Below are 138,457 nucleotides of genomic sequence, written 5' to 3'. Positions count from 1 at the left end.
AGTGGGTATCTTTGGGCATAGTGTGCATATTTTGTGTAAAGTGTCGTAATGTATGTGTTGTATATTATGTACGTGTAAATGTGTGTTTATATTTTGTATTATGTACAATATTTGAAGTGTGTATGTTTTGTGTTGTGTGTATATTCGTGCATGTAGTGCTCATATTGTGTATTTTGTGTGTATTTTGGTCTATGCTTAATGTATTTTAAATTTAGTATATTTTGATTTACAATGTGTGTATAAGGTGCGTATTTTGTGTATAGTGTGTGTAGAGTGGTATTTGTAGGGTGTGTATACGCGGATGCAATGCTTGTATTTTGTGCATAATGTGTTTATGGTGTGGCCTATGTGTGTATTTTTTGTATGTGTACATTATTTTTATACGGTGTGCCATGTGTTTATTTTGTGTATAGGTATTTAGTCGTTTGCTTTTGATGTGTATTTTGTGTTGTTTGTATGTGTGGGGTAATGCTTGTATTTTTTGTATGAGGGTTGAGTAGGTGTTGTGTATAATGTGTTTATGGTGTGAGTCAGATGTATGTTTTTTACATTTGTATTTTTGTGTATAGTGGGGTGTAAAGTAGTACGTGCAATGTGTGTTTTCGCTATGTGTGTAATGCGTAAGTGGCATATTGTGTATATTTCATGTATATATTTTTTATAGTGAATGTGTTTAGTTTGTTTCTTTTGTGTATGTTGTATATAGTGCTTTGCTTTGTGATAAAGATGTGCATGGTGTTTATATTTTGTGTATGTATTATGTAATGTGAGTGTATGTGCAGTGCTTGTGTTTTGTGCATAATGTGTTTATAGTGTGTGCTATTTGCGTTTTTTTCGTAAGTGTATATTTTGTTTATAATGATTGTAGGGTAGTATGTAAAATGTGTGTATTCCGTGAGTATAGTGGCAAACTGAGGGGTACCATATGTTCATTCAGGTAATACAAATTCTTTGTGATTCTGAAATTGTTAGTGTCATTGAATCGGCTGCTCAAATTTCTTTACCAATCATTGTATAAATCATTTCGTACCCTTTGTTGTAATAGTGTGCGTATTTTGAGTATATAGTTCGTAATGAATGTGTTGTATATGATGTGGCGTATGTGTGTATGTTTTGCATGTGTACATTGTGTTTGCCACGGTCTGCTTCATATATATCAGTGGGTGAAAAGTGTATTTAGCCCTTTGGTTTTGATATGCGTGTATTTTGTGTTGTTTGTATTTGTGGGTTCATATGCTTGTATTTAGCCTATAGAGAGCCGGGAACGAAAAGTAGCTGCACAGTGATGTAAACTGTGTTGACGTATACTATATAAATCCTGTGAGTTGTCTAGTTTTTGTACAAGAAAATTTTGTGTATAGTGGGGTGTATAGTAGTATTTGCAATGTGTGTTTTGTGCATAGTGTGTGTAATGCGTAATTTGTGCATATTGTGTATATTGCGTGTATACTTTTTGTAGAGTAAATGTGTTTTGTTTGTTTGTTTCGTGGATAGTGTATATAGTTCGTTTGTTTTGTGATTAGTATGTGCACTGTGTGTTTATATTTTGTGTATGTATTATGTGATGTGAGTGTATGTGTACGGCTTGTATTTTGTGCATAATGTGTGCTATATGTATTTTCCGTACGTGTATATTTTGTTTTTAGTGAGTGTAGAGTAGTATGTGAAATGTGTGTATTTCGTGAGTATAGTGGGTAAATTTTGTATACTTTTTGTATTTTGGGCTTAGTGTCGGTATTTTGTGTAAAGTGTGCGTAGTGTATATATTTCCTAATGTATCTGTTGTATATAATGTGCAATATTGTGGGTGTATCGTGTGTATACTATGTGTAAAGTGTGTGTTTATATTGTGTACTATGTACCATTTGAAGTGTGTTTGTTTTGTGTTGTGTGTAAATGTGGGTGTAATGCTTGTATTTGGGCATAATGTGCATATTTTGTGTAAAGTGTGCGGAATATATGTGTTGTATATTATGTACGTGTAAAGTGTGTGTTTATATTTTGTATTATGTACAATATTTGAAGTGTGTATGTTTTGTGTTGTTGTATATTCGTGCATGTAGTGCTCATATTGTATATTTTGTGTGTATTTTGGGTATAATGTGTTTGAAGTACTATCTATATTTAGGTTATGTTCTGTATAAAGTGTGTATTTTGGGTTGTACTGAATGTATTTTAAATTTAGTGTATTTTGATTTACAATGTTGTGTATAAAGTGTGTATTTTGGGTTGTACTGTGTGTAGTGACTGTATTTTGATTTACAATGTGTGCATAGTGTGCGTATTTTGTGTATAGTGTATTTAGCCCGTTTGTTTTGATATGTGTATTCGTGTGTGCCCTCTTCGTGGCAACCGCCGTGAGACGTGGTGTTGGCCGCCACACACTAAGCGAAAAACGACGTCTTCTGGCAGTCCGCTGCGGCCCGCCCTTGGCCCTGTTTTTTGGCGCCACTCGTTAATTTTTTTTTAAAGAACTGAAAAATAAAACCGAAGGAAATTAAAGAAAAGTACACAATTGGGTTGCCTCCTAACAAGCGCCTTTGTTTATAGTTGTAGGTTGAACAACTATAGTTGTCACTGTCATTGATGGTGATCTCGCCCCGACCTACGTCATTCAAAGTTTTGGAAGTGGCTAGAACTGCCTGAGATTAGAGGGACATTATTATATACCTTTATATCAAGAACAATAAAGTCGGCAGTAAAAACGAAATCATCTACCTTCACCAAGAAATCGTCAATCATGCCCACTGTTTTGATGGTCCTTAAACTTACATCAGTGTTTTGAGAGGCCTAATGTTGAGTTTCTTGTAGTATTTCAGCAGCATGAGATTAATGTTATCCCCTAGATCACAAAGGGCTTTGTCAACCTTCCCTTCTCCAATCCTACACCCAATGATGAACTACCTCGGGTCTCCTTGCTTCACTGCCCTCTCTCTTTGGATGATCTCGCTGCAATGAAGTGGTAACTTAAGGTCGGCCTATGTTGGTTTCTTCTTGTTCATCACTGCCTCCCTAAGTAACTTCGCATGCTTGGGTATTTCTTGCAACGATTCAACAAGAGGGATGTTAGTATGGATCTTACAAAACATGTTAAGGAAATGCTTGAATTGTTCTTCAAGCTTGAATTTTTTCTTCGGCTGTAAGGGAGTACAATCCCGTTGTGCCGCACAAGCTCTTGTTACGTGGATGATTCTGCCTGGTCAGTAGCGGCCCGCCGCGGAGTCTGCGGCGGTCCGTCGGCAGTCGGGCAGACTGCATTATGTGGCCCAGTGGCGGTCCGCTGCGGATAGAGATAACCAAGGTTTTCGGTTTAGGTTCAGGTTCCAAAATTCTGAAATTGTGTCGGAACCGTCTGTTCTGGGCAGGCGGTTCCACACGACGAAAAACTGCCGGAAAACCGTGAAATCGAGCCAAAATCGCTGGAAACCGGCGGTTCAAAACCGTGAAACACCGTTTGAAAATCAGCAGTTCGAAAATGGAATCGGAACCGCCTGTTTCCGATCCGAAATCGAAACCAAAATAGTGAAATAGGCTCATGGTTCAATTCCGGTTCCACATTTTCTAAAATCGGAACCGGCAGTTCTGAAATGGAGCGTACGGCAGTTCGCTAGGTGTTGGGCAGACTCCAAATTTTTGTTTTGCCCCCCACTTCTTTTTTATATCATCTACTTGTGCTGCTGCCTTTGCCTTTTCCTCGTCAAATTTCTTTTGGACCTGCTCCATTTGAGTATTGATATTTGTGATGGCAGTTGAAATTGTACTTATCCCTTGCTCGAGATTGTTTAATCTCGCCTTAACAACTCCAATCTTGGTGTCATTGATCTTCCTATCTTGTGCGATCATCTCCAATATTTTCATAATAACTTGGTCATACTTCTATTTGGGGGGCTCAACTACTCCTCCTTTGCTAACATTAAATTCTGCAGAGGTTGCAAGAAATTATTATTAGAATACGAAAGGTTAGGATGAAGATGGTTCCCATTATAATTATTGAAATTACTGCCTCCTGGTTAGAGCGATAATTGTTATAAGATTTGTGGGACCTCCTATTTGCATGTAGTTGACATCTTCCACTTTGGGGGTTGGAATATCGGGCTTGGCAACTACAATGATGGAGGTTGGTGGAACCGGATCCTCTTTCCTCTACGTGTCCATTTAGTTCACCCTCACCTTGAGTTCGGCCAACTCCTTTGCTAAGGAGTTCTCTTCGGCCACTTCTATAGAGTTGTGTCTTTCTTTCTACCATCCCCATTGTTGGTGGCGAACTCCTCAATCACCGCCATGGCATCCGTCCTGTCTTCCTCAAAAAGCCTTCATTCGCCCATGAATTCAACATCACCGCTAGACGTTGGTCTAGACTTTCTGACTTGTCTGTGGCGGTCGCCACACTTTCTCCGATGGTCGCCGAACGTGACTTCGTTCCATGCATAGAATTTCCGAGGCGGACCGCTGCAGAATGATGGTCGCCGAGCGCCGGCGGTCGCTGCCTGAAACTCCAGATTTTCAGATTTCGCGTTTTGACTCCCTTTTCCGACTCAAATATGCAAATTTCTCACAAAACACGTTAAAATACAAAAATAGATAAAATATGCAAATAACGGACATGTAACGTGACTTTGACATAAAAAACGATCAAATAATGACATTAAAATAGTGCAAAATCCGAGCGTATCAATGGCACTGCCAGGTGATGCCTGAAGGATGAAGATGGAGGAGCCTATCTCTAACGGTACTTTGATGTTGGATAAAGAGAGAACCCTCTCTCTATACATATGTCACAGTTAACAATATTCTATATACACTACTCTCTCTATTTTTCAATATGTGGTATTTATAGATCTTGTAATTTTTTATATTCTTTTTTGAATGCCTTATATCAATGGGATTATTTCTAAATCAATCCAACAATATATGCTAAAATTATATTTATTCTGTCGACCAATAAGTGTCCAATTTTGTCATTTTCGTCTATTCCACTAATTTTATTTCATTTACATTTTACTATAAAACTAATTGAACTCGCTTTCTCACCTTCCAACTACCTTTTCCCCTCATTTTCTACTACATTTCTTAAAATTTGTGTCACACCTCATTCGAAAATAGTTTTCAAAATTAGAAAATGTATATTTTTGTGGGATGGACTAAAAAAAAGAGTGTATATTCTTGTGGGACGAAGGGAGTAATTAATATAAATTGCAGTCAATTATTTTATGATAAGAGCAATGTGTAAAATATCACTAACTTTGATATTAAATGCATGTTTGACAATCTGCCAAACATTAGGCATGAAGTAAATTTTATAGATTGTTGGCGTTGGTTTATCGTTTGGTGTAATTGCATATCATATTATCAGTGCATATTAGAATTCATTAATTTCACAATTAAATAGTAACGTTTTGCCATTCCTCACGTGCTATACTAAGTACTATTAGCATTTTTTCGGATAATTGTAACGATCATAAGGGCATTTATCATCACATGGAACAGATCAAGCAACTCATCATACGGAGCAGATCAAGTCACACATAAGCCTCCAAACCTAACAAGAGGGGTGGCTTAGTAACACATAGCAAAGCATAACAGATTAGTACTAGCAACTCATCATAGGGAGCAAATTAAGTCACACATAAGCCTCCTAACCTAACAAGAGGGGTGGCTTACTAACACATAGCAAAGCATCACATGGAACAGATCAATAACATTTCTGAATTAGCATCAGCTCAATATCAAAAGCACAAATCAATAGCAGCAACATAAATAGCATCATCTCAATTAGCAACACATGAGCAACAACAATCATAGGGCAAATGCAAAAAGCCTCCAACCCAACAATCATCCACACCAACACCCACAGCCTCTCACCCAACCTAGAACCACAACCTCCAACTCAAGCAAAAAATCACAGCCTCCAACCCATGAAACAACCGCAGCCTCCACACCCAACAAACAAGCATAGACTCCAACCCAACAAACAAGCATAGCCTCCAACCCAGCCTTCAACCCAACAAACAAGCATAGCCTCAAACCCAATGTGGAATAGGTGGTGCCTCAGCCTTAAAAGTACATACCAAACATAAATAACTAGATATGATATAGAGCCACAATGTGGAATAGGTGGTGCCTCAGCCTTCAGTGATTCGGCTTTGTGCTAGTAACTAATACGAGCAAGCAAAATGGGTAGTAAGAAAGATACCGTAGTATCCGACTCCTTGCACCGAGTGGTGCGCACAAAAGAATCAGGAGGAGAAGCAATAGGGCAATGAAAGATGTACTCATGGCAAGCACAGTGATTTGGAGCCATCTGAGTTTGCTAAGAACTATGGTAACTCCAGCTGTGAAAGCCATAGACATCATGATCAGAGCAACACCAAGCAACGGTACCGCAATGTAGAGGGCAGAGAAAACTAAGGTAATATCACCTAACTGGGCCCATATGAGAGTTGTGACAGCAAGGATTGAAGTATACATGGCTATAGTGTCGCAGAAAACAAAAACGTGGAATACCGTGTCTTTCCACATCGCTGCCATGCCCAATTCATTGCTAGTTTCAGAGCTAATGTAGCCACCGGGCATGGTGAAACCAGCTGCAAAAGTTACTGTGGCGACCAGAGTTGCCATAACCAGGAAAGTGTTTACTCTTTCCTTAAAGACATTCAAGTTGACATTCACCTTTCTATCTGAATCTGAATTTTGAGGAACAGATGCAGCATGTAGAGCAGCCAAAGTCAAATGCTGAAACCCACACAGAGATATCAATATATTAGGATTGTATTCTTTGCAAAAAGATGGGGAAATATATGTATTCCTTTGTTTTCCATCAATGAAAACACATTGTGAGATAGTTAACTAACTGTACATACATACCTTTGCAAAAGATAGTTTATGTTTCCTTTTTTCATAAAAAACATCAAGAGCTGTCATTTCCTTGTTGTTAACCGCCTTAGTTTCGACCCTCTGGTCCCAGGTTAAGGCACTGACTATCTTAGCATGATCATTCCTGGTGGCAATATGCAGGGGCGTGTCTCCGGATTTATCCTTCATGTTTACGAGGGAGTCGAGATTTGGATTGTTGAGAACATAATGGAACACATTATATCTTCCACTCCGAGCAGCAATATGTAAAATATTACAACCAGACATGTCAAGCAGCTCCTCAGCTTGGGTGGGATACTGAAGCAAAGCGTGAATGATGTCAACATGGCCTTCAAGTGCTGCCAAATGAATAGGCAGTTCACCTCTTTTGTCTCTTCTAGTTGCATTGCTCTTACATTTTTGTAGCAGGTAATGTGTTGCTTCTAGGTTACCCAAATATGCAGCAAAATGAAGCGGTTTTCTTCCATTACTGTCGCTCATTAGGATTAATTTTGGCCCCGCCTTGATTATGGCTTCTAAAACAACTGATGCATGAAAAAAAAAACACAATGAGTGTTACCATTTTCCAGTGAATAAAGGCCAAAACTGATCTGAACATATGCCAATTATTGCATACCTATTTCCTCCCTCTCAATTGCTTCTTGAAAGGGTGATTTATTCTCGAAAAGCAGATTTAGGCGGCTCTCATCCGTGCACTAAGCAAGAATAGAAGAGACGCATTCCACAAGACCAGCTTTAGCCGCCAAATAAATGGCAGATTCTCCATGCTTGTTTAGGTGATATGATAGCTCAGGCTCTTGCTGGATCAAAAAACTAGCAATTGATTTTTGATCTTGATGCAAGGCTGTGTTTCCCATACCATCCTCTGCTATCAGTAGATTACGCTTCTCTGTGTCGTTACGAGAGACATCTCCCACAAGGGCTCTTACAATAGCTTCATCTCCACCTTTTGCTGCGAGATGCAACAGTCTCTCCGTTGAAATTCTTGGCAAAGATGAGAGATGGTTTCACATTGGCTATGAATTTCACTATATCTAGGTTTCTATGTTTGGCTGCAACATGAAGAAATGTGTTTTGAATAGGGGCTCAACCAAGATAAAATATCACATTCAGGATCTGTATTGAAAATTGTTTTGAACTGGTGGAGATCACCACTTATGGTTGCTACATATAACTCAGATTCCTTGTCCATCTTTGCAGTCATAAGCTCATCTTCTTTACAGCATCGATTAACCAAAGATTTTATCTTTCTTCGATTAAATAAGGATTTTATCTTTCTCCGGTTCTGGGTCATCATCTTCAAATCATCAGACATCACGCTTTGGGGTACATTGAGAGCCTATTCCAAGAAATGCAAAAAATCCCAAGTCAAAATTATGAAATATAGGGATGTGATAAAAAAATATCTCAACTTCTGTGTATCAAAAATATCAATATAATGGCATAAGTATATCAACACATCCTAATAACTATCTCAACTATGTGTATTAAAAATATCACAACATAATGACATGAGTATATCAACCCATGTGTAAATTATAATAAAAACTAATTTTTATATCCAAGCTAAGCCAACTAGAATTATAAATTACAGTGTTTGCTATTTTCACAATTATCACATCTATCTCTTTTCGGTGAAATACAAGAAAATGTAGCAACCAATTTTAATTAAATCATCATTCATATAATCACTCTTCTCTGCATTATTCTCTCTCTTACTTGACTATTTCTCTATTTCAACAATTTATTTGTAAAACGAATGCTCAAAAGTATCTGGGACTGCTAAAGCGGGACGGAGGGAGTATCACCCTAAGGAGAATAGAAGTTAACATTCCTAACATAGTTTAATAATTTATTTCGCCAGAATTAAGTTTTTTTAAACTGTGAAACGGACCAGAATTTGTTCTTTTTTCGTGATTTATTTGACAATTTATATTATACGGAGTATCATTTTTTTATGGTAAATGGAGTGACAAATTTTACAATTAAATTTACTAATAGTACAACATATTCAGAAAGTAATATTATCAACATTTACATAAATATACTTCATTCAATTATATATATATTTCAAAATAATCAAAGATAGCAAAGTACATTGCCTAAAAATAAATAAATATTCCAAAATAATCAAAGATAGCAAAGTAAATTACATAAAAATGAGTAATATTGGAGAAGATACAATAGAAAACTTTAGAAATGATACAATAGAAAACTTTAGAAATAAAAGGGAATAATTTGAAACAGAAATACCTGTTCAATTTTGCGATGGAGGGAGTATGAGCTTACTCCTGGTTCGTGTGAGTTCATGCTTGAATCCGACCTATGCCATTCATGTTCAACCTCTGCTTTGATTTTATCTGAAGATTCCTCCTCGTCGACCAGATTCTCGTTCTGCTTCGACAAGCTTTTCATCTTTTGCTCTTCTTTTTCGTTTCGCATGAAAGAAGAAGATGAAACTCGATCGATGAAGCAGAATATATTTAAAGTGCAAGGACTGGACTGAGAAATATAAGAGTAAACAGAATTTTAAGTAATAAAATAGGCAACCGATGAAGAGATAAGAATAGTCATGACTACGGAACTAACCATAAAAGAAAAGATGATTGAATTTCATCGTGACATAATTTTCGGGTTTATAAAGAAGCATGAGTGTATCTTTGAAAATTAATGTTTATTTGAAATAAACATTAATTTAAAGGCCATGCAGCGTATAAGAGAAAAAAGGAGTGTTGCCAAAACTGTTTATAATAATACTGAAAGTGGATGGACTGAAAAGCTTGTGCTTGCTTCAAATATATAAGAACCAAAATTTCCAAGAAACTCTCGTTAAAACTTTAGAATTGATCATGGCGTTTGATCCTTTTATTTTCCTAAATTTGCAAAGATATCATTTGAAGTCATTTTTCCCTTTTTTTTTACCCCTCAGTCTTAAAAGGGCATAAATATTTTTCTTTTCCTTCTTTTTATTGTCGTCACTTTTTGTATTTAGAAAATCTCTTATGTTGTCATTGTAGAACGTTCATGAAAAATAGTGATGCAGAAACGTACGAGAATGACAGATAAAGAACTCATTTCAAAACTCAAAAGTTTCCCTCAAATTATTACTCTTGCATTCCTAATTATTATTTTTTATTCTATCTTTTATTTTACCAATTTCTTATTATAATTGCATGTTTATATTTTTTGGTATTAAATTTATACTCCCTCCGTCCCACAAAAGATGTCACACTTTCCTTTTTAGTTTATCCCACAAAAGATGTCATATTTTCATTTTTGAAAAAAGTTCTTTCTTACATGAATATAAAATAATATTTTCTCTCTCCATTTAACACACAAAATAAAACCTCCTAAAATCTCGTGCCGTCCCACAAGTGTGACATCTTTTGTGGGACGGAGGGAGTAATAAAATATGAATTGAATGATCTGCAAAAATGTAAAAACAAGATAAAATACTACCTCCATCCCCGATTAGGAGTCACAATTTGACCGGGTACGGATTTTAAGAAATGTAAAGAAAAGTTGGTTGAAAAAATTAGTGGAATGTGAGATTCATTTTTTCATATTGGTTTTATAATAAAATGTGACTGAATTGAGTTAGTGGAATGTGAGACCTACTTACTATTTATGGTAAAAATAAAATATGACTCTTAATTGGGGACGAACCGAAATGGAAAAGTGTGACTCTTAATTGGGGACGGATGAAGTATATAATAGCGGACGTACCCAAAAAGAAGTATTTGCATGGAACATTTAACTTTGACTGGAGAAGTGTGTATGATTTGGAATGTTGAGTCACTATTATTATTATACGAGTCAAAGTGTAGCCATTGCACTGTTTTGAACACCTTTTTTTTTATTGGGAAGAATAACTCATTTTGACCCATTGTCGGATATAAAGATGAAATGAACTCACATTGTCGAATAAAAAAAAGACAAGAAAAAGAAAAGGGAAGGAGCTATTTGAACTTTTGCATTCATTTAGAATTTAGAAATTACAAATCAAATCTAGTTTCACTATTATAAGTTAGAGTGCAGGACGAATCATTTCTGAATAATTGTAATCAATTATAGGGCCCGATCGGCGGCCCATTTAAGGCCGAGCAAGGGCCAATGATCTAATTCGTTGTAAATATTTTCTAGCCCAATTAATTCTAAAAGCCCACATATACACATCCAAGTTTAGCCTATTAGTCAGTTATTTGGCCATTCAGCTTTCTTGTCTTTTAAGGTGCATATGTGTTTAATACATATTACATGAATTTTAAATAAAATTTGTAAAATATGAGAAAGAAAGACGAATAAGAGTCTCCACAATAGAAAAGACTATGACCAAGCTCAAGCCACAAAAACTTGTCCAGAGTCACCAAAATACTTGTCCACCCTAATAGTGGACAATTCCAAGCCACAAATCCAATTATTTTTTAATTCTTGGTATATTTTAATTTAATTAGAATAAAAATTATCGGACTATAATAATTAGAAAAAAACGCATAATTTAATAAAAAATTATTAAAACCAAATCTTCGTTGTATTATAGAAAGGGGAATAGAGATAATTGAAAAGAGTGGAGATTGGAATGAGGCGAAAAAATTGAGAGGAATTGGTATATTTATAGGAAATAAATAAGAAAAAATAAAAACTTGGGCAGAGTTGCGGCTCTCGGCCGCCACAATAAGACGCCGCGGCCTGCGCCCAATATCCCTATCCGCGCCGACTAGGTGGCGCGCCCACATGTCCTCTAACCCCGCCGCAGCCCAGCCAAGCCCCTAATCGGGAGCCACGGCTCCCTATTATGGACATTCTAATAATTGAAATAGTGATATTTCAAAATCTAATAGTAGAAGGTAAGGTAATGAAACTCACTTTATCAATAGTGTAACGTGCAGTGAAATAAGTTTCTAAAAATAGCAGTTTCATTAATTTTGTATTCCTCATTTTCCACCAAGCATAAAATTACCGAGGACAAAGCATGAGGTGATAAGTATTACTACCATTTAGTATATGAGTGGCAATGGAATATGATGCGATATTATTTACTCCAAAAAATGGGGAAATTCTACAGTGTTGATCATCATCACAGCTAAAAATCTCTTCGGCGCTGCTCATCTGACTCAACCAAGCAAAGTAATCGAACATAGTAATTCTGCAACCAAAAACCAAAACATTACTATTTAATTACACGTATTGTACCTGTATATTTTGGTAACCAAAATAAAAAATAAAAAATACAAGTATTTACCTAAATGCGTGACACTTTTTCCTTTCATAAGGATCCAACGAGAAGGCTAGGCCTGCCTTGAGGAATTTCTTCACAAACACAATCATTAAACGTTAGATTACGAATGCATACCACTGATGCAGATTGGAGTTTGACGATCACCTTGAATATCTCATTCGCTGCAGCAGCATTGTCTCCTCTGTCGTAAGGGACGGGGCAGTGTGGCTTGAGCCTAAAGCATTGCTGAGCATCTAACAGAGCATTAATGCTTTTATGTGTGCGTGCTTCCCACATGCTTCGCGTCGATACCCATGTGGCGTTAGATGGATCAAGATGAGAAGCCTACGCATCACATATAGTATTACCTACGAAACATGGCTGCCAACTCATGAGGTAAAAGACAGGTTTACCATTCTATAATGAAAGATTGCTCGGTAGTAATTCTTATTGCCCGCATCAAGCAACCCTCCGAAGTCTATTACACTTAAGCGCTTTGTCAATTTCTCCTGACTCTGCAAGATATGTGATGAGAGATCAAAGTGTTGTTGAGTTGTGACACAATGAAAAAGTAGTTTCAGACCATTTTTTTATATTCTTCAGAATGAGTGTACTCGATTATGCCATCAACAGTCCAATTCGGATAATGTGCAAGCTGTTCAGTCACTGGAAACAAAACCTCCACAGCTGCACGATCATGCACCAAAGCAGCTTCCTCAATCGGTCTATGTATATCCTGAAAGTCGTCATTAACTATGCAAATAAGTGTCCTGCTGATAACATCAGGATGAAGCAACAAGATCCAAAGAAGGTAGTAATAAACCAAGGGAAACATAGAAATTAACTTTGTCAGACGAATTTGGATCTCCTTTAGCTTTAATCAAATACTCAAGAAATTTTGTGTCTCCTTCTTTTGCAGCATATTGCATAGGACTTAATCCAGCGACATAAAAATTTGGGTCTGCTTTACCCTGCAAAGAGATTTCCATTTGATTAAATCCACTAAACATGATGGAATCATTTATCACAAAAAAAAAACATACTTCAATCCCTAACAGAATTAGACAAGATAGGCATTTCCATTCACCAAACATACCTCAAGCAGCAATTTCAGGCATTCAAATGAAAGAGACTTGACTGCACATACAAGAGGGGTGTCCACAACTGCACAAGAAAAATTTGGCTGCAAAATGGAAAGCAGCAAAGAGATTGATCTCACAAGATTATATATTCATAAGTTAATACAGTAGCCAAAAGATCATATCAGTGTCTTTGGCTAATAATGATTTAAGAATATTTCTCAAACCCCAAGTGAAAGTTATTACAAGAAACAAAACAAACAATGACTTAAACAAGATTATCAACCTATAATACTATTAAAAAATTAAGTTCTCATGCATGGGTCATAAGAATACGATACAATAATGAGAATGGTGGTTAAGTTATTTTCGTCTAAATAAAAGCATATTGGTCATATAAATTTGAAACAATTTCAATCTAAAAAAAACGATAATGTTAGGAAAGAGGATGTTGTCACAATTATTAATAACATTTTTAATTAACATCTAAGCATTGTACATAAATTATATATTTTGTCCTACTAAAAATTTTGATAAAAAATTGAATTATAAAATACTACTGTATATTTTTTTATTAAAAAACATTGACTTTATAGAATTTCTTAATAGTATATTATGTTACATTTATATGTAGCCGGAGAAATTAAATGAAAATTTGGAAACTCTTTTTCTCTCTTTTAAGGTGTGACTCATTCTCCATTAACAATATTTTAATTACTTTTTTCTTTACCAATTTTACATTAAAACTCATGTCAAACCCAAAGTACATATTCTTTGGGATCACTTTTCACACACCAAATCTTTCACTTTCTCTTCTCTATTCTCTCAATATTCACATTTTCAACAATGGATCCGAGTCAATTCCCAAACCCCGTAATGTCGGACGACGATATGCCCATGTTTGGCGGCGGTGGCGGCGGCGGCGCGGTGGCGGGGGACGCCCGATGGCCGTCCACGGGACTAGGGTTGAGACGCCCGGATCGAGGATCCACTTTCGTCTCGGACTCGAGTTCGATCCGTTCTTCGGCCCCGATGAGCAGGGGTCGAGGAAATGGAGCCTAGTTGTGGGCAACCTCGCCCCTCGCCGCCGCCACCAAGGAGGAGGAAGAGATGGGGGCGGAAAGAAGGGGGCCATTGGTCCCGGTCCCCCGAGCTTAACAAGAGTACGCAACGGGCGTCGACTACGAGTTGGAGGAGTATTGCGAAGGTGGCTCGGGTGGGCCGATATATCGGAGGATTCAATATCCTCCAACAAATCACGGGGATGGGTGGCATTGGTAAGACCACTCTTGCCATGAATCTATTTCGAATGCACTTGTTAGAGCGCTTTAATAAGCGGTTTTTACTACAATCTCTCAAACTTATAATATTAGTGAAACACTTAGATAAGTTCTTTTTCGAGCAAGTGGAGTTGATTCAAGTAGTGATCCCAGTGAGAATGAGTTGGGACAAAAATTATACCGGTTGTTTGGGAGGAGATATCTCGTAATAATGGATGATATGGGAGCATAAAGGCGTGGGAGAAGATAAAAAATTTCTTTCCCGATAACCAAAAAGGGAGTCGAATAATCGTAACAACTAGGGCTTCGACTTGAGTTCTCAATTGAACGAGTCTTGTATAGTTGGCATGAAATTTTTAGATGAGGCTAGTAGTTGGGAACACTTTCCCGTCCCAAGGAAGATGACCCTTCCTTGGGCGGCACGAGATTTTATGCAATTAATTTGGTGTAAGATGAGAGAGTAAAGTAAGAGAGAGAATAAAGAGAGATAAAAGGTGTTTCCATTTTAAGTAATGAGTCATCTTGGTTGGGACAAACCAAAAAGGTCGTGAGTCATCTTCAATGGGACGGAGGGTATTTTGTAAGGCGTGTTCGGGGAAAGAAAGTTGTCCAATTGAGTTGGAGAAGATTGGAAAGAATATTGTAGCAAATTATAAAGGACTTTCTTTGTCAATTGCTACAATAGGAGGTCTTTTGGCACAATCTGAATGCACAAAAGAATGTTGGGAGCGTAGAGCAAAATTTGAATTCAATTGTTATTAACACTAACGATGGATTTTGCTTGAAAATACTGAGGATGAGCTATATCTATTTGCCAAACTACTTAAAGCCATGTTTTTTGTATATGGGTGTTTTCGATGAAGATTACAGTATCCGTGTGTCAATGCTCGAGCAACTATGGATTTTTGAAGGATTTTTGAAACCAAGGAGTGGAAAATGTTTGGAAACACTTGCACGAGAGTATCTTAATGAATTGGTTGATCGAAATCTCGTTTTAGTTGATGAGTTGGGGTCTATAGGAAATGTTAAATATTGTAAAATTCATGATTTGTTGAGAGATTTGTGTATAAAAGAAGCTGAAAAGGAAAGATTTTACCATGTCGTAAGAGATGATCCTCTGCAGGTATTAGAGAACGTCGAGTCGTTCTTAAAACTGCAGGGTTGTTAAGATCTTTGTCACATACTCGTTCCATAATATGTCAGTATGCCAAAATTACAAGTGAGGATGAGAAAGTTAAAGTTATGTTGTCTCGCGATCTTAGATTGTTGAGGACATTCAGGGCATGTGATTTTGTGTGGTATTTCCTAGAAAATATGTTTGAATTGGTGAACTCACGGTACCTTGCTATCAATGTTCTTGATGAGTCCAAATTCTCTAGTTCAATTGATCTCCTTTTGGAATCTGCAGACATTGATTACATATTCATCTTCTCACATTGATTATATATTCATCTTCTCCAGTCGATCGTCAAGTACCAAATGAAATTTGGAAACTGCATCAACTTCGGCATCTTGAATTTATAGGGCGCGAATTGAATCTCCCGAATCCTCCTAGTGACGATAGTGACATTGTCATTATGGAGAATCTGTAGACACTCAAAGGACTTAGGCTTTGCTTTTGAATGAGGAGGTGGCTAAAAGAATTCCCAATATGAAGAAATTGCGTTTAACATACTGTTCGTATCAAATGGAGGGAGAAAATTTTCCTAATTTGGGGTTCAAAGCCCATATCTAGCATTCTGTCTGCCTCATCCAACACCAAATATGAAATTTGATGGAGATAAACTCCAAAAGATCATTCAATCGACCACAATATCAACACCTCTGTCGTCTAAGTCTTTAATATGAGGCCCTTTTGGTGCACCCGTCATATACACACTGTTATTAGATAAAGAAATGGCAGCTGACTCAGCATGAAGCAGATAAACTCGGGAAATGATATCAAATGTTTGGCTGAAAATTTCAAACGACCTAACGAATAAAATAAGTTAATAAAATTTTAGTAATTGAAATGTCATACATAAATGAGTACATGGTTACACTAAAGGATCCTAAATTTTATTGTGTACATGTGTGGGCATATCAATTAAATACCAGCCCACTTCATAAATTTTGGAGTCACTGTGAAGAGGCCCGACTCATCTTTTCTTTCTTGCACATGGCAGCCCAATATAATATATCCAACTCCATACGTGGATTCCTCAAATTCTTGCCAAATCACTTCACCGCCTTAAAATCTCCAACAAAATGCCATCTTTCATGCATATGTATATACTCTCGTTCCCACACACACAAAAAAAGAACAATCCAATTACTTGATTCAATTTCAAAAGACGATTTGAGAGAGTTAAGAGTTAGAAAGGTAGTTTTTCAACAACAGCAGGTAACTACAACTCTTAGCCCTTTTCTATATTTCTTTCTTGCCCAACTTTATAGAAAAACACAAACCTCACATAATTATATATTGAACCTCCAGTGGTAAAGTAACTATTGAAAGAATAGGGCCAAATAATGTTTTGAGTGAGCACTTTGGGCTGAAGGAGTAAAATATTTGGGGTGGGCTGGAACTAAATAAAGACTGATTGGATTAATTAATTACTTGCTGTAGTTATCAATTAGTTCTCGAAAGATTAAATAATTTGCTAATTGATTCTTTTTCCAAATTTAAGTATTGAAATAGATAGCGCGCTTAATTAAATTCCTAAGATGTAATTAATTGCGACTTTCCATAGAGTGTAATGGGGTCGAGGGTGTAGGATTTTGGGGACGCGCACATCATGCGATGCATAAATTGAAAGAAAAAGTAAGTACTTAGCACAGTTATAATTTAATACTCTAAAAGAATTTTATAACGTCCCTAAGAAAGAACGAAGAACAAAACGAAAACACATGTAAGGATGCATGCATTCTAAGTGGGACGTTTTCATGAGTCTCGATTAAGTATATTTATTGTTTTAAAAAGGTTATATTGAAGAGCAAGTTATAGTCATAGTATGGAAATCCGAGTTTAGGATTTTAAACGCACGGGGTGAATTTTTCTATCCTATGTACTAATGTGGATAAAATGTCAAATATTTTGAGATGATACTTAGTTATGCAAATAATGTTGTCTTGCAATAAATAATTTGTTTTATGTGTATGAAGCCTATCTATTTGGTTGGAACTAAAGAATCGAATTTGGGTCCGAGTAAGGATGGTGTTCCTACTCGGATTAGTGTATACGAATGACCGTGGAAGGTGGCCACCTTTCACGGCACAAAGATGATGTAGTGAAGGCCGTTGGGAGGTGGCCACCCCCCGGGCGGAGAAAGATGTAGGTGACTGTGGGAGAGCACCATGTCCACGGCACTTGGTGTTCGGGTATGGCAAATACGGGAAAAACTTAAAAACGATCGGTCGAACTTTAGCTCAAAGAGAATTTAGTAAGCTCAGACCTTTTAAAAGAAAACTCTTGTGTATTACTATGATGGCATGACAATATTTTAAATATATATGTGTATATTTCGGCAATTTGTTCACCGAGTATCTTTGTACTCAACCCTGCATATATTTCTAAATGTGCATGTTGAGCAGTGATGGTGGTGAATGCTGAGGTAGAGTTTATGATTTTCTTCTTATTTTAAGTAGAGGCCTCCAGAGGTGTATGTTTCCATACATGTGACCGTGTTCATTCTGCTGCATACTAAGGTTCTAGATAACATAGACTGTTCTCCTATACTATAATAATTATTTATTGAAAATCAAGATTTCCATTCAAGTTCTAGTGATTAAGAGTTAGTTTGAAATTGTTTCCCACTTCATTTCTAGAATATTCAGTCATTGGTTATCCTCTTTTCGTTCCCCTCTTCTTATTTTCCACCCCTAGTCACAGTTTCCCGGCTTTGCTATCCATGGCAAAGTATGGTCGTGACATTTAAAAAGAAAATAATTAAAGTATTGTTGGTAGTGTAATCTATGATGAAAAAGTTTTCAGAAATAGAAATTGACTAATTTTAAGAGACCTACCAAAATAACAAAAGTAGACTATTTTTTGTGACTTATGAAATATATTAGTTGTAACATCCCGGATTTTAGAACCCTAAATTTTGAGCCCTAGAATTAATTTTGATGACGGGGCATCGAGAATGCTTTTATTTCGTGAGTTGATATGGTCAATTTGAGTTAGGGTTTGTGTTGAAAGTTTGAAAAGTCAAACCTATTTGATTTAATGATGTGGCATGTGATTTATGTATTTGTGAGATTATGTGGTAAATTAATTGTTTAAGGGTGAGTAAGAATATTAGAGAAAATTTCCATAAATACTTGTCACCCCAATTCTTGTGATTTTCGAACCCTAGACCCCTTGGAGAAAGAATTTCTATTTTTCCGGAATTTATTTAATCCTTGGGATAATTATCCAAATTAAATTCCAAGAGCCAATTATTTCCTTGTTTAGAGATGGAAAAATCGAGCCTCCTTATTTTTCTAGTGATTTTCGAAAATCACTATTTTTGGGAAGGATAATGAATTGTTTTACCCCCTTATTTGATCACGCTTACTTGATTTCCTGTCCATACGCTATAGAATTTAATTATTCCTACACAAATCTTTCTGATTAGCTTCAAGAGATTTGCACTTATTTTATTTTAGTCAATTGTATTCAAAAATCCATGCCTTATTTAAAAGGCTAGAAATCGCCCCTTACCTTGCTCATGGAGAATTTTCCTTATTTTTATTTTGCTCCATAATATTTTATTCTACTTGGAAAATATACCAAAACAAAACCATGGCTAATTACCTAGCCTAATTTTCGAAAATTAGGAGATATTGCCATCTTCTATTTTTGTTAATTCTTCTTCCCTACTTCACAATATTATTTCATTTAATTATTTAATTGGGAGAATGAGATCTTACCAAATATTCTATTCTAATTACCTAAAGATCTTGTTGAGCACTATAAATAAAAGAAACATCAACCCTAGCCCCCATAATTTTCGGCCCCCACCCTCTCAAACACTCTCTCAATTTTTCTTCTACATTACTCCATTAATCCTTCATCCTTTGAGAAGAAATTGAAGTTTAATCCAAGAACTTTGAAGAATCAAGGCTAATACTTGTTTTCTACCGATTGTTTTTCGCTAAAGAGGTATTTTGTTTAAGAGTTATGTTGTTCTTCTTCTACCTCTTCTTTTTCTTCTTCCAACCGATTAATCGGTCTTCTTGAAACCTCATGCATCTTAGTTGAGTGAAAGAGGGATAAAAAGGGATGTGAGAACATGTGTATGTGTGTGTGCCGTGTGTGTGTGTGTGGCGTGTGTGTGTGTGTTGTGGTGTTGTGTAGTGTGTGTTTGATGGTTAGATAATCTTGTGTGATAAACATGATCTTGATTATTTAGTAATGCTTAGATAAATCGTTGGGAAGAGGGAAGAGTAATAAGACATGCATGAGTAAGACTAGTATTGAACCTAATTTGTGATATGTGCCTATGTGATTAAAAGGTGAAACTTTGGTTGCGAAGCCGGATAACAGAAAAGCGAAACTACTTGAAAACTAAGCAATCGAGGTGGGCTTTACTCTTAAAACTCTCTTTTATTTTGTCAAAACGATATTCGGTGTTATAAGGGTGGTTTAACTGTTATGCCATACCTATGTTTGTTTTTATGTGATATCTGATCTGCTTATACGAATTCGGGTCTGAGTATGGGCCGCAAACCCTACCAGGCTGTGTACACGATGGGATCGAGAGCCGTCCTTGCTAGTCGGCCGGTCTCGTGGGCGAAAAGTGTGGCCACACTTTCGTCGCACCATGGAATGATTGTTAATGTGATGAGAAAATGGGAGGTTATTTTGACTGGCCAGTCTATGAAAATATATTTTGTGATACTCGTGATATTCTTTTATAACTGCTTAAAAACTCGAGTTCACTTGGTAAGGGTGGCATAACTTATAAAATGTTTTGGCAATGAGCTCACTGAGTATTTCAAAATACTCAGCCCGGCATGTGTTTTCCTTATGTGCTGCGGGTTGAATGATGACGAGAGGTGGCGGGTGTGTTGAGCAAATCCACTTTAATTAATTAATGAGGATATGTTGAACTCTAAGTGAATCCCGTTGTGTCACCATACATAGCTATGCTTTTCTCTTGGTCGTTTTCCGCTGAATTTTTGATACACTTTAGAATTTCTCTTTGGAATATTTGCATCTTGCCTTCGGTTTGAAGCCTTAGTCTTTTCTTGTGATTTTGTCTTGGATACTATGTCGTACTCTTAAGGTTTTGATTCTCATTTATGATATCTATCTTCTTTTGAACTTTTAGGTTAAGTTGTTGCATTAAATACTCTGATATCTCTTTCATTTCTTTTGGTCAATACTCTTTAAATGGAACCCTAGCCTATGTTTACTTCTTTGGAGTCGATTTTGGGTAGCAGCTGCCGCATTTATTGTACCCTAGGAGGGCGGGCTGTTACATTAGTGGTGGAATTTTAAAGACTTACAAGATTCCACTTGAACTTTCGATCCATTGATTGGAGGGAAAACATCTTACGAAATAAATTGTGTTTCATCATCATCCGGTCAACCCTCACGGTCCGCGAACGGGAGTGCAAGGAGAGGATGCTTCGTTCAATATTTCTTAGCACATTCCACGCCGGGGAGCACGCCTTTAATGGATGAAGTTCAAAAAAATGTTAGGTGAATCCCAGATGATAATATTAGAATTAAATTAATATTATAAAATGTTAGGTGAAGCATTATCATTTTCTAGCATTATCATGTGCAGACATAATTAAAGTAACTTTAACCTATAAATATAATGCTAGCCACACTTTGTTCGCATATCAATAGTTGGACTAGTAATTAAAGGCACTTTAACCTATATTAGTGTGTATCCGACAAATATAGCATCTTTTTTTTTATTTTAAGAACGCTCCACACGCGTTCTTCGTCCAATACATTGGTTGTCTTTCTAAACATTAGCTTAGTTTCATTCACTTGTTAATCATGGCTGCTTATGGAGCTCTGGTTTCTCTTATGCATATCATAGATACCCTCGAGAAACATCCTTCTCCTCCCATTTCTATCAACGAAATACAAGTTCAATCCCTCACTCAAAACATTACTTTCTTGCAGGATTTTCTTGATTGCTATATTTCCCCTTTTGCTGATAGCCACGAAGCTGATCCATTGGAGCGTCGCATTGCTGATGCAGTTTACGCAGCTGAGGATGTTATCGAATCCCATATCGTGGATCAAATTCACAGTGGATCCACAATCGTTGCAGATCATAACTTCTATCACAATCTACAGAAACTGATTGAAGAAATGGATCTGATCAACAAAGAGGTGAAGTGCATTGCAGTTGAAGCTCGGACCAAGCAGAAGCCCGTTGCTGCCTTGTCGGCGTCTTCTCCCACTGAGAAAGAAAGCGTGATCGTGGGCTCTGACGAAGTGTTTCTTGAAGTTTTGGATAAGCTCACCAATGATCAACTCTACCGCCAAATCATCCCCATCCGGGGATGGGTGGCATTGGTAAGACCACTCTGGCCATGAATCTATTTGAGAATGCACTTGTTAAGGAGCGTTTTGATATTCGTGCTTGGACTACAATTTCTCAAACATATAATGTTAGAGAAACACTTAGAGAAGTTCTTTTTCGATCTAGTGGAGAATCAAGTAGTGATCTGAGTGAGAATGAGCTGGGACAAAAATTATACCAATTTTTGTTCGGTAGAAGGTATCTCATAATTATGGATGATATGTGGAGCATAGAGGCGTGGGAGAAGATAAAAAATTTCTTTCCTGATAACCAAAATGGGAGTCGAATAATCGTAACAACTAGGCTGTCAGACTTGAGTTCTCAGTTGAACGAGTCTTGTATAATTGGCATGAAATTTCTTGATGAGGCCAGTAGTTGGGATTTATTTTGTAAGATAGTGTTCAAGAAAGAAAGTTGTCCAATTGAGTTGGAGAATATTGGAAAGAATATTGTAGCAAATTGTAAAGGACTTCCTTTATCAATTACTACAATAGGAGGTCTTTTGGCAAAATCTGAGTGCACAAAAGAATGTTGGGAGCGTATAGAGCAAAATTTAAATTCAATTGTTATTAACACTAACGATGGATTTTGCTTGAAAATATTGAGGATGAGTTATATCTATCTGCCGAACTATTTAAAGCCATGCTTTTTGTATATGGGTGTTTTCAAGGAAGATTACCGTATTCGTGTGTCAATGCTTGAAAAGTTATGGATTTCTGAAGGATTTTTAAAACCAAGGAGTGGAAAATGTTTGGAAACACTTGCACAAGAGTATTTTAAGGAATTTGTTGATAGAAATCTTGTTTTAGTTGATGAATTGGGGTCTATAGGAAACATTAAGTATTGTAAAATTCATGATTTGTTGAGAGATTTGTGTTTGAAAGAAGCTGAAAAGGAAAGATTTTACCATGTCATAAGAGATGATCCTCCGGCCAGTATTAGCGTGCGTCGAGTCGTTCTTAAAACTGCAAGGTTGTTAGGATCTTTGTCACATACTCGTTCCATAATATATGATTACGACAAAGCATTACCTGAGGATGGCAAAGTTCTACCGTCTCAAGAACTTGGATTGTTGAGGACATTCAAAGCACGTCTTTCTGATAGTTATTTCCTAGAAAATGTGTTTGAATTGGTGAACTCACGGTACCTTGTTACCCATGTTCACCATGAGTCCAAATTCTCTAGTTCTATTGATCTACTTTGGAATCTACAGACATTGATTATTTATTCATATTATTGGAAAGATCGTCATGTACCAAATGAAATTTGGAAACTGCATCAACTTCGGCATCTTGAATTTGTGGTGAACGAATTGATTCTCCCGAATCCTCCTAGTGACGATAGTGACATTGTCATTATGGAGAATCTGCAAACACTCAAAGGAGTTAAGGATTTGTTATTGAATGAGGAGGTGGTTAAAAGAATTCCCAATGTGAAGAAATTGCATTTAACATACACTTGGTATCAAAAGGAGGGAGAAAACTGTCTAAGCTATCTTCAATGCTTCAGTAAATTGGAAAGCTTATGCTGCCGCACCTTTCGTCGATGTGGTGACTTTTTGCTGAGGATTAATTTCCCCAACTCTATCAGAAAGTTGGTTGTTTGTATCCTTAGCAGCACGGTGTTTGGCATGAAGTTGGAAGACATCTTCCCTAAAATCGGTTCATTACCTCTTCTTGAGAAACTTGTATTAAAATATGGTTTCTTCAAAACAGGCAAGTGGGAAACAATTGAAGGCCAGTTCAAGAAGCTCAAGTTTCTTAACTTGGTGGGTTGTAGAGGTCTAGAAAATTGGATTGTGTCAGACAGCTCCCACTTTCCACTTCTCGAGAAGCTTATTCTCTATAATTTATCCGAACTCGAGGAAATCTCATCTGAAGTTGGAGAAATAGCAACGCTGAAATCGATTTCATTGTATATATGCAGTGAAGCAGCTGTGGCATCAGCGAAAAAGATAGTAGAAGAACGTGAGGATCTATATGGAGAGAAATTAGACCTTCATGTGGAGTAGAATGCAATTTGGTAAACATTGGAGTGCAAGGCCGAGCTAGCTCAGAATGTATTAGAGTTGTAATTTTTAAGAACAAGCATTGTGTTTCTTACTTATGCTCTACTGTAAGAGCATGCATTGTGCTTCCATGTAATTTGTTTTCAATCTTTTTTCATTTGATAAATATTGGATTTGCATATGAGGTCTTATTTCTGTCAGTGTTGTTGCTTGCTCTCACTGTGGTCTTGTCTAAAAGGGGGAGGATACACAGCATCAGGCCGAAACAGAGGCACTACTCGTGCATGGTGAGCATGCTGTCTCGAGCAGGGCGTCTTCGTGAGGCGGAAGAGTTCTTAGTGAGCATGCCGTGCCAACCTGAGGCGAACGCGTGGTCTGAGAGGCTCTCAAAGGTTGCGGAGTATGTCCTGATGTCGAATAGCTATGCCTCGAGGTGGGCGATGGGTCGATGCGATGAACCGGAAAGGGATCAAGAAGAGTGGGGGTTGCAGTTGGATGGAGCTGAGAAATTGAGTGCATCTGTTTTATTCACAGGATAAATGGAAAGAAATGAAAGATGTTGAATACTGAAAGAGAAAAATATTTTTGAATATCCCTTTTGTGACTCCCTCCATCCCCATTAATTGACACCAATTTCCTTTTTCATTCGTCCCCAACTAATTGGCACCCTTACTTTTTTCCTATTTTTGGTAACGACTCCACATTCCACTCACATGTGATTATAAAATTGATATATAAAAGTAGAACTCACATTACATCAACTTTTTCCATACACTTTCCACTATATTTTTTAAAACATGTGCCAAGTCAACCGGTGCCAATTAGTGCGGGGCGGAGGGGGTACATATATTTAGAGAAGTATTGAGCTAATAATATTTGTGAATCACGAAGTTGTACACAGATATTAGTGTGAATTTCAACCTCGTTTTTTAATTAAAAAAAAAAAAAAGGATTTAGGAGCAAGGTTGGCTGCTGATAGATTTGTATCTGAAAATTCCTTATAGTTGAGACTATAATATACTGTAGTTTTAGATGTTATTCTAGAATAAGTCATACAGTGCACTTTATTGGGGCGGACCTGAGGCACGGCTGAGGGAATGGCGGTGGACCGGTGGTGAGTGAGACGGTGCACGTCGAAAGCCACGTACGGTCCACATGGTAGGCAAACTGTTGTTGATTTTGATTCTCTACTTTTTTCCCTTTGTCTATATGAATACAAGTCTGGCCTATTTGTGGTTTGATTGTTGAGAGTGTTTGTCGTGTGTAATTAAAAGCCGAGGCATCAAGTAAGAAATAGAGAGTTATACTTCAAATTCAATCCAGTTTTCTGGAGTGGGATTATGTGGCCTTAATGCCGAACCAAGTAAGCGTCGTGTTCTCGAGTCAGACCTGCAACGATTTTTGCCCAAGTAACACAGTGCATCCCGACCGGGCTTCGTACTTCTTTAAGGATAACACAATGCACTTGGATACAAAACATAATATACTTGTCCTGTCTATCAGGAGGGAGAGTCATTACGTCCACTTAATCCGACATCACGTCCTGAAGAGCCAGAGCCCCACAGGCGCCTCCCTCTTTCCATCCCACCACCACGTGATGCCATTTCAGCAGGGACATTTTGATTAGCTCCTTCCAGAATTTTGACAAGATCGGAAGCATGTCTTGCATCCTCATCACCGAAACAAGTGTAAGCCTCTCCAGTGGCACCACTTCTTCCAATTCTGTGCACATGATCCTCAACTCCATTCGGAAAGTCATAGTTTACTACCACCCTGTAACAAACATCTGTGATTGCAAATTTTAATAATGTTGTGTCCAGTAGAATCACACAATCTTATGTATTGGAGTGTAGAATTTAATAAATCGAATTTTCTTCCGGAACTAACAAAATCGAATGCAGATAAGTAAACAAAGCCCATCCCGTCTGCCTCATCCAACACCAAATATGAAATTTGATGGAGATAAACTCCAAAAGATCATTCAGTCGACCACAATATCAACACCTCTGTCGTCTAAGTCTTTAATCTGAGGCCCTTTTGGTGCACCTCCATATACACACTGTTATGAAATAAACAAATGGCAGCTGATTCAGCATGAAGCAGATAAATGAGGAAAAATCACAACATTCACATATACAATCAATGAAGAAAACCCAAAAGGAAAACAGAATCTCAGGCCAACAGAAAAGTCCTCTGTCAATGTGAAAAGGAAATGACTTCTAAAAAGATATCCAACAAGAAATGAAACAATAAAAATGGTGGAAAAGGAAGAGGATGAAGGTGTTATGATTTAGATAAATGCTTGGAACCTATGGACTTTCTATAAAACAATGAAGACAACCCAAGGCAACTTTCACCAAAGCAAAAATCTGATGGCTCCACAAAACTAACAATACAAGAACTAGAATTGCATACATTAACATTCAATCTAAGCCCGGCAATAGATTAAAATGCAACCACAAGGGATTTTGGATAAATCTTCAAAAGTTGAAGAGGAATGCTCACAATGGAGTCTTTAGTGTTTACAAAATGTTCAAAGCTGAGAATGAAGAAACCATAAAAGGAGTATTTATACTAAAACAAAGGAAAGAGAAAATAGTCTTCAAAAGCTTTTAAAAAATGACATTTTCGGACAAAATGCCCGGCCGGGAATTTTGGGCCTTGCCCGGGCGTTTCCTCTGTCGCCGGGCGTTTTTCTTGCCCGGCCGGGCAATTTTCGCCCGGCCACGGTTAGTTCCTCGGCAGCTCTGCGCGACTTTCGTCAAACGGCCATATCTCTCTCATCCGAACTCCGTTTGGGGCGTGTGAGGTACCCACGCGAAGGTATTTCGACGATGAAGACGATGGTGGTCTTGGATCAGCATTTGGACACCGTCTTAGTAGGCAGATTGGCGTTTGAACAGACCCCCAGTTCCGATTTGGTGCGGGGTCGAGCCGAATTTGGTGTATTGCTCTCGAGACACTCGGGTCTTCCTTCTGGGCCTCCTCTTTGAGTCTTAAGCTTGTTATGAACAGACCTAAGGACTCTAGCATCTTCCTACTCATCTTCCTCGTCCTCTTTTGGTGTACGTCCTTGAGCGGGCTCGATGCATGATGCGTGTTGGTTGGGTTCGCATCATCCCCATCTTCTTGGGAAGGATTTGACCTCAAATCCGGCTCATCTCTTGCAAACTCAAAAGGGCTCAAGTCGGACACATTGAATGTGGGGTGCACCTTGAATTCGCCCGGCAACTCGATGATATAGGCATTGTTGTTGATCCTCTCCTTGACTCGGAATGGGCCACCTCCGCGTGCCGCAAGCTTGGACTTCACCTTGTCCGAGAAACGGATCGCCCGAAAGTTAACCCACACCATGTCCCCCGGGTTGAAGACCACTTCTTTCCGCCCCTTGTTGGCCATCCTCGCATTGTGCTCATTCCTTTTGCTAATGTTCTCTTGGACCTTGACATGGAGGTCCTTCACAAATTGCGCCTTTTGGGCACCATCTACATCACAAACAAAAGAAGAAGGCAAAGCCGACACCGCTAGGTCCATCATGGTTAGCGGGTTAAATCCATAAACAATTTCAAATGGAGAATGACCGGTAGTAGAGTGCATGGTCCGGTTGTAAGCAAACTCGGCAATGGGTAGGCAAGGTTCCCATGTCTTCCTATTCTCACTAACCAAAGCCCTAAGTAAAGCCCCTAGGGTGCGATTCACCACCTCGGTTTTCCCATCGGTTTGAGGGTGCGCCGTGGTAGAGAATAAAAGTTTGGTTCCTAGTTTAGTCCAAAGAGTCTTCCAAAAGTAGCTTAGGAACTTGACATCCCTATCACTCACTATAGTTTGGGGAACCCCATGGATCCTCACCACCTCCCTAAAGAAGAGACCGGCTATGTGTTTAGCATCATTGTTCTTCCTACATGGAATAAAATGAGCCATCTTGAAAAACCTATCCACTACCACAAAGATACTATCATTCCGGGCTTGAGAAGGAGGTAGACCGAGCACAAAGTCCATAGAAAAATCTATCCAAGGGTGGGAAGGGGTAGGGAGTGGGGTATAGAGGCCATAATTGTTGCTCTTAGACTTAGCTTGTCTACACTCAATGCACCCTCCCACAAAACGCCGCACATCTCTCTTCATTTTTGGCCAATAAAAATGCTCAATTAAGATATCATAGGTCTTAGCTACCCCAAAATGGCCCATTAATCCCCCAAGGTGGGACTCCCTCACAAGCACTTCCCTCCAAGATCCTTTGGGAATGCACAATCTATTCCCCTTAAACAAGTAACCCTCATGCTTATAAAATTGCTCAAATGATCCCTTTTCACACACAACAAAGATAGATGCAAAATCATTATCATGCTCATAAAGCTCCTTAAGATGATCAAAAGCAAAGAATTTGGAAACACAAATAGTAAGCATGCTATTTCTCAACACAAGGGCGTCACTATCATAAATACCACTTTCAAGAAGAAGTAAGGATGGCTTACGAGATAAGGCATCGGCGACCACATTTTCCTTCCCCTTTTTGTACCGGATGACATATGGGAAAGTCTCCAAGAAGGCACTCCACTTGGCGTGTCTCTTGTCTAACTTGTGTTGACCACCCAAGAATTTGATGGACTCGTGGTCCGTGTGGATGACAAACTCCCTATGCATCAAAAAGTGTTGCCAATTTTCCAAACACCTCACAATAGCATAAAGCTCTTTATCATAAGTGGGATAGTTCAAATGAGTTTGATTGAGTTTTTCCGAAAAATATGCAATAGGTTTCCCTTCTTGCATCAACACTCCCCCAATCCCTACTCCACTAGCATCACATTCAAGCTCAAAAGTTTTATCAAAATTGGGTAATGCAAGTAAAGGTGCATGTGTGAGGTCGTGCTTTAAAGTATTAAAAGCATGCTCTTGTTCCTCTCCCCATTTAAAAACAACATTCTTTTTTTACAAGATAGTTCAAAGGGGCGGCTTTGGTTGAGAAGTCCCTCACGAACCTTCTATAGAAACTAGCAAGGCCGTGAAAAGAGCGTATCTCACTAAAATTCCTAGGTTTGGGCCACTCTTTTACGACCCTAACTTTTTCGTCATCCACCTTGACACCATCCCTCCCCATAACAAATCCAAGAAAAATAACTTCATCAACACAAAACACACACTTAGGCAATTTAGCATACAACTTGTGTTCTCTCTAAAGCAAAAGTGTTTGCCTAAGATGCCTAGCATGCTCTTCAACATTTGGGCTATATATCAAGATATCATCAAAATAAACCACAACAAATTTTCCTATCAAAGGTCTAAGCACATGGTTCATCAACCTCATAAAAGTAGAAGGAGCATTAGTTAGACCAAAGGGCATAACTAACCACTCATACAACCCAAATTTAGTTTTGAAAGCCGTTTTCCATTCATCACATTCCTTCATCCTAATTTGATGATATCCACTAGCAAGATCAATTTTTGAGAAACAAGTAGCACCACACAAATCCTCAAGCATGTCATCAAGCCTAGGTATGGGATGCCTATACTTAATGGTGATTTTATTGATGGCCCTACAATCAACACACATTCTCCAAGAGCCATCCTTTTTAGGCACAAGTATAACCGGCACGGCACATGGAGAGAGAGATTCACGGACCAAACCTTTGGCAAGGAGCTCCTCGACTTGCCTTTGCAATTCCTTGGTCTCGTTCGGATTGGCTTTGTAGGCAGCTCGATTTGGTAAAGAAGAACCCGGCAAGAAATCCATTTGATGCTCAATTCCCCGAATTGGAGGAAGCTCGTTGGGGAGCTCACTTGGAAACACATCCTCGAACTCCTGCAAAATAACTTTAACAATATCCGAGACAAGCTCAAGGTTAGTGTTAGTCAAGCAAATCCGCCTTGGAATGGCGAGTAGTAATGGAGAGTGGCTTTGAAGTGCCCACCCAAGTTCGGATTTAGTGGCTAGGAGACACTCTTTTCTCTCACGGGGTTTTTGGGTGTCACTCTTGTTGGATTTGGATTTACTCTCACCACCCCCACACTCACTTGGCTTTTTTCTTTCACTCTCATGCCTTTTTTCTTTCTCTCGCTCTCTACTCAAGTGTTTATGGGCTTCTATGATGTCAATAGGGGACAAGGGCTTTAAACGGATCCTCTTCCCATGGGACACATAAGAGTATTCATTTGTGTACCCGTCCTTTGACACCTTTTTGTCATATTCCCAAGGCCTACTAAGAAGTAAGTGGCAAGCGGACATGGGAATAACATCACAAAGTACCTTCTCCTCAAATTCCCCAATCTTCAATGGTACTTGGACTTGGGCCGATACCTTGAGATCCCCACTTTCACCCAACCATTGGAGTCGGTATGGGTTTGGGTGCCTCGTCACCGGCAATTGCAACTTTGCAACCAACCTTTCGCTCACCACGTTGGTGCAACTTCCTCCGTTAATAATCACAAGACAAGTTTTGAATTGAACTTTACACTTCATATGGAAGATATTGGAACGTTGCTCTACACTTTCATCTTGCTTTGGTTGGGCACTTAACGTGCGGAGGACCACAAGATTGGTCACCCTTTCGGTCAACTCGTCTTCACTAGAGAACCCAATATTTGTGTTTGGGCAAGACTCACCCCCTTCTTCCTCATCCGCCTCATCTTCATCCTCACTATAGATTTGGCCGTCCGCCCCAATTACCATAACTCGTTGATTGATGCATTCCCTAGCATAGTGGCCAAATCCCTTACATTTGAAGCATTGAGTTCTTCTTTCACCGGTCTGTGGGGTCCCTTTGGTCGGTGGAGGGGCCGTTAGTGCTTTCATTGGAGTTTTTGGCAAAGTGCTAGGAGTGGTGGGTGCCTCTCCCTTCCTTTGAGGTCGCCTTCCCCTTGCTCACGGATTTCTCCTTGCCTTGCCGCTCAAACGTCTCGGCGAACCCGAGAACCTCATCCATGGTCAAACCTCTCATGGCTTCAACTTGGACCTTGTGCTTCAGGTGCACATTAAGCCCGTGGATGAAGCGGTCTTGGGTAACCTCTTCGCTCTCCTCGATCCCAACTCTCCCCTTGAGTGCTATCAACTCATAATAGTACTCCATGACACTCTTACTCCCTTGCTTCAAGTCTTGTAGCTCTCCCCTCAACTTATGATAGTAGGATCGAGGCACGAATGTACTCCTCATTAGATCGTTCAACTCGACCCATGTTCTCATCTCCCCTCGTCCTGCGGCCCTTCTTTGCCTCATAAGGTCCGACAACCAAGTGTTGGCATGTCCTCGAAACGCGGTAATAGCTAACTTAACCTTATCCACCTCCGAGTAGTTGTGAAGGGAGAAAATCTTGTCTACTTGAGACTCCCATTCTAGGTAGGTATCGGGCTCAAACTTTCCATGGAACTCAGGAATAGTGTGCTTGAAGTTCTTTGAAGGGTCATCATATCTTGGCCCCTCTCCTTCGTACTCTTCACGATGGTTTCTTCTAGGCACTCCATTGAATCTATGGTTACCACGGCCTCCTCCTCTTCCATTTTGGTTCCGGAAAGGCCTCCGTCTCCAATATTCTTCGTCGGTATATTCGTGATGACTCGGATAATGAGAATACCCGGCTTCACTCTCTCCTGTAAGACTTCGGTAACTTCCATTCCCCGCCCCGGCTCGGTGTGTAAGTGGTAATGAGGTGGAGTGGTGTTCCACCCTATCCCGCAATATAGCCACATCCTCATGTAGGACGGTGAATTCCCCTTGCACGGCGTTGATGTCGCCTTGCATCTCATTCACTCTCCGATCAACTCCATCCACCTTATCCAAGAGCATTGTGAGTAGCTCCTTTATAGATCCCTCGGATGACGACGCAAGGACCGGCACATCATCTCCTATAGGCGAGTTTTGCCTAGAGGCTCCATTTCTAGTGGTCGGTGGCATGTTGAGTACCTACAAAACAAATTTTGCAAAGACTAGGGACAAGTCCCTTTTGTTAGTAACACAAAAAACGCACACACCCGAGAATGGAGGTTCTAGTGAGGAGCTCACTTCCCACAATGTAAATCCCCTTTTCCCAAAACTCACGCCCAATGTCACTCGGAAGGCTTAGAAATTTTGGGGGCTAGGATACTCTCCCTCACTTGCTCTCAAGATGTTAATCCACAAGGGTCGCACAATTTAACAAACAAGATATGCAACTAGCCAACTAATTACTAGTTCTAGAAGCCACAAGATATAGTGAAAGCAAGGTGCTAAGCCAATAAGACAATTCAACAAACACTTTGTGTGCTCGATTTCAACCCACAATAATAGACCAAGCAATTGATGTAATATTGGCCTAAGACTTTGTAACAAACAAATTGATACACCCAATGACTAAAGCCCAAAGGTAGAACTTGAGATATCTCTTCTCTTTTTTTTCTTTTTTTTTCTTTTTTTTTTCTTTTTTTTTTCTAACAATTACAAGAACAAGAACCAATGGCTCTTGATACCAAATAATGTGAATCTTAGGGATTCAAGACACGTATGTTTGCCCCGGACTTGCTCTTGTAAATATTTCAACAACCCAACAAACCCAACAAGAAATGAAACAATAAAAATGATGGAAAAGGAAGAGGATGAAGGTGTTATGATTTAGATAAATGCTTGGAACCTATGGACCTTCTACAAAACAATGAAGACAACCCAAGGCAACTTTCACCAAAGCAAAAATCTAATGGCTCCACAAAACTAGCAACACAAGAACTAGAATTGCATACCTTAACATTCAATCTAAGCCCGGCAATAGATTAAAATGCAACCACAAGGGATTTTGGATAAATCTTCAAAAGTTGAAGAGGAATGCTCACAATGGAGTCTTTAGTGTTTACAAAATGTTCAAAGCTGAGAATGAAGAAACCCTAAAAGGAGTATTTATACTAAAACAAAGGAAAGAGAAAATAGTCTTCAAAAGCTTTAAAAAATGACATTTTCGGACAAAATACCCGGCCGGGCATTTTGGGCCTTTCCCGGGCGTTTCGTCTGTCGCCGGGCGTTTTTCTTGCCCGGACGGGCGATTTTCGCCCGGTCACGGTTAGTTCCTCGGCAGCTCTGCGCGACTTTCGTCAAACGGCCATATCTCTCTCATCTGAACTCCGTTTGGGGTGTGTGAGTTACCCACGCGAAGGTATTTCGACGATGAAGACGATGGTGGTCTTGGATCAGCATTTGGACACCGTCTTAGTAGGCAGATTGGCGTTTGAACAGACCCCCAGTTCCGATTTGGTGCGGGGTCGAGCCGAATTTGGTGTATTGCTCTCGAGACACTCGGGTCTTCCTTCTGGGCCTCCTCTTTGAGTCTTAAGCTTGTTATGAACAGACCTAAGGACTCTAGCATCTTCCTACTCATCTTCCTCGTCCTCTTTTGGTGTACGTCCTTGAGCGGGCTCGATGCATGATGCGTGTCGGTTGGGTTCGCATCATACAATCAATGAAGAAAATCCAAAAGGAAAACAGAATCTCAGGCCAACAGAAAAGTCCTCTGTCAATGTGAAAAGGAAATGACTTCTATAAAGATATGCAGAAATAGAATACAAGAAATAGTGTACTACCGTGCAAGATATCCTAGATGATTTCCCAAACTTGACTGCTTCATCTTGTATCTGCGTTGCCAACTCTCTTGTTGGCGATAGCACCAAGATAGTTGGACCCATTTTAGGATTATTGCGCTTTTCTTTCAGATGAATAAATCCAGGGATTAAGTAACCCAAAGTCTTCCCAGATCCTGTCTTGGCAATGGCTACTATATCACGACCTTGACCTGGATTGGAGTTGGAGCAGAGAAACCAGCTTGCTTGTTAACTCTTTAACAGAATCCAAATTCATCTTTGAACTCGTGACTTCAAAGTCATCACAGTTTCGCACTACAACGTTAGTTAATTGAAGTTAATTTTAAATTTTGAAAATAATACTAGTATAAGAGAAAATATTGATTATGGCATCATAAAGACCGCAACAACACGCTTAAGACAAATAAATACGTAGTACACTACTGTGGATGGCCAAGGCTAACCACGCACCACCACTGGGTTCTTGCATGCATATATAGTGACAGGCGCAGAAAATTATTTTGATAGGGTAATAAAAATTCTATGCTCGTAGTTTCAAGATAATAACTTTCTTATAGTATTTCATTATGATGTAGGGGCTCTTACACTACGACACATAAAATATCAAAATAATCAACCACATTTATACTAAAAAAAGTAGTTTTGCAATTACTTAAGCCCCTCATTTGATGTGTGTGTGTGTGTTCCTGATACAGAGGGGCCTTCGGGTGGGTCTGAGCAGAGTCGCATCTGCGTGGAGGATGAAGATGAAGACGAGGTGCAGGTTCCGGAGGTGGATTGTGAAACGGTGGAGCGAGGTAGGGCCGCGTCAAGGGAGGAAGACAAGCGCCGGAGGTCAAGGAGAACGGCAGGACCGCCTATCAGATTTGGAGATTACGTCTCCAAATAAGGCGTGGAGTAGTCTAGGATCTTTTATTACTTTTCTTATTATTTTAGTTATTGTTTTTGGCATTTATTATTATTTTATTGAACAATTGAGTCGAGCAAATTATAAGCTCCGTTCCGGGTTTTCTTTGTTGGTTCTTTCCCGGGCCGTAAGTCGAATCAACCCTAGGGTCCTTAGATTATAAATAGGCGCTAAATTCAATAAAGAAGTATCAAGAATTCGCCTACTTTCTTTCTGTCATTTATCGCTTTCTGCAAACCCTAGTTGTCGACGGGATTCCGCCTCCCGGACTTCTACTATCAACTTCCGGCATCACGTTAGGAGGATTACACCTAACAATTTGGTGCTTTCACTGAACTCATAGACGTCGTTACTACTGATGTCGGACGTTCGGAGGGCTTGGTGATCAGGTCGATGATTTCGCCGAGCATGGTGGGCGCATCATCAGGATCGAACGCTCAGGGACCGAATTCGGTGTCAACGATGTTCGAACATATTTTGGCCTCTATGGCACGGTTTGAGACGAGGATGGATGATTTTGATCGCCGGCTGGTGCCACCGCGTGCGGAATCAACGCAAAGCTTAGGTTTACCGTCTCACTGGTTTACCGATTCTCTCCCCCGTTCGATGCCTGGTGCCCTCGCTACTCAGTCGGTTCTCACAAGTATTCCGACCACTAATGGATTTCGCTCGTGGGACCAGCTCGGATTGGTTCCTGATTTGAGCAGGGGGGTGACTGCAATAGGGTCTATTACGACGCCTATGCCTATATCGGGCCAATTTGGAGGGAGAGGCAGTAGTTCGCAGCCGGGTCTGGGCCCGCTTACCCCGTGGGACCCTCCGGGAGGCCACCAGGGACCGAATTCAGCGACAAATAGACAACAGACGTCTTGGGATAACCCGTTGTGGAATAATAATGGAGGACATCGGGCGTGAGAGGAACCGCGCGATGTGAAGATGAAACCACCGCGTTTCAACGGCACGGATGCAGTCAATTGGATCGCCCGTATTCAATATTATTTTGATCACCTGAGGATGCCCGAGGCGTATCGGCTGCATTATGTAGTTATGTTGTTTGAACACCAAGCAGCGGAGTGGGTGTTCAACTACCGTGCCAGTAACCCGGTGGTGCTTTGGACTGATTTTTTGGAGGACGTACGACGTCGTTTTGATCCTCAGTGCTTTGAGGATTATCTAGGATTAATCGCAAAGTTGGTACAGACAGGGACCCTGGCCGATTACAACGCTACCTTTGAGTCTATGAGGAACCGGATTCCTAATGTCCCAGAATCTACATTCCTGCCTATTTATATCGCCGGGCTTCAGCAACCAGTTCGGAAACAAGTCAAGCATCAACACCCTAGATCGGTGGCGGCAGCGATGGCCCTCGCAATCGAATTTGACAGCAGCGCGGAGTCACCCCCTGTTCAGGCAGGTTCTCAGCGGCGAAATTGGCCTCCCCGAGAGCAGCGAAACCCGACTCCGGCGTCGTCTCAGCCACAGCATCCTGCCCAACCCTCAACCAGACCAGTTTACGCACGTGGCCCGGAGTATGCAAAGTTGCCTTCAGGCTGACGGTGGCTGAACGGGCAGATCGAACGAGACGAGGTTTGTGTGTTTATTGCTAGGAGAAGTGGGTACCGAATCATGCTTGCAAACGACCTTTTTTGGCATATATGGGTGGGGATATGGAGGAGGATGTTGACGAACCTATTACTCCAGAGGAGCAGCCAGACGCGGAGGTGATCACGGCTGACCTTTCTCACATCTACGCATTGGAGGGGAGACAACGGCCAGAGGCGATGGAGTTATAGGGTACGATTGGGGCCGAGCCGGTGGTCATTCTGGTAGACACGGGGAGCTCTCATGATTTTTTGCATCCCAACGTGGCGCAGCGGCTGTCGCTTCCACTGACCGCGATTAGGCCTTTTCGGGTGTATGTTGGGAACGGTGCCTCTTTGGTGTGTTCGCACGCTAGTTTACAGACGCGGGTGGTGATCCAATCGCATGTGTTTTTGATAGATCTTCATATACTGCCGGTTCATGGACCGGAGGTGATACTCGGGTTGGCATGGCTAAGATCGATGAGACGCGTCACCAGTGACTTTGTGGAAGGGACACTGGAGTTTGTCCGTAATGGGATTCCTATTTGCTTGAAGGTTTCGTCTCCCATTGCTCAGCAAGTGACCCTCAAAACCGTCGCGGCCTTGTTATCCTTAAGAGGTGAGGTGGACATGTTCGAATTGGTGGCAATCCCCAAAGTGGCGGAGATGGGGTCAGATTCGGAGTCGCCGCAGTTTCCGCAGGACCTCGATCCCATGGTGCTGGCTGTTTTGGGATCTCATGAGGGGGTTTTTCGCACTCCAGTTGGTATGCCGCCGCCCCGCCCGTTCGATCATCGCATTCATTTGCTGCCGAATTCGAAACCGGTTAATGTGCGGCCATACCGTTACCCCTACTTTCAAAAGAATGAGATCGAGTGGCAGGTGAAGGAGATGTTGGCAGCGGGCGTTATCTGACCAAGTCAGAGCCCGTTCTCGTCGCCGGTATTACTCATTAGGAAGAAGGATGGTACGTTCAGGTTCTGCATCGACTACAGGGCCTTGAATACGGCCATGGTACCCGATCATTTCCCTATTCCCACCTCGGACGAGTTATTTGATGAACTAGGATCAGCGCGTTTTTTCACAAAGCTTGACTTGCGCTCCGGGTACCATCAGATTCGAATGCACACGGATGACGTCTTCAAGACTGCCTTTAGGACGCACGACGGGCATTTTGAGTTCATGGTGATGCCTTTTGGCCTTACAAATGCTCCCTCCACGTTCCAAGCAGCCATGAACGCGATTTTCAGACCCTTATTGCGCGTTTTTGTTATCGTCTTTTTTGACGACATCCTGATCTACAGTCCGACCCTCCAGTCCCACGTGCGACACTTGCATGAGGTCCTTACAATTTTGAAGGCTAATCAGTTCTTTGTGAAGATGTCCAAATGTGTTTTCTGCAGCACAACGGTTGAATATTTGGGGCATTTGATTTCCGAGGGCCAATTGAAGGCTGATCCAGAAAAGATCGCCGCAATGGTCAAGTGGCCTGTTCCGACGTCTGTTAAACAGTTGCGAGGTTTCTTGGGCCTCACGGGCTATTATCGGCGGTTCATTGCTAATTATGCGACTATCGCCGGCCCTTTAACTGAACTACTCAAGAAGGAGGCGTTTGCTTGGTCTCCCACGGCAGAAGATAGTTTTGGGGCGCTAAAGGCGGCAATGACTTCAGCCCCTGTGCTGTGTTTGCCCGATTTTTCCAAGGTCTTCTGCATTGAGACAGATGCGTCAGACTTTGGTGTGGGGGCAGTACTTCTTCAGGATGGCCACCCGTTAGCTTACTTCAGCAAGAAATTGGGCCCACGCCGAAAGGTGTCTTCTACATATCATAAGGAATTGTACGCGATCGTGGAAGCAGTGCAAAAGTGGCGCCAATACTTGTTGGGTCGCGAATTTGTGATCTGGAGCGATCAAAAGAGCTTGAAGGAACTTCTCCAACAGATTATTCAAACTCCGGACCAACAATTCTACGCAAGAAAATTAATGGGGTACAAGTTTCGTATCGAGTACAAAACAGGGGCGTCCAACCGCGTGGCGGATGCGTTATCGCGTCGAGATATGGAACCTGATGCAAAGGCGGCAGACGGGGAACAGGCTGACACCGACCTATTGGAGCTGGTGGCGCACCCGGTGCCTGATATCCTTGAAATCCTATTAAAGGAGGCCGATGTGTTGGACGATCTACTGGAGATTCGAACGTCGATCAAGGAGGGCAAGGCAGGGGCGCGCCTCTCGTTTGTTGGGGGTTTAATTTATCGGGGGCGCAGGATTTATGTCGGCGAGAAGTCAGCGGCAAAGTTGCCTCTGTTATATGAACACCATTCCACCCCACAGGCTGGTCACCCGGGTGTTGAGAGGACTTTCCGCTGGATTGCGGCGCAATTCTATTGGAAACACTTGCGAAGAGAGGTTCAGCGGTATGTAGAGGCGTGTGTCGATTGTCAGACGACGAAGTATTCGACCCAAAAGCCTGCGGGGTTGCTGCAGCCGCTGCCTATTCCTTCTCAAGTTTGGGAAGACGTGTCGATGGACTTTGTGATGTGCCTACCTCAATCTCGGGGTTTTACTACTATTATGGTGGTGGTTGATAGGTTGAGCAAATATGCGCATTTCGCGCCATTGCCCCCACATTTCAACGCCTTGCGGGTGGGGAATCTCTTCATTGAGACCGTGGTTAAGCATCATGGGCTTCCAAAGACTTTGGTCTCGGACAGAGACTCGGTATTTTTAAATGATGTGTGGGAGGAGATGCTTCGCTTGAGCGGCACGAAATTGCATTTCACGACAGCTTATCACCCTCAATCGGATGGACAGACGGAGGTGCGGAATCGGGGGCTGGAACAGTATTTGCGCTCGTTCGTTGCAGATAAACCAAACAAGTGGGTGAATTTCTTACCGTGGGCGGAGTTGGCCTTGAACTGTTTTTATCACGAAGGTCTGGGGACTTCGCCGTTCAAGGCTCTGTATGGTCGCGATCCCCCGCCATTGGTGGCAGCTGAGCCTTCAAGGACGACTCCTGGGGACGTCGCCGCTTTGATTCGCCAACGTGGTGAGTTAATTGTGACTTTGCGTGGGAACTTGGAGAGGGCCCAACAGCGTATGCGGGTTGCCGCTAACAAACATCGTCGCCACGTGGAGTTCATGGTGGGCGATAGAGTGCTTTTAAAGTTGCAGCAGTATCGGCAGTATTCGGTTGCAAAGCCTCTGTCGTCAAAGTTGGCGCGTAGGTTCTTTGGGCCGTATGAGGTGCTGGAGCGTATTGGGCAGGTGGCTTATCGCCTTCAGTTACCGGAGGGTAGCCGCGTTCATAATGTGTTTCACGTGAGTTTGCTACGCCCGTTCGTGCAGGGGGCTTCGCCTGAGACGTTTGCTCTGCCGCCTCTGTTTGCTCGTGGCCGCCCGGTTTCGAGACCCTTGAGGTGGGTGAGCAGCAGGACGGTATGGCGCGATGGGGAGCGGTTGGAGGAGGCCTTGCTGCAGTGGGAGGATGATGGAGGCGTGAACCCGACGTGGGAGCCGCTGCCAGTGGTTAGGCGTCGCTTTTCGGACTTAATCCTTGAGGACAAGGATGCTCTTATCCGGGGGGGAGTTGATACAGAGGGGCCTTCGGGTGGGTCTGAGCAGAGTCGCATCTGCGTGGAGGATGAAGATGAAGACGAGGTGCAGGTTCCGGAGGTGGATTGTGAAACGGTGGAGCGAGGTAGGGCCGCGTCAAGGGAGGAAGACAAGCGCCGGAGGTCAAGGAGAACGGCAGGACCGCCTATCAGATTTGGAGATTACGTCTCCAAATAAGGCGTGGAGTAGTCTAGGATCTTTTATTACTTTTCTTATTATTTTAGTTATTGTTTTTGGCATTTATTATTATTTTATTGAACAATTGAGTCGAGCAAATTATAAGCTCCGTTCCGGGTTTTCTTTGTTGGTTCTTTCCCGGGCCGTAAGTCGAATCAACCCTAGGGTCCTTAGATTATAAATAGGCGCTAAATTCAATAAAGAAGTATCAAGAATTCGCCTACTTTCTTTCTGTCATTTATCGCTTTCTGCAAACCCTAGTTGTCGACGGGATTCCGCCTCCCGGGACTTCTACTATCAACTTCCGGCATCACGTTAGGAGGATTACACCTAACAGTTCCCGCCGGAGGATAGGTGTACTACAAAATAAAGCTGAAGACAAGTAGACAACCATCACTTTAATTCTATATCTATATTTCCACAACAATAACTAAAAGAATAACAACAATAGTGACTTACTTTTTCCTCTCGTGACATAAACAGCATGTATTCCTATCTTTTTCCTTTCGTGACATACACAGCATTACAATTTACAGTGACACATCCATAATTTTGAGTTTAGAATTTGTAGTGGTAGCTAAGTTTAGTTAAACTAAACCCCCAACAAAATAAGGCTTAAAGAAGAAACAAAGGCTGAGCCTGCTGTAAGGGACACTTTATTTAAGAAATTCATAAACTTTTAATAATATATAATATGGTTTGTGATCAAGATAAAACTAATTTTAAACACAAAATGCAGAACTAAATAAAAATAGTTCATTATAAGTCACCATTAAATTCATTTTTACAAATTCTAATCTTAAATAACCTAGTACTTTTTTAGAATGTTTAGTTCATTTTAAAATTCAAATTTACTATAATAAACTAAAATAATTTTACAACGCACTATGTGTTCTTTAATAATGACCTATTTTTATTTGGTTATACGTTGTATGTTTAAAATGTGTTCTGCCTTTAATTCAAATTCTATACTCCATAATATTGCTCAAAAAAAGAGGAAGTAAAGTTGTATCCCTCGTTCTATCTTGGATATCCCATTGTTGCATTAGATTGTGCGCGCCAACCACTTATGCAATCATGCAGTTTCCGATAGATTCAACCACAACTAACTTAGCATATCTGTAACAGCCCGCCCTCCTAGGGTACAATAAATGCGGCGGCTGCTACCCAAAACCAACTCTAAAGAAGTAAACATAGGCTAGGGTTTCATTTAAAGAGTGTTGACCAAAAGAATTGAAAGAGATATCAGAGTATTAAATGCAACAACTTAACCTAGAAGATTAAAGGAAGAAAGATATCATAAGTGGCGATCAAAATCTCTTAAGAGCACGGCTCAATATCCAAGACGAAGTCACAAGAAAAGACTAAGGCCTCAAACCGAAGGCAAGATGCAATTATTCCGAAAAGAAATTTTAACGTGTATCAAAAATTCAACGGAAAACGACCAAGAGAAAGTATAGCTATGTATGAAGACACAACTACGCTTGAAGTTCAACATATCCTTTTTAATTCATTAATCTGCTCAACACCCGCCACCACTCGTCGTCATTCAACCTGCACATAAGGAAAACACATGCAGGGCTGAGTATTTTGAAATACTCAGTGAGCTCGTTGCCAAAACATTTTATAAGTTATGCCACCCTTACCAAGTGAACTCGAGTTTTAAGTAGTTACAAAAGAATATCACGAGTATCACAAAATATATTTTCATAGACTGGCCAGTCAAAATAACCTCCCATTTTCTCATCAATTAACAATCATTCCATGGTGCGACGAAAGTGTGGCCACACTTTTCGCCCACGAGACCGGCCGACTAGCAAGGACGGCTCTCGATCCCATCGTGTACACAGCCTGGTAGGGCTTGCGGCCCATACTCAGACCCGAATTCGTATAAGCATATCCAACAATCACATTAAAACAAACATAGGCATGGCATAACAGTTAAACCACCCTTATAACACCAAACAACATTTTGACAAAATAAAAGAGAGTTTTAAGAGTAAAGCCCACCTTGATTGCTTAGTTTTCAAGTAGATTTGCTTTTCCTTTATCCGGCTTCGCAACCAAAGTTTCACCTTTTAATCACATAGGCACATATCACAAATTAGGTTCAACACCACTCTTACTCATGCATGTCTCATTACTTTTTCCCTCTTCCCAACGATTTATCTTATCATTACTAATTAATCAAGATCATGTTTATCACACCATATTATTTAACTATCAAGCACACACTACACCACACAACAACACACACACACGCGGTACACACACACACACGCCATACACACACTCGGCACACACACACACACGTTCCCACATCCCCTTTTATCCCTCTTTCACTCAACCAAGATGCATGAGGGTTCAAGAAGACCGATTAATCGGTTCGAAGAAGAAAAGAAGAGGTAGAAGAAGAACAAACATAACTCTTAATCGAAAATACCTTTTTAGCGAAAAACAATCGGTAGAAAACAAGTATTAGCCTTGATTCTTCAAAGTTCTTGGATTAAACTTCAATTTCTTCTCAAAGGGTGAAGGATTAATGGAGTAATGTAGAAGAAATATTGAGAGAGTGTATGGGGGTGAGGGGGCCGAAAATATGGGGGCTAGGGTTGGGGTTTTTGGTTCTTATTTATAGAGTCCAATGAGATCTTTAGGTAATAAGAATAGAATATTTGGTGAGATCTTTTGCCTTATAAATAAATAGAATAAAATAATATGGTGAAGTAGGGAAGAAGAATTAACAAAAATAGAAGATGGCAATATCTCCTATTTTTTCGAAAATTAGGCTAGGTAATTAGCCATGGTTTTGTTTTTGGTATATTTTCCAAGTAGAATAAAATATCATGGAGTAGAATAAAAATAAAAATTCTCCCTCTTGCATTGAAAATAGGCGTGTACTATGCCTCATAAATAAGGTATGGATTTTTGACTAATAACTAAAATAAGGTATGGTAAGGTTCTCTTGAAATATGGAAAGATTTGGTAGAATAATTAAATTCTAGGTATGGAAGGAAATCAATTAAGGAACCAAATAAAATAAAACAATTCCTTCCTTCCCAAATATAGTGATTTTCGAAAATCACTAGAAGAATAAGGGGCTCGATTTTTCCAAGGATTAAATAAATTCCGGAGAAATAGAAATTCTTCCCCCAAGGGGTCTAGGGTTCGAAAATTATAAGAATTAGGGTGACAAGTATTTATGGAAATTTTCTCTAATATTCTCACTCACCCATAAACAATTAAATTGCCACATAGCCTCATATCTTAATATATCACATGCCACATCATTAAATTAAATAGTTTGACTTTTCAAACTTTCACACAAACCCTAACTCAAATCGATCATATCAACTCGCGAAATAAAAGCATTCTCGATGCCACGTCATCAAAAATAAATTCTAGGGCTCAAAATTTAGGGTTCTAAAATCTGGAATGTTACAATATCATTTTTCACTCACCGAGAATTGGTTTTGAAAACAAGTTATGATTATCTAATAACAACGTCAGAAAATCCCCAACCATTTTATTTACACAGAATTAAATATAAAGTATACAACCATCAAACTTTTTAAGAAACTAACTACGAGCTCAAAACCACCAAATTAATTATGACCCGTTAGCTTAAAACCAATTTTTCCAACATAAAATACATATTGATTGTTGTAATATCCATTCGGTCAATAAATGAAATTCTCTTGAAACATTTTTCCCTCATTTTATTCCTAGAAGAAGCCATATTTTCAAGAGAGCAAAGTAACAAATTTTTTTTATTATGAAAATAATACAGAGAAAATATATTTGCATAAGATGTCAAAACATAAAGGCCAAAGCCTTGGAACACGAGACTGTTTTAGAATTGGATATGTATGCATATAATTTTATATTTATGTACAAAAATAAATATGATAGGTGTGATTAATGTGATGGAGCATTGTAAAGGAAAATTTGTAGTACAAAATAAAGCTGAAGACAACCAGCACTCTAATTATATTCTTTTTCTTTATATCCACAACAACAATTAAAAGAAAAGAAAGGAATAATGGTGACTTTCTTGTTCCTTTCGTGATGGTGACTGTATTATTGTGGCGTATCTAGGATTTTAAGTTTAGAATTTATCGCGTCACTATACGATGAAAAGAGCTTGAAGATTGAGAGGAATCGTAATAGCCAAGTTCTTCTTCCCCTCACTGATCAATGTATCTCCTGGTGTTTATTGTGCAACTCTTTATATCAAATATAGGAGTAGGAATGTGATCAAATGAAAACTCTAAATATTGTACAAACTCAAAACTATGATCTGGACCATTGAAAAATGTCAAAAATAGATCACAAAAAAGCATCAACAGGAAAATGTCAACAGAATTTCAACAAGTAGTCAATGATTGATGTTGTGTTGATATTGTGTTGACATTAAAATCTTAAAATTTTACACTGTGTTGATATTGTATTGAAACTGTGTTGAAACTGTGTTGAGGAGTTTTGAGTTTGTATAATATATAAGTTTGCATTTTATCACCACCCTATGCTATAATATTTATTTTTTCTCTCATATTTATTCACCTTAAACTAATATTCCGTTTGTTTACGAATTCAAAACATAATTGGTAAAATAAGAGAGAAAAAAATGCAGAGAAAGTAGTATTAATGAATAATGAGTTCATACTATTAGTGCTAACATATTTTCTAAGTTATAAATTATACTCCATCCATCCATGAAAAATAGTGTTATTTGTGCATGACAAGAATTTTTATAATAAATTGATAAAGTAAGAAAGAAAAAGAAAAAATGAGTAAAGTATGAGAGACAAATAAAAAGTGAGTAAAATATGAAAGAGAAATAGATGATAGGTACAAGCTGTAAATAAGTAGAAATAAGTGTAATGGTAATGATTTAAGAGGAATTTTCTATATTTGAAATGGGACTATTTTTTAGTACATTTCAAAATGAAAAAAAATGAGACAATTTTCATATACATATAGAGACTAAAAATGAAAAAAATAGTAATATCCGGTACATATTTTCAACGAATGAAGGGAGTGCTATATATATTACAACTATTTTCCCTTTCACTATCAAAATTATTGGGTGTGGACGGAGGGAGTATATAATTATATCTAAAAAATTAGAGCATAGTACCGTCGACTACAACATCAATTTTATATTGTCCATTTTGTGTCTAGCTTGTCTGCACGGATTTATTTTTGAAACTATATACCATTTCCAACTTCTCTTTGTAATCCGATGTGGGCTAGGTTTGCACATTCTGCAGTTTCTACATGTATAATTCGCTTTGTTGTGTTATGCAGTTATGTGAGAAGCCAGCCAGCACTTTAATTATATTCTGCATCTTTATTCCAAAACAATGATAAAAAAAAAAAAAAAAAAAAAAAAAGGAATATATAACAGTGTGTCAATTCTAGTCCATAAATTAGAGATTTGTAGTAACACTGAAAAGAGCACAAGTCATTCCTCCTCTATCTCCCACTTAGCACAATGTCATCGAGAGATAGATTATACCGGGAAGTTAACAGAAACAATTGGGAGGAAGTGATCAGAGCATACAAAGAAAGCGAAGAATTGCATACCTTCAGAATGGGCAACTCCTGCGACACCGCGCTGCACATAGCCATCTCTAACGGCGAGGCGTCCATCGCGAAAGCGCTCGTCGATATCGTCTACCAAACAAAAGGAGCCCTCTGGGCGTACAACAAACGCGGCGACATGCCTCTTCACCTTGCTGCCCATCTCGGCAACGCTGACTTGTGCCATTGCATCGTCGCCGCCCTCCACGGCCGGAAGGAGTCGTTTTATGCCCTGCACTCGCTTTGTGTAGGTGATGAAGGGTACCGTTATTGCAGGGGAAGAGACGGAGACACTATTCTGCATGCCTGCCTCGAAGGGGGGTATTTTCGTCTCTTTCCATCTCATTTTTCCATTTCTTCAAAATTACTACTCCATTCGTCTCAACTAAGTTGAGTCGTATTCCTTTTTTGACTAAAAACAAAACATCCAATCACTATTACATTATTCTATTACCTACTTTACCGTCTCTTTATCTTTCATACTTTATTCATCTCTCCTATTTTTCGACATAACTTTTTAATCTTCGTGTCCAAAAGTTATGTCTCAACTTAGTTGGGACGGAGGGATTACTATCATTAGCCCTTATTAAAAATATGGAACATTTAATAAGGTACTCCATTCGTCCCGCTTAAGATGACACGTTTTTCTTTTTAGTTTGTCCCAACTAAGATGACACATTTCCTTTTTTAGAAATTTTCTCTCTCCGATTAATACACTCAACCACTTTTTCTCACTCATATTAAAATATTCATATTTCTTTATCTCTCTACTTTAATATTTACACTCACCTTTTCTCTCTCCAATTAAACATTTTAACCAATAATTTCTAAAACCCCGTGCCGGCTAAGCAATGTGTCATCTTAGCCGGGACAGAGGGAGTACTAACTTTTATGTTAATCTAATCATCTTAGAGCACTCATCCCATTGTCGTGCGGGATAGCCCTATTGCGGCTTCAGCCATGGGACGGCTCCGGCAGGCACCAATGGGACGGAAGTTATAACGTACATCCAATCACGTGCCGGCACGTGGCACGAAACATTCAATATTGTAAACACTAAAATGCAATATATATGTGTAGGAGTTACAAATAGATTTCGGCATATTGCATTTTAGTTATAGACAGATTGCATTTTTTTTTGTTGAGTTCTATATTAAAGATATAGAGTGTTTAATTTGTATTTTATATATAGACAGATTATAGTTTATTTTGCATAGACAATTTATGTTAAAATGCAAAACTTAACAATATAAAATGCAATTTGCAGAAATCCATCTACAATTTCACAAATGTATATTGCATTTTTGTATTTACAACATTACATGTTTTGTGCCACGTGGCAGCACGGGATTGGATGTACGTTGTGACTCTAATTATGGATGCACCCTAATGCTCCCCTATAATTCACTGCAATTTATTTTTTAACTATTTAATAAATACCAATAATTAAAATAAATTAAATTGGAGGGTTGTTAGAAAAGCTGTGAAAAGGTGTTAGAAGAGAGAAGGTTGTGGGAGGACTCTTCCTACTGTGAATGCTTTTATGTTTCTCTTATTTTGTACCTGTGGAATTCATTTCTTTGAATCTTTTTGGTTGCAGATTTGGCTTATGATATTATGACAGTCTACAATAAGCTAGTTGCAGCTCGCAACAAGGACGGTGTGTCGCCGCTACATATTCTGGCGAACAAGCCATCTGCCTTTGAAAGTGGAAGCAAAATTAGAGGCATTGATAAACTCATCTATCATTGTGAGTCTTTAAATAATTTTTATTTATCAGGAAAGTAATATTGTTGGAGACTATAATTCTTATTTAAGGAAATACGATTCCTCTTAGACTATCTATATTCATTAATCAAATTCAATAAGTAGTTACATTAAAACTTTCTAGAGAGGTTAATAGACATACTAATAAAAATTAGTAATAAATACTATAATAATTTATTATAATTATAATTAAGTATGATTCATAATTCTAAAATTAGTTTAATATTCTCCTAATGAATATCAAATAATAATAATAATAATTTGTAATCACGTCAAACTTTTCTTGATAAGTTATTAATTAAAAACATTATAGCAATAAAAAAGTATAATAATAAAACTATTACTATTATAATCAAGAAATTGAATTACTTTCACAGACAAAATCATGACAAACAAACGTGGCCATGGGCGCACAGTAAAATTTAGCACTGAAATCGTGAACCGAAAACTTTGTGGCTACCTTCATCGTACCGATTTTGAAGCATTTTTATTGCAACATTGGACAAAGAATGAGTTTGTTTTGATTTTATTTTTGTTTTGTTAATATAAGAACCTCTATTAACGGTAGCATGGTTTTTGAAAATTCCTTGTCAAAGGCATATTTGTTGATAAGGTGCCTCATTCGATGATGCCCAATCAAGCTGCGGCGGATCTTCAATACAAGGAAGATGCAAATTATCCAGAGAATTATCATACCTGCCTCGTAACCTTCAATCAACTGTGGAATATATTGCGAAGGCTATGTAAGTATATACTCTCCCCTTTTCTAAAAATAGAAACTTGGAAAATGGCTCGGGTTTAAATGCAATATTAGTAAAGTAAAATGGAGATGGAGTGAATGTGTACGTTATTTGTAGTGTTTTGTGGTATTGTGGGTCCATGCGTGAAATATTTTTGTGATACCGAACAGTTAATTTGAAATTATAAGGTTTAAACCTAAAGCTTTTTTTGTATTTTTTCGCAGTGAACAGTCACAGCAGCCAGAAACACGACGAAGAAAATATAGGCAATGACAAGAAAGCGAAGCTCGAAACTCCAAAAAACGGTTTTGTTGACAAACTAAGTGAGCATTCAGAACTAAATAGTAGTAGTATTACTTGTAGCCTTTATTTCGAAAAGTTGTATCCTGCTCAAAGAGGTTTCATTTCAATAAAATGGAAAAAATACATCAATTTTGATCAAACTTTGATTTGTAAAAAATTGTCCTACCTGTAACTGTGTAAGGGTTGAGTTTGCTACCTCCTCCTTTGTTTTCAGTGATTGTCTTGTGTGGAAGCAGGACTGCAAATGCAGAGCGACGCCAATATGAATGGGATAAAAAAGGTCAAATACTAACTTCTTTTTTCGTTAATAAATATCAATAATGGTTTCTCAATTACCCTCATAGTTGTGATGATTCAAACCCCCAATTTATTGATCGGAAGGAAAATGTCTTACCACCTAAGTTGTGTATCATTATCATTATCATGCATGCCAAACTAATTTGTGCATAAAACTTTACTTATTTTGCAAATAAATACGTACCCATCTTACACTAATTAAATCACGTTTAATATAGACACTAATAATATAGTAATACTGCCTCAATTAATGTCGACATGTACGTGTGTAGCATATTTTATATTTTTATATTGAACCTTAAATTTGTACAACTAAACTAAGTTAATTTCATTTGTTCTATCCGTAGAGGAATTAACCTAACGCGTGGCCAATGGACATGAAATCCTTCCCAAGACCTACGTCGTTTTTATTAACTTTGTCAAGTTAATATCCAAACCAATGCTGGCAATCCTTGGAATAGGTACGTTGTATTCACTCTATGAAATCAAAATCAAATAGTACAAATTTGATATTTTAAAAATATTTAAGGGGCTGTTCGGTACCATGGAACTGAGCCTACGGAATTTCCAATTCCAATGTTTGGTAGTACAAAGTATCCATTTGGATTTGAAATTGAATTAAAATTCAAAAAAATTCTAATTAATTCCATAATTTGAACTTCATATCCAAGGAATATGATCAAAACAAGAATGCATTTAAATCCAGAAATGCAGCCCAAGTCTTGGCCCTAGGATTAAATGATCTAATGGTCAATAATTAACCAAAAGCACGGAAGGTCATAATTAAGTAGTTTTAGGTCATATTATAATATTTGGGTTTAATGTCATTTTAAGATCATTTTAGGTCATGCTTTGTTAGCATGACCTAAAATTAAACAAAGTATGACCTAAAAATGTCCTACGTATGATTTGGTTCTGCATTTCTGTATTTAAATCTAGTTTTCATAAATCAAAACCCTCCAATCAAAAGTAGATAATTAGAATTCCAAATAGTTAAAGTACAAACAACACACACATACTACACATGCACTTCATATCAATTTTTTACATCATTATTACCGAACAAAATATTTAAAGTTGAATTACGGTTCCATAAAATTTTAATTCCAATTCTGTATACGAAGCGGAGCCTAAATGGATTTGGATTAGATCAAACTCCAACGAAACCTAACTAAGTTTTGAGTTGTGTGATTCCAATCTTATCAGGCTCAAAACGAGTGGCCGAGATTAAAGAGAAGAAGACAAGACATTTTTGGTCAATCCAAATTTTGGGGAAACTTGTAAATGGCGTCTCAAATCTAAGTCAATACGACGGAATGCGCCCCGCCAATAAAAAACCCGCCATTGGTTATAGTGAAGAGAATCTATATGACGACGACGACGACGCCAACGACATCTGCGAAATTGCTGCCACCTCTGATGCAGAGGTGGCGACGCCCATCCTCGACGCGGCCAAGAACGGGATAGTCGAGATGGTGGAGGGGATTTTGGCGCGGGTTCCGGTGGCGATCCACGACAAGAATGTTGAAGGTAAGAATGTGGTTTTGATTGCAGTGCAGTATCGGCAGCCACACGTGTACAAGTTCTTGGTTGATTGGGACAAAATGAGAGATACGATCCTTTTGGAAACTGATAAGAAGGGCAATAGCGCATTGCACCTTGCTGCTATGGCTGGTGAGTATAAGCCATGGCTCGTTCCTGCTCATGCAATGGGAGCTCAAGTGGTATCAGGTATATACCATACTAGCTTTAAGGTTAAATGAACAAAAAAAACCATGAAATTTGGTAAAATTGTGGTCTATCTCGTAACTTTAAAAACGGTCAATTATATCATAACTTTGACTTTCTTTTCAATTGTCTCATATTCTATGATTTGGGGAAAATTATGCACTCTCTCCGTCCCAAGATAAACAAGTTGTATTTCTTTTTGAGATGTCTCGTAAGTGAGTCATTTCTATTTTAGCAAAAAATCATCTCTTACTTTATTCTCCGCCTATTTTATTACCTCTTCACTCCTCTATTTTTCTCTCTCAAGCTTTACTCTCTCCACTTTAACTATTTAAATATTAATTCCTTAAATCTCATGCCCAAAAGAAGTGTTTCGCTTATCTTGGGACAAAGGGACTATCTATGATTTTGGCAAACGAAAAATATTATGCGAACTAAACATTTGGTTATTTAAATGACGTCGTTTATTACATTTAGTCAATTATGTCTTTAATTTTTACACATACACGCATTACACGTAGCATGATGAAATTTTTTGTTATGAGACAATTGAGAAAAATATCAAAGTTATGACATAATTGGCCATTTTTTATAGTTACAGATAAATCGGAATTTGACCAAACTTCATATATTTTTTTCGAATTTACCCTAGTTTAAAATGCTCTCTTTACACTAATGTGATGTGAGATAATTGTTATATTCATTTGTTTCATTTACCAACACTCTTCCTCAAACCTTAGAAGGATTGAATTTTTTTTTTATGATTGGATTGACCCAGTCTTCCATCATAAACCAAATTCTTTTAGCCTAGATATATTGATGGTCCTTTCTTTTTTCTTTCTTTTTTTATAGTCTAACCGGTTAGACTTATATGGTGATTTCAGTTTTATCTAAATAGTTTCTTCCATTTGTTTGTTGAATCTCAATTGGGTGCAGTTTGTGAAGAAGTCGATGCCAGATCGCCCCGCTCGGAACGGGTCGAAAACCCCGAGGGAAATATTCTACCAGACCCACGACGGCCTCGCCAAGGAGGCCGGCAAGTGGCTCACCAGCACCTCCCAGTCCTGCTCCGTGGTGGCGAGCCTCATCGCCACGGTGGCCTTCTCCACCTCCGCCACAGTCCCGGGCGGAGGTGGCACCCCAAACTGGGAAAACGAGATGGCCTTCAGCATCTTCTCCATCTCCTCCCTCCTCGCCCTCTGCTTCTCGGTGACCTCCTTGATCATGTTCCTCGCCATCCTGACTTCTAAATTCCAGCAGAAAGACTTCGGCACGAACCTGCCGAGGAAACTGCTGGTCGGGCTGACGTCGCTCTTCGCCTCCATAGGTTCGATGCTGCTGTCTTTCTGCGCCTGCAATTTCTTGATCCTCAAGAATAAAGTGCATTACCCTGCTTTCCCGTTTTATCTCGTGGCCTGCTTGCCGGTGATATTGTTCGCCGTTAATCACTTCCCGTGGTACTTTGATCTCCTTTGGATTACAGCTAGGTCTGTACCCCAGCGAAGTCCAAAGTGATAGTATATACTACCTATGAACTATTCCATACTTTCTTTTCTATATACTCCTAGTTTGTAATAAATGTCATCGACTGACTTGTGATCTTATATTTGTTGGAATTGATGTAATACGTGGAATAATTAATTTACTCCCTTCATCCCAAGAAAGATGATCCCTTACCTAGAACTGCCCAAAGTATACCAAACCGGCGGTTAAAACCAAAACCGTGAGAATTTACTCGAATCGAAACTGTCGAGTTTTGAACCATGGTTCGATTCAGGTTCAAAACAATTCGAACCGAAACTGTGCCGGAACCGCCGGTTCTGGGCGGTTTCAAACCGGATACGCGAAAAACTGCTGAAAAACCGTGAAACTAAGCCGGAACCGCAAAAGGCCGACAGGTCGGAACCGTGAAAAATCGTAAAAAACCATCGAAAAACCGCCGGTTCAAAACCGAAACCAAAACCGCCGGCTCGGAACCGAACCAAAACCGCCGATTTTGGAACCGGAACTGTAACCGCGAAACACCCTCGCGGTTCAGGTCCGGTTCGGCAATTTCCAAAATCGGAACTGGCGGTTCCGGAACCGTGGGCACCTGTACCCTTACCCCTTTCTTGGACGGTACAGGATTTGATGTAACTTTAATTTTTGTGTTAAGTAGAGCGAATAATATAAAAGAGAGTGAATTTTGGAGAGTAAATTGGACTCATAGATGCAAATTTATAAATTAACACATGATATTTTATAAATATACCTAATAATGAATAGAATGGTGAGAAAATACACGAATGCATGAGAAGGAAAGATATAGTTACTATTATAAAATGTAAAATATGTCCTTATTCAATCAATCCAACAACAAGAGTCGACTTTGTGAATGTAAAGGAAGAGATAACGATTTCAAACTTTAGGAAGAAGATAAAAATCTAGATATATTTTATTGCATGAAAAAATTATTTAGAGTATAATCTTATTATGTTACTCCCTTGGTCTTGTAAAAGACATCTCCCAACAAATCAATATACCATTAATCAATCAACATATTTATAGTATATTCTGATTCTACAATTAATTATTGCATCTATCCCAAGGAAGATAACTAGGCCTGCTTAACCGGTTCTCCGGTTCTCGGGTACCCGGTACCGGAACCGGAACCGGAACCGGTCGGGTAATTGAGGAACTGGGAACCGGAAAAACCGGTTCCGGTTCCGGTTCTTATGCTTTTGAAAATTCCGGTTCCGGTTCTACCCGGAACCGACCGATTCTTACACGGAACCGAATAATATATCAATTTTAGATATTATAAAATTTAAATATAAATTAAAATAATAAACTAAGCATATTTCATTTGTTTTATTATTCATAAAATATTTTTGATTATCCTATTAGCAAAAGTGATTACTGCCTTTCAAAAAGAAAGTATTACTTTTTGTGATCAATCTTCAATTTTTCGCACCTTTTATTAGATCAAAATTATTTGTTGATTCGCTCCTATTATGATAACTCAAAAATAATTGAAATTTTTAAAAAATAACTCATAATTAATTAAGATTTTTTTATTATAAAAAATCAAGTTTAAAGTGAATGATTAAATGTATTAATATATCGATTTTTTTCTAAAATCAAAATAGAGTAATTAAGATTTTGGTCTTTTGAATATTATTGCCTTAATAGAATATTGGTTTCGTATTTTGTCGTGTATAGATTGTAATTTTTAGTGTTAGATTTTTTTAGTAATTTATTAAATTATTGTTTTAAGTATTTAATATTGGTTGATGCATATTGTTATCTTGTTGATTTGCATTTTTTGTATTTTTTGTGTTTATTTGGACTTTTAGGTATTAATTATTTTAGGTATTTATTGAATTATAGTTTTTAGGTATTGGAATATTGGATTATGAATATTGTTATTTTGATGATTTGTATTTATTTGAATTTTTCGGTATTAATTGTTATATTTCTATATGTTGAATTATTTAAAAAAAATTAAAATTGAAACTACAAATCGGTTCCGGTTCGGAACCGGAACCGACCGGTTCTTATCCGGCCGGTTCGGAACCGAAACCGGCCGGATCCGATTCCGGTTCCGGTTCCCAAATTTATGATAATTTGTAACCGGGTACCCGGTCAACCGGACCGGGTAGAACCGGAACCGGCCGAATAAGCAGGCCTAAAGATAACTTTGGACGACACAAGATTTTATGTAATTTTATTTTGTGTGTTAAGTAGAAAGAATAAAGTAAGAGAAAAGAATTAAAATTGAGATTAATTGATTTCTATTTTTAATAATAGATCATTTTGATTGAGATAAATTAAAAATGAAAATGAGTCATTTTCGATGTGAGAAAGGGTGTAATAATTAACATTACAACTTTTCCATTCATTGAAGTTGTACATTGTACAATTAAAGTATTATGATGAATGAAGTTGCGATTGGTATGTACAACACAAAAAAATTTAATTAAATACATAAAAAATCCTTGTTTGAATCACTTCTTGCCATCAAAGAGCTCCTCAATCGAATTCTCAACGTCCTCTCCTTGATACTTGACGTACTTTTCTGTCTGTCTCCCCGCCGTAAACACCTGGTTGTACCTCCCTAGAAACGATCGGTACGCCGGCACCACCATGTTCGATATCGAAACCCTAAGCTCCGACTGTAATTGCTCGTCGCAGACGACCCAGGTCGTCTGCGTCCGGCTTATCTCATCAAACATAGCATTAAAATTTTTGAATCTCTCCTTGAGCACCGGCTTCGACACCTTCCCATGGGACGTGAGGCCGTCCGGGTGGAGGTAGCTCAGCAGTTTCCCCCATGTCTCCCTCTGATACACCTTGTGGTACTGCCTCAGATCGGACGACTTCTTTCGGCTATACACGTCTCCGATTAGGCTACCTATCTCGTTCGAACCTCGTACCTTCTGCAAGACGTATCTCCCGTTGTTCATCAAGAAGATCGCGCCGAGGGCGTGGTCCTTGTAGAGCTTTGACTTTGCCTCCATGTTTTCGTCGAGGAGCTCCATGATCTTGATCATGTGCGCCGCGAACGGGGAGGAGTTTGAGCCAGAGCCAGAGCCAGACTCCTCCCTGTGGTGGTGCTCCTTGAAAATGTGCTCTAGGGTTTCCTTATACTCGCAGGCGAGTTTGATGTAATTCATTGTGTATCGTGTAAGAGGGTGGATGGCACCGCCTGGGACGGGCGTCTTGCCGGCGTCCGTCCGGATGGAGGTCTCCAGCTCTGAGAACATGGAGGTGATGGCCTCCCCGAGGCGGCATCTGATGATGCTGCTTTCGGTGTTGAGGTCATTGCGCCAGTCCTGTGGGACGTCCTCCCCGCCCAGGGCGGGGATGACGTCCCGTAGGGCCTCGTACATGTCGAGGAACTTGAAGAGCTTCTCTGAGGAGCTCTTTGTGAGCGCGACAGCCCCTGCAAAGTTTAGGACTGCCGCGCTCACACACTGTGTCAGTGCAAGGTGGAGGTGTCCTGACATGGCAGGGCGTTCTGGGAAGACTGCCCTTGTCAGGCTCCCCTCGCTCGCCAAGAGCGAGGGGCAGTGCTTGAATATCCTGATCCACGAGATGATTTCTGTCTCTAGAGTCTCCCATTGCATCTTGTGCACGTCGTCGATGCTATGCTTCTCGAACCCTAGCTTGTGGAGGGCCGCATCGAGGGCGACCCGCCGCGCGACGAAATAGGCCTCGCGGCACTCCGTGTCATACTCGGTCACCGTCATCAGCTTCGACAGCCTTATCAAGTTGGAGAGAACCTCGTCTTCGTATCCCGGGAAGTTATTATCTTCCTTGGAAGGAGGTGGCGCCTGCTGCTCAGGCGCCACCTCCTCCTCTGACGGGGGCACGACAGCGACTTCCCCTGCCGTGCCCTCGCCTCCATTTTGTGGAGGATTGGAGTCAGGGAACCTGTGCTCATCCAGAAGGTCCTTGAACTCCTCCTCCACGTAGGACATCGCCTGCTCGATCACGGCGCTGATGCGGTTGATCGAGCGGGCGATGTTGGGCTGCGCGGAGTACGCCAAGAGGGCCGTGGAGAGGGAGGAGAGGCGCGTGATGGCGTCGAGGAACGACGCCGACTCCTCCTCCGGCACAGAGCCCCATTTGACGCTCTCGTCGGAGGAGTCGTAATCGGCGACTCTGGCCTCCACCATGAGCGAAAACTGCTTCACAAAATTGGGTACATCTTGCGGTAGAGATGATTCGCCACCGCCGTCTTCTGGTTTCGGAGCAGACAACGTGGCGAGATATCCATCGACTTCTTGAGAGAGCTTGTCGATGTTGAGAGCGGAAGGAGGCGGCGGTGGATCTTCTTCTCCTTCTTTAGCTTCTGATTCAACCGCCGCCGCCGCCCCTTCGCCGCCCTCCTTGTTCTCTTCATCGGCTGTTTTCGCCGGCTTTTCTTCGTCTGTGGATTTTGATTCTGCGCCGTTGATTTCAGCTTTGCCTTCTTCGCTGTCGTTTTCAGGCTTAGGATTGTCGGAATCCATGGCGGTTTGTCGGTGAATTGGAAAGGCTTGTCAGATTTGCCAAGTTTCAATGGATCGGTATGAAAGAGTGATCCTTCAAGCAGTAATTTTCGATTATTTTTTTAATTTTTGCGTGGGTATTTGGGAAGTTTCGGAAAACAGAAATGGTGGTTATGGCAGTTAGATTTGGCAGAGCTAAAGGAGGAGGAAATGTGGACAGAGAAAATGGTGGAAATATTGCTTTGGAGAGGGAGAGGGAGATGGTAATGCTATTTTAGGGAGTATTATAAAATATAATCACACTCCACATACCAATTTTACCATTATTATCACCACCATCTTTGCATGAAATATATTTGGGAAATTGTTTTTATTTATATAAATTTATCATTGGTTGAAAATTTTGAAATTTGAAAATGTAGTTATCAATTACTTACGATTTAAGATGATGGCAAATTGGCGATTTTAATATATACTATTTGTCTTCAATTCACATCTAAATGAGTTAAATTCAGTTAAAAAAATTAATGAAAACAAAAGGTCTCACCGGGATTCGAACCCAGGTCGCTGGATTCAAAGTCCAGAGTGCTAACCACTACACCATGAAACCAATTCATGATCATGATAACAGTATTTATTGATTGTATCGATAGATCTTTGTGTCCAAACTCCAAGTTTTGGCGTGCATTTCCTGCATTTTGGCCTTCCCGAGAGGGTGTGCGCAAAGGGGCATGCGACGCTGTGGAGAACGAGCCGCTGAAAAGTGTCGCAGTTGCAGCTCTTGCGCTATATTGTTTTTATTATGTATCGATAGTACATAAAGAAGGCGATAGCTTGTTGGGAGAAGAAATGTCTTTCTTGCTTATTATAAATATTGTTTTTGAAGTGAGCATCTAGTTGTTGATGCACTAAAATGTTATGCAGAAGTTTGAGAGTATATATCAAAGTAAAAGCTTACTACACACATTCATGATCTATAGAGAATCAACTCAAGAAAAATCATTTTTGTCAATTTAATTTGGAAAACACTTCATTAATTAATAAGTTTGAGGGTTGAAGATCTGTAGAGCATAGTTTTCGGGACAAAAGATAAAACAAGGGTTAATTTTATTATAGATAGTGTACTAGAAATGAAAGGAAGTAAAATGCTACTATAAATCAACATTGTTTTGAGTATCACCAACACATAACGTTTTTTTATGTAGATATAACATTTGAAAACTAAGAATTTCGACCATAATTCATGAGTGACTAAATTTGACTACTTAATTAAAAATTTCTATCTTCAAAATTGAATTTTTACATTATAGTGAAAGAGAGAATTGGAATTGGAATTGGAATTGGAATAAACTTAGAAAATATAAATCAATGTTGGGAGTAGAACTTCTTCATAAATAAAAATCCCGACTTTGAATGCAATGAAACTCAATGCGCCGTAAATAAATTAATCCTCAAATTCGAAAGGAAAATTGGTCTCTAAAACCATGAACTTTGCCTAAAATTTGGTATTTTCCATGAACTTTGAAATTGGTATATAATATCACGAACTTTGCATTTTGTTTGGTATTTCCCGAACTCACTCAAATAAGATATTTTCATCAAAATCTTATTTAACATAGGCAACCGTGATATGTTTTATAATATTTGAAACCACTTTTTAAGTTCATAACATGTAGCATAAAAAGTCACGTTGAAAACCACGTTGATTTAATTGTGTCAAGTATGATAAAAGCCTCGTAAGTTAGTCAAATATAGTAATAAACATGTCGTGGGAAATACCAAACAAAATGCAAAGTTTGTGATATTATATACCAATTTCAAAGTTCATGAGAAATACCAAATTTTAGGCAAAGTTCATGGTTTTAGAGACCAATTTCCCAATTCCAAAATGAAAATTTATTATTTTTGTAACTAGCGATTGGACTTGGGACCCACTGGCCAACTCAGCAGGCTCCAAGACAGTTCGGCGTTCCTGTATAGTGGCTCAAAAAGGAAGAAAAGAAAAAGGCAAAGAAAGTAGAAACAGGAAATATCAATTCCCATTTCCCCAAACACGCCCTTTTTCCATTCTCGCCGGGATTCTGCTCAGTTTAGTGTTGAAAACTGTTTATGGTGAGAATTAGTGGGAATTTGAGAGACAAGGCAGGACACTGAGGTCACAAAATGTATGTGGTTCCTCCCCCAAAAGAGTCCGGATCCGAAACCGGGTCGGGCGAGGTCCGGATATACCAGGCTTGGAAAGGAAGCAATGTGAGTTTTGATTATTTTCTTTTGATTAATTATATGTGTGTTGTGTTGTGGGATTGTTTGTTTCTGCTGATTTGGGCTTTCTGATTGATTCTTCTTTGTAAATTAGGGATGAGGGCATGTTTATTTGAGTTTAGTTTTTGCAGGGTTTTATTTGGGGGTTTTAGGGTAATGTTTGTGTTTTTCTTGCTGTATTGGTATTGAGGGAATTAGCAATCATGGAGAGTTTGATTTTAGGTGTTAAGTGTGCTAGCTCATCAAAGATTGGAGATGCTGCTGTGTATTAACTAAGTGCAGCGCGTTTAAGATGTAAAAGGACTTGGCTTTATGGATCAGTAATCACGGGTTTGGGTGTTTGATTTAGGTGTTTATTGTGGTAGCTCATTCATGATTCGGCTTGCTGCCTTGTGTTATCTAAGTGCGGCGTGTTTAAGATGTAAAAAGACTTGGCTTTATGGATCAGTAGTTGCGGTTTTGGATGTTTGATTTAGGTGTTTATTGTGCTAGCTCATTGGTGATTTCGGCTTGCTGCCTTGTATTTTCTAAGTTCAGCGCGTTTAAGATGCAAAAAGACTTGGTTTTATAGATAATTAGTTGTGGTTTTGGATGTTTGATTTAGGTGTTTATTGGGCGCTTATTGATGATTTGACATGCTGCCTTGTATTATCTAAGTGCAGCTAGTTTGAGATGTAAAAAGACTTGGCTATATTTGCAATGAGGGAATTAGCAATTGGGGAGAGTTTGATTTTAGGTTTTAACTGTGCTAGCTCATCAAAGATTCGACATGCTTCCTTGTATTATCTATGTTCACCGCATAAATATGTTATGGTAGTTCTTTTAATTTTCGAGCTTTTATTCTTGATGTTATGGTAGTTTTTTTTTTCGGGTTTTAGGTACCCTTGAGAGCCTTATTTAGGATTTGAGCGTTTATTAGTTTTTGTCAGTGTAAGGCCACTTATTAGTAAATTGAGAATTAGATGCCATTTAGTCCCGTAATTGCTGATAAGCTTTGTTTTCTATATTTGCATGATGTTAGGTGTGTTGTGAAGCTCAATAAACACACGGACTTATGCAATTGATTAACACTATGATTCATGACTCAGTGTTGCGTTGTTTCTTTTAGATTCTGCAGTGATGATCTGTTGTTGCTGAATGTTTCATCATTTGCTTTTCTATCGCAGAAATTCTTCCTTCAAGGAAGGTTTGTTTTTGGGCCGGATGTAAGATCACTGGCTCTCACTATATTCCTGATCGTAGCTCCCGTCTCTATTTTTTGTGTATTTGTTGCTCACAAGCTTATGGATGACTCCTTCGATAACTGGGGAGGATATGTTATGACAATCGCCATTGTTTTGACATCATGTGTACGTCCCCTCTCTCTCTCTCGCACACCCCCTCATCGTAGACATGTTTGTCAACAGTGGTAAATGACATTGTTATATAGTATTACTCGACTTTTCTCAAGTTCGTTTAAAGCCAACATCGTTTGAGAATCTCGAATCACTGCAGTAGTCACCTTTATTAGTTATTCTTCTTGTTTGGACTTTGATTTTAACCACGTTTTTCGCTCATTTACATGATGGTTTATTTCGTCGGTCGAGCTTTTCATGCCAAAGTGTTCAAATTTCAGGATTTGATGCTTCTCCTGCTGACCTCCGGAAGAGATCCAGGTATAATTCCCAGAAATGCCCATCCGCCCGAGCCTGAGGGTTGTGACGATAATAACACTGGAGGCTCTCAAACTCCACAGCTACGTTTGCCTCGTATTAAAGAAGTAGAAGTGAATGGCACCACAGTGAAGATTAAGTACTGTGACACCTGCATGTTATACAGACCTCCCCGTTGCTCCCACTGTTCGATATGCAATAACTGTGTCGAACGATTCGATCACCACTGCCCTTGGGTTGGACAGTGCATAGGACTGGTAAGTTAATTGCTTTGGTACATACTGCATACTTTAAGGGTTATTGGTCGATAATATCACGAATTATGCCCGAATTCCGGTTTTCCCCACAAACTTAAAATTTGGTCCTAGAAGTCATGAACTTTGATTGTGTTTTGGGATTTCCCTTGACGAAATCAAATAATATGTGGCTTGCCGGATAATCTAGGTGGACTAATTGGACCGGTATAACGATGTCGCTTTAAATAGATGTAACCGATGCCATTTCACGAATCACGCAAACATTGCTATTAAACCTTTGACCAAATATAATTAGGCTTCATATCTAAAAATTTTCTTGTTCCTAGATGAAATTAAGGGTTGAGTGTTCAGTATCCAAGTTTGTTAGTCATCTTCACCGAATTTCTTCCTCTTCTTAGATTATATTAGATTCGATTCAATAAATGTCACATATGAATCGGTAAAGGCCATGCATGATTCGATTTTTGCTGGAATCATCAATCTTGAGAAATTCCAAACATGATGAAAGTTCGTGATTTTTACGTTCCCCGGAATTTGACCACAGTTCGTGATATTAGTGACCGATAGCCTTTTTCTTTATAGTGGACACTAACGTTGACCTACGCTATAAGGTTCTTGCAAGTAATTCTTGTCTTTACGTTAAGCTTTGCCTGAAATTGCTATGTGTTTATGAATTTGGTTCGACTTCGAGAACTCCTGCACGTATATATTCTGAAGTTTACACTCTTTTTCTGCAGAGAAACTACCGGTTTTTCTTCATGTTTGTCTTCACTACCACACTACTATGTGGATACGTTTTCGGCTTCTGCTGGTTTTACATCAAAAGGATCATGATTAAAGACGATATATCTATCTGGCGAGCAATGATCAAAACCCCCGCCTCCATAGCTCTTATCATCTACACGTTTATCGCAGTTTGGTTCGTTGGCGGCCTTATGACGTTCCATCTCTACCTGATCTGCACAAATCAGGTGTGAAAATTCGTATTTTAATATTTTTTTGTGCAGGCATAAATATGCATCTTCGTTTGCAGACTACGTACGAGAACTTCAGATATAGATACGACCGTCGTGCCAATCCCTACAACAAAGGGTTGGTGCTGAACTTCATTGAGACACTCTGTGGCTCGATACCTCCATCAAGGAACGATTTTAGAGCCAAGGTGCCGAGGGAAGCTGCTCTACCCGCTCGGTCCGTGGCTGGTGGTTTTGACAGTCCTAACACGGGGAAAGGTGTGGACGACATCGAGATGGGGAGGAAGGGCGTGTGGGGGGATATTGGGTCGGTTTTAGATCAACACGAAGGCGAACTCAGTGGCAACGATGGGTTAAGCAGAAAAAGTGGCGGATTAGGCGAAATGCATCCGGAGACGAGGAGTGGAGTGGACGAGGGTGGTGGAGGCCGGGGTGGAATGCACTCGAGCTGGGGGAGAAGGGGTGGGAACTGGGAGAGGTCTCCCGAGATCCTTGCTTTGGCTTCTAGAATGGCGGAGACGAACCCGGGTGTTGGGAGCGGGAGCATCGCTGCGACGACGCAGCCGACTTAGGCAAGATTATGACATTGTTGGGACAAACCATTTTCTGATGGTGGTTGTGTGAGAATGGCTGTTGTTTAAGGTGGAGTGGTGTTTGTTTGTAGTGTATTCAAGTTTGTTTGCAATCTCTCTTTCAACTTCATTTGTAGTATTAACCATCCTATCATGTACAGAGTTCTATTCCAACTTATTTGAGTCGAATTTCTTACTTCGTTTGATGTAGTTAACTCATTGTTTTTTGCTACAAAAATCATACACTCTCTTTCTTATGTTATTTGCTTTAATCATTTTAGTCTATCTTCAGTTATCTATTTTATTCGTTACTCCACAATTTATTAGTGATTCATTTAAAGTATGTTCCTTTTGTTAGTTAGACATGTGACTATCTATATGTTAGGACGGTGTGTAATATATCTTATCAAAAATAATGAATGAGACTTTTCTACAAAAGTTGGTAAAGTAATTACATTTTGATATTAATAACAAAGTTGGCTTGAAAGTTCTTAATGGTAAAAAAATGCTTCACCTATATATATCATACCTATATACCTATAATAGAGTGGGGAATTTATTCCTAACTTCACGTTAATATGGGGCCTTAGTCACAAAAGGGAAATGCCATATTAAGACACATGCAAGTGAGGATGTGAGGATGAATCCACAATGTAATGTTATTGTAGTGGTTTTCTAATTTTATTTTATTTTTTTTATAATTTCGTGACATTTTCGGAGATCAAAACCTGATATTATACGTATTAGTATCATGGAGCCTCCATCAAGAGCTTTAGATATCGAACTCTAAAAGTTTGAGTTACTTATCTATAGAATTATTCAGTGATTTAACGTTATGTTGCATTTAAAATAAAAAATTTATGTAATTTTCAACAATAAAATTAAAAACCAAAATTTGGATATAATTAATGTATTTAAGCGTATCTAACCCATATATATTTTATTGATAAGAAGATACGACTAATTTTTTTTAGCATGTATAATTAAGCATTAAGATAATTCATTTCGAAGATTCTCAATTCTTATTGAAGCTAAGTCAAGAATTGATTAATTGTATTCCCATGCAAAAATCTTCGGCTTAATTAAATTCCCATCAACAGTTTCAACTTTCAACATATGGAAGAAAACTTTAATAAATGGGAGAACAAAGAAATGATTAAATAAGAGAAGTTTGACCATCTTTTAGGAGGGCAAACTAGTCAATAAAGCAATCATTGTATTTTCTCTTTTTTTAGCAGGACTACTCCATAGTCCCTTAGTTAGATAATCAGTCTCGTTTTTCTATTTTAATCCAATCAGCATTGACCGATAGAAATACGATCTTTATCACAGGCACTGAGTTCAATATCTCCCACGATATTTATCGACAATCAGTAAAAAGTCTGAATCTTCTTGGGCAAAATCGCAGAAAAATACAACGGTATAACACTACAATATTTAACGATATCTATTTTGACGATCAATATTTCCGTTTTTTTCATTTTGGTCCAATCAGCATGAGCTCTAGAGTGGGAGTACAGCCCTATCCACAAGCACCAAGTATGGTATTTCTCGAGGCTGTTTATAAGCAACCAACAAAAATTTCGTATTTTCTAGATGAAGATCACTAGAAAATACTCCCTCCGTCCCATAAAAGTTGAGTCGTATTCTTTTTCAGTCCGTCCCAACAAAGTTGAGTCATTTCTTTTTTAACTAAAGATAAAACATCTAATCACTCTTATTTTATTCCATCATTTACTTTACTCTCTCTTATCTTTCCTACTTTTTTCATCTCTCCTATTTATTTAATATAAATTCTTAATCTCCGTGCCCAAAAGTTTTGTCTCAACTTTTATGGGACGGAGGGAGTACAACGATATGAAATCAGTCACACTTTGTTACTACCATCTTCGCATGCACCGAGTCCAAGTGTAGGAAGACAGTCGCAAATTTGCAAATCTCCATCTATCCTATGTTCGTGTTTAGTTAAACTCGAAAATGAATCGCCTTACCAATTAAATTCGCCAATTCTCCATCTATCCTATGTTCGTGTTTATTCACGGCTAAAATTACCAAAAAGGACATGGAAGAAGAGACGTCTGTCAGTCTCCATTGCTAATTTTATTTACTTATTATAATAAGACTGTTTGTAACAGAAGCAGAAGAGCTGAATTTGCTTCCCACTTCTCCATCTCTCTCTCTAAATTATACACACTTTTCCCCCTTTCCTCTTCGCATAATATATTGCTGTTTGATCGATTGATTGATGTTGTTGTTGAAAAATTCCGGTTAGTCTCGTCGGATTTCATAGTTGTAGAGAGTGAAATTACTGCAGCTGGCTCTGACGGAGATGAAATCGCCTCTGGGGAAGCTGAGAAGATTGGGGCTGAGCAAGGGCGAGCCGGAGGAGGATTGGGATCACCATATCTCGGTGCATATAGATGGCTTAGCTCAAGCAGCAAAGGTGCAATCTAATTATTGCCCCCTTTGGTTTTTCCGCTTTTGATTGAGCTTTGAATTTGGCTCTGGTTGTAGTGAATCGAGTAGATTACCCCTCAATTCAGTCGTTACACCTCGTCGGAATTCAGATCCTAGGTCAATTTTGTGCATAGTTATGGTGCATTGCTTTTGATGCCAATGCTGACGACTTACTCCACTAATTTCTGTGGTTTGCTGATAAAATCTTACTTATTAGCTCTGATATATGTGTGAATAGTTGGCGTGGTGTTTGAAAAAGACGAGTGGAACTGAATTCATGTGTTTAGGATTTTTTTTGTTTTGCTTGATTTTAGAAAACTCGACTTAAGATTCAGCTTAGTTGCTATGAGTGAAGCGGCAAGCTTGTGAAGAAATTGTTGATAGTTCTTGGTGCTACTGCTTTTTGAGTTTTTATCATAATTGGAGTAGCTTCTCACCGTGTATGGGGAATTATGTACGTGTTTCGAGCTAAGTAGGCTGTATTTGCTGTGTTTTGTTCGCAGGATATGAAGGATATGAGAGCATGCTATGATGGCTTACTTTCTGCTGCAGCTGCTTCGGCAAATAGTGCTTATGGTACAATTTTTTTAATATGTTTATTTTGTAGCTCACATCCTTCTCTTTTGGATGGAAAGGATGGATTTTGCTTTGAATTGTGTTGTTATCTTGCTTGATAGTTGTCCTTTTTCTTTTGAAGTTTCAAAAACTTATGGATATAGTATCTAATCATTCGGACTGTTATCATTCAATTTAGAACATACTGTATATACTTACAGTATGTTAGTAGAACAAACATCTATGAATAATTTGTCCTTTTTAAAGCTTGTCTTACATGTGACAATGAACATATTATCCTACAGAGTTCTCAGAGTCGTTGATAGAGATGGGAAATTGTCTATTGGACAAAACTGCAATGCATGATGATGGAGAAAGAGGTGAGTGCCAGTGGCTTCAACTTATAGGCATTTCTTTGTTATTTATTGAATGAAATGTGAGTTATGATGTTTTTCACTTGGCTTTCTTTATATGGCTCGAAAAGATGAATGGATACATTAAACAAGAATATACTATGATATTTAATGATGTTATGCACAAGAACTGAGAGATAGATTAAGTCCAAGATATGCTGCTTGGTGCAAAAACCAATTGGATGTATAAGTGGCTTACTTCTGTAGCTTGTACATTTGTAGTCTTAAATTTTCTAGAGTTAATTTTGCAATTTTACTGATCATAATTGTAAACCAATTGAGTTTATTAGTTATGTTTGAATTCAATTGATTCAAGTACATCTTGAGCTTCCAATGGCTTATCATTTCTCATAAATTGTGACATTTTTTATTAACAAGAGTATAAGAAAATTATGAAATGTTGCTTTGCTTTTGATCTTGTGTTCTCTCAGTTTCTTTAACTCTAAATTTTGTTTCTTTCTGTAATTTTTTTATCAAAGCATTTTCCTTTTGCTTTTGGTGTGAATATAATTGGATGCTGCAAAATGTTGGGAAAACAAAGTAACTTTCTACAAGATTTTCTGTGATTGTGCAGGAGATGCAATATCATTGCTGGGAAGAGTGCAGCTTGAACTTCAGAAACTTGTTGATAGATATGTTAGTATTTGTTGTTATCAATCTCTTCCAATACTTATAAACCAAAGAATGTTAAGTTAACTCATCAATTCCTGTATTTCAGCGGTCTCATATTATCATGACAATTACACATCCATCAGAATCTCTCCTGAGTGAGCTACAGAAAGTGGAGGTCCAAGCACTATCCTACTTATTTTTATACCTATATTTGTGAATATTTTTATCCTATTATTCCAGGTAATTAACTATTCTTCATTGCTGCAGGAGATGAAATTGCAGTGTGACGAGAAAAGGTTTTTGCTCATTCCCTGCAGCTTTTTGCCAGATATTCTTCACCATTTTATGTTCTTATGCTTGCACGTATGAATCACAGAGAGATCTTCGAGTACATGTTGGGACAATTTAGAGAAAAAAGAAAATCACGACATGCGAAGGGGGAAACTTTTACATCAGAGCAATTGAAGGCGGTTTGTGATGAATATGATGAGGTTTCAAGGCTGTGCATTTTTCGTGTAGAATCATTGAAGCAAGGGCAGTCCCGGAGTCTTTTAACACAGGCAGCTCGCCACCATGCAGCACAGGTTTTTGTATTTTTATTGTTTTTTATTTTTATTAAGTCTTCAATTGTTACCCCCCAGAATTTTCATGTATGTTTGTTTTCGGCTTTTTTTGAAACCAGTTAAACTTTTTCCGGAAAGGACTCAAATCTCTTGAAGCTGTAGAGCCTCATGTTAGAAATATTGCAGAAAAGCAGCACATTGACTATGAGTTAAGTGAATTGAATGATGTGGACAGTTTTCAGACTAATGATGATGGAGAATTAAGTTTTGACTATAGCCTAAACAGGAAAGAGCCTGAAAATACTACCACGTCCAGGAATTCAATGGAGGTGAGCTTTTCAATGATCAAATTGTTAAACGTGTGTTTTTGTGTCTGAATTATCCTGTTACACTGAATTTGCAGCTAGATCAGATTGGTGTATCAAGTTCCCAAACATCACAAATAAAAAATCTTGAGATGCAGATAAGCTTTGGCAGAAACCAAGGGGATGTATACTTTAGCGAAAAACGTAGAGCAGGTACTCATTCTGCCCCATTATATGCTGAGAAGTTTGACCCTGCTGAAAGAATTAGAGAAATGAGGAATTCTGCACAGAAATATAGTAGACATGTTCTTCCCACTCCTGATAATGCAAAGAGTTCGACGAATAGCTCTACATCCCTGTCTGGCACCATAAGCTCTGGTGGGAGCTCAAAAAATCTGTGGCATTCGTCTCCACTGGACATTGAGAAGCAGAAGAAAATCGTAGAGAACCATATATCTGCACACAAGCTTCCAAAATCTCAGGTGCTAGCTGATGATAACAGCAACAAGAAGCATTTTCTCCCTCTACCCCCTTCTGTCCCGCAGTTGGACACACGGAGTGGATCTGATAGCCAAAAGATAAAAAGGCAAGCCTTTTCTGGCCCGATAGTCAGCAAATCATCTAACAAGCAGCCACTCGTACCCACCAGTGGACCTATCAGCTCTACTGAAGTTTCTGGATTACATGGTTCTGTTTCTGGTCTTCCACCACCCCCGTTGACTCTGCCTCAGAATGCTCCACCTCTGCCCGCATCTTCTCCCAAAATAAGTGAGCTTCACGAGCTCCCTCGACCCCCTGAACCTTTCGGCTCCAAGGCCATGCATTCTGCTGGGGCTATCGGACACTCAGCTCCATTAGTCAGTAGAAATCGAGAAACTTCTCCTACAAATAGGAACAGATACGTGTCATCAAAAGAAGGGTCTCCACTTCCTCTCCCGCAACTAACTGTCTCCAGAAGTTTCTCTATACCCTCTAGTAGTGAGAGAGCAACAGCATTTCATCCAGGCAAGACAGAAAATGTTCCTTCTCCCCCGTTAACGCCCCTATCCTTATCAACCATGAAGTCGCCAAACTCTGGTCGGATCAGAGGTATAAAAGTGAATGATTTTTTTAACAGTTATGTCTTCTACTATTATATACTATGACTACATCATCCGTATGCAGAACTCTCGAGTTTCACTTGTCAATCACGCATTTGAAATTACGTTATGAGATGAATACCCATCTGAATCCAAATCTAAAATTTTTGTCGATGCAGGTGGCAGCTGAAGTAACCTGCACCGGTCCACCAGCAGTTGCAGTTTTCTGGAGTTAACGTCTTACGGTATTTTACCCGCGTCTTTGCTGGGTGAAAGTTTGTATATATAATGTTGTGTTTACGTTGTTCTTACATTCGATTCGATCAATAACGTTTACTCCATCTGCGGCTTGAGTTTACTTTTGATTTTATTGATTGTCATACAGTTTATAATGGCATTATTATTTAGAGGGTATTTGGCTAACATAACTTATTTTAGGAGCTTACTCTGTCCGTCGGTGAATACCCGTCCTATTTTGACTTGGATTATGAGTTTAAAAAATGTAAAGGAAAGTGATAAAATAGAGTGTAAATCATATTATTAATAAGTCCTCTTTTGACTTGGATTCTTGAGTTTAAAAAATGTAAAGGAAAGTGATGAAATAGAGTGTAAATCATATTATTAATATAGGCTTTGAATCTATATATAGCATTTAATATGCGATAAATTAATAAAACATGAAAGAAATTGCAACACTTCTTCTTTTATTTATATTACTCCTTGATCATAAATTGGAGTAGTTTTCTTTCTCTAATATTGAAATTATTATATAAATTTATTATTTATTAAATCACAAAAATATAGGTATAAGTTGGTTATTCTATGGCCAATAAATTGACTTAATTGAAGTTGGCGTGCAAAAGCAGTACATAAATTCAAATTCCAATGTCCCACTTTTTTTTTACTTTTTATTTATTATTTTCATATGTTAATATTTGAAAATTAAAACCTTTGGCGTCACACGTTTTGAAGAAACGTTTACTAGAAAGGTACATAGAAAAGCGTCTTACTTGAAGAAGCGTTTTACTTGAAAGTAAATACTATAGAAAATGAAATTTTACTAGTAGCAGATCTTTCACTTTTACTGCGGCGGAGTGAACCCCAGCCCAAAATCAATCTCGGCCGCCGCCGCCGCCGCCCCCTCGGCCTCTGCATCTCAGGTTCTCTTCTTTTTATCTCTATGCTGCCATATATACACAGAATCGCATTTTCTGTAAATTTCTACTGTCGATGATGTTTGCATTTACTCCCTCAGAGTGATGCTTGAATTAAATCCGCTAATTAAAAAATTAATTTATCGGCTAATATTATTAATATATGTAGAATCCTAACATATTGATATCGCTTTTGTATGGTTTTAGTGGTGAAAATGAAGATCGGTTTACTTTTGCGGCAATTGTGTTTGCCGGAGTGAATTTGGAGCTTTTTGGCGTCCGCCTAGCAATGACGAAGTCTGCAACGTTTTAGCCATGTTTAGTTCAGTGATGGCTGCCGCATGGGCTTTACTGGCTCACTTAGATGATAGCAAGTTAGCCGACGATGCTGATGATTGCTTTGCCCTTAACGCTTATAGCTGTCACGCTTGGACTTTCCATAGCTGCTAGGATGAGTTTTGGATGGGTACCGATCGCTGTGCTTGGCATGGGGATGTTTTTCGCACTCTTGTTGTGCTTGCTATCGTGTATCACGCTAGATGGAGTCGCATGCCATCGATTATGCTCGGTCGTACCGGTTAGGTACATCAACATTGGCACTCTGTTATATCTGTGTAGTTCAGTTTGATTTTGTTATGTAAAACCACTAATTAGGATGTTATGCAGTGGAGTAGTTAATTTGATATTGTTATGTAAAAAAACTACTAATTAGGATGTTATATAATAGTTTAAAACTGTCTTGATTGCTTGCCATTGAAATCCATTTTGCATATGCTTTATGCAATTTATGTTAACTTAATGTAGAGGATTGTGTGCTTATATGCTAATTTATCTGTTTCAGCTATGATAACTCTATCTCTAGCTTAAAATATTGCTTTGTTTCCTGTTTAATTAAGTCCTCATTTGAGAAAACACTCTGGACAAAGTTTTCAACCTTCTTAAGTATTTGCACCATAGTTCTAGTTCTTGTTCATCCAAAGTTTAATCTCTTTCGGTGTTTAGTTTCCAATATAAAATAATATCAAGATATAATTTAGGATTGAGTTGTGAGATTGTTTTAGTCATAGGCGGTTAGCTATAACTAATTATCTCATGATTATCCATCTATTGAATTGTGGGATTGAATCTCATGAACCAAACACAACATATATAATCCGGATACAATCTTGCAAACCGAACACCCTCTTAATGTTAATATTTGTTCAAAACAATTATGCAGAGTGCGTTATATTGCTAACTATTTAAGTTGCTATCTCTGCTAACTCATCAATACAGTGTATTAAAAATGTCAACACGGTTACATCAACATGTCAACACATAATATCAACACATTATATTGAAGTTCAACAAAATTATGTGTTCACATTTTAATGTTATCGTGTTGAATTTTTAATACATTGTGTTGAAGAGTTAGCAAGTTAGCAACTTACGAAAGTTAACAAATGATCACACCCCTAGTGATTAATATTTTATGGCAAAATAACATTTTTGAATGCCAAAAGCCGGACCTATATAGGTTTAGCTATAAAAGTGCCATTTGATTACTCATTGCTACTATGTTTTTTTATAAACAATTGGTAGTATTGTTAGTTGGTTGTTAAACTAACAAAAAAAAAGGCTAGATTGTTTGAAAAATACTGTATTTAAATGTGTAATACCAGTACATTTTTTTGAACATTAATTATAGGAGTATAATTAATAAATAAATTAAAAATTAGACAGCAATGCAAAGTAACAAGTGTTGTGGGACCCCACATTGATACAGAGGAATAAAGTCATGCAGAGTTTGATTTCCAGAAATACAAGGTAGAGTGCAATGTCTGTCAAGAAAATGAGATGGTGTTCAGCTCCTGAAAGTAGTAAAGATTTGAACAAATCGAATATTAGTAGTACAAGATTGGAGAGAGAGAAAAATCAAGTGGTGTTTCTTCTACCCTAGCTAACCCAAAATCAAAATCAAAACCTCTCATCTCAAGCTCAAAGGTTTTTACTCTCTCTCCATGCTTTTCAAGCTCTGTTTGTTTCATTACCATTTTTCCTGTGACGATTTTTGTGAGTAGTAATCTGTTGTTTCTAGCGTGTTGCATTTCTGTTTTATCTCTCACAAATTTAGGAAATTTTTAAGCTTTCTGCCATTTGATATATGCAATTTCCTTCTCATTTTGTAACATTTTTTCTAACGGGGGCTTTTCTTCAACAATAGTTATAATAATTAATTGGGATTTGAGCAATTTTAGTTTCTAAATTGATTGTTTGTGTTATAATTTCATTTTGATGGTTTTGTGATTCCTCTTTTTTTTTTGCTGTGGCCTTTTGAGGTTTGGCTGAAAAGGGAACACTAGGTTTAGTTTTAGGTTTTAAAATGAATTTGAGACAAATCTGTGTTGTTTGTATTTATTATTTCAGAATGATGTAATTTGAGCTGAATCGGCTAGTTAAGAAATTAATTTATTGGCTAATTTTACTATTTAAGATGCTTGTGGTGAAAATATAGTATGTCATAGAGATGTTGATATAGTTTAGTGTTTAATTTGGGCAGTTGATCAGATTGAACGACGATGATGACATTGAACACTTCCTTCTTTGTGGCACTTGTGCTTGCTCAATCAACTCTTAAAGCCGCTTTAAACCCGCCTAGCAACGGCGAATTTGACACAGTGTCCCGGCTCTTTATCTGGTGCGACGTTTTATCCGCGGTTAGCTCACTCCTTGTTGCCGCATGTGTTGTGTGGGCTAAGTTAGGTGGTGGTCAGTTAGCCCACGATGCCCGCGAGTTTTCGGCAGCTTTCCTCGTGGTCGCTATGTTCATGATGTACATATCTTACATTCTAGCACTTCACATTAGGAGCCCCGAGGCTCTCCCGATCTTTGACGTTGGGATGTTTATGTTTTTCACCGGCGTGTTTGGTCTAATCATGCTCGTTGTGCTGTTTCGGACTAGATGGAGTCGGCTTGCATCCTTTGTACTTGGTCGTGCTTAGTTAGCTATGGATTCATTAATGAAGTGTAACTATTACACATTGTGAAACTTTGACACTATTTAGGATGGTATGAATTTAATCAGACATTTGTGATGTAAACACCAAGATATGTTATTGTCTCCTTACTAGACATGATTTTCTGAGATTGTTATGTAGTAAGTAGTTTCTAATTTATTACCTTATGTTCTTGATTTGCTTTAAAGAATGTACTCATTCATCAACCTAGTTTTTTTTTTGGTTTTTTTTTTTTTTTTGGTTTGACCACAGGTGTACCGAACCCACCTTCGGCGAAATCCGACTAATCCTGCTCGACCGGGTTTGCGGATTAAGGCCGAAAGTCTCCCAGCGGGCGGTGGAGTTTGAACTCGTGACCTCAAGGTCACCACAGCTCCGCACTGCCAACTGCGTAACAACCCGTTGGTAACCTAGTCATTGGTTTTATAAGAATTGCCTTTAGATTATTCAATTATAGTAAATAGTTAAAGCGCATGATGAATCAAATTTCATTTAAGGCCGCCCAATTATCTAATAGTTGGGAGGCCCGATTAATTGTAAAAAGCCCACTTATTGAAATCCAATTGTAGCTTATTAATCAATTTTTGTGAAACTATTCTCGATCTTATTTTGTTAAAAACTTATAAATATGTCAACATTTTATAAGGTGTTTCAAGCAAACAAACTCAATTAACATAAAGAAAAATTGACTCTCTCCCTGATTTTTGTTTTGATAAATAATAATTGTGTAATTTATATGTAGGACCAGTAGCTAGTAAATTATCTGTCTTGATTGCTTGCCATTGAAATTCATTTTGCGTATGGAATATGCATTTAGGATTGTGTGCTTAGAGCATCTCCGACCATTCCATTAAACTCAAACTCATTTTAGTGTAAATCTCACACTAAATATTGATTTTACTTCAACCATTTACATTAAACTCAAACTTAAAAGAATATTCTCTATATTATGCTTTTTTTACTCACAAAATTTGAAAAACTTTTAGGTATTGGTTTAGTGTAAACCTAAAGATAGGTATTTTTTTAAAAAAAACTAAAAATAGAATTGGTTTTTGAGTACTATTAGAGCTAAATACCTATCCCATTTTAGGTTTTAGTGTACCATTAGAGATGGTCTCATATACAAAATTATCTGTTTCAGCTATGATAACTCTATCTCTAGGTTAATATTGCTTTGTTTCCTGTTTAATTAAGTCCTCATCTGAGAAAACACTCTGGACAATCAATTCTCATAAATTGTGACATTTTTTTTTATCAACAACACATATAGTATCTTTTATTTATGATTTTTGCCATCTACTGTATTTGCTAAGTTAATAGTATAATACAGTAAACCGAAATATTCTTTGGCAATAGTATTATAATTGATCCAAGTAAGTTTATGATTTTAAAGATAGTTTTCTTTCTCTAATATTTATATTATTATATAGATTATAAATATATGGTTGATGGGATTGATCAATTGCTAACTAATTAGCAATTCCAAACTAAGACTAAATCTTAGTCATTAAATTAGAAGATCTAGTGGTTGAAATAATTTCACATAAATTATATTTTTAATTTAAAAAATTAATAAATAAAATTAAAGGGTAATAATGTCAATTCCCTCTCATTAAAATCATCTTAAAACTTTAAATTTACGTAACTCTCTCGATTTAAATTATTTTTTCGCAAAAAATATATCAAATTAAAGATAATTTTATAAGAATTCCAACGAGATCTCAATTGCATATGTTCCGACGACTTTCGGATGATGAAATTTGATATTTTTTATTTTAGTTTTCGAAATATTGATAACCAGATTTTTATTGATATTCTTATGTCATATTGTTTATATTTGTAATACACTATGTTGATATAAAAAACATTCACGAAAATTATCATATGATAACATAATGATGATATTACCCTTTTGTTGATATTTTGTCTACTATTTATTGAGAATCGTACGATTTAATCTCATCCACTCATTTTACAATCAAAGAATGAAGATTTAGTCTTGATTTTGGATTATGGTGTTACAAGTATTAGAATATGACTCATATACTCGAAGCTTATATAAGTATAAGTGATTAATATTTTATGGCGAAATAACATTTTTGAATAATAAAATACTCAAATGAAGCCAGAAGCCGGACCTATATAGGTTTAGCTATAAAAAGTGCCATTTGATTACTCATCAGTGACTATTTTTTGAAACAATTGGTAGTATTGTTAGTTGGGTGTTAAACTAACCAATAAAAGGCTAGATTGTTTGAAAAATACTGTATTTAAATGTGTAATACCAGTACATTTTTTTGAACATTAATTATAGGAGTAGAATTAATTAATTAAAAAATAGACAGCAATGTAAAGTAACAAGTCTTGTGGGGCCCACATATATTCATAGAGAGGAATAAAGTCTCATGCAGAGTTTGATTACCAGAAATACAAGGTAGAGTAGAATGTGTGTCAAGAAAATGAGATGGTGGTCACCTCCTGAAAGTAGTAAAGATTTCCAAGATGGAAGAACAAATCGAATCTGAATATGAGTACAAGATTGGAGAGAGAGAAAAAACAATCAAGTGGTGCTTCTTCTACCCTAGCTAAGGACAAAATCAAAATCAAAACCAAGCCGCCCTCTCATCTCAAGCTCAAAGGTTTTTGTGAGAAATCTCTCTCCATACTTCTGCATTTTAACACTGCCATTTGATATATACGTACGTATGCTATTTCCTTCTCGTTTTCTTACAATTTTTCCTATGATGTTTGGCTTGATAGTAATCTGTTGTTTCTAGCGTGTTGCATTTCGTTTATCTCTCACAAATTTAGGAAATTTTAAGCTTTCTGCCTTTTGATGTACGGAGTATGCAATTTCCTTCTCATTTTCTAAACATTTTTTTTCTAACTCAGGCCTTTCTTCAACGATAATTATAATAATTAATTGGGATTTGAGCAATTTTAGTTTCTAAATTGATTGTTTGTGTTAAATTTCATTTTGATGGTTTTGTGATTCCTCTTTTCTTTTTTGCTGTAGCCTTTTGAGGTTTGGCTGAAAAGGGAACACTAGGACTAGGTTTAGTTTTAGGTGTTAAAATGAATTTTAATGACATTTTTTTAACTCTTTCACTCCACATTCATATTTTCTGTAATTTTCTACAAATCTTTGTTATTTGTATTTATTATTTCTGAATGGGTTAAGAAATTAATTTATCAGCTATTATTATTATTTAAGATGCAATAGTATATTCATATGTTTTAGTGTTTAACTTGAAGTGTTGATCAGATGATGAGTACATTGAACTGTTTCCTGTTTGTGGCACTTACGCTTGCTCAAGCAACTTTTAGAGCTGCTTTGAACCCGCCTAGCAACGACGAACTTGTCATAGCGTCCCAGCTCTTTATCTGGTGCGACGTTCTATCCATGGTTAGCTGGCTCCTTGCTGCCGCATGTGTTATACGGGCTAAGTTAGGTGGTCCTGAGTTAGCCGACGATGTTTCACACTTGTTATTTACATTAGGTTTCCCGGGGAGATCATCATCTTTGTGGTTGGGATTGGGATGCTTTTCACCGGCATCGTGAGTCCGGTCGTGTGTGAATTGCTGTTTCGCCCTCGATGGACTCGGCTGCCATCCTTTCTGCTTGGTCGTGCTTACTTAGTTATAACTTATATGTACATTAATGAAGTGTAACTATATATTACACATTGTGACACTCTAATTATATCTACTTACTATTTAGGATGGTATGTGAATTGTGATGTAAAACCAAGATATGTTATTGTCACTATTTAGGATGCTATGTGATGTAAAACCAAGATATGTTATTGTCTTCTTGCTAGACATGATTCATATCTATTACTATATTCTATGAGATTGTTACTAATTTATTAACTTTTGTTCTTGATTTGCTTTAGAGTGGAAAAAAAGAATAAGATTTCAAATGAAATGAAAAGTACCTTTCAAATGTTAGTGTACTATTTTGTTTCTATAAACTTGATTGACTATAATATAAATCGAGTGCTAATGTCTTAATAAAATGTGTATATTTTTTTAAAGTAAGTCTTAAATAACTTTTTAAATAAAACATCACAATTAATTATAAACACACCTTTTTATGCAAATTTGCAGAAATAGAAAACGTTGCAACTGTTAATAGCTGGTGCTCTGCCGCGCTGTTTGCCCTCCGCCAAAATCATCTCATTTCTTCCGCGCCGCCGCCGCCGCCGCTCCCCTCGCCCTATACACCTCATCTCAGGTGCGTTTCCGATTAAAACTATGCAATTTCAGCTCAAACTGTTAAATCATGAAATGATAGTACAATGTTTGTTGTTTGCACCAATTTTTACGCAGCGCGTTTGTGTTAACCTGATTGATTCAATGCGATCGTACGATTTTTCTCCTTTTTAGGCGTTTTCGCGTTTTTCCGCTCGCTTTTCTCCGATAGCTCAGCTCATTCCGCTTTCGGAGAGATCTGTGTTGAATTCATTAGTCGAAATTTCTTCATTCAATTTGGCATGGCGGCGACATTGAATTTATGTAGCGATTTCTTCTGCAAGAGCAAAAATGCTTCGGGATTTCAGCCTATGGAGCTTCTTCGTAGGCAGCAATGTCTTCATTTCACGGCTCCTCCGTTGTCAGTGTCACCTTCGCTGCCTTCTGTTTCGGGTCACTGTATGTCTCTGAGATTGAGATGTGAGGGTGGTAGGGCTGATGTGCTTGAAAGGAGTGATACTCAGAGCCGCGGCTCTGATCAAGCTCCGAGCGAGAATGAGCTTACTTGCGTGATGAAGTTTGGCGGTTCGTCGGTCGCCTCAGCCGAGAGGATGAGAGAAGTGGCTGGCCTCATTCTCAGCTTTCCGGACGAGAGACCTGTCGTTGTTCTTTCTGCTATGGGGAAAACGACGAACAAGCTCTTATCGGTATTCGTTGAGCTGTGGTTTTTTCGGTATCTCCTTTTGTTAACTTGTTTTCTGATCATGAGGCTTGTGTTGCAGGCTGGAGAGAAGTCTGTCACTTGTGGTGTTTCGAATGTGTCTGATCTCGAAGAATTGGCCTTCATCAAAGAGTTGCATCTGAGGTTTTTTTGGCTTTATGTTTGCAAGTTTTCCATTTTTTATAGGAAATGGTTTTCTGAAAGAGTTCTGCTTCGTTGTATTCAGGACTGCGGATGAGCTAGGAGTGGAGAGCACAATTATATCTAGTGAGTGACACTTCTTCTTGAATCTTTGTTTTATAAAGCCACACCAATTGGTTTTATCGTATGAGCTGATAAAAAGCTGCTTGCTGGAAGGGGTATATTATATGTAGGACCAGTGGCTAGTAAATTTTCTGTCTTGATTTGCCATTATAATCCAATTTGCATATGGAATAGGAATACGCATTTTATGTTAGCTTAATGTAGTAGATCGCATGCTTATATGCATAATTAACTGTTTCAACTATGATAACTCTTATCTCTAGGTGAATATTGTGTTGGTTGTTGTTTAGTTAAGTCCTCATCTAGTCGTCTGAGAAATCACTCTGGACAGTTTTCATCTTTTTAAGTATTTGCGCCATAGTTCATGTTATTGACAGTTTAATCTCTTTATTGTTGATTTTTACTCAACAATTCTGCAGAACACCTTTTTGAGTTGGAACAGCTTTTGAATGGGATTGCTATGATGAAAGAGATGACACCAAGAACAAAAGACTACTTGGTTTCTTTTGGGGAATGCATGTCCACAAGGCTTTTTGCTGCCTATTTGAATAAAATAGGCGTAAAAGCTCGACAAGTATGCTTTCTTCATATCATTTAATAATTAATCATTATAGGAGTGTAATTGTCTGTACATATTTTATACAGAGAATAATATATTATGATTAAAGTCTCTGCCAGCACACCCTGTATAACTGCAATATTTACATCTTTTTTTTTGCAGTATGATGCCTTTGACATTGGTTTTATAACCACTGATGATTTCACGAATGCGGATATTTTGGAAGCAACTTATCCAGCTGTGGCAAAGAGATTGCGTGGGGATTGGATTAATGATTCTGCTATTCCTATTGTTACTGGCTTCCTTGGGAAGGTGGATCCCCGATGATCCTATATATATTTCATTTATTCATATGGTTACCGCGTACATTTATCAGTGAATTATGAGGGTATTTGGCCTTATTGTAGGGTTGGAGAAGTTGTGCAGTGACCACGCTAGGGAGAGGTGGTAGCGACTTAACTGCCACAACAATTGGGAAAGCTTTGGGTTTAAGAGAAATCCAGGTGTTTAACCATCATCAATTCTCATTTGTATTCTTTTTATGCTGCTTAAATTACTAAAGCCCTCTCACTTACATGGAAAGCGATTCACATTTTCAAACTCTTTTAATCTAATTCTTGGAGTTGTAACCATGGTATTAGATGTTGTAATCTCCCATGTCCGCTCTATTGTATGAACTACATTTATATGATGTTGTGAGGTTGACAATAATCAACTGTTCTATCCGTTTTAGGTGTGGAAAGATGTTGATGGCGTTCTCACATGTGATCCTAATATATATTCCCGCGCTGCACCTGTGCCCTATCTAACTTTCGATGAAGCTGCTGAACTTGCTTATTTTGGTGCCCAGGTATCGCTAACACTTCCAGAAATTATTTCTACTCGGGTCTCCTTTTATCATTCGTATGCTGTTCTACTAAGCCAAGTTTTTTTTTGGTTTAAAGGTCCTCCATCCACAGTCCATGAGGCCTGCTAGGGAAGGTGGTATTCCTGTGCGAGTGAAGAACTCTTACAATCCAAAAGCTCCCGGAACCCTTATCACTAGATCAAGGGACATGAGTGAGGCTAGTTGCTTAATTGCGTTGAGAAACAGTTTTTTTCTAAAGAAGTAATGTTGTTCACATATTTTTCTCATGTATGTGCAGGCTGTACTTACTAGCATTGTCTTGAAAAGGAATGTTACAATGTTGGATATCGTGAGCACAAGAATGCTTGGCCAAGTTGGTTTTCTAGCTAAGGTAAGCAATGCCTAAGTTTATGTCAACATAGTTACAATCACCATTAGTTTTATCATTTCCTGTCGCACTTCACTTAATATTTACTTTGCGTAGGTTTTCGCAATTTTTGAGGATCTAGGCATATCCGTTGATGTTGTTGCCACTAGTGAAGTGAGCATTTCCTTGACGTTGGACCCTTCCAAGCTTTGGAGTAGAGAACTTATTCAGCAGGCAAGCGTATGATATCAGAACTTCATTTACCTAAATATTTCTTTTTTGGGCTAATTAGAATCAGTTTCCTATTTGTAGCTTACGAGTGTATGTTTTCCTAACTTGAAATTTTAATATTTGTCGAAAAAAGTTCTCAGCCTGCTTCTCATTTCTGACCAGGAATTAGACCATGTGGTGGGAGAACTAAAAAAAATTGCTGTTGTAAATCTTCTCCAGCACAGATCCATCATCTCTCTCATTGGAAATGTTCAGAGATCCTCACTGATAATCGAAAAGGTGCGCGCCTTATTCAAACCTCACTAACTTTGCTCATCCTCGAATATATGGAATGGTTTCTCTAAGCATAACTGACACCATGATAAACAAAGAATTGCTGCAACGTCCAAGATTCCCATGACGACTTCCATTTATCTCGTTCTTCTCTAGTTGTCTCACGCTATTATCTACCTTAAAGTGATTCATGTGTATTTCTACCTTAAACAACTGTAATTTGTACTCGTTGATTTCATTGTCAGAAAGCTTCCAGATTACTACATTGTAAACTTGATTCATGCTAATGATTTCTTAATGTGGGCAGGCGTTCCATGTCCTTCGGGGTAATGGAGTAAACGTTCAGATGATCTCTCAAGGTGCTTCGAAGGTGAATATATCGCTGATTGTAAACGACAGTGAAGCAGAACAATGTGTAAGGTCTCTTCACACAGCCTTCTTCGAGACTGATCTCTCTGGAGTTGTTTTCGAAAGTAAATCTCAAAATGGTTCGGCTTGAAGTCTCTGCAGCATCCATAGTCTTCTGAAAACGGCTAAATCGCCTTCCTAGTTAGAATTGTTATCAGATTGATAAGATTTTAATGTTAGATCATATGATTTGTTCGAATATTGCACTAGAGAGACTGCCTCTTTGTGCAAACGGTAAGCAATTTTGTACGACGGATATAATGCAAAAGTATAGTGTGTTTTTTCCAGATATCCTTTGGTTGATTGTTCTTGACTTCATAATTAATAATACTAGAGTAGGGATGTAATTGTACGTGAATAGAGCTATTCGAGATTCGACTTGAAAGAAGCTCGCTCAGAGCTCGATTTGATAGTAGATGAGCCAACCTTGAGAGTTAAAACATGAACCTACGATCGAGTTTGAAAATAGATTGATCAAGATTACATTTTGAATACATTTCAAAACTTTCACTAGTTATTTAACGAGTCTGAGCTTACTAACTCATAATAAACAAATATCAAATGCTCGCCTCAAGCTCGAATATAACAGTATGAGGCAGTTTGGTAAGGTAGATAACTCATCTATCTTGGAATTTTTTGACCTTAAATGTGTTTTTATCGTGTTTTGTCTTACCTATCAATTATACACGTCCAAGAGCTCAAGTTCAAACAACTAGACCATACCCCGAATTAAATTCAATTTTAATGGGTTTCATTTCTTTAACTTAAGTTTTTATGAAAAATAGGTGTGCGAATTAGTACTAAATTGGGATTATTTTATTTGTAGAATTTATTTTATAAAGCGTGCGAATTATATTAAGTTGGAGTATATTGTATTAGAACGAATGAAGAATCTTAATTTTGTACTAATAAGGACTGGGTCCCGACCTGCAGCCCGTCGCATTGGAGGGAGCAAAATCGCGGCCTGAGCCGCGTCTGATGACGCAGTAGCATCCCGAGGTCGCGCCCAAGTCCGGCCCGGCGTAGCGTTGGAGGAGCATGGGCCATGCCCCCAACAAGTACTGCCCGGCGTTGGAGGCCTTCCGATCGGATCGCAAGCCCCAACCTTTTTTTCTCTGAATTTTTTGTCTATTTATATCCCATTTTTTTTCGACTGAACAATGAATATTTCGTGTTTTAATTGTTTAACATATTTTATTTTACGAATAAAATATGTTGTAGTTGTGAATAGTGCAATTTAATAGCTGTGGCATACATGGGGTATGAATGGGACCTGCAGGGTTAGAGGACTGTGACCTGGGACTGAAATTTAGGGAAATAATGACGTGGGAGGACTTGGAGTCTAAATCCGGACCGGGGTCATAGATGCCCTAACCTTTGTTTATTAGAAATGCACGTACATCAAATTGTCTTCCCTTTTGTAAAAATATGAAAAAGGTACCTGTGCAAGGTTCAGGAAACGACCAAAGTAAATTTAAGATGCTCCATATAGTACTCCCTCCGTCCTCAAAGAATATGTACTTTGAATTCGACACAAGTTTTAATGCAAAATTAATAAACTAAGGGAGGGATAGACAGAAAAAAATAATTAAGTATTATTAGTGAAGAATGGGTCTCGCCTCATTAAAGATAAAAATTAAGTATCGTTAGTGAAGAATGGGTCTCACCTAAATTAAATATTGTTATTGAAGAATGGGTCTCACCTCATTAGAAATAAAAAGAGTTTTTAAATTTAGAAAGTGCATATTCTTGTCGAATTGACTAAAAAGGAAAGAGTGCATGTTCTTGTGAGACAGGGAGAGTATAATTTACTCTTTTTAAAATTATTATTTTTGTGTGCTTATTATCGTCACTCATATTTAATGTATAATTTAATATTGTCACTTATCTTTGGTAACACATAAAATAATTTATTTTGCAAAAAAATCTATAATAAAAATATTCAGTACTTTAATTAATATTACTGAACATATGCGGCAGATAAGAAAACAAATTTGTAAAATAGCACGGACACCAAAAATATGAGTACTACATCATTTTCTTGGTCCTGTCCTTTATAGTTTTCTTTACCTTCGTTCTTTAAATTCCTATCTTTTTCTAGTTAGTTTGTCCCCACTGCTTATACTGTGAACAGGTTAATCATTTTTAGTTAAATTTTGATTAATCTGAATAACAATATTTTATGAACCACCAAAAGATATCTTAGAGACTTCAGACTTGTACACTAACAAATGAGATCAATTGAAGCAAGGTATATTACACTTCAACAAAATGCTGATATAAATGTACTTTGCTCAATCACACTATATGTAATGCATTTCTCCTTAGGTGGACTCGTTAGATTTTACCCACAGATAAAAGCGAAGGCACAAACATACACAACCAACAAAAAAATGGGCTGGTTTGACTGTGATTCATAATCTCAATAGAAACCAATCAACTAGCCATGCACGCATACCAGTAATTAATCAGCTCTAGGAATATTAGTAAAGCCGCTTCCTACACTCGTCCGCACCGCAGTAGCACGCCATTTGGCGTACCGTCCCATCAGGGTCGAGCACGCTGTCAAGCTCGTAACCGTAATCATAAGTGAGTTCCTAAAAGAACAAGACAAATTGCACAAGTATCAGACATGTGCTCAACACCAATATCAAAGAAAAATATGCTAAGTGTGTTACGAGGAAATTTTCTTTTCAGCATGAAGATTATGAAATTCTAGTAGATATTTTAGTGCGTTAAGTGGAGAGAGAAAAATAGCAAAGATGGAAATGACTTTATAACGATGGAACTTTCAAAAAGGAAACACAACTCGATTAACGTTGCGCATAGTAAAGAAACATGCTTGACATAAAGATGAACTAAATCAAGTTTCCTAATTATACTATACAATTGAACTATTGTAGAGGGAAATGCGGAACTTATATGTCATTCCACACTTTCATATGCAATCGGTGTGAGATTAGTATCGGATTGTATTATAAACGGCTACATGAAGATGAAGTCATGAACAGAGAGGGTAAGATGGGGTAGAGAACAAACCTTCAAAGGTGGAATGTTGTCGGCAGCAATGAGCATCACCCTTGCAAGTTTGATATCATGGTGATTGCTCAGAACGCATTGGACAAACAAATTCGGCTGACAGCTGTGATTGATGAACCTGGCGAGATTGCCGGTATTTGCGGCATCAATGCAAAACGGCACACTTTCTGATGACTCTTCAATAATCTTTTTTAAGTGAGATGGCAAACTCACATCCCTTAGCCGACTCTGAAAAGTAAAAAGAAGAGTTTAGCTTTGACAAGAAACAGAGAAGAACAGAAAGGTCATGGAGAAGCTACAGAGTACTCTATCCGTCCCATTCAAGATGTTCCCTCTTGATTAAACAGAAGAAACTAAACAATACTCAATTAAAGAATGCATTGTGCACCTCTCGTCCGTTCAGACCCTTCATCGTTTGCAAGCAATCGATGTCAAAAACATAGCTGTTATCCGCAGCTGGGTCCAAATCAGCAGTTTTCCTGACCAGGCCTATGTACTCGCAAATCGGGGCACCAGAAGGAATGCTGTCCCAAGACCTGACACCCCAGCCCTTCTTTGGGGTACGGAATACCTGTAAATATAAACTCTAATAAGCAAACACACAAGAATATTGTCTTCGTCTATAAAGATAATGAGGATCAAAGACTCCTAATAGGCCAAACACACCTCCAGGCGGAATCTAAGCCCAGATTGGCTGGTCTTGTTTACACATTCAGGTCCACAACCACAATTTGGACCACATTCAAAAACAACATCTGCTGGTTCAACTAGTCTGGCAAGTGAAACAATAAGGTTCATCAAATAATTGATGCAAGAAGCACTATGAAAATCAGGAACAAAACAACTAGATGTTCTTGAAGTGGCTAATTTTTCTGATTATCAAGCATCATATTTCTGAGTAGGGTTTGTGCGGTATTGAAACTACTAAATTCCAATATCAGTCAGAATATCTATAGAGTACTTTTCTAGAGGGTTTTTACCTTCCACCGTTCTTGTGCACATATGGGAACTCACCGCCATTGAGTTTTGCACATGCACAAGTTCTTGGATCCGTGCAAGTTCCACGACAGCCACATCCTCTTGGAGCAATTGTAGGGATAGGTACATTCTTACTATATTTCAAGTTCTTGATGTAGACAAAATCTAGATTTGGATAACAAATAAATCAATAAACAAAAGTTCATAAATAATTAATAGGGAATTTTAGACAACAGATTATTGTAACTGCAAGGAAGGTTTTTAAAGGTGCTTAAGCCTAAAGGCATAAATCAAATAAACATATAAAAACTATAGCTGGTATTATAAAACATAGTAATTACCACATATAAGTAAAACATATCAAAACTATAACTAGGTATAAGTCTTTACAAGTCAAGTTGCTGGAGAGGCAAAGCTAGGGTCCTATAGAGTGGGGGGGAGCTAAAAATCAAAATAAGAAACATTTTAATGGTAGTTGCACGTTCACTAAGCACCAAATGTGATAATTATCAATGCCTCAGAAATAAAGTATTGAATGGTCATTCAGTATATATCTAGACCAGATCACATAACCGAACTAACCTTCTGTTCGAATGCAAGAATTATCAACCAAATTAGTGACAGGGATGCGGATTTTCTCAAGGCCTTGAGAAATATCTTCACATATCAACCTTTAAATAGAAGAGAATGAATTACATTTTACAATACAAACGATTAAATAATAGGGATGCGAGGTATTAAAAGTTCCCATATTAAGCAGTTATACCCTCTTATTTCTGATAAAGATTGAGGAATACGACCGCGAGTGAAATAAACCTGAGAACAAATGCAAAAAGTAAAGATATAAGCACTATGAGGGTGAAATTATATCACTGTCACTTATGCTTAAAACTAGGAAATAGTTTAGATGAATAATGCATAACGCAGAAGTCCTTAGGAATGTATATCTTTTGTGGCAGACACTAATGCTAAAAGAACCAACATGGAACTATTAACGCTGAAATCCTGAGGAATGTATATCTTCTGTGGCAGACACTAGCATTTGAAAACAAGTGCTAAAAGAACCACCTAGGAGCTATGTAGTGCAAAAATATCACAACAGGGCATAACTAATTTGGATATCTTTTAACTCACAAAGGAGACAGTTTGCAAGATAATTTAAATGGTTTGAGTTAGAAGTATAAAAACTTGCTATTATAAGGTTGATGATTTTTCCATGACAAAGATTCAGAAAAGATTTTTACCAATCATTAGATAAAATATCAACTTAAGCAAATAGATCTGGTTTAAGGTACAGTTTAAAAAACAAGCAACCAATCATACAGTGATAGTAAATATAAAAAGATGGTTCTAGTAGAAAAGTTTCCTCTCATTTCCCATATAACAGAAAACCTAGATTTTCTCTATATTCTTAATGTACACGGTAACATTACTTTAGGTAATGCTTTTACTGTATATGGTTATATAGAATAATACTCCCTCCGTTCCATAGTAATAGGGGCGTTTTTCCATTCCGTCCGTTCCATAGTAATAGAGTCATTTACCTTTTTAGTAAAAGTCAACACATTTTTCCACACCTACTTTACTCTCTCTTACTTTTTTCTATTTTCATCTCTCTACCTTTTTCATTTTCCACTTTATTCTCTCTTTACTTAACTCACCTAACCCAATTTTTCTTAATCTCCGTGCCGAAAAGTTTTGCCTCCATTACTATGGAACGGAGGGAGTACTTCTATATGAACATGCTTTTATGCATCATCAATGTTATTAAATATCAGCTATGGCGGCGCCGTGGCGCCATTGCATGGCGGGTTTCAAGAAAAACGCCATACTGATATGCTGCCATGGAACTTTTTAATGGCGACTGCCATTTGCCGCCACGAATGAGGCTGCCATGGCGGTGCCATGGCGCGATATGGCGTCATTTTTGGTTGGGCTGCCCCAAATCCTCAGCCCAATTAGCAAATAAGATGGCCCAAATTTATTTTACCCTCAAACCCGGCCCAAACCCGACCCAATTAGTAAAAAATTAGGGTTTTTGTTCTTAGAATCAGATTCCCTCCCAAAAAACACTAGCTGCGCCTTCTCTCCCAAAGAACCTAACACTTATACTAGGTGAAGGTGAAGGCAATGATATGGTTTTTGATGGAGACTCATTTGATTGGGATACCGTGTACGAGTCGTCAGACATTGGTGAGCCTAACACTTATACTAGGTCTAGGTCTAAGAAAAGAAACTTCTACCTCATCAAGTTCTAGGAAAGCCTCAAGAACCACATCCATATATCTAGAAAAGAAAAGAAACTTCTACCTCATTATGATGATGACTTTATATTTTAATGGTTGAACTAAGACTTATTATTATATGCATAATATATAATTGCTTATGACTTTATGCTTTATTAGCTGTTTTAGTAGTTGATATTTACATTTTTTATTATTTTTTAATTTTTTGAATTTATCTGTACATATATTACTAATATTTTATTAATTAATTTATCGACTGCCATATCCCGCTATAGCGCTACGCCATATCCCTGTGGCGGTTTTTTGGCTTACCGCCGTAAGCCGCCATACGCCATCCATAACATTGTTCATCATCAAAACATACTTATTTCCAAGATAACCACATACAGGTTCCTAGTTCCCAAACTTGCAAAAGTATTTATATGATATACTCCATTCGTCCGTCATTAGGAGTCCCGGTCACTTGTGCACACTCGTTTTGTAAAAATGATAATAATAGTTAATGTGGAGAAATGGTAAAGTAAGAGAGAGAATAACTTAGTTAAGACTCTTGTCAATATTATTCTCTCTCTTACTTTACCATTTCTCCACTTTAACAATTTATTATCATTTTTACAAAACGAGTGCGCAAAAGTGACTTAGACTCCTAATGGCGGACGGAGGGAGTAGTACTATTTGTCTTTCTATCTCTGTTCTGTCGGTAGTATAATAAAGTATACCTCCTTTGTCGTCAACGGTGGTTGCCCATCATCTCGTTTTAGACGAAATTTGTAAACCGTGAAGCCAGAGACCCCTTTCTCAGCCCAAAATTCAGTAACCTGCAAAGTAAATGGAATTAGGACTGCATGTATAAACTACAGGAGTGAAATACTTTCCTGACAAAAAATGGTTACCCTATACAAGCCATCATAAGTATAAACTTTCCCAACATAGCTGTCTTGACGTTTATGTCCACGGGTTACCCTGACAGGTGATCGCTGCTCTATACAATTCTGTGGAGAAACAAAAATTCAGAAATTAGTTATAGTAAAAGACAAAGAAGTCTCAGTTCAACAAAACTTCCATGCCTGAAGTGCCAAATTGCCCCTTTTCATTTCTTGGTCTGCAATTTGCCGTTTGTCTCCAAGCAAATTGTTTCCTCCTTGACCAGTGTAGACAATTTCCTCACAATTGTCAAAATCATCCTCATATTGGCCAGACAAAACAATAGATACAGCAAGTGGGAGCTTGTATCCATTCAGTCCCTGCAAATCCAAAGCAAGAAAGAAATTAGTCATGTCCCAGCTGTTGATCAAATGTAAGTGATCATTTATTTCATTTCATTTTATTTCTTGGGAGGGGTTTCATTTAGCATCATCCTGTAGCATGCTGATGACTGATGAGTAATGATGCAACATGCATGAAGAAAACAGATAGATCACCAAGACAACAGTTCAAAATCGAAAAGCAGTCTTGTTTTGGGGATGTGCAAGTGTGTAACAGATAGCAAACCAAGACAAAAGTTCAAATTCAAAATCATGATGTTGAAACTTCGACATACAAAACAACTAAAGCAGAGGAAATCAAACTAATTCTAAATAGGAAAAACATGAAACTAGCATAAAGTGAACAAAAGTAGGAAACTGTAAGCATATCTAATAAAACTAAAAAAGAAGCTGAGGTAACCTATATCAATTTAGAAAACTAACAACTACGTTAATCAGAACAACATACCACAATGGAAATAAATATAATACTCCCTCCGTTCTATAGTAATGGAGGCGTTTCTTTTTGGCACGGAGATTAAGAAAAATTGTGTTAGGTGAGTTAAGTAGGGAGAATAAAATGGAAAATGAAAAGGTAGAGGGATGAAGAGAGAAAAAAGTAAGACAGAATACAATAGGTGTGGAAAAATGTGTTGACTTTTACTAAAAAAGGAAGTGACTCTATTACTATGGAACGTACCAAAATGGCAAAATGACTCTATTACTATGGAACGTAGGGAGTATAAGAAGGAAATCACTTGTGAAACTTGTTCCTGGCACATAATCAATGGTCTGAACCAAAAAAAAATCATAGACCTAAAAGATCTGTTATTTGACTGATTTTTCAAGGTTACCCAACAAAAGTAAGCACATGGAGCATCTTTGGCATGGGTTTGGCTCAGAATTACCATTTTTTTTCCATTTTTTCGGGAAGTCTCAGCAGTACCCCCAATGAAATCAATTCCAGCCAACCAATGTTGGTGACAACCCACCACAACCATCTCAGCTCGTGAAAAAAATTGGTGACCAACTTCAATTCCTGTCATTGCACGACACATGAAAATTACCATCCAATCTACCAAATATATGTAACTTTTCCAGGTTTAACTGATTAGTGATTCAATCTTAGTTAGTAAACACTTTCAACTGCACAATATAATACTGAGCCCCTAGTGTACATCACTTTATCTAACAGTTATCACAGCAGAATATTTAAGAAAGCAGTATGATGAGCTAAATAATAGAGGTTAAGTTCCTAGAAGGTAGACATGTTCTCCATATAAAATTTTATGTCATAATAGTATAGGCACATATCAGTATAGAGTTCATCTTTCGTATGTTCTCAATATCAGAAGACTCTAATGATTGAAAATGCCTCTTGAGGATCTTAAAAGACCAATAAACGGTAGGACCAAAGTATGCAGGTGAGGTCAATTTTCTGCCAAAAATTAAATCCTAACGCTTTCAAGTCTTCATACTAAGTCCCTCTAATGTGGTTTGCCAATGTTGTGTATTTTTAGGCTATTACACCGACTCAGGTTACCAAAGCATGTACTCAAGTAAAATTTAGAGGTTTCTCTTGTCATTCAGAAATTGTAAAGGGATGGGATACAATTCAAAAGGGCATATCAAAAGATGTTACAATATAATGTGGATAATTGTTACGATGGCCATGACACCTTGAAGAGAAAATTTGTTAATGCCGTTAGAACTAGGTTGGCCTTACAATACAACAAGGAGGAAAAAAAGGCAAAACCCACTTCTTAATCATATGTAGTACTTTAAATATTCATTTTTGTACTCGTTAGATCTTAACAACAATTTCCTGAAAGCATTTATATGTCAATGCTAATGTATTATCAATATAAAACACAATTGAAGTTGTATTATGGGTGCAACTTCTATGATATTTCTAGGACAGCTTGTAGATACCAAGAAGTTATTGCACCAAGAAGGTCCACAATTCTCAATGCCACCAACCTGGAATGGAGCCAATAACCTTCTTAGGGAATAGAATTGCATTAGTATTCCTCATCTGCCATTCATCAAAGAAACAAGTGAAGACAATTTTCAATAGAAGTGACAAGATGAAGAAAATGGAAGCACTGCAATAAAGTCGAATGTTGACACGATGTATAATGCTATATGTCAGTGCAACAGAGGATAAATTGCCAAACAGTGAGATATATTCAATAAACATAGCATTTGACACTTCAAAATTGAACAAAAAGGTAAGAATAAGTCGTCAAACTACTAAAATGAAACCAGCATATTAGCTACCTAGAGAAAAGCAAAAAAAACATGGCTGACTACTTGCTCGAGTAAACTTGAAGCTGGAACCGGAAAAATTAGGGCATACCTCAGCAGTAGCCTTGAGATCTGGGCGCTTCTGAGCCTTTTTATCTCGATCTTCAGCTGTATTACCATTCTACACATGTTCCCAACCGCAAATCAGTAACATCAAACCGAATGAAAACGATTGCAACGAAAAAATAACAACACAATGCCAAAAATCACATCTCCATCAAATACGGATGGACTGCTCAGCATAATAGCGTGTGAAAATACGACATTAGGTGGAAACAGTAAACACATTGCGAACCTTGGATTTAGATTTTGAAACCTTTTTAGCCTTAAGATCAGCTTCACGCGTCGCGAACCTACTCTCTTCCGCCTACAAAATCCACACACGCAAACACTAAGCACGCCGAAAATGCTTCCATAATAAAACAACATGCACACCCTGAGCTACCTGGATGAAATTGAGATAGTATCTGTTGAATTTCCGAAGCGTTTCCCTGACTTTAGCGTAAGCGCTCTTCTCCACGGCGACAACGGCGGATTCGTCGCGGTTTCCGCCAACGGCGGCCGCTGCAGTGGACTCCTCCGCATTATCCGGCTTGATCTTCTTCTCCGCTCGTCCTGCTCTGGCGGAGGCAGCGGCAGTGCGTTTCTTCACAGCGGGAGGTGGAGAGTCTCTAGCTTCGCGAGTCTCCGCTCTCGCTCTAGTACTCCTGAGAGAATATCCGCTCTTACTGTGGCTGACTTCTTTGATTGTGAGATCTCCAGCCGGTTGTTTGTCAGTGGGCAGTAGCACCACCATTGCTGCTGCAGCTGCTGTGTTCTAGTGAGAGAAAGCAGGAAAAGATGGAGAGAGAAGTGGAGGGAATGTGAGCGTGGGATGGATGATTTATTTTTGGGGCAAAAATTTGAATTCTTTTGGAAGTCACAATTTCTCTCGGGTTGAGTAAATGATCTAGAAAAATGTGTAAATAAAGCAAGTAGTCTATTCACCTCCCAATTAACGGATAATTTGGAAATGTGATTGGACATCGTAATGACTAATGAATACTCTCTGTCCCCGTCTAAGAGTAGCACTTTCCTATTTTAGTCCGTTTTCGATTAAAAATAGCACTATATTTTTATTATAAGTAGGTTTCATATTTCATTAACTCATTTCACTCATATTTTATTATAAAACTAATATAAAAAATATGATAAGTAGGTCTCATATTCCATTAAGTCACTTCACTCACATTTTATTACTCCACAAAACTAATGTAAAAAAAGTTGGTCGCACATTCCACTAACTTTTTCAACTAACTTTTCTTTACCTTTTCTAAAATTCGTGCCCAGTCAAAGTGCTACTCCTAATCAGAAAATGAGAGAGTATTTTAAAAATATATGTTTTCATGGAGAGTATTTAAAAAAAATACGAATTCAAAATGATATAGTAACATTTTTAAGTAGGACGTGTAGTAATGAATATTTTAAAAAATATTTGTTCATTAATAGTAGGAATTTCGTTTTTTCGTGTATTTTAAAAAAATATGAATTCAGAATGAAATAGTAGTAACACTTTATAGTAGGTGGGATGAATTATGAGACTGTTTATTATTCATTGTAAGTTATATGAAATAACATTCTATTCTAGATAAAGTTAAATTTAAAAGTTTACATGTACTTATATGCTCGTGGCCCCACCATGTGCATAGCTCGGATCGGCCGGCGTATACATAACGCGAATCTAAATTTGACTTTAAATAAAATGTAAAAGTTCACAAGCACTTATATGCTTATGGCCCCACCATGTGCATAGCACGAATTGGCGTATACATAACGCGAATCTAAATTTGAGTTTAAGTAAAATTTAAAAGTTAAACGAGCACTTATACGCTCATGGCCCCACCATGTGCATAGCTCGAATCGGCGTATACATGACGCGAATCCAAATATGACTTATATATTTGTTTTCATGTAGAGTGTTTTAAAAAAAATACGAATTCAAAATGATATGGTAACATTTTTAAGTAGGACATCAGTAGTAATGAATATTTTAAAAAATATTTGTTCAATAATAGTAGGAATTTCGTTTTTTTGTGTATTTTAGAAAAATATGAATTCAGAATGAAATAGTAGTAACACTTTATAGTAGGTGGGATGAATTATTAGAATATGAGAGTGTTTATTATTTATTGTAAGTTAAATGAAATAACATTCTATTCTAGATAAAGTTAAATTTAAAAGTTCACATGTACTTATATGCTCGTGGCCCCACCATGTGCATAGCTCGGATCGGCCGGCGTATACATAACGCGAATCTAAATTTGACTTTAAATAAAATGTAAAAGTTCACAAGCACTTATATGCTTATGGCCCCACCATGTGCATAGCACGAATTGGCGTATACATAACGCGAATCTAAATTTGAGTTTAAGTAAAATTTAAAAGTTAAACGAGCACTTATACGCTCATGGCCCCACCATGTGCATAGCTCGAATTGGCGTATATATAACGCGAATCCAAATTTAACTTCTATATATGTTTTCATGTAGAGTATTTTAAAAAAATACGAATTCAAAATGATATAGTAACATTTTTAAGTAGGACATCAGTAGTAACGAATATTTAAAAAAAATATTTGTTCAATAATAGTAGGAATTTCGTTTTTTCGTGTATTTAAAAAAAATATGAATTCAGAATGAAATAGTAGTAACACTTTATAGTAGGTGGGAAGAATTATTAGAATGTGAGACTGTTTATTATTCATTGTAAGTTAGATGAAATAACATTCTATTCTAGATAAAGTTAAATTTAAAAGTTTACATGTACTTATATGCTCGTGGCCCCACCATGTGCATAGCTCGGATCGGCCGGCGTATACATAACGCGAATCTAAATTTGACTTTAAATAAAATGTAAAAGTTCACAAGCACTTATACGCTTATGGCTCCACCATGTGCATAGCACGAATTGGCGTATACATAACGCGAATCTAAATTTGAGTTTAAGTAAAATTTAAAAGTTAAACGAGCACTTATACGCTCATGGCCCCACCATGTGCATAGCTCGAATCGGCGTATACATAACGCGAATCCAAAATTGACTTCTATATCTATATCGATATCTATACTAATATAAAAGGCGAGTTTTGGGCATAATTTTGAATATTTATCTATCTATACATATATAAAAGGCGAGTTTTGGGTCATTTTTGAAAATTTATGAATTCTGAGTATAGATTTGAATATATATAAATATAGGGTGTAAAAATGAAAATATTGATGTGAATTTAGTTTTCTAATAATGATAATAATTTATTTATTGTTTAAGCATGATTTAAACATAATAAGTCAATACCGTTACGACTCTATTTAAACAAAGGAGTTACTACCGTTACAAACATAAATTGATATGTTATTATTATAGTAGTACTTATAATTATCAAATTTGGTTGCTACTAACATTTTATGTTATAGATTCCAAAAGACTTTTATTGTTCAGGGTGGAAAATACTTGCGATTTTGACCAAATAATATACCATTACCACTACTAAAATTAATTTAGACATTAACTACAACTAAAACACAAATTAATGAGCCAACTATTTTATAAGTGACATAATTGCATGAGCCTTTACATGTTCAGTGTCCATTTGAATTCACTAAAAAATTAAATTTCTAATCATAAATGGATGAAATTGAAAGGTTTTAGAATAGCCCCCAAATTCATTTGTTTGGACTATATATACGATTTGATAGTTTATAATTCACCCACTTGATGCTTTATTTTCTGCAAAAGTTTTGAGTGGTTTTAGGTATTCTTCTAAATTTTTCAACGATATTATTTTTGCTTTTAATTTTAATATATATTTATACATTGCTATTGTGGCAAAAGTTCGTGTTCTCATCAAACAATTTTCTAATTTAGCATCAAATTTAAATATGTGTATTTATACTATTGTTATTTTTTGTTGAAAGTTCTTATATAGATGGAGGCAATCTGACCGGAGAAGATGACACCGGCAAGGGCGATGAAGTGCTGGAGATTATGACTGGAAAAGGTGAGGCTATTGGAGATAGAGACAAGCGGATAAAAAACGTTGGGATGGATACTGAAATTCCAGAAGAGAAGATGGAGACGAATTTATTCTTAATTAGTAAATTTTTTTTATTAATTCTAATTAGTTGGTCATATTATTTACAATTTTTTTTTATTGAATTTACTGAGCAATATATATTTTTATTTGGTTTCATGTATATTTATATAATGAATTTTCATTACATATTTTTATGCTTTTAGATTTCGTACGATGATATTGTTTATAATTTCATAAAATTATTTTACTGTGTAAAATAAGTTGAGGAAAAATAGAATGAATCGTGCAACGCACGTAGGTGATACTAGTATACTAATATAAAAGGCGTGTTTTGGACATAATTTTGAATATTTTTGTATTTTGGATATTAGTGCAATTACTTAAAATTTATAACAATATAATAATGATATGACTATCTAAACGGTTGGCTAATTGTGAGATGGTACTAATTAATAAGAGCCAATTAATTGTGAAACGGTTGACTATCTAAATTTATAAATTTTGAATATTAGTACTAAATACTAATTAATTATGAGAATGAATACTCCTGCATCATAACTAATTAATTGTGAGATGGTAACGGTTGCTTATTCATTTGAAATAATACTGAGATTGAACATTACAATTTTAATCTCATAATTCTCGATTATTTTAAATATATACATTTAGAGTCAATTAATTAAGAGTCAATTAAATGAGCGTTTTTTTCTTCTATGTATACATGGACATCAATCTGTTCATAGATGGTAGTATCAATTACTACAAATCAATTCCCTTTAGTTTCCGTTTGGTACACGGAATTGAAGGTGTAGAATTGGATTTGAAGCCTTCCATTCTAAATCCAGTGTTTGGTATCATAAAAATTCTTGGATTTGGAATTGAATTACAATTCCAAATCCTCCAATTCCCTAATTTGATTCCAAAACAAAAGTAGTGGAATTCCAAATATTTATTAAATTACACACACAATGCACACACACTACACACGTACACACAATGGCAGCATACATTCACACACACACAACAGCAGCAACACACATTCACACACACTACATATATTCAAAAAATTTTAATTCAATTTCATATCAAATATTTCATTTTGCCAAACAACAGATTTGGAATTGAATTCAATTTCTTCAAATTCTATTCCATAAAATTATAATTTCAATTTCAATTTCAATTTCAATTTCAATTCTAATTCTATGTACCAAGCATACCCTTACAGGTTATTCATTCCGTGAATGCTGTTCTTTCCATAATCTTTTATAATGGAACTACATCAATTTGCATTCTAATGAAATTAATTAATGGATGAATTCTTTCACATTTATCGGCATTCGGCAAGTCTGCTTTTGTCAAAATTATTTTTGTATTATTTGAAAATGTGAGGTACCACATGAAAATACATTATATACCATTCATGTTTATGTATTAACATATTTATAGAAAAGAAATCAAGAAATCAAGAATCAAACTCATATATATCGAACTTGAACATCCTAATTAACTTCCACTACGCCACTTCACATTAAGGCAAAACTATATTTGCTTTATAAAAATCGTACTCCCTCCATCATATTTTAAACGACATTAAAATTAATGCACAATTAATAAAGTAAGAGAGATAAAAAGAAAAAATAGGATATTTTTATAGAACATCCCAAAATAAAAAATGTCCTTATTTTTATGGGACGGAGGAAGTATAAAATAGAAAATAATAACATTGAGAAATTTATAAAAATGGCAGATAAATTTTTTTTCGCTCATTTATTATATTAATTTATATGCATGGGTCATATTCTAATGCCGATAGCACCTAATCCAAAATCAAGATCAAATCTTCACCCTTAGATTTTCCGAAAAATACTTTATATTTTATAATTGTTCAATCTTTGATTTATTTTCTCTCTATTCATATTGCAGATCAATGACCGACTAATTAAGGTGGAGTCGAAAATCTTCATAATCGGCTGTCAAATATCTTCGTCTTCCATCCTACAAAAATTAGAGAAATTGAAAGGAAACAAGAAATAGAGATATCGACATATCATTGTTCAAAAAATTGAAGAAGAGAAGAAACTTAGGAGAAATAACATGAAATTGGAAAGGACGAAGAAAAATGCAGATTTTGTGAATATGGGAGAAGATAAACGGCTTGCACGTATGTCATGTAACCTAAAGCTTCTTATTTTTTCAATTGTTTAAGTTGTATTTTATATTTTATCATATTTATCCGGCTACCTCAATATATGATGATCTACTTAATTTATTTCATTCCAGTTTCTTTACATTAATTTTCAAATATCTACATAAAAAGGTTGGATATATATTCCAAGGAGTGGAAATTCAAATAGACTTGACGTCGGAACATATGCATGTAGGATATCGTTGGAATCCTTATAAAATTATCTTTAATTTGATGTATGTTATATGAATTTAAAGTTTTGGGATTTCTTTTAAAAGTTAGTTATAACTAATTTTGTAGTTAATTAGCATTAATACCTCTATTGATATTTGTTGGAATTAATCATATGGTCTTATTGACGTTTTTTGTTGATCTTATTGACATTTCGTGGTTGATGATCTAGGCCTTTAATTTGAATATCTAATGGCTATTATTGAGTTGTAGTTAGCAATTAAGCATTGCCACAAATCAGTCCGAATTGAATTTAACAGCCATACCAAATCCATCTTCAATACACATACCAACCGATCGAATGCAAAAAAACCTCAAAGATTAATTGACGAACGAATTCAAACATACCCTAAATCAAACTTACACTGCAAACAATTTGGTGACCAGGAAAGTGTTATATTGCTAACTCAATGCTTAATTGCTAACTACAACTCAATAATAACCATTAGATATTCAAATTAAAGGCCTAGATCATTAACTACAAAATGTCAATACGATAAAAAAAAACGTCAATAAGGCTATAAGATTAATTCCAATAAACATCAATAGGGGTATTAATGTCAAGTTAGTTATAACTAACTTTTAAAAGAAATCCCAAAACTTTAAATTCATATAACATATATCAAATTAAAGATAATTTTATAAGGATTCCAACGATATACTACATGCATATGTTCCGACGTCAAAACTTGAAAAAAAAATCTAGAATTTTCGTATTTTTCGTACACAGGCTAATGTCAATACAGCTAAGATAATATGTTAATATAAAGCATATACAATGTCAATCCTAAATTTGTGTTGACATTCTCAAAGCATTGTGTTGATATTTTCGAAACACTATATTGACATTTTCATCCAAAACCCTAATTTGGCGTTTTTTTTTTAAAAAATTCGATTTAATTAATAAAAACGAAAATTACATGTGGCAAATTGCAGACCACATGTTTTTTAAAATCACGTGACCTTAAATTAATTGTAGTTAGCAATTAAATGATGAGTTAGCAATTGATCACTCCCCTTGGTGACCATAATGCACAAATCGGATCTTAATTCAAATAAACAACCAGAAAAATCAACCACTGCAACAGATCGACCCCCAAAAAACTCCACAAATTGCATTGTATAGAGTAATCGAAGATTCGAATTCAAACATACCCGAGCAAAGCTTCGCCGACGGAATCCGAATTGAACCGAGGGGAGGAAAGAATCCGAACTGAACGAAGCTAAGCCGACGGACTCCGAATTAAAATGCGATGAGGGGAGAATCCGATTTGCTTCACGCTAAGCCGACAAGGTATTTATTAGAAATGGGCCACTCACCCCTTAAAAGGCCTCATAAGGGGGAGGGTTATCCATCCTTATATAGAGAAGCTAGGATCATCACCAAGCCGATGTGGGACAATGATTTGGAGAATTTAACACGCCCCCTCACGTGTGGGCCGGAATGACACATCGGACTTCCATCACGTGGGTAGGCAAGAGAAGAAATAAAGAGATAAACCATCATCGACTTGGGCCCTGCTCTGATACCATATTAGAAATGGGCCACTCACCCCTTAAAAGGCCTCATAAGGGGGAGGGTTATCCATCCTTATATAGAGAAGCTAGGATCATCACAAAGCCGATGTGGGACAATGATTTGGAGAATTTAACATTCGACGATGAAAATTGAGTTGCCCATGCCACAAAAAAAATGGTATGGTTGACGAAATTGAGGGCAAAATGGTACAATGGTCCCCTTTCCAGTCGAATCAGGAAACGCCCAAAACCTTATACCTCCTCACCACCTTGATAGACTTGACACGGATCTGCCGTTAGTAGTAGACGTAGGGCTGAAACCCGGCCGCTGAATTCCGGGTTGGTGGATTCGTGTTCGCCCAACCAAACGCCGGAAATGGCGTGAAGGAAAACGCGTTTCACGGTGTTTCGAGGCTACCTGACGCACCCTAAGAATATTCATCGTTATATTTGTCAAAAGTCTTATGTAGCGAAGATAATATATAGCGCCACTTACGAAAAATATGTGGAATACATAGAGAGTCTTTTCATGTGTTTCGATGAGAACAGTGAAAAAATTGACAATCACTTCTTAATATTAGAACTTTGTTCATCAAAAGACAAATTCACTAAAACTTTTAACACAGATTCAAAACAACCATCAATATTATTATTGCTATTATAAAATGACAATCACACATGTCAAATGTGATTAGCTATAAAGTTAATGCGGAATAACTGATACAATTAGGATTTTATAATTCATGAATCTTATACATGCATTTAGTTAGTTTACACAATGCATTGAAACACACACACAAATCATAACATGAATCTCCATCAATTTAAATTTAATTTCGAATTTAACTTTTATTCAATGCCATTAATATTATTCTTCCCATATATACATCACAAGTTCATGCATTGTTATTAAATTAAAAATCTTAAACAACTAAACTAAAAACCAAAAATACATTCAAAATCTTAAGTACTAATTAACTTACCCAGTCAAAAAACGAACAATGCACAGTCTAGACGCAGCAACCTCTCCCGGGGACATCCGCAACTGTGCCCGTGTGGCCCGGAGCCGCGCGACTCGGGTCCGGTCCCTTTTTCCGAATTACTATCAAAGAGGGTTAATAAATGAATAAAGAGCAATAATATTTTATGTTCATAAATATAATAATTTCATAAATAAATAAAGAGCAGTAGCTGAAAACGGAATAGCAAGCAGATTTTTCACTCCTCAAAATCGAGCTGTAATAAATCAGTAGAAATCCGCCGATTGAGTCGCCGGAATATTCTCTCAGAGCTCAAATTCCCCTTCACATTTTCCTTCCAACGCAAATTGCTTCGTGAACTCGAATTGAGATTTGATTGATTGATTGATCAATTGAAACAAGGTAGCGATTTCTGAGCTGGAAATTTAGAAATGGAGAGTTTGGGATCGGAGACGTCGTTGGCGGGGATGGAGGCCAGCATGAAGGAGGATCTCTCCATGGAGATTGATCTGCCCTTCAAGCAGAGCCTCGCCACCGCGGAGGACTGGCGGAAGGCACTCAACAAGGTGGTCCCCGCCGTCGTCGTCCTCCGCACCACCGCCTGCCGCGCATTCGACACCGAGTCCGCCGGCGCGTCGTACGCCACCGGCTTCGTCGTCGACAAGTCCCGCGGAATCATTCTCACGAACCGCCACGTTGTCAAGCCAGGTCTGTTTTAGCTATTGATATTTGCTAGAACTTCCAATCACTTGATGCTTGTTTTAATTAGTGAGTTTATGTATTGTTATAGGTCCTGTTGTGGCGGAAGCTATGTTTGTGAACCGCGAAGAGATTCCTGTGTTTCCGATATATCGAGACCCTGTAAGTTCATGGCTTTGCACTGGATTAATTTCTACTTGATCATGTTTTTTCGTTGTAGAATGATGCCTTGGTGTTTTCGTTGTAGAATGATGCCTTGGTGTTGGTGTATTGCTTCTTGCGGATTTTAGCTTAATTTACTACACTCGATTTTTTTTTTTTTTTTAATTTTGTTATCCTAGGATTGTTTTGTTTGAGCTTTTCTTGGTTATTTGACAAGTCTTATCTTTGTTTAATGATGTTTCACATATAGAATATTCTTGCCTTTCCTACAGAGCCTAGTCATATTTCCGAATGGTCCATTTTGCATGCGTAGTACTTCACTAATGTGCGAATTGACTCTCTGTTCCCCCAGGTTCATGATTTTGGCTTCTTCCGTTATGACCCTTCTGCTATACAATTCCTTAGCTATGATGAGATCCCTCTTGCTCCTGAGGCTGCATGCGTGGGGCTTGAAATTCGAGTGGTCGGAAACGATAGTGGTGAAAAGGTATATACTACTTCATGGTTTGGTACTTACCAGTGACATTTCTAGAGAGGAGGATAGGGAATGTTGTACTACCAGATACTGACAAGTGACAACTGGATTTTTATCTGCCTCTTCTAGTTTTTAATACTTAATGCTGGTCATGATGGGTCCAACTCCACGTTACTTGTCTGAAACTGCCATTTTGCTATGATTTTAGACATAAGTGATTTCTACATGTGTAATTTTTTTTAACTCAGCACCGGCTTCAATTTGCTGTTTTCCCGATAGTCTTATTGTGACTCTTCTGGAAAGGCATTGATTTTGGATTAGGAATATCTTTCATAGTTTTTGTGAATTTGCAGGTCTCTATTTTGGCAGGAACTCTTGCTCGCTTGGATAGAGATGCTCCACACTATAAAAAGTACGCCCATAATTTGATAATATTTGTCAGCAGATTTTTTTATTTAATTTTCTTATGTGATACAAAACAAATGACTTTTAGGTCATCACTTGTCACAAAGTACTGTATTTGATGTTTCGGAATACTCATGGAAGTAAACTTTTTTGTCCAAGTATCTATGAATTGTGGTAGTAATTGTTTTTTTACATGGACATATATGTTGTAACTAGTAACCTTACTGATTAAATGCATACCCATCTTATATGATATTGATGGTGAAATTACCATGTATGCAGGGATGGCTACAACGACTTCAATACATTCTACATGCAAGTAAGCTTACATATGATATGTTTTTCAGTGTAGAATGCTGGATACTGTGTGGTTACTTGGAGTTTCTTTAATTAACTGCTACAGGTTATTGTCTATAGATACCTTCAGCATGTGATCTTAGATATTTATTGTTACTCTCGTGATGTATTAATCTCTTGATATTGGAAATTATGCCTAAGTGGTTTCTCTTGCTCGGCACATTCTGTAGGTTATAGCACCCAAATTACTTAGAAAATAGGATTAGCAGTTAAACTCTGAAATTGTATCTTGAATAAGACCATGATATAAATTGTATGGGACAGCCCAGTTATAGAGGCTTGTTCCCACTTAGTTTCAAATTGCTATATTATCTAGTATCTACTCATGTGATTTAAGGATGCATATCACTTGTTTGATTGACACCCTTTTTCTCTCAATATGTGGAACTCGATGACTAAGAAACTAAAATTTTGTAGTGTTTCATTGTACATTCTTCTCAAACCTGATACACCTAAAATGGGAAAGTTGCACAGTCGCCGTGTTGGTCAGTATGGTTAGAAAGGAAAGGAACAAGAACTTTTGAAAACTTGGAGTTCTATGGGAGATGATTGTTGATGGGGATTAAACCACAAATGTTTTGAATCATTTAGGTTTTCTTATTGCTAATATGTGGAGTACTGCTCTTTAGCTAGTCAATTCTGTTCCTTCTTAGCGACTCCTCAACCCTTTGTGAAATTTCAATCCTTATAAAAGTTTCTATGTTCATACATGTAAACTCTGAAATTTCTTCATGATTCTTGGTCATCATGTTTTTGTGGTTATTATCCTAATTCCCAATTGAGCCTTCTCTCTTTTACCCATCTCACACAGGCAGCTTCTGGGACGAAAGGTGGTTCAAGTGGCTCTCCCGTAATTGACTGGCAAGGTAGAGCAGTTGCCTTGAATGCTGGGAGCAAGACATCCAGTGCTTCAGCATTTTTCTTACCTTTGGAAAGAGTAAGATACTTGTTCGAACTTAGAACATTTGTTTTAAATCTTTCTTGATGTGTTTGACGTTGACCTCATTTTCGTAGTTAGTTATGCTCATATCCGTACTTTATATGCCTTTTCACTGTGTCATATGAATATTAATGATTAAGTACTTGTTTAGATGATAAATCAATCAAATGACTGATAGTAATTTTGTAAGAAACTAGATACATGTTTTGATGTTTTCTCATTCATTCGTTTAGCTCCATAGGCAGAAAGCTTTCCATTGAAATGCTTTCAGCTCACCATTTGTTTCTTAGCTACCTTTTGTTGATAGAAGTGGTTTTACTTGGTTAATTTGAAAAACTCTACTTCCAGGGTATCTTATTTCCTTATTGTTCTAGTTAAATGTTGACACCATCTTAATTGGTAAACTAGAGATGCAGCTTTACTGAGCGAATATATCGCTGGATATAAAATATTAGTATTTCTTTATAAATGGTGTTCTCTTATTCTAATGATTTTACCATGACTGTTATTAATCTTGTATGAAGGCATACATTTTTCAACGTGGACAAACTTGAGCCTGTCCTCTTATATATCCCATGTTTAATATTTTCCGGTGACTATTATAAATTGTAATCTTACTTGATAAGACTAGATTTCTCTGTAAATATATGTATTGCACTTTAAATTTTGTTAACTAATGGCTAAAATGATCTGGCCACCAGGTTGTGAGAGCCTTAGGATTCTTTCAGAGTGGAAGAGAATCCATTGGCAACACATGGGAGGCTGTCACAATTCCCCGTGGTACGCTTCAGGTTTGTTGGATATGATGAAAGGATTTAATCCTGGTCTTCCATTTTCCTTCCTTGTTTGTTGATCTTGTACCATCCTCTCAAAATTCAGCTACTCTTTCATTTTCCTTCCTGTAATTTTTGGTTACTACCATAACAGAAAATATTCAGTCATAAATTTCAACGTTTTATGTGCCGAAGAAGGAATTCAAAAGTTCAAATTCCTGCTAGGAAACACAATTGGTTGAGCCTTTTCAGCAGTACTTCAGAGTGCTTTGCTATCGAAGTTTAGATACCCAGGAGCATATTTTTCTCCATATCTATGTATATTTAGGATGATTCACTGGGAATAAGGGAAGGTTTCTTGGATACATTATGCCATTGTGTGGTGCTCCATTTGGTTGGAAGTAATAGATAAGTTTTTGACACTATGAGTATGGATGAACCTTGTAACAGATTTCTAGGACAAAACGAAGCCTGGCTTTGTTTCATAGATTCAAAATTCTAAAGAGCAAAACTTGTTTGCTTCAGCTTTTCTTTGGGATTGGAGACAGCAGTTGTTTGACTTGTCTTTTGACGCTCTCTGTTTTTTGGAGGGAAGGGGGGATGTGTTTCATGTTTTGTCCATGTATTTATGCTAAAAGTTTTTATTTTTGTAAAGAAAAACTCCATTATATTTTTCTGGAACATATTTTTTCTGAAGTCTTTACACATTCTTTTGATTTTTCCATGATAAAGGCTACATTTATTCACAAAGGATTCGATGAGACACGTAGACTTGGCCTCGGAAGTGAAACAGAACAGGTTTCTCTGCCTTCCTTCTTCTTTTCTCATGTGCTCTAGATTCCATTTCGGGAAACCAGGTTTATGCCTATTATTGGTTTACCATTTCTCTGAATGACTATTCCACACCTTTTATTATATTTTTTTATATATACCAGTTAGTGCGGCTTGCTTCTCCACCTGGGGAAACTGGAATGCTTGTGGTCGACTCGGTGGTGAGTGAACTTTTCTCATTGTTTCATCTTCTTTGTGGGGTTTTCAATTAATTTTGACAGTGTCAGCAGAAATTAGTGTTGTATCTTATGTTGGTGTCAAAAGAATTCAGCCACACTATGGTGCTTGTTACAGGTGCCAGGTGGTCCAGCCCATAAGCATTTGGAGCCAGGTGATGTGCTGATTCGATTGAATGGGGAGGTATTTTGTTATTATTGAATGTGCTTGTATACCTTGCTTCTTTCTACATGCCTGCTTGTGATTTATTTGATCATAAGTAGGGACTTGTAGTGATGAAGGAGAGATTTGGTCTAACAACTAGTCTTTTTTCTCTATTTCTCGGGTTAAACATAACTTAAGCATACATTAGTATATCATCAATGAATTAATTTTAGAACCTTGATACAGGTGAGTACCCAGTTTCTGAAAATAGAGACATTGCTTGATGATAATGTCAACAATAAAATTGAACTCCAGATTGAAAGGGGTGGCAAACCATTGACTGTAGACTTGAAGGTAAGAATATAAAATCTACTTTTAAAGTTAGCCGACATAACTACTCTTTTTCTCTTTCCCTTTAGCCATCTCCTTAGTTTATTTTGGTTTTGGTTCAGTGATTTGTATGCAGAATCAACCCAGTGTATTCTCTAAACAAGACTTTGCAAACAATAATTTTGTTAATATTCTTTTTGGTAGAATACTGTCTTGAATTTCTAAATTCGGCTACAGTGTAATAGATCTCCATATATTCTAGTATGTTTGCAAGTACCCTACTTTTGACGACATATTCTTGTTTCTTGTATGTGTTATGTATCACTCTGAATCTCTGTTTTAAGATTGATGATATTTTAGTTCTAGTGCTCCTGTAAATGCAGAGTTGGAACTTCATCTTGATTTTGCTTGAGACAAAACAAATAAAAAAGTTTTACAAGACCAATGTTGGCATACTGTTGCATTTTTTTCGCATTTCCTTGAATTTCAGGTTCAGGATTTGCACTCAGTCACACCTGACTACTTTCTTGAAGTGAGTGGTGCAATCATACACCCTCTATCTTATCAACAGGTTGGCCACTACCTTTATACTCTTATTACTTGGGTTCTCATGGTTGCTTTTTCTTGCTTTGATGAAATATTTATGCTATTAGAAATGGGCCACTCACCCCTTAAAAGGCCTTATAAGGGGGAGGGTTATCCATACTTATATAGAGGAGCTAGGATCATCACCAAGTTGATGTGGGACAAGATTTAAGAGTTTTAACATATGCTATGAAGGCCTTTCATTTTGCTGATACTGCTTAAATCCCCCATTTAAAGAAGTTTATTCATTCATGAAGTAATTTAGAATTTTCAGTCTGTCCGACTAATTAGTTTTGGTTTTTCGATGTTATAACAGAGCAAAGGAAACTTCTTGATGGAACAGAAATGTTCCTTAGGAATATTATGTCATAAGAAAACATACTCAATGCAACTCATGCATGCAATATGGAGATAGTTCCTTCATGCTCTATTGACTCTCACTTTGTATGTAGGTGGCACTTTTTTAGTTCCTCAAATAGATTCAGAATATCTATTCTGCGTATCTTTGACTGAATTAAATTTGAAATGATTTAATATTTATTAAAGAGAGTACTCGATTAATAGCTCTGAACCTGAGGATGGATTTGATATTCAATAGTTTCTTAAGAATTAAATTTGAAATGATTTAATATTTATTAAAGAGAGTACTCGATTAATTGCTCTGAACCTGAGGATGGATTTGATATTCAATAGTTTATTATAGCATAGATACTCAATGTTTTTTTCTTTACACTATCACACTTTTGTAGTTGGGCTTTTTAATGGCCTCCTAATTGATATCTTGTTTATCTTCTCTTGTGTGCAGGCCAGGAACTTCCGTTTCCAGTGTGGTCTTGTGTATGTTGCTGAACAAGGGTATGTAATTCTATTTTGCATGTTATGCATACTGGTTGCCATGCTAATATCTAAGATTGTTATAGCTTAAAGCGATGTTGCAGCCGAACCAGATAAGTTAACATGCCATTGGATTTATTGGTTGGCTCGGTGTAGAAACCCACCACACCATGTAATATCAAACAACATGTTTCTAGAATCTTTTATGGAATAGACATCTTCAATATCTTTGAGGTGTGACATACTCAAAATCACACACTTATCCCTTTAGTGGCTTGTTAATCAATTACATTATCCGTATTTGCAAAACATAATTATAAATCACTACCTTTCATGTTATATAAAAAATGCTAAAAGAAGTCAAAATTAACAATCGGTTCATGGAATAATTCAGAATGATAGTTTAACTGGTTCTTTGACCTGTTGAGATTTGGTCATCACCAATTAACTTCGTAGTTGGTACTAGATACAACTGGACTGACCTCCAAGTGGTTAATGGGTTAACCAGTTTGGTTCGCCAATCTGGTCTAGGTTTATAACATAGACTGGAAACTGCATATTGTCCGATAAACTGTAGCCTTTTTCTATTATTAAGTAGCACATTTTCATTGTAGGTACATGCTATTCAGAGCTGGAGTTCCACGCCATGCTATTATTAAGAAGTTTGCTGGTGAAGACATAGCAAAACTTGATGACTTCATTTTTGTGCTATCTAAGTTGTCAAGGGGCACAAGAGTACCATTGGAGTATATCAGTCATACTGATCGTCATCGAAGAAAGGTACTCCTGGTGCCTCTGAACTCTTAAGTACATTGTTGGATGTAGTTTATCATGTCTCTTAGATAAACGCAGTCCATGATTATGACCAAATAAAATGCTTCAGTTGTGATTGTTAGGTATGGCCATGATTGATTACATACTTTTGCTTGTTCCACTTCACTGTTTGCATATTTTGTTGTGTAATCAAGTTCAAGGAAATCAAAGTACTAGATATATGTAGTCTCTCAGCATGAGAATTCAGGTGGTATTTCGCACTGGGATATAGTATCAAGTTTCTCATTTCCATCATGCCTGCTCTTTGTTTTCCTTGTAGACCATCATATGGCGGAATAAGGACTTAATACTGTTGCGAAGTATAATTGAATAGGATTCTCTTGGTTAGTTAGCCCTGAATTGGGCACATGGAACCACATTTTCTATAGATATTTTTAGGACCTTAACTTTCATGTTCTCTTTGTCATTGCTATAATCTCATGTTGCTGTGAGGTTTATTGGTACTTATGCATAGTGATCTACTTATATTTTCCCTACCAATTTTGGGCTTGTACTGGTACCTTTTGCTTCACAAAGATATCCCAAATGAGCTGATTCTTTTCTTGCACATGGATTTATTCATCCTTCAAAGTTGCATCTTTTTAAGTCTGTATACACGTGAAATTTTTCTGAGATGCATGATATTGGTTGCAGTCTGTCCTGGTCACAGTTGATCGCCAAGAATGGTATGCCCCTCCTCATATATACACTCGCAACGACAGTACTGGGTTGTGGACCGTTAAGCCAATGTTACCATTAGACACTTCACTGGTTTCACGGGTTAATTTCACCGAACAAGCTATAGCAAACAATAGGGTTTCATCTTGCTCTGCTGAGGTTACTCCGGTGGAACATGCACATCAATGCGTTGGACAAGCACCATTGAATGGTGTGGTTAGTATGGAATCTAGTTGTGAACAAATTGATGATGGACCACATTCTGTGGATGAATCTGATGCTGGAACCAAAAAAAGGAGGGTGCAGGATGATTCTACAGATGGCGTTTTATCACCTGAATGCGCTTTGCATGAATCTCGTGAAGTAAGATTGGAGGAGACTGGACCAGAAACTGAGACAGTTCAGAGAGATTTTCAAGTTGCGGGAGCTGCAGCAGCAACCAATGCTTCAGTGGCTGAGCGAGTGATTGAGCCCACCCTAGTGATGATGGAGGTAATATGATTACATGAATAACTTCTCTATTTCTTGACATTACTTTGGCCTTCCTATTGTCATGACAAATTTGGAGTAGAAACAATATCTGTCGATAAGCTATAAGGAGTGGGGCTGTTTGGCTGATGAAACTGGAGGGACTGCATGACTAGGAGGAGTTATAAGCTGTGGAATAAGTTGGTATACACATAGGAGATTCAGAGATAGTGGGATCGGAAGCTGAGGCCAGGGGTGTTCATTAATTTTGGTATTCACATAGGAGATACGCTTCATTATATCGCTAGTTAGGGAAATATGCAGTTACCTTGTAGATGTGAGGAAGAAGCAAAACTTTACTCAACTATATACAATGTACTATTATTTTTGTTGCCATTTGATGCTTGGGTTTCAATCCCGGTTTTGAGTCACTTGAATGAACTTCTGCATCTATCATGCCAGGTTCACGTGCCATCATCTTGTATGCTTGATGGTGTGCACTCGCAGCATTTCTTCGGAACTGGTCTTATCATATTTCATTCTAAAACCATGGGATTGATTGTCGTTGACAAAAACACTGCTGCAGTGTCCGTATCTGATGTCATGCTGTCTTTTGCTGCTTATCCAATTGAAATTCCTGGCGAGGTAATATTCTATCAATTCTTGATGTACTGTGTTGACAAGTGATGTTTAGCACCATATTTATTGTTCTCAGGTTGTTTTTCTCCATCCCGTGCACAATTTTGCACTTGTTGCATATGACCCTTCTGCTCTTGGTCCTGGTGCTTCAGTAGTTCGAGCTGCTGAACTTCTTCCTGGCAAGTTCCATGAATTTTTGCTACCAGATATGTGTTCCTCTCTTAGTTGTATATTTGCAGTTTGCACTGTTTTATCCAATAATCCACCTACCATTGGGTTTATTGAATACACTATAAAGTTCTATCCATAAGTCTAATATTATACTACTATTATCCAAGTCCTGTGAATTATATGGTAAACTGCATGCACAAAATGATTTATGTACTCAATTGCAGCTCCAATTAGCCTCTTCTACTTTTTTTATTGCCAACTCTTCTCTTCTCATTCGGTTATTCCCTCCCACCTGAACAATATCTGGTTGTGCATGTTCCACAGAACCTGCACTACGTCGTGGAGATTCTGTGTGTCTTGTGGGGTTAAGTAGGAGCCTGCAGGCAACTTCTCGGAAATCTTTTGTCACCAATCCTTCTGCTGCTCTGAATATTGGCTCAGCTGACTGTCCAAGATATAGGGCAACCAACATGGAAGTAATTGAGCTCGATACAGGTGGGTGGGAATCAGTATCTCATCTATGCTCATTATTGTTATATACTTAATATAATGTCTGTGGTTTGGCTTTACCGATGTGTATAATGCCATTGGGTCAAATAAACAGTTCTGATTCTTCTTTCCTTTTGTTTAGATTTTGGAAGTACATTTTCTGGTGTTCTCACAGACGATATTGGAAGGGTTCAAGCTATTTGGGGAAGCTTTTCAACACAGGTTTAGCCTTTCTTTCTGCTGTTTGAGTTCATCTGTGCTGCTTGTTGAAAGCTTGATCTAACCGCTGCATGTACTCTACACTTCCAGCTCAAATATCTTTGCAATTCATCTGAAGACCATCAAATTGTTCGAGGCATTCCGATTTATACCATATGCCAGACACTCGACAAAATAATATCCGGTGCCAAGGAGCATGCTCGTCTCATAAATGGAGTAAAGAGGCCCATGCCACTTATTAAATTACTGGAGGTTGAGCTTTATCCCACTTTGCTCTCCAAAGCCCGTAGTTTTGGCCTGAGTGACTCTTGGATACAGGTAATAGGCCCTTTATGCATTTATTGTTTTTATAATCTTGCTAGAACTTTAATTCCATCTACTTAAACCTCAAAAACTTTAAAGGACAAAATACACAATAAATCGTGTTTCACATTTTCTTCATGTTTTGTCTATAATTGTTTTCAAATTTTATTTAGAGAGGTATTGCATGAGTTTGTCTTTACCTTTTGGCACCTTGCTGAAGTATCCGGCTTGAGAACTATTAATAAGGATCAGACATTTACTTCTAGTGATATTAAGGTGCTTAAAAGATACTACTAAAGATTTTGTTATTTCTGTCACTTATAATAAATTAGGCAAAGAAATGGGTAGATAATCTGTTATAACTGCTAATAATGAAACAAAATATATATTGTCCTTAACGTTTTCTAATTAGGAAGGTGTTTTAGTTTGTTTCTGCATACAAAATATTCAACCGTAGGACATTTATTCTGAATGTAATCAAATTTTTAAAAAGAAATGTGCAATTTATACATGAACTGTAAAGTGTTTAAGAATTTATAAGGGTTCGATCTCCTTTAGACAGTGCTAGATGCGTTTAAGGTTTCTATATCTAAGTTTGGCTCTCTGTTTGCAGGCACTGGTGAAGAAAGACCCCATTAGACATCAAGTTTTGAGGGTTAAAGGTTGCTTAGCAGGATCGAAAGCTGAAAATCTACTAGAACAAGGTGACATGGTTTTGGCAATCAATAAAGAACCAGTTACATGTTTCCGAGACATTGAAGATGCTTGCCAAGAACTAGACCGGTGTAGTGACAGTGATGGGAAGCTCAAAATAACAATATTTCGTCAGGTTCTTGTAAAGAATGTCTTTTATGTTATTATTTTTCTTCTTTTAGTAAACCATCATTGCATTATCAGCTAAATTATTATCTCTGGATGCTTTCTTCAGTATAAGCGGAATATAATATTAAAATGTTTTTCAGGGTCGTGAAATTGATTTACTGGTGGGGACAGACGTGAGGGATGGAAATGGAACCACACGGGTCATAAATTGGTGTGGTTGTATAGTCCAGGAACCCCATTCGCTAGCCCCAATGCCTAAGCCAAAATTTACAACAAAAAATGTGTTTACCTAATTGAAAACGCAAGAGGCTGCATGAAATCGATATTTGATCTTACTTGATACCATAGTCCAGGTTTTAATGGTGCAATTTATTTTTAGGTGGTGTCATGGAAGTCCTGTTCATCGATATGGTTTATATGCTCTTCAGTGGATTGTAGAAATAAACGGGAAGCCAACTCCTGATTTAGATGCATTTGTTGCCGTGACAAAGGTACGCCTCCTGCTCTTTTAAAGAGAAAATAATGGGTTGCACTGAAATCATATGCCTAAAACCGATCAACTAAACATTGTGATGACGATAAAACACAACTTAGTTGGTAAGAATCAATAAGTTGGGGTTTGAGTCGCTTCAGGTGCATGTGTGTGTGATTTTAGATCCTGAATTATTTGAAAGACGTATATGTTATAGGAAATCGAGCATGGGGAGTTTGTTCGAGTAAGAACAGTTCACTTGAATGGAAGGCCAAGGGTACTTACACTGAAGCAGGATTTGCACTACTGGCCCACATGGGAGCTGAGTTTCGACCCCGAAACTGCGATGTGGCGTCGAACGACGATCAAAACGGTCTGACTGCAGCAAGGGAGTGTGATTCTGAGGTTGAAGGCCCGCCAATTTGTTTAGACAAAGGTCCATGAAATTTGAGATTAGACTGAAAAATTTGTTGTACATTATGATCACAAGAATATTTTTGATGGTTATAGATACATATATACATGAAGAGATGATAAGAGTGCATGGATAATAAATAAGTGCCTTTTCTAATTCAAAATTTTTTCTACCCTTTTATGTTTTAAATACATGGACGATTTTTTTTCTTCCCAGTGATGTTTCATTGTATATACATTGTAGAGTTATAGTATATAAATGTTCTCGAAAAAGTGTATGCTTCCAAAATAAAACAAAAAGAGCTTATAAATTTTTTATTATATAAATACATGGAATTGCGCAAATGCAAAATTTTCAATAATTTTCTATTCATAACTGCAATTTTTCTAAGAACAAAAATAATGTCCCTAATATTTATAATGATTGGATTTAATTTATATAGACCAATTTTAATATTAATTAAATTATTTTATACTAGCGAAAAAGAGATGATATGGAAAATATATTGAAAAAATCATATTATGATTTTAAGCTTAACCTCGGGAATATATTTAAGGAGGGTATAGATCCATGCGTGTATTTTTCAATGTATAATAACTTCATTTACAATTTTCATCAAAAAAATATCAGTACTCAATGAAAAGAGCCTTTGTCGATCTGATTAATACATGTGACGGCCACCGTAGGCAAGTTTTTCATCAGTTTTTTCTTTGTTATTTTTACACAGCCTATAATCTCTACAAAACAAACAAATGTTACATCCTCCATTGACATAAATCTTGTGTTGGTGTGATTCACCAAAACAATAAATATGGAAACTAGATACACTTTGAGAGAGAGAGAGAGAGAGAGAGAGATTAGTGAAAGTCAATCAGCTCCTATATCAGTTGAGTTCCATATACACAGCTCTAGGTCTAGGTTGCCATTTGCGTCTACAAAACCAAAAGGGACCAAAAGAAAATCCACCGGGGGCGATCCTTCGACCCTACCCGGAAAATTGTTCGTGTACGACTTCAGTCTGAGACAGCTATTTCCTCTTTCAGATACAATATCATACAGATACTGGTCCTTTGATGAGCTCGGGCTCATGCAAGTAATCATGACTGTATGCCCAATACTTTCCGTTCCTTTGTTCAGGAGAAAAAGAATGCCATCTTTCTCAGCTTGTAGCACGAGAAATGCTTCATTCTTGTTTAAGGTGACAGGTAAAGGGCAGTTATACTGGAATCGTCTTCCTGAGTCCCAGTGCTTACTGCTAAAATGCTCTGACAGTTGTAGAGACGAGCCAACATAATGGCACTTCTGGAGGGGGCACGCACAGGGTGAACCGATGCAGACTTCTTCGTGCTCTCTTCTCTTGTTGTAAACCACGATTTCTGCACAACCATACTGAGAATTTCGGCAGGGTGCTCTCACTGGATCGGAAATTTCAATATCCACACAGATGGTGTTGCCTTCATCACCATTTATAGGCATATTGTCCTGAAATAACATAGTATAACAAAAATATTCTAAGGCCAGTGTAACGAGATCATAGTGTCAAGCAGAATTTTAAGGTTAAAAACCAGTTATCAGATCATGGAACTCGGTATGAATTGTTGGCAAAAACAAACAAATAAAATCAATGAAAAACTACCATTAATATCCAATAGTGTGAAATAAGAAAGAAATATATGAAAACAAAACAATCATGGATGGCAAGGGAAAAAAAAATCATGTTTTCAAGGTCATTATCTGTTTTTCTCTGTTTTCTACACAATTACCAAAATGGAATCATCATTTACCTCTGCAGTGAACATGCCCCCATTAATTTGATCTTCTCCACACTGTACGTAAAAATCCATAGCTTAAATTGGGAAAGTTATATGCATATTGCATAAATCAAGGTTACTGCACTTAAAGATATCTGGCATGGAAAAGAATATATGAACACAAGCAGATAAACAATGACCAAAAAGATAAGTTTGGTAAATATCACTGTTCTGTAACCATGAACTAAATGAATTAGTTGCAAATTTACCCATTAACATAAATGGGTAAATTTGAAACACTCGAATAATCACATGAAGAATCGATATAGTAATGACCATCAAGATGAAAATGATCTCCAGAATAAATACCTGATAATCAACCTGTTCAAGTAAAGAATAATTTTCAACATCTGGTGGCACTCCTAGATGATTGCTGTCTGATTGGGTCCTATAACCCAGCATTCCCATCCCAAGGCCTCTTTCCTTGCAAACCACCTACAAGAAAACATTTAAACCAGATTCACCATTATTACAATAAATGCATGTAGGTTACATGAAGCATACCTCTCCACATCCGTAACCGCCAAGTTCTTTCTCTTGCTTCTCTCTCTCACTAATTTCTTCTTCACCCCAAGAAGATAGGCATGGAAATATAGCGGGGGACAGTTCAGATGGTTCTCCAACAGCCACACTCTCATAATAAAAGAGCTGAGGAAGGGCAAAATGGATGGAAATGAGAAATAATGTTTTGAAAAATGAAAGGATTTATTGAGTCTCACTTGGAGAAACAGAAGACAGCCACCAACTGCACGCTGCTTCCCTTGACGATAGCGAGCTACTTCTCTAACTAGCCGATCAAGTAAAAACTTCCCCCAGTTATATTGGTGGATAGTGTCCATGTCTGTCAAAAAATGGAGAAACGATGGACTAACATCCAGCCTCGCCGTGGGGCAGAGTAGAGTGCCCAACACATAAAGGAGAAAAGACCTCTTAAAATCCTCCCCAGCTTCTGGGACAGCCAACCTTTCTTCCAGGAGCCTGACAGAAATCCCACGATTTGTAGCATTGTACTTCTTGCGCAATTCAGCAATCAATTCATCAGGTCCGGAGTTAACCACATCCTTCCCACTCGACGCAAATCCCATCACCAATTCAACATCTTGAGGAGTTAAAGGTATACGCTCGCCACAGATTTCCAAGCTGCGCCGGACAGTATTAAACTTCTCCAATAACCAAAGACACAGGCTGCGTCGCAGAGTTCGGCATCTGAGGTTGAGGATACTACCAAATCCCATGCTCTTTACAGCAGCTTTTTGGTCAAGTGTGAGCCGTTGCAACACATTTAATAATCGACCAGGAGAGCATCTAGTAACAAGTTTGGTCTGCACCATGAGGGTCACCATTTAGTTTATAATTATATGAGAATACAATGACACATAAACATCTAATTTATAAATTCTAGAAAACTATAAGCCAATACTTGTCTTCTTGGTTTGGGAATACGTGCTGGGGTAGTGCTCAAGTATTTATCCCATACTTCACGGGCACGATTAGTGTATTTTGACTTCTCTTCAGGACTCATCAATTTCCAGGCATCTGATGCAGCTTTTGTGGCCTAAAAAAGATTGCCCATAAGCACATTTCTTTTCTTTTTTTTTTGTTATCCCCACACAAGTCTCAATTGACACCCAAGCTTTGTATCAGCACTATAACAACATAGACATACCACTTTCAAGCCCGAGGATTCTGGGTGGGATGCAGTGTACTCCTTTATAAATTCACGGCTAAGCAAAAAATGGTTGGAATCAGCTGTATGGATTTCAAAATGGGAAACAAAAGTTTGCAGGAAACCGTTAAGTGAATGCAGTACCTGAATTGCACCCAAGAACATGCTGGACGAGATGTTCCATCTTGGTTCTTCTTCGTTTTTGGCCGACTGATTTCCGACTCACTATGCTCTTGTTCATTTCTCATTAGCGCCATCATATCTTCTTCACATGGAACCATAATTTAAAATAGCACCTTCACCATCATTTAACTCCAATCAGTCCCTAAGAAATAAAGAGAGAACATAAAAACATAGCATCAACCACATGAAATTCTGAATTAAACGCACACATTTTAACGTCATTACTCATCACACAAATAAGTTTCCTCCATATCAACAAAGAATCCTCTACACATCTAAATTAAGCTAGCAACTATAATTCAGATATCCACCCGGTTTAGGTCCACGCGCATGATATCATACAGCATAAGAAACTACTTGACCATCAGTCCAACTTTTATCCTACTCAAGAATCAGAGGAGCAGAGAAGCTTAAACATCAATTCACCCGTGATACTACCATCCAATCGATTAACTGAGCAATGTTTTAGTCAAATGATGCAATCATCAACACTAATTTAACCAAAACTCAACCTCCCTTTGCTAAAGGGCTAATTCCTATGCGGCAAATTGCACAATTAATGGCCAAAGCACTAAGACTCCGCCTAGAATAGATTGCACAAAATCAATTAAAATAACGCAATACAATCAATAAAATAAGTCCAGCATTTTCTCTCAGAAGTGCAGCCATCCATCAATAGACCTAAAATTTGTGAAATGCAACGCATGCAATCTGCAAAGAAATCCCCAATCGGGTGTTGAGGCATAAGGAATCAGCTTGTACCGAGGTCCAAGGCCTCATCGGCGGCATCGGAAGCTCCAGAAGCTCCTTCGGCACGGCGGTTTCTCGTCTTTATAGTAAGTCTTCTTTTTTCCTTTGCTGCACTTCTCTTCGCTTCTCTTCTGTTTTATTCCGCCATCAACGCATCGATTCTTTTTCTTCTTATTTTGTGGGCTTTTGAGAAAAATAGGACCTTATATTTCTCTTTGGGCCATCTATATTTACTTTTTCTTATCATTTGCATTGAGGTCACGGATTCAAATCCCGCCACTTGCTAAGAAACTTCTGGCCTTAATTCGCAACCAAACATAGTCAAACAAAATTAGTCGGATTTCGTCAAAGACGGATTCGGTACACCTATGATTAAAACAAAAAATAAATAAAAATGCAATAGGATAATTTAGTAGATTCTCTGATTCCGTTTTATTAGGCTTTAGAGTGTCATGTTGTTTTTTGGGTTAACCGAGAAGCCTATCCGTTTTTGGAAGAATCTATAGAATCGAGTTCGGTTCTAGTTATCAATCTAGAGTGATTCATGGTTGATTAACCGATCATTTAAATTCGATTATAACTGGACCGAATGAATATCCACCCTTAGCCAATGAGCATTTAGGAATTAAGATTTTTTGGAAGAATTGATATAATCGAGTCCAGTTATAGTTATCAATCAAGGGTGATTCAGGGTCAGTTAACCGATCATTTCAATTCGATTATACTCTAACCAATGGGCTACACAAGCACTTCGGTGATAAATCTAAAAGCTTAATATTTATAAGCGATTCTTTGATTATAACCGATCGGGTCTGGGCTCAGACTATTCATGAGTTTTAAAGAATGGGCCAATTGGAACCCGATAGAATAACTCTTTATGTGACCCAAGTCTCAAATTTACGGATTGGATATAAAATGTCTTACTAAGTTAGTACTCCCTCTGGTCTCAAGGAAGATGACCCTTGGGCAGCACGAATTTTTATGCAGTTTTATTTTGTGTGTTAAGTGGAGAGTGTGTTAAGTAGAAAGAGTAAAGTAAGAGAGAATAAAATAGAGATAAAAATATTTCCATTTATAGAAATGGGTCATCTTGAATGAGACAAACCAAAATAGAAAATAAGTCTAACAAACCAAAATAGAAAATAAGTCATCTTTAATGTTAATGAGACGGAGGGATTACAATTCATGGTTAAATAGTACAACTATAATAAGTTTTTTTTCCCAAAGAAATCTGGATATAACATAGTAGTATGTAAAACATCATCCCTTTTACCAATCTATTTTTATGTGCCGCACTAAATTAAATATAACATAAGTGTTATCAAGTACAGTACATAACTAGATCATATAAAAAAAACCTACATTTGAAAGTGTAAATAAACAATTCTAGCATCATCTGGAAAAGAACAATAAGTTGATCTGTATATCCCAATATGAGGAGGCCTTTCAATTTATGAGTTTTTTCAGATGGAGGTAACAGAATCCGCATCGCTGCTATCACTATCGCTGCTGCTGCTACTCCTGCTTCCGCTTCCACTGCTGCTACTCTCACTCCCGCTGCTGCTGCTCGAGCTCGAAGTCTGGCCTTCTCTTGCTTGTGCATTTTCAGCATTTGGTCCCTTACCAGCTTCGTTGTCGCTAACATCAATGTCAATATCACCAATCTCCTCATCTGTGTCAGTTTGATGTGGTATGTTGATGTCGAAGTCAAGCTCTTTTACTTCGACAGTCCCTCCATGAGGTGGTGGATTGCCATCATCATCATCATTCATTATATCCAGATCATCTTCTTCCTCTCGGTCGTCAATCTGCAACTCCGGTGACGGGTTTGATGAGTTTGGCTGCGCAGCAGGGATTTCAGCAGTCTTCTCCACTCTAGGCTTTGCATCTGATTCGAAGATAAAAGGAGTTCACAATTGTGTTACGTATCCCAACATAACCAAGAATAACAACTACCTAAATGGTATCAACTCAATCAAATATGAAGCTAAACTCTATTCTTCTGACAATACTAACAAATCGAACAGCCTAAGATACGTATCACTATCAGTAGTTTTGCATTTTTTCACAGATAAAAACAAGGTGTTTCACCATTTTTCGCTGTGATGTGACACCAAACTTTAGCCATAAGTACGTACGGCTTAGCGGAATATCCCATGGTTAAGAGGGATGAGAGCCAAATTCACATGTAGTGCAGATGCAGTTAATGTTTCTGTATTAACATACATACCCGAGGTTTTGTAGTCTCCAATCTCAATTCGTTCAACTTCAACCTGCAAAAGTAAATGGGAAAAGGGAAAAGCTAGTTACTCGTTCCAATGGTAAGATACAAGATACCACCGAATTCAAGAGACTTGCTATAAGATCCAAGATATCACACAAATTCAAGATACTTGATGCTATATATCATGTATAAATCATCTGAATATGGACAAAAAGGCTACGAAAATGAGCAGTTCGACCTAAAAAGGCTATGGAAATGTGCAGTTCGTGTTTAGTAATAGACCCCTGATCCCCAACAAAATATAAAAATAACTACAAAATGAGCTATCATGTGTGCAACAATCAGACAATTTCTTAAGAGAGAAGGCATTTAAAAAATAAAGCATAATTAAGAATTTTGATTCTCTAAAAAGATCAAGAAGAAGGGATCAACACAGTTGAATAGAAAGAACCTACAGGCAGAGCAGGATATGGGTCCTTGTCCAAAGGCTGATGCTTAATCCCTTTCGCAATCGGTGGCGAACTTGGATCTGCCATTCCAACTGATGGAACCCCTGGTCCTGGCCCTGCAGATTCACCCATCATCCGATTATGCCTCAATCGCTTGACAGCACGGTGCAATCGCTCCAACCGAAAAGACTCGCCATCAAAGAAAAGAACAGCATCGTTGTCCTTGCAATCCTCACTAGTGCCCTCAAAGGTTACCTTAGGCTTCCCAGGTTGTATATTCTGGAACTCCACGGCAACCTTATTATCTTTGCTCTTGTGCAGGGTGCCTCGCTGATTCTTATCAATTGATGCTGGCTTGAACTCATCTGACAAAGAAATGAATACGATACAATATTAATACAGGGATGAAAATACATCCATTTACAATAACCAAGATTTGAGTACATTGAACAATGAAGAAAGTAAAAGAAGAACAGTAGTAGGAGTACATACAGCGAAAAGTGCAGAATTTCGAGGGATTGTGATTGCTGAAGGAGGAGCCTAGGGTCAGGTTGTACCATCGATCAGCTTGGGGTGCAGTGCTCGGTTCACTCGAATTGTTCATCCCTGCCATTTTATATTATATTTTGCAACGCTCTGACCAATTATGAGTTATCCAGATGCAACAATTCTGGAGTCGTCGGAATTGAACGACAAAGAACTAACAGGATGAGGGTTATTCTTGTCGTTGCCGATGGAAATCTTCGACTCTTTAGAATATCACCTTCACGGATTCACTGTAATCTAACTTTCTGTTACATGATAAAAGGGGTCGAAGTTACTAATCCAAAAGCATAACATGATTCAGAACTAGAACAATCAATTCAAAGGACAAATTTTCAACAGTGTTAACTAAAATTCAGAAACCTATAAACACAAACATCTTCTGATGCTACCGTACAGCAACAGTAATTTTTTATACAACCATTTCTCAATTAATTCCACTTCGTTATTCATACTGAAACATCTACACACCATCTAAAACAATCAACACATTTTTCTCTACAGCAGTTGGACCGAAAGAAGCAAAAATTCCATAAAAAGGATTAAAAATTACTTTTGCCAAAAAAAAATCTCCTTCTGATGCTACCAGAAACATCTAATCAATTTGGTACTCCAGTAGAAAATCGGTTAAATTTTTCATGGAAAACTTAGCAGGATTCACAACAAGACAGATGATAATACCAATTCACTTTATACATAATACATAGTATGAATTAACCTCAAATCGCATATCGTTTATGTAACACTTTGAGGCAAATCAATTTCTCTTAAATACAGCTAACAATCGCAAAGAGATCGTCAAATGCGAGTATGCATTTTAGAAATTAAACCGAATCTGGTGATGAGGATGAAAGAATCTGCACATACCGAGGGTTAGCAGACTGCGGTGGCGGTGGTGGTGGTGGTGGTGGAGGGTGGCGGCTCCGGTGGACAGGGCGGCGGTTCTAGATGATTAGTGTGGATCACAAAAATATTAAAAATAAACAAATAAACAAAAAATTTAGTTGCGTTCTAATTATAGTGGGCTTTTTATGGAGTATAATTATATGGGCTTTTATGTATATTAATATGGGCTTTTATGCATGAATAGGTTCATATTTTTATATACGATTCTCAATTAATTAGATATTAGGAGATTGTTATTCTCAATTAATTAGATATTAGGAGATTGTTCTGATTGCAAGGTTGCGTTTCATAATTAAATATTATGTTTTATTTATAAGATTAAATCTCACAAACTTAATTTTATATGAATTATCAAATGATAATTGGTCAAACTTAATTTTATATGAATTATCATTTGTCAAACTTAATTTTATATGAATTATCATTTCAAATGATAATTGGTCATGACAACCGAACGCCACTTAAAAATATTATCTTTGTTCTTTTAAATAGGATGGGATGCTAGAGAACAACAATAGTAACTTAGAGATGATTATCGTTAAAACTCACGTTCGAAACCGTAATGTAGGGATAATTGCCGCTAAAATTCACGTCGAAAAAGCGTACTCTCTTGCCTTCACCATATATGTTACATATACATTGCTTTGCTGACTGAGGACTTAACACATCATTCACAATTTCCATTGATTTTATCTTTCAAAGAGACCCTTCACATACACCATACCCTTCTCACTCAGCTGAAGCTCCTTTCTCATCTGCTCCACTTGCTGATCGTCGCCTTGGACGATGATCTCCGACAGGTTCCCGTCGTCGCCCACCAATACTTTTACCTGAATCTGCTCCTTCCTAGATGCTTTCGTCCAGTAATAAACTCCCCTGTTTCAACACCACGCGTTAGCTTCCCTCGTGCGACCATCCAGTTAAGAGTAGAAAACAGGAATATCATTACGGACTTACGCCAATGGACTCAATATGGTTAGCCAGAACCAGTTGTTTCCGATGTCTGGATAAGTTATTGTGAGAACAAGTGCTACACTTGCAAGACTTATACAGGTGCAGAAAGTGAGCAATGCTGCTTGACCTCGGCTTGGCACCATCACCCCTTCGAATCTGAAAGAGATAAAAACATGTGTGCGTGTGTGAGAGAGAGAGCGAGCGATATATCATCATAATCGTGCTACTGATCAACTTATATGTTACAAAGGTCATAAACAATTACATGAGCGTGTAGAGAGGGGAGGGATATGTAATTGCTGTAATCCCGTTCGATGTTAATGTCATGTAACCGAGCTCAGCAAAACTAACTGATACCCAATAATATAGACATACATTTTCAACTATTTCCCCAATTTGGAAGCATTTTTTACTCTATTGTGATCACTGCATTGCAGCCTACTCATATTATAGACATACGTTTTCATCTATTTCCCCAATATGGAACAACACGAGCTATCCAATCTGCCTGAACTACGAAATGAAAGTACTCAACAGCACAAAGCAGTGGTATTGATTGCTTACACTATTGTCTCTCCTCTATCTGACACTACAAAATTGTTGCGAGTAAAGAACGATAGTATTTCTCCTGCAACCTGACTAGGTGCCTTCTTTCCTTCCCCTTCTCCTACGAGTGTCTTCTTAACAACCTAATTCAGACATTTAAATGTAAAGGTTCAATTTCAATGAAAAAAGAGAGCAACGAAACAACACTAGTATGTATCCTCATACTTACCCGATGCTAGTTTAAAAGCAGCAGTAACTGGAGCTAGAAGTACAGTACCTTGGATTTTACTGAACGTTTGATGAGGGACCAAAGACCGGGAACGGAGATGACAAAGAGACCCAGAGAAGTATAATAACTAGCCAGTGAGTAGCCAGTACTTTCTGCAAGCAGAAAGAGAGACTGTGTATGCTGAGGTAGATGCTCCACAAAATCTGAAGACGACAACAAAGCATCGCCCACAGAGGTAGATAGTTGAACTGCAAGGCTCCTCTGCTTTTTTGGCACTCGGACACTTCCAGGCCATGAGTGAATGTGCTGTTGGTCTTGGGTTGAAATTGTGCAACGATGAGAGAGAGGAGATATTAGTAGCTTTGTTGCCATTTTTCTGATGACTTCAAGAACAATAAAAACTAATCAGTTTTTGAGAACTTGTATGTTTAATCTACCTCTCATTTACATTCCACAAGTTCTCAAGTTTAATTTACTACAATGACCATCATGTATCAAAGCCATAACACACTTTTGACTTCAAACTGAACGAAAACCAGTTTATTTGAATCACTGAAGTTGATAGAAATAAAAAATCTCAATCATCTTAACAGAACCAAATGATCAAGGAGCAAAAAAAGTATGGGGAATTAGCTATTAGTTAAACACACTTCTATGATCATGTTACTCATCAAAAATTAAGAAACAGAGATGTTAGCTTGTTCATACAAGGTTGCCAAAAGCACAAAGAAAGATTTAATCAACCTTAGCAATTGTATATTTAGAGCATTATCATGAAAAAACTAAGAAACGTAATCCAATATGGCAATTCACATCCATATAAATGATTGAAAGGACAACTAAAACACATAAAAATGAAATCAAAGCTTGAATGAAAAGAGTAAACAAGAAGACTAAAGTCACTTCTAATTGGGCTTCAGTTGGTGCATAGGTAGTAAAAATTTGTTTCCTTCATTTCATATACATCAGATAAGAGGACCTGTGCTTAGCAGCTAACAACTCTATAGACATCACAGCTAAAAGCACGAAGAACCTGAGTAAAGACATGAATTTTCTTTTGGATAAGAGTATCTAATAATGTGTAGAAATTGTAAATGTACTCTCTTTAAAGGGCCGTTTATAGAAACACAGTGGGATAAACAAGAAATACCACAAATTAACTGAATTATCAAAAAAGATGCAGCATAAGCACATAGAAGCTCCATGACTACATTTAGGGAAGATGCCCACATCAAAAGCTACAAATCCAATCAATAAAGAGAATTATAAAAAATCTTAATGTGCTGACTACGTGATGAATACACATCCTGCAAGAGTGATTATGGTTCGAAGCTAGAAATATTTGGATTAGGGTTTTGGTTTTGGTTCAATCCAAAGATTCATTATCAAAGAAGATTTGCAAACTTCCATATTGTTGTTTCCAGAGCTAAATTATTGTAAGGATTTCAATTTCATCAGCATAATCCGAGGCCATCCTATTTTCACAGATATTCACACAAACACAAACACACACATACACACAATGCATATTTCCTGAGGTAATTGGCGCCTAATTCAGCTCACAAAACACTAGCACTACTGCAGCGGCTCCACGATAACGAAAATGAAATAGAAGAGGAGAGATGAAAGAACTCACGGCTGTAGAATTGATGGAGGGAAGGGAAGCGGAGGCAGGTGGAGATGATGAGCCCCTCGCCGAAGAAGAAGGCAGCGGTGGATAAGGGGAAAGGAGCTGCTGAAGATGAGATTAGTGGCGGTTGAATGGGTTTCAACAGAATAAAAATCGCGTTTCGCCGTACCGATTTCATTCCGTTAATTAAATTGAAATCGTTCCTGAACCTAAACGCCTACAACATCGAACAAAATTAAATTGTGATATTTTAAAAATCAAAATTTAAAAATATACTACTACATGGTTAGTAATTTTTTTTTAAAAAAAGTGTTCAATACATTGAGATTGTTTGCAAATTTCACCAACGATAATTTTTGGGGTTGGTTTTGATTTTATTCTTTGAAAAAAAAAGCACATATAAATTTGAAAAACTCAGAATTGAGTCAATGCACTTTGAGATGAGATAAACAATCACAACAAACGGAGTTTTTAATTTTTATATTTCTCGATCACAAAAAATAACAACTTATCTATATATAGAATTATAATCAAATTATATCGAGTCGAATATAAGATATTTTTATTTATATACTAGTTGAAATAAATTATTTAATTAGCTTACTTATGCTAGTGAAGTATATTTGTGTGGATAATGAATTCAATTAGAAGTTTATAGTTGTGAAGTCTTATTTTTTGAAATGATCTAGTATTACTGAATATTATATAAATGTTTATTAAATATTTAGTTGAATATTGTTTTCCTTCTCCAACAGTTGAAATACCAACCAAATTTTGGATTGAAAGCACAGTAATCTCTCAAATTTGCTGCTCAACGAAGAAAATGGCTGCCCAAATGTTATGCACCAGCTACTCATCATTGTCGATCCATGGCGATAACAAATCTCCTCTGCCATCACCGCACAAGCTTGAAGAAAATGTTGTTCGGTGTCCTTCACGGCGCGCCGCCGGGAAATTATCGGTGCAGTGCTCGGGAAATCAGCCCCAGATTTTGAGGACTTGCAAGCACTGCAAAATCCAGTTCGATCCTCTGCAAAACCATCCCCGCGCTTGTCGTTTTCATTCCGCTCATTTCGGAGGTATGCTCTCTCTCAATTGAATTGGATGCGTCTACTAGTATTTGATTTCACTTTGATTGCTCGATTGATTCATCTGATTTTCAGCTGCTTTATGCTTCTACATGAGTCTACTGGTTCGTTTTTTGTTTTTATTTTTCTGATTTAGGAATTGTCTGTTTTTCCTGATAATTTTGCTTGAATTTAAGTATGTAAAGCTGCACGATTATTGCTCTTTGCAGAGGATTGCTTTTGATTTCACTTTGACTGCTCAATTCATATGATTCCGGCTGCTTTATGCTTTTATATTAGTCAATTGTATGTTTTCCTGTTGATTTGGATTGAATTGAAGTCATGTAAGGTCGCAATGTTCTTTACAGAGGATATAAATTCGAATTCATTTTTCAAGGAAAAGTAGAGTATTTCAATTTATGTTTCAAATTTGACTGTTTGAGTGTGCCTAAGGAAGAAGAGCACTGAAGGGGGTGAATGTCTTTTTGCCACAATCAGAACAAGATCGTGTAAATCTCAACAAAAGCTAAGCTATATTTATCTTAAGATTAATGCATTCTCATTGCTAAATGATTAGCACCATAGCAATAAAAAATTTTAGCTTCTGAAAATCTGAATCTCAGTTGTGTCCCCTTATCCTCACTTGCTTATGCCGCTGATCCTATCACTCAAAGTGAACGTTTCATTATATTCTTGGAGGTGTTGATGGCAGTGTGTTTCCTACTGTTATAGTTTATGAAGCACTGTTAATACCTGACATAGGAGCAATCAATTTTTTTTCCTTAGGAGAAACCAAGAGAAAGTTTGAGAGTGTATACACGGGTGGCACCATGCATACGCCTGATTCGGGAAAGGTTTACCAATATTGGCACTGCTGTGGTTCTGAAGATCCCTTTGATCCCGGATGCACTGCGGCACCTCACTCTTCGTATGATGACTGAATATGCAACGGTCTGGATGCTAAATCTTGAGATATACTGTGATTACTCTTGTCCTGTATCTGCATTTACTTTGATATGTTCTTGTTACCTATACTCTCGAAAAGTAAAGCATTTTCTTATATCAATAGAAACAAGAACCATAGCCTTTTCATGTGGTCTCTTTTGCTACTGTTTGTGATCACTCTGCAGAAAGCTCTTAGCCAATTTTGTTTAGTAGTCAAGCTCTCAATAGGAAGTTGAGACCATACATTTGACATGAAAAAATGGGCTTTGTCGAATGGCAAGATACCTTATCATTCACATATTTATAGTTTCTCATCATTCGAATGGATACAAGCTCTAGCCTGAGAGCACAGTGTGCTCAGCAACCGGCAACACCATGCTTTTATGTGTGGCTTCCGTTTTTCTCTTGTTTCTTAAGTTCTTTTTATTTTCTATTTTCTGGCGAGTTGATTAGTCATTGTTCACTAAAAAGTGGGATTTTTAGCTAGCAAATACTATCGATCACTGTAGTTTCTTGGTAATTACTGAACATGTGTTCATATCAACGAGCACGAACAACTGAGTTGCAGGAGCAAAAAATTTGGGGAGTTTACCGAGCAACATGGTGCTTGGTAACTTAACGAGCACTGATGTGCTTGGTGATTGTCATATATACCGAATGTCTTGTGAAATAATCGAACTCTAGGAGCATGTTTTAGCTTTAGGCGATTTATCAGTCTTAGAAATAATTGCTTGGGAAATATCCTATTCCATCAACCAACAAGCAGAAGAAAGAAATAAGATAGGATCAATATCGAAGATGTGGTAATTTATTAGGAAGCAAGATCTTAGCCGATGGGCTAATAAACTGGTCTACAGTCTGACCACCATTTATTAGACTAGATTCGAGAGAGAGTGTGTGTGTTCAGTCGAAGAAGCGGGGGCAGTTGCAGGGGCTCATCCGGCACATGGTGGGGAGAGAGCACATCATCCTCTGCATCTCCACCTGCTGCGGCATCTCCATCATCATCTCCTTCACAGCCCCGCACCTGCACTCTGAGCTCACCCGCCTCAGCTCCGAGCAACACTTCTCCAAATGCTCCTCCTCCCCACCGCGGCGGCGGTCGTACGCGTCAGCATAGGGCCCACGCCTCATCTTGCTCTCCGCCCACCTCATGCAGCTCGACATTGGCATATGCTGCTCCACCTCGCTCTCGCACTCGTCCCCCCTGTATCTGAAGGCCGAGGCGGTGGCGACGGTGGCGATGAGGAGGATCAGAACTGCTAGCTTGGCCATTGTTGGGTTGTGGATATATATGTGTAAGGAGATATATATTTGTTGTGTGTGGTGGTGGTGGAGGAAGTGGGAGTGGAGGGGAAGGTATTTATAGAGGATTTGAGGATTTTGCATGACCGGAACGTGGTGGCGATGAGGTGTTGGGGCGGCGGAGGGGAGCTTCCACGTACAGGTATTTTATGCACATGCTGCCGTTAGCCACCGCCAATTGAAAGCTACAGCTTCTTTAAAATTTGGCGCACATGGAATTTTTGAAATAATTATATGACAAAAATTAGTTTGGTTGTTATTTCAACATTGTGATGGAGTACTTGTTTTTTTAATGTGAACTTTATGGTTTGATCATTTTTTTAAAAAACTGAATCAGAACGTTTCTTTAATTATTTTATTTTAATTAAATCAGGTGCCCCGCTGTATAACTGTTTTAAAATACGGAGTACAATATTTTTTTACTTGAATCAGTTAACATTTAGTTGATTAGGCTTCTTCAAAATCTGATTCTTAGTTAAGGATAAGATGGTAGGTAAATGGTAGATTAGCTTGGATAGACTTGTCTACACCCTATCTAGCGGCGTATCTTGGATTTTTGATTTGGGGTGCATGTCTTGGCATCACTTCGCCAGACTAGACCCTCAAGTAATGGAGAGATAAACTCGGGTAGTGGTTGAGATAAGCCCTTAAAACTTAAGTAGCGGTTGGGATGAATTTCCGAGTAGTGATCGAGATAGGCCTCTAAGTTTGCATCTTTTGCTATTATTCATATACTTGTCAAAATATTCAAAAATGAGATAAGAAGCAACAGAGAAGAAGCCAGACATATGATAGTAATATACATGTAATATATGTATGATTGAGAGATTAATTGAGCCAAGAGAAACAAGAAATCTATATTTTGAGGTAATTCATGAAACAGGGAATGAATGCAAATAACAAAAAAAGAACTGCTCTATGGCTCTGCAGATCCCTTTGATCCCGGATCCACTTCGGCACTTCACTCTTTGTACGACGACAGAATATGCAACGGTAAGGAAGCTAAATCTTGAGATATTCTGTGATTATCCTAATCCTGTACCTGCAATTGCATTGAGATGTCCATGTGGTTTCTTTTCTACTGTTTGTGACCACTCTGAATAGGAAGTTAAGACAATACATTTGACATGAAAAAAAGGCTTTGTCGAATGGCAAGACACCCCATCATTCATATATGTATAGTTTCTCATCATTCCAACGGATACATGCTCCAGCCTAAAAGCCCCAGCAACACCGTGCATTTATGTATGGCTTTTGTTTCTCTCTTGTTTCTTAAGTTCTTTTTATGTCCTATTTTCTGGTGAGTTTGATTGATTGTTGTTGTTCACTGCAAAACAAATGGGATCTAGCGAGCACCGTTGTTTCTTGGTGATTACCGAGCAATATGGCGCTTGGTAACTTAAACGAGCACACACGTGCTCGGTGATTGTCATATGTACCGAACGTCTTGTGAATTAATCGAACTCTAGGAGCTTTTTTTAGTTTAAGTGATTTAATATAACAAGCAGAAGAAAGAAATAAGATGAGTGATCATACATAGAAGATGTGGTATTTTATTCGGAAGCAAGATGTTAGCCGATGGGCTAATAAACCTGAACCCTATGATACAGTCTGACCACAGTTTATTCGACTAGATTCGAGAGAGAGTGTGTGTTCAGTCGAAGAAGCGGGGGCAGTTGCAGGGGCTCATCCGGCACATGGTGGGGAGAGAGCACATCATCCTCTGCATCTCCACCTGCTGCGGCATCTCCATCATCATCTCCTTCACTGCCCTGCACCGGCACTCTGAGCTCACCCGCCTCAGCTCCGAGCAGCACTGCTCCAAATGCTCCTCCTCCTCCCCGCCGCGGTGGCGGTAGGGCCCGCTCCTCATCTTGCTCTCCGCCCACTTCATGCAGCTCATCATCGGCATCTGCTGCTCCACCTCGCTTTCGCACTCGTCGCCCCTGTAGCTGTAGGCCGAGGCGGTGGCGACGGCAATGAGGAGGATCAGAACTGCTAGCTTGGCCATTGATATATATATTTGTTGTGTGGTGGTGGAGGAAATGGGAGTGGAGGGGAAGGTATTTATAGAGGGTGTGAGGGATTTGCATGGCCGGAACGTGGTGGCGATGAGGTGTTGAGGCGGCGGAGGGGAGCTTCCACGTACAGGTAGTTCATGCATATGATGCTGATAGCCACCGTCGATTGAAAGCTACAGTTTCTTCATAATTTGGCGCATGTGGAATTTTGTAATAATTGTATGAGTACTAAAATATATCGAAAGTGTTCTGTATTTTGATGGTTCATGTGCCCGCTCGATTGGACGTCATTTTTACCCTTTATCTTTTTTTAATACTACAAAACGTTTCTTTAATTATTTTGTATTAAGTTATATTAAATCAGGCCTCTCGCTACTTAGCTATATAAATTACAATAATTTTTCTTAAATTAGAAACACGTTTTCTTTCATTTTTAAATTTCAGAAATATTGATTTTGATTATGTATTTTTAAATATTGATTTTAATTATGTATTCTTAAGAATTGTATTTTATTTATTAAAAAAATACTTTTAATTAAACTGTACTCCATTGTCAATAAGACTATGTTAACACAGCATGGCCTTCTTGGGCCGATAAAATAATATAGGCCTACGATAAATTATCTGGAAATCAAACAAGTGTACTGCGTAGCATCCAAGCGAAAGATTACTAACAGTAACAAATAATAATTCCTATAGAAGAAGTCGATCATACAGTAGATTTGTTAATGGAATACTACAATTGTTCAAGTCTAAAAAAAGGTAAGAAGCTACAATGACAAGTAAGAAGGATATTTATAGAAACAAAGAATTAGTATTAGTGTGAACTTAACGTTTCTCCCTCAATTAGCCAAAAAATGTCACTTTGCATCAGGTTAAAATTAATTCGTTTAATATATAAAGTTTCTCTTTCTTCTCCATCTACTAAAACTCCTAAAAGCTCCATTTCTTCTCCCCCGACACCACCTCGATCCGCCGAGGTCTGGCACTGACCAAGCCCCCTGCTGGAGCGATGACTTGGCCTATGCTGGCTGGCTCCGTCGCTGCTTCCACCTTATGATTTGCATATACATTCTGGATATGGATTTTGGTAAAAGGATTCCTCCAGCCGCAGTCGCACTCTGCCCTTGATTCCAGGAGGGCCGCTTCCTCTCCTCCGAGGTCCACCGAACCTGCAAATGCCAAAAAAAGACCTTTCAATCACCAACCCTCAAGGAAAGTGGGCGTGATGCGCGATCAAACACCTTTGTCTATGCAATTGCATCACAGGGAGAGACAGAGACGACTCTTCAAGCTGCCCAGCCTCCATTAGATCAAACAATTGAACTAGGCTTTTCCTGCACATTACCTTTGTTAAATGAAGCTAAATTCCAGACTTTATGCAATTGCAAAACTTTTTTCACTCATTGATACAACTGCCCGAACCATGAAGTAGTAATTAACAAACTGAGGATTAGCAGCCGCCAATACCTGTCCGGAGTGATTGTTTTGCGATGTCCTAAGAATCGGCGATGACCTTCAACAGCTCTTGCCATGTTACCCGAGTGGGAAGGGACGAAAATGTCACTTTCTATGGAGATTATGTAATCTAGGGCTGCAGTTTGTGATGCATGATTGGAAAAATCTTTCAGTTCTTTTGGGGTTGCGAGCATTTCCTGTACAAGTGGAAAAACTTAGCTAGCAGCCAGAAATAGCTTAATTTGCTTTGTTCTAGTTTTGAGTGACGAATCAATCCAAAGTACGAAAACTAACTTTGGAAACAATGTTAGGAAATAGGGAAGTGAGCTCCGAAAGGTGCGAGTCACCACCATATATTTCTCCAGCAGCAATATATATTAAGGTAGATGGTGGATAGCCAAGAGCTTTAAGAAATATCCCGACCTCCTTCGGAGTTAAAGGGCAGAGACCAGCATCTCTCTGTTCTGTGGGGTTAATGTTCTTCACTTTCCAGTGACTTGTTTTCTCTCTAGTGAAGGCAATTTAGCAAATGAAATCGTCATGTAAGCAGAGGAAGAAAGAACATATACTGAAATAGATACAGATAATTCCTACATTTATATGCCTGTAAGTATGCATGATGAATTCAAAAGGTTTTCACCTCATTGTTCGGAGCTCCTCTGATTCTGCAACAGTAAGACCATAAGTACATCCAGTAAAAGACAGCATATCTTTCTCATATCTCAAATGAAGGGCAATGTATCTTTGAGCACGTGATCGCAGCCGCTCCACGAGCTTCTGTTGTGTCACCGTCATTTATGCTCAGACCCTAATATAAAGTAAAGTCCCATACAAGACCTCTTAAATGCAACAGCAGAAACACGAAATCTCATAAGTGACATACATGTTTTTCAGCTTTTTGTCTAATATATTTATTGGTATGTAGCAGGGAAAAATTAATTTTGACAGTTTTGATCTGATTACTTTCAGTAGAAGCGAGTTGATATTTCCACTTAAAGGATGAATAACCTTGTAATGATAATTGCATCCTCTATGTCCATATACAAAAGGAGTACGAATTGAGAAAACCAAGATTATGATTTTTACCTTTCCTAGACTTTCAATAGATGGAGAAAAACGAAGAGCGTGATACAAAGCACGGCATCTCAATCTCTGAATGTCAAGGGGCAGATCATTGTTTGCAAGTCTAGAATCTGATTTTGCAACATGAATTATCTGTAAATAAGAAGCAATAGGTCAATCAATGTTTTCTGGCTATAAGTTCTACAGAGCATACGTTGGAGCTAATTCAGCATGCAAATTCTTTTTCATTTTTTCTTAACACTGTTGTTTTATTGTTTGAGCTTTTGACTTCTGTTCCTGGTCTGTGTTTAAAGTCTACAACTCAATATAATTGCTTCATAGTTTCACTGTTTGGAGTTCCATATTTTCCCAGCTTGTGCCTTATTGCAGAACCATTCGAATACAAATCAACAAATATTGGCCACACCATCATATAATCAAGCATTTCAGTTTTTCTATTAAACAAAGTAACTTGCCTGATATTCCTTCCATAATGTAGTCATTTCTTCATAGTAGCCCAACCCACCCCATGAGGTGAAGTGTTTCCTAGCACGAGGTAGAGATTCTAATTCTTTAGGAAGCCTTTTCACAATCCTCACATCCTTTTCCAAGGATTTGATGAAATGGGTTTCGTCGAATATATTGGAGAATGTACTGTACATCAACAACATGAATTAAGCCAAATGTCTACTATGCCCATGAGTATAGCTCTCATAAGTAGAGATATCAGGAAAAGAACCATTTGTGACATGATGTAAATTAATTTACCTGCTATCCTGCCAGAATGAACTCTTGTCAAGTTGAGGAATCACTAGTGTAGCATTCATAATGCGTGCCACAGCCACCATATCAGCTATCTACAAGCATGACATTATTGACAAACGAATCTCTAAAAAGTCAGATTATCTATAACAGCAACATAGAAGTCGCTCAGAAGTCAGAATTCAAAATTTAAAAATGAACAATTTGACCTACTGCTAGCAGCAACCAGCACAGAAAGTGAAAGCATGTATGCCTACCAAACAAACGAGAGAATAAATAAAATCCTCACCCCAGTGCGCATTTGATTTAGTCCTCCATTACTTTTTACAGTTATATAGTGATCTGAGACTGGAGTAGCTGCACATGCAAAATAGGGAACAAATTTTGTAAGAAACAAGAAGGGGGAGCAAAACCAAGGGACGTAGATGAAGGGAAACAGAAGCAACCTCACGTCTAAGTAAAGCAGTAGCCAGTATGAATAATGATCATTAGCCCACACAGATAATTACCTCCATATCTACTTGTTCGCTTGACACACTGCCGCAAACCAAGACCAGAAGGAGTTTTCCAAAGTTGATCATCTAATAACTGCAGAATATGACCAAATATGTGGATCATCATGTGGGTAAATAAGACCTCATCATGTAATATCTGAACTTTCAATGAGTTCAAATTTCAGTAATGGGCTTATGTATGCCATGTTGTAGAATCAGATCAAAAAGCAGCTAATAGCATCGCATTTTAGATCACTTACTCGTCCACCTTCTACCACATTAACTACACATGGATTTCTACCAAACTGTTAACTCATCGTCATTAAACAAAAAACATAGTAGACTAAACCACTTCAAACATGCCCATTGCCCACAACAACACTTTTTTATTAGTAATACTATTGAGTTTAGAATACGATGTAGTTTGCGTAGCCTGTCCCATACACTATTACCATGCCGAAACCAAAGATCACCTGAAATGTTTACTATAGTAATTCTTACTTCTGTAGCAGCTAAATGACAATATATACTTTCCATTTGAATGGATTATCTAGCTATCACATTTGAATATTTTGCTCATGATCTCTACTTCTAGTAAAGCTTTCAAATCCACCTTCATCCTTCATACAGAAGCTGCCTAAATCTTCTTAATGGAAACAAACATTTGCTTTCACATAAACCCTCAAAATCCAAAATCCAATTTACTAAGGCTTCAGCTACAAAACTCATGACCTAGAGACTACATCAAACACCTCACTTACAACAACATTTGCTAAATCCGCATAATCGGGAACAAATCCATGGCAAAAACCAATTAAAAATCTACTGAAATAAACCTCAATAGCATCGAAAAGCATCCCAAACCTTGTTGATTTTGGGCTTCTCAACTCTCAGAAGCGGCACCTTGTTTTCCTCTTGCAACACGTAGCTGCTGTAGAGCAGGAAAGTGAAGATTGAGAGTGAAAAAATGAGGATCACGTAGAAAGTGATTGAGAAAAAGGAGGATTTTCTGTGTCTGGATAAGGGAAGGCGATGACGCCCTCGCCGATTAACCATTCTTTGCACTCATCGGTAGATCTCTGCTTCAATTGCTACTGAAACTGATTCGATCATTACTCGGTTTCCAGATTTCGGTGTTTTTGTCTTTAAATGTCGATAGTGGTTCATGTGAACCCAAAACAGAGAAACATTTTTCATTTTTCACATAATTTTGTTTTTAAAAAATATCAATTTTATCTACGTATGTCGTCGAGTCGGGGTCACTTAGAGTCTCCACTATAGGAGAGCCGCGGCTCCTATAGTGCACTGGATGGGCAGCCGTGGCGGGGGAGGGCGCCCACGAGAGCGCCACGATTGTGGCCCGGCCGCGGCTCACGGAGCCGCGGCGCTCTCCTATTGCAGCGGCCACGGGCCGCGGCTCCCTTTTTTCGATTTTTTTTTTAATTCTATAAATATACCCATTTTTTCCCAATTTTTTACATCATTCCAATCCCCACTCTTTTCATTTTATCACCAATTCTACTTTTGAAAAATGAGTTCCGACGACGAGTTCCAACAATTGGTGGATAGGGAGTTCGATGAACTCATTCAAGAGGTGCAACGGGAAGCGAGAAGAGGAGGAGGAGGAGGAGGCGGCGGCGGGGGGCGGCGTTCGTTCGCCCGTTCTATCATCGGCGGACCATCTGGCGTGACCATGTCGGGGCACACCAGCGGTTGATGGAAGACTACTTTGGCGATAACCTTTTGGTGTCCTCCAAGCGCGATGGGCCATTCTACGGTGCCCGGTTCGACAATGGCACGAAAATGATGTCGCCTCCATTATGTATGCATGTATCATATTGCACAATATGATAATAGATGACGAAGGATATTCTGCAGAGAACTGGACACCGGAAGAGGGTGCAAGTACGAGTCACAGTATTGCAACCGCCCCACTGCAGATGGGTGTACCGCCTAGTAATGCATACTTGATCCAATGGTTCGCCGATATGCGGAGGGTAACATCACATACGACACTGCAGGCTGATATGGTCGAAGAGGTTTGGAATCGTAGGGGAGGACGGGGTAGAGCGTGATATGGTCGAAAATTTTCGTTGTATAATCTTACCCCTTTGTATAATACAACGAAGATTTTGTTTTAATTTTAGTTCTTATGCATTTTTTCAATTATTATAGTCCAATAACTTTTATTGTAGTAGAATTAAAATATAAACAAAATAAAAAAAATTAAATTATTTGGTGTGGGCGGGGTCTATCCTTCCTTGGGCCGTCACGGCATTGTTCTCGCCCTTCTCTGGGTTCAACTGGCGAGGGGCGACAAGGATGAGGCAGTCTTGGAAGAACGAAGCCGAGTTTCCAAATATGAAGTCGACATTGCCCTGGATGCGGCACGACTTGTAGTACTGACGCAGGCTGTGCGCGTAGAGGGTGTCTTGATTGCCGAGGAATTCGCAGTTTTCCACCACGGAGAGGTCGCTGCTGGATCGGAAAGCTACTGCTTGATGAGCTTCCGGGCCTGCTGTGTTCTGGATGGTGAGACCAGTCGCCATAAATCCGTCACCAACAACAGCTGTATGAACCCGAAAAACGTGTTAGAAGACAAACAACTCAAACCCACTTCTAAACTTCCACAGTTAATGTCATCTTCAATTCTTCATACATCTAAAACTAGATAACTACAGATCAATAATGATTCCCCATTTATCGCCATGGCAACTCGAACTCACAACACTCATAGGATCCGCAAAGTCCCCTCGAACCAAAGATACTAAAAAATCTACGAAATACGCAATAAAGATCAGTCTTTTCATCCCCATACCCATTTCATATCCTTCATCTACCTCCAAACTTCAAATCCAATGCCAAATTTCACTAGTTAATGTCATCTTTAAACAGCTAAAACCAGATAACTATAGTTAGCCTTTAACCTTTCCCCAACTAATATCTATGGGAATGCCTCTAATATTGAAACTTCCCTTAAAGCAAAGATTCTGTATACTCCCTCAGTCTAAACTCTCAAGTTAATCTATTCGTATTCTTTTTTGGAGACATTCGAAAGCTAAAAAATCATTTTTTTGGCAAAAAAACAATTCTTTGAATCTCAATTACTTAATTCTTTCTATTATTGTCCTTTTCACTTTATTAAACATCACTTTCTTAAATTTCCACATAATCTAGAAATAGCTAAAACCAGATAACTACAAAGCTACTCATACCACTCAGTCTCAGGTTAATCCATTCGTATATTCTTTTTGTAATATTCCAAGCTAAGCAAATCATTTCCCATTTGCCAAAAATCAACCCTTTCAATACTATATGCCAATAAAGATCAATCTTTTCTTCCCCTATGCAATAAAGATCAATCTTTTCCTCCCCATTTCGTATCCAATTCAAATCCCTCCGACAATAAACAAACAAATGACGTGACGCAGCAATGAATAAACAAAAACAAGCTCACCAACTGTAGCTGAGTTGTATGTAGAAATGCCTTGCTTCCCAACATTCAACGACCCGGAAATGACGGTTTTGCCCATCCCATCCCCCATGAAAACCACGTTCCTCTTCTCCAGCGGCACCCGCACCGTCTCCTCATACACCCCCGCCTTGATCCATATCACGAACCGGGCCCCCGGCCCGGCATTATCCGGCGCGGCATCCACCGCCTTCTGCACGCTCTCATACTCACACCCCTCCTTACACACCGCCACATCCGCCTTCAAATCCCGCGGCACGCCTCCGGCCGGGCCGGGCCCACCCGGAGCCGGCGCGGGCTCCCAGAACCCGTCCCGCTCCGTCCTCGCCGGGCCCCAGAGCCCGGTTTTATCGCCGAAGACGTCGTAATTCAGCACCATGGAGAGGGCGTCGCTGCCGGAGGGGATCACGGAGGAGTGGAAAAACGCCATCGTTTTGTCGACGAGGGAGGTGTCGTTGGCGTATTTGAGCGTCGACCAGCAGTCGTATTGGTAGACGAGCGCGGCGCTGAGCCAGGCGCGGGCGTCCTTGTTCCTCCCGCGCGGCAGGGCGTCGGTGGATGCGAGACTGGTGCGGTGATCGGCGTAGCGGAGGAGGTCGAGGCAGGTTTTGGAAGCGGCGGTGCGGTTGGTGCTGGAGGCGGAGGAATCGAGGATCTGCTGGACCATTTCCCGGGCGGAATTGAGATTCTGAGAGGAGAGTTTGAGGGCGGATTGGATTCCGTCGATGACGGTGGCGGCGGGGGGTAATTGGGGGAAGTGGGATTGGCATTTTTGGGGATCGAGTGAGGCCTTGCAGAGGTCAGTGACGGCAATGTTGGTGGCGGAGAGGTGGGGGTGGCGGCGGGCGGAGAGGGAGGGGAGGAGGAGGAGGGAGAGGAGGGCGAAGGAGAGGAGGGCGGCCATGGGGATGAGGATTAGGATTAGGATTAGGGATTTGAGATTGGGGAATTGGGTAGGCTTTTGATTTGGGGGGTGTTTTATAGGGCGTCTGAGCTGCATAATAATGGAGATGGATTTGATGATTAGTGGATGATTGGTTGCGATTAGGGATTTGATTGGTGGGGGATGGAAATGGAGTCACGGGAGTGGAGTGGACGGTGGGATAGAGGGGCACTACACGCATGGGATTGGGAGGTATGGATGAAGAAGAGAGAGAGAGAGAGAGAGTGGAAAGTGGGATTTATTAGGCGTGTGTCTTGTGAGTGATGGAATTTAGTGGGTGGATCTGTAGAACTTTGTCGCTTTCGCAGATCTGCTGTTTACTTCACTGTTCATCGGGAGAGAAGAGAGGGTGCCGCGACGCCGGAGAGTCCGGCCAGGACGAGCGTCGCCGGTGCGGCGCGGAGGAAGCCAATTTTTCATTTTTAAAGATTTTTTTTTAAAATCTATAAATACGGTGTATTATGGAATTATTTTGTGTATTAATAGTTGTGTTAATTTATTTATGTGAATAATTTTGTGCATTTATGAGAATAATTATGTTCATTATTATTTAATTTGTAAAAATTGGTTTCTTAATTAATAATTATTCCATGCATAAATATATTTTACATTATTAATAAGATAATGATTGGGAATAAAATTGATTTCTTATTATTATATTTTATTTTTGAAATAAATAAGTAGTGTAAATTAATGTGAGATGCGTGGGAGGGGCCTGGAGGCACCCAAATTTGGGAGTTGTGGCCTTACACATAAACGAGGAGAATGATGACGTGACGAGAAACGTGGATTCTGGATGACCTTAGATCATCGTTAATAGTAATGTTCGTTCAAGCTTCGTATTCCTACATCAATGATGGCTTGTGAGTTGTTTTTCACCGCAAGTGTTGCGCGACTCGGATTCAATCTATGACGTTAGTATAAAGATGAAAACTTGGTGTTATGATATTTGTAAAAATTGTGATTCTCATTGTGTGCGAATAATACATTTTAAAATTTAATTTAGTTTAATATTTTAAATTCAACCTTCCAACTATCTTTATACTAAGTAAAAAGTTAATTATTTTTTTTATCACTTTTAATATTCTTATACTCAATTACATACTATTACTATATAATTTTTAAAATTTATAATTTTTTTATTTAACTCACCTACCTAACAATATGTAAAGCTATAATTAAACCGCATTATCCTAGTGAAACTTAACTACCAATCGAATCCAAAAGATAATAAAATACTATTATTACAGTAAGATCCGCCTCTCCGTTGCCAACTGCACTACGTCTCTGCGGGCAATAAAATACTACTCCTATGAAAATTAATACGGAGTACTATTAATTTGCTGTTGTTACACATGCTTGGTATCAATATTGCCCTAAATTTGCGGTAATTACACATGCTTGGTATCAATATTTCCTTTAATTTGCTGTAATTAAACATGTTATCTGAACCACATAATTTTAACATTTCCTAGTTGTTCCTCTATGTCTAAATAAACCAAATGGAATACTACCGAGTACCAACCCACTCATGTAATAAAATATCAATATTTACAATTGTCAAATTTTAAATAGTCTTAAATTGTTAATTTCAAATTTCAGTGTACATGGCTATTAGATTCTCAAAGGAAATGAGTCATGTGGATTAATTAATTATAATTGGGCTACAATTATATTGATTCATGAGTCAAATAATTATAGAGCCCAAGTGACCTTTTAATTGTACGACTCTTCATCTAATTAATAATGGTTATTTAATCTTCCTTGTGTAGAATGAATAAAGGGGTGAAAGTTGAGGGAAGAGAAGATACACGAGATCTTTGTTCTATGTAGCAATTGCAGTGGGATAGTTCCTACATCATATCGGATTGCACGTGAACCTCGATAGTAGTGGATTCAATTTGCAGGATTCAATCAATTGAAGAAAATAACACAACAAGTAAGATTTAATTCTGTTATGTTTTACATGCTCAATGTGTAATATGTATTATGAATCTAGATATGTTATTCTTGTATACAATTTTCGCTGTGATCATTAGATGAATACAAGAATTCCTTACGGATCCTCCTTGTCAGTAGTCATGGGGCTCGTAATCTTGTCGCATGTTCAATTCTTGC

The 138,457-nt window shown here is 38.0% G+C and overlaps 18 protein-coding genes, 1 long non-coding RNA gene, 1 other non-coding gene and 1 pseudogene across 27 annotated transcripts; 9 read left to right on the top strand and 12 right to left on the bottom strand.

Annotated features, from left to right (window-relative positions):
• Positions 1 to 6,032: 6,032 nt before the first annotated feature.
• Positions 6,033 to 15,283, bottom strand: LOC125209950. The gene is made up of 13 exons (XM_048109524.1): positions 15,242 to 15,283; positions 13,188 to 13,274; positions 12,937 to 13,062; positions 12,675 to 12,827; positions 12,505 to 12,606; positions 12,257 to 12,436; positions 12,116 to 12,183; positions 11,914 to 12,019; positions 9,127 to 9,375; positions 7,981 to 8,212; positions 7,733 to 7,825; positions 6,865 to 7,397; positions 6,033 to 6,732 (listed from the first exon to the last, which is right to left on the bottom strand). The coding sequence occupies exons 1-13, from the start codon at positions 15,281 to 15,283 to the stop codon at positions 6,130 to 6,132; spliced, it is 2,574 nt and encodes an 857-aa protein (XP_047965481.1). The 3' UTR covers positions 6,033 to 6,129.
• A 6,009-nt stretch (positions 15,284 to 21,292) lies between these two features.
• On the top strand, positions 21,293 to 24,578 carry LOC125210995. The gene is made up of 2 exons (XM_048110664.1): positions 21,293 to 21,957; positions 24,211 to 24,578. Exons 1-2 carry the CDS (start codon positions 21,430 to 21,432, stop codon positions 24,292 to 24,294), a joined length of 612 nt encoding a protein of 203 aa, XP_047966621.1. The 5' UTR covers positions 21,293 to 21,429; the 3' UTR covers positions 24,295 to 24,578.
• Positions 24,579 to 25,471: 893 nt separating this feature from the next.
• Positions 25,472 to 30,762, bottom strand: LOC125209949 (annotated as a pseudogene).
• A 14,636-nt stretch (positions 30,763 to 45,398) lies between these two features.
• Positions 45,399 to 48,495, top strand: LOC125209948. Its single transcript, XM_048109523.1, has 5 exons — positions 45,399 to 45,714; positions 46,994 to 47,143; positions 47,757 to 47,903; positions 48,125 to 48,223; positions 48,440 to 48,495. Exons 1-5 carry the CDS (start codon positions 45,648 to 45,650, stop codon positions 48,493 to 48,495), a joined length of 519 nt encoding a protein of 172 aa, XP_047965480.1. The 5' UTR covers positions 45,399 to 45,647.
• Positions 48,496 to 49,713: 1,218 nt separating this feature from the next.
• Positions 49,714 to 51,852, top strand: LOC125210730. The gene is made up of 2 exons (XM_048110311.1): positions 49,714 to 50,231; positions 51,165 to 51,852. Exons 1-2 carry the CDS (start codon positions 49,817 to 49,819, stop codon positions 51,476 to 51,478), a joined length of 729 nt encoding a protein of 242 aa, XP_047966268.1. The 5' UTR covers positions 49,714 to 49,816; the 3' UTR covers positions 51,479 to 51,852.
• Positions 51,853 to 54,174: 2,322 nt separating this feature from the next.
• On the bottom strand, positions 54,175 to 56,224 carry LOC125209947 (exocyst complex component EXO70B1-like). The gene has a single exon (XM_048109521.1). It carries the CDS (start codon positions 56,222 to 56,224, stop codon positions 54,215 to 54,217), a length of 2,010 nt encoding a protein of 669 aa, XP_047965478.1. The 3' UTR covers positions 54,175 to 54,214.
• A 517-nt stretch (positions 56,225 to 56,741) lies between these two features.
• Positions 56,742 to 56,813, bottom strand: TRNAQ-UUG. The gene has a single exon. It is a non-coding gene; the product is annotated as a tRNA-Gln (tRNA).
• A 1,382-nt stretch (positions 56,814 to 58,195) lies between these two features.
• LOC125216664 (probable protein S-acyltransferase 7) lies at positions 58,196 to 62,195 on the top strand. Its single transcript, XM_048118422.1, has 5 exons — positions 58,196 to 58,453; positions 59,632 to 59,814; positions 60,081 to 60,374; positions 61,112 to 61,345; positions 61,408 to 62,195. Exons 1-5 carry the CDS (start codon positions 58,367 to 58,369, stop codon positions 61,918 to 61,920), a joined length of 1,311 nt encoding a protein of 436 aa, XP_047974379.1. The 5' UTR covers positions 58,196 to 58,366; the 3' UTR covers positions 61,921 to 62,195.
• A 1,856-nt stretch (positions 62,196 to 64,051) lies between these two features.
• On the top strand, positions 64,052 to 68,245 carry LOC125213303 (uncharacterized protein At2g33490-like). Its single transcript, XM_048113769.1, has 10 exons — positions 64,052 to 64,363; positions 64,881 to 64,953; positions 65,238 to 65,312; positions 65,920 to 65,981; positions 66,064 to 66,132; positions 66,225 to 66,253; positions 66,334 to 66,541; positions 66,640 to 66,849; positions 66,924 to 67,914; positions 68,084 to 68,245. The coding sequence occupies exons 1-10, from the start codon at positions 64,250 to 64,252 to the stop codon at positions 68,092 to 68,094; spliced, it is 1,842 nt and encodes a 613-aa protein (XP_047969726.1). The 5' UTR covers positions 64,052 to 64,249; the 3' UTR covers positions 68,095 to 68,245.
• A 2,695-nt stretch (positions 68,246 to 70,940) lies between these two features.
• LOC125213305 lies at positions 70,941 to 72,182 on the top strand. Its single transcript, XR_007174893.1, has 2 exons — positions 70,941 to 71,041; positions 71,598 to 72,182. It is a non-coding gene; the product is annotated as an uncharacterized LOC125213305 (long non-coding RNA).
• A 3,993-nt stretch (positions 72,183 to 76,175) lies between these two features.
• Positions 76,176 to 80,209, top strand: LOC125213304 (aspartokinase 2, chloroplastic-like). Of its 2 annotated transcripts, none has more exons than XM_048113771.1 (13): positions 76,176 to 76,291; positions 76,444 to 76,955; positions 77,031 to 77,113; positions 77,196 to 77,236; positions 77,653 to 77,807; positions 77,955 to 78,104; positions 78,200 to 78,295; positions 78,526 to 78,642; positions 78,737 to 78,856; positions 78,938 to 79,030; positions 79,124 to 79,240; positions 79,400 to 79,516; positions 79,818 to 80,209. In XM_048113771.1, the coding sequence occupies exons 2-13, from the start codon at positions 76,551 to 76,553 to the stop codon at positions 80,007 to 80,009; spliced, it is 1,686 nt and encodes a 561-aa protein (XP_047969728.1). In that variant the 5' UTR covers positions 76,176 to 76,291; positions 76,444 to 76,550; the 3' UTR covers positions 80,010 to 80,209. The 2 variants fall into 2 exon arrangements, with proteins under 2 accessions (XP_047969728.1, XP_047969727.1); XM_048113770.1 differs by having other exon boundaries at positions 79,124 to 79,246.
• Positions 80,210 to 82,135: 1,926 nt separating this feature from the next.
• On the bottom strand, positions 82,136 to 90,626 carry LOC125211808 (histone-lysine N-methyltransferase, H3 lysine-9 specific SUVH4). The gene is made up of 15 exons (XM_048111743.1): positions 90,178 to 90,626; positions 90,028 to 90,099; positions 89,785 to 89,853; positions 89,406 to 89,460; positions 88,334 to 88,464; positions 87,249 to 87,425; positions 87,075 to 87,173; positions 86,901 to 86,999; positions 84,702 to 84,751; positions 84,518 to 84,606; positions 83,938 to 84,100; positions 83,624 to 83,729; positions 83,346 to 83,528; positions 82,958 to 83,185; positions 82,136 to 82,515 (listed from the first exon to the last, which is right to left on the bottom strand). The coding sequence occupies exons 1-15, from the start codon at positions 90,526 to 90,528 to the stop codon at positions 82,402 to 82,404; spliced, it is 1,986 nt and encodes a 661-aa protein (XP_047967700.1). The 5' UTR covers positions 90,529 to 90,626; the 3' UTR covers positions 82,136 to 82,401.
• An 8,309-nt stretch (positions 90,627 to 98,935) lies between these two features.
• LOC125214241 (protease Do-like 7) lies at positions 98,936 to 111,093 on the top strand. Its single transcript, XM_048115177.1, has 24 exons — positions 98,936 to 99,426; positions 99,509 to 99,579; positions 99,932 to 100,066; positions 100,408 to 100,466; positions 100,742 to 100,778; positions 101,628 to 101,753; positions 102,458 to 102,547; positions 103,262 to 103,327; positions 103,465 to 103,521; positions 103,655 to 103,720; positions 103,928 to 104,035; positions 104,502 to 104,582; positions 105,402 to 105,451; positions 106,045 to 106,210; positions 106,898 to 107,413; positions 107,852 to 108,034; positions 108,105 to 108,207; positions 108,524 to 108,694; positions 108,831 to 108,910; positions 108,998 to 109,225; positions 109,824 to 110,039; positions 110,173 to 110,313; positions 110,386 to 110,523; positions 110,722 to 111,093. Exons 1-24 carry the CDS (start codon positions 99,150 to 99,152, stop codon positions 110,881 to 110,883), a joined length of 3,327 nt encoding a protein of 1,108 aa, XP_047971134.1. The 5' UTR covers positions 98,936 to 99,149; the 3' UTR covers positions 110,884 to 111,093.
• Positions 111,094 to 111,655: 562 nt separating this feature from the next.
• LOC125208983 lies at positions 111,656 to 115,491 on the bottom strand. 2 transcript variants are annotated; one of them, XM_048108540.1, is made up of 9 exons: positions 115,342 to 115,491; positions 114,541 to 114,721; positions 114,397 to 114,454; positions 114,151 to 114,285; positions 113,450 to 114,052; positions 113,235 to 113,378; positions 113,040 to 113,165; positions 112,704 to 112,745; positions 111,656 to 112,401 (listed from the first exon to the last, which is right to left on the bottom strand). In XM_048108540.1, the coding sequence occupies exons 2-9, from the start codon at positions 114,675 to 114,677 to the stop codon at positions 111,787 to 111,789; spliced, it is 1,860 nt and encodes a 619-aa protein (XP_047964497.1). In that variant the 5' UTR covers positions 114,678 to 114,721; positions 115,342 to 115,491; the 3' UTR covers positions 111,656 to 111,786. The 2 variants fall into 2 exon arrangements, with proteins under 2 accessions (XP_047964497.1, XP_047964498.1); XM_048108541.1 differs by having other exon boundaries at positions 114,541 to 114,692.
• Positions 115,492 to 116,580: 1,089 nt separating this feature from the next.
• LOC125211061 (ELL-associated factor 1-like) lies at positions 116,581 to 119,524 on the bottom strand. Of its 2 annotated transcripts, XM_048110742.1 has the most exons (6): positions 119,413 to 119,524; positions 118,708 to 118,793; positions 118,495 to 118,608; positions 118,009 to 118,367; positions 117,560 to 117,602; positions 116,581 to 117,217 (listed from the first exon to the last, which is right to left on the bottom strand). In XM_048110742.1, the coding sequence occupies exons 3-6, from the start codon at positions 118,604 to 118,606 to the stop codon at positions 116,793 to 116,795; spliced, it is 939 nt and encodes a 312-aa protein (XP_047966699.1). In that variant the 5' UTR covers positions 118,607 to 118,608; positions 118,708 to 118,793; positions 119,413 to 119,524; the 3' UTR covers positions 116,581 to 116,792. The 2 variants fall into 2 exon arrangements, with proteins under 2 accessions (XP_047966699.1, XP_047966698.1); XM_048110741.1 differs by having other exon boundaries at positions 118,495 to 118,793.
• A 513-nt stretch (positions 119,525 to 120,037) lies between these two features.
• Positions 120,038 to 123,003, bottom strand: LOC125211151 (protein COFACTOR ASSEMBLY OF COMPLEX C SUBUNIT B CCB1, chloroplastic). 2 transcript variants are annotated; one of them, XM_048110855.1, is made up of 5 exons: positions 122,817 to 123,003; positions 121,229 to 121,563; positions 120,970 to 121,094; positions 120,409 to 120,561; positions 120,038 to 120,327 (listed from the first exon to the last, which is right to left on the bottom strand). In XM_048110855.1, the coding sequence occupies exons 1-5, from the start codon at positions 122,986 to 122,988 to the stop codon at positions 120,141 to 120,143; spliced, it is 972 nt and encodes a 323-aa protein (XP_047966812.1). In that variant the 5' UTR covers positions 122,989 to 123,003; the 3' UTR covers positions 120,038 to 120,140. The 2 variants fall into 2 exon arrangements, with proteins under 2 accessions (XP_047966812.1, XP_047966814.1); XM_048110857.1 differs by having other exon boundaries at positions 121,229 to 121,556; positions 122,817 to 122,912.
• A 533-nt stretch (positions 123,004 to 123,536) lies between these two features.
• On the top strand, positions 123,537 to 124,986 carry LOC125213196. Its single transcript, XM_048113593.1, has 2 exons — positions 123,537 to 123,889; positions 124,664 to 124,986. The coding sequence occupies exons 1-2, from the start codon at positions 123,634 to 123,636 to the stop codon at positions 124,816 to 124,818; spliced, it is 411 nt and encodes a 136-aa protein (XP_047969550.1). The 5' UTR covers positions 123,537 to 123,633; the 3' UTR covers positions 124,819 to 124,986.
• Positions 124,987 to 125,725: 739 nt separating this feature from the next.
• Positions 125,726 to 126,097, bottom strand: LOC125209946 (2S sulfur-rich seed storage protein 1-like). Its single transcript, XM_048109520.1, has one exon. It carries the CDS (start codon positions 126,095 to 126,097, stop codon positions 125,726 to 125,728), a length of 372 nt encoding a protein of 123 aa, XP_047965477.1.
• Positions 126,098 to 127,660: 1,563 nt separating this feature from the next.
• Positions 127,661 to 128,178, bottom strand: LOC125213197 (2S seed storage protein-like). Its single transcript, XM_048113594.1, has one exon. It carries the CDS (start codon positions 128,136 to 128,138, stop codon positions 127,782 to 127,784), a length of 357 nt encoding a protein of 118 aa, XP_047969551.1. The 5' UTR covers positions 128,139 to 128,178; the 3' UTR covers positions 127,661 to 127,781.
• A 641-nt stretch (positions 128,179 to 128,819) lies between these two features.
• Positions 128,820 to 133,000, bottom strand: LOC125210059 (O-fucosyltransferase 38-like). 4 transcript variants are annotated; one of them, XM_048109630.1, is made up of 11 exons: positions 132,789 to 133,000; positions 131,940 to 132,018; positions 131,720 to 131,787; positions 131,437 to 131,525; positions 131,145 to 131,322; positions 130,693 to 130,821; positions 130,247 to 130,383; positions 129,901 to 130,114; positions 129,619 to 129,803; positions 129,393 to 129,485; positions 128,820 to 129,320 (listed from the first exon to the last, which is right to left on the bottom strand). In XM_048109630.1, the coding sequence occupies exons 1-11, from the start codon at positions 132,978 to 132,980 to the stop codon at positions 129,203 to 129,205; spliced, it is 1,482 nt and encodes a 493-aa protein (XP_047965587.1). In that variant the 5' UTR covers positions 132,981 to 133,000; the 3' UTR covers positions 128,820 to 129,202. The 4 variants fall into 4 exon arrangements, with proteins under 4 accessions (XP_047965587.1, XP_047965589.1, XP_047965590.1 ...); XM_048109632.1 differs by having other exon boundaries at positions 130,030 to 130,114; XM_048109633.1 differs by having other exon boundaries at positions 132,761 to 132,796.
• Positions 133,001 to 134,155: 1,155 nt separating this feature from the next.
• Positions 134,156 to 136,673, bottom strand: LOC125209945 (probable pectinesterase/pectinesterase inhibitor 51). The gene is made up of 2 exons (XM_048109519.1): positions 135,382 to 136,673; positions 134,156 to 134,493 (listed from the first exon to the last, which is right to left on the bottom strand). Exons 1-2 carry the CDS (start codon positions 136,394 to 136,396, stop codon positions 134,156 to 134,158), a joined length of 1,353 nt encoding a protein of 450 aa, XP_047965476.1. The 5' UTR covers positions 136,397 to 136,673.
• Between the last annotated feature and the right edge of the window lie 1,784 nt (positions 136,674 to 138,457).

This window comes from Salvia hispanica, chromosome 3, assembly GCF_023119035.1.
Source record: "Salvia hispanica cultivar TCC Black 2014 chromosome 3, UniMelb_Shisp_WGS_1.0, whole genome shotgun sequence".
Lineage (NCBI taxonomy): Eukaryota > Viridiplantae > Streptophyta > Magnoliopsida > Lamiales > Lamiaceae > Salvia > Salvia hispanica.
This window is presented reverse-complemented; position numbering and strand designations above follow the sequence as displayed.

Excerpts from the sequence above, each read along its gene's own strand:
- LOC125209950 (XM_048109524.1), bottom strand. The coding sequence starts at position 15,283 with ATGGCTTTAAGTAGTTTGGCAAATAGATATAGCTCATCCTCA. Across the intron at positions 12,607-12,674 it reads CTGAAGAATATAAAAAAATG|AGTCAGGAGAAATTGACAAA; the intron begins GTCTGAAACTAC and ends CATATCTTGCAG. Across the intron at positions 8,213-9,126 it reads TCCATCGCAAAATTGAACAG|GCTCTCAATGTACCCCAAAG; the intron begins GTATTTCTGTTT and ends TTCTTGGAATAG.
- LOC125210995 (XM_048110664.1), top strand. The coding sequence starts at position 21,430 with ATGGCTGCTTATGGAGCTCTGGTTTCTCTTATGCATATCATAGATACC. Across the intron at positions 21,958-24,210 it reads TCCGGGGATGGGTGGCATTG|GGGGAGGATACACAGCATCA; the intron begins GTAAGACCACTC and ends CTTGTCTAAAAG.
- LOC125209948 (XM_048109523.1), top strand. The coding sequence starts at position 45,648 with ATGAAGGGTACCGTTATTGCAGGGGAAGAGACGGAGACACTATTCTGC. Across the intron at positions 47,144-47,756 it reads TGATAAACTCATCTATCATT|GCATATTTGTTGATAAGGTG; the intron begins GTGAGTCTTTAA and ends TCCTTGTCAAAG. Across the intron at positions 47,904-48,124 it reads GAATATATTGCGAAGGCTAT|TGAACAGTCACAGCAGCCAG; the intron begins GTAAGTATATAC and ends ATTTTTTCGCAG.
- LOC125210730 (XM_048110311.1), top strand. The coding sequence starts at position 49,817 with ATGCGCCCCGCCAATAAAAAACCCGCCATTGGTTATAGTGAAGAGAAT. Across the intron at positions 50,232-51,164 it reads GGGAGCTCAAGTGGTATCAG|TTTGTGAAGAAGTCGATGCC; the intron begins GTATATACCATA and ends AATTGGGTGCAG.
- LOC125209947 (XM_048109521.1), bottom strand. The coding sequence starts at position 56,224 with ATGGATTCCGACAATCCTAAGCCTGAAAACGACAGCGAAGAAGGCAAA.
- LOC125216664 (XM_048118422.1), top strand. The coding sequence starts at position 58,367 with ATGTATGTGGTTCCTCCCCCAAAAGAGTCCGGATCCGAAACCGGGTCG. Across the intron at positions 59,815-60,080 it reads CCATTGTTTTGACATCATGT|GATTTGATGCTTCTCCTGCT; the intron begins GTACGTCCCCTC and ends TTCAAATTTCAG. Across the intron at positions 60,375-61,111 it reads TTGGACAGTGCATAGGACTG|AGAAACTACCGGTTTTTCTT; the intron begins GTAAGTTAATTG and ends CTTTTTCTGCAG.
- LOC125213303 (XM_048113769.1), top strand. The coding sequence starts at position 64,250 with ATGAAATCGCCTCTGGGGAAGCTGAGAAGATTGGGGCTGAGCAAGGGC. Across the intron at positions 64,364-64,880 it reads GCTTAGCTCAAGCAGCAAAG|GATATGAAGGATATGAGAGC; the intron begins GTGCAATCTAAT and ends TTTTGTTCGCAG. Across the intron at positions 66,850-66,923 it reads CGTCCAGGAATTCAATGGAG|CTAGATCAGATTGGTGTATC; the intron begins GTGAGCTTTTCA and ends CTGAATTTGCAG.
- LOC125213304 (XM_048113770.1), top strand. The coding sequence starts at position 76,551 with ATGGCGGCGACATTGAATTTATGTAGCGATTTCTTCTGCAAGAGCAAA. Across the intron at positions 77,114-77,195 it reads ATCAAAGAGTTGCATCTGAG|GACTGCGGATGAGCTAGGAG; the intron begins GTTTTTTTGGCT and ends CGTTGTATTCAG. Across the intron at positions 77,237-77,652 it reads GGAGAGCACAATTATATCTA|AACACCTTTTTGAGTTGGAA; the intron begins GTGAGTGACACT and ends ACAATTCTGCAG.
- LOC125211808 (XM_048111743.1), bottom strand. The coding sequence starts at position 90,528 with ATGGTGGTGCTACTGCCCACTGACAAACAACCGGCTGGAGATCTCACA. Across the intron at positions 89,461-89,784 it reads ATCTCAAGGCTACTGCTGAG|ATGAGGAATACTAATGCAAT; the intron begins GTATGCCCTAAT and ends GATGAATGGCAG. Across the intron at positions 83,730-83,937 it reads GTGCACAAGAACGGTGGAAG|ACTAGTTGAACCAGCAGATG; the intron begins GTAAAAACCCTC and ends TTCACTTGCCAG.
- LOC125214241 (XM_048115177.1), top strand. The coding sequence starts at position 99,150 with ATGGAGAGTTTGGGATCGGAGACGTCGTTGGCGGGGATGGAGGCCAGC. Across the intron at positions 101,754-102,457 it reads TTTTCTTACCTTTGGAAAGA|GTTGTGAGAGCCTTAGGATT; the intron begins GTAAGATACTTG and ends TCTGGCCACCAG. Across the intron at positions 106,211-106,897 it reads CTGATCGTCATCGAAGAAAG|TCTGTCCTGGTCACAGTTGA; the intron begins GTACTCCTGGTG and ends TATTGGTTGCAG.
- LOC125208983 (XM_048108540.1), bottom strand. The coding sequence starts at position 114,677 with ATGGTTCCATGTGAAGAAGATATGATGGCGCTAATGAGAAATGAACAA. Across the intron at positions 114,053-114,150 it reads TTCCCAAACCAAGAAGACAA|ACCAAACTTGTTACTAGATG; the intron begins GTATTGGCTTAT and ends CTCATGGTGCAG. Across the intron at positions 113,379-113,449 it reads GCTGTCTTCTGTTTCTCCAA|CTCTTTTATTATGAGAGTGT; the intron begins GTGAGACTCAAT and ends GCCCTTCCTCAG.
- LOC125211061 (XM_048110741.1), bottom strand. The coding sequence starts at position 118,615 with ATGGCAGGGATGAACAATTCGAGTGAACCGAGCACTGCACCCCAAGCT. Across the intron at positions 118,368-118,494 it reads GAAATTCTGCACTTTTCGCT|ATGAGTTCAAGCCAGCATCA; the intron begins GTATGTACTCCT and ends TTTCTTTGTCAG. Across the intron at positions 117,218-117,559 it reads TGGAGACTACAAAACCTCGG|ATGCAAAGCCTAGAGTGGAG; the intron begins GTATGTATGTTA and ends TCTTCGAATCAG.
- LOC125211151 (XM_048110855.1), bottom strand. The coding sequence starts at position 122,988 with ATGAAATCGGTACGGCGAAACGCGATTTTTATTCTGTTGAAACCCATT. Across the intron at positions 121,564-122,816 it reads CCTCCATCAATTCTACAGCC|TCATCAGAAAAATGGCAACA; the intron begins GTGAGTTCTTTC and ends TTGTTCTTGAAG. Across the intron at positions 121,095-121,228 it reads AACGTTCAGTAAAATCCAAG|GTTGTTAAGAAGACACTCGT; the intron begins GTACTGTACTTC and ends TGTCTGAATTAG.
- LOC125213196 (XM_048113593.1), top strand. The coding sequence starts at position 123,634 with ATGGCTGCCCAAATGTTATGCACCAGCTACTCATCATTGTCGATCCAT. Across the intron at positions 123,890-124,663 it reads TCATTCCGCTCATTTCGGAG|GAGAAACCAAGAGAAAGTTT; the intron begins GTATGCTCTCTC and ends TTTTTTCCTTAG.
- LOC125209946 (XM_048109520.1), bottom strand. The coding sequence starts at position 126,097 with ATGGCCAAGCTAGCAGTTCTGATCCTCCTCATCGCCACCGTCGCCACC.
- LOC125213197 (XM_048113594.1), bottom strand. The coding sequence starts at position 128,138 with ATGGCCAAGCTAGCAGTTCTGATCCTCCTCATTGCCGTCGCCACCGCC.
- LOC125210059 (XM_048109630.1), bottom strand. The coding sequence starts at position 132,980 with ATGGTTAATCGGCGAGGGCGTCATCGCCTTCCCTTATCCAGACACAGA. Across the intron at positions 130,384-130,692 it reads CTATTGAAAGTCTAGGAAAG|AAGCTCGTGGAGCGGCTGCG; the intron begins GTAAAAATCATA and ends GTGACACAACAG. Across the intron at positions 129,804-129,900 it reads TTCCTAACATTGTTTCCAAA|GAAATGCTCGCAACCCCAAA; the intron begins GTTAGTTTTCGT and ends CCACTTGTACAG.
- LOC125209945 (XM_048109519.1), bottom strand. The coding sequence starts at position 136,396 with ATGCAGCTCAGACGCCCTATAAAACACCCCCCAAATCAAAAGCCTACC. Across the intron at positions 134,494-135,381 it reads ATACAACTCAGCTACAGTTG|CTGTTGTTGGTGACGGATTT; the intron begins GTGAGCTTGTTT and ends GGGTTCATACAG.